We start from the raw sequence: 144179 nt of genomic DNA on the forward strand, positions 1-144179 counted from the left end.
GTACATCTGCATTTTAACACTCCGCAGCAGGTGAAGGGTACCTTTGCCCCTGCCCTGTGCTACCCGGAAACTTTATGAAACTATCCTGTATCTTTCCCTTAAATGTTTTATCACTGCTTGGAACAGTGCTGGGTCTTGTGTTTCAGCACGTTTATTTTCTGTGGGAACAGCGATCTGATTGCAGTGTACGTGTGTGGGTGTGTAGATTATAAATTATAGGCTCTGAGCTCAGGTGCACATCTTGGGAGTGACTTTTAAATAGTTGCATGATTAACAAACCCTTCTCCTTTGTGGAATGGAAAGCAACTTCTGTCTTGAAGATCGCTGCTTTACTTCAGGAATTATCCCCTGTGGAGCCTGAACGACTTGATGCTGGAGGGGAAATATTTGTTGTGTTATGGATGTGAAGCCAGCTAACTAGCGATCTATGGAATGATTTATAGTCAACAGACTCTGGAAGTGGGAACAGGGGGCACTTTTCAGGAAACTTTTTCATTGCTTTGGAGGGATGTAGCATGTAGGACTGACTGAGACAGCCTCTTGTGGCTGGAGTGGCTTAAGAAGGTCTTGTCCCCAATGCTTTGTTGTTGTTCCTCAGCTGGAAGCTGTCCTTAGCTGAGCAGCAAACGTGCCTTTGACAAACTCACCTCTCCCTTCAGTGCAAAGCCGGTGAAGCTGTTTTAAGCAGCCAGCAGCAGCGGGTTCAGCTATGTTTTTGCAGTGGATGTAGTGTGTTCATGCAATTATTCAGGGTGGCTCAGCTAACTGTCCTGGAAGGCCAGTAATGAAAAGCCAGTAATCAGGCTAGATTTAGGGGAATAATATGACCTCAGTCTTGGCTACTTTAAGATAGGTACTGCAATTTTTATAGAGATGGATGCCATATAAATATCTAGATAGATTAACGATATAATGGAGGCTTTTTTGTCATTATGACATCTTGAAACTCACTACCACTGTTAGTCCATCTGTGTTACAGATTGCAGATCCAGACCACGAAATATTTAAGCAGATGCTTAACCTTAATTATAGAAGCAGGCCCATTGATTTCAAGGAGAATACTTACATTTTTTTAAATTAGGCATGTGTTTAAATGTTTGCCTAAACCTAGACCTAATCCAGTAGTTCCCATAAAAAACAATGCCCAGCAGGCCTCAGAATAAACGGCTAGAAAAATGAAAACAGCATGGTTATAGTACTGCAAAAAAGCAAAGCAGCATTCTGATCAATTCTCTTTTGCAAGCGATCTTGTTGCAATTTTACTGCATAATGCGACTGGAGTGCTCAGGTGAAAGAGATGCAGACACACTTATCAAGCATTCCTCTTTAACGTTCCAAGTATCAGTCTAGAGCATATGTGCCTGATTCTGGAAACCTTCTGTTATCAGAACTTTAATTGGTTTTCACAGGCAATGTGTGCACTGCCTCCTCACAAAATGGAACCAAATATTTAGTAGCAGTAGGAAATATATCGGTTTATACGTGACTTTCCATTGGCAGTGTTTGTGGAGAAGGCACACATGGTAGGGACTTCTTGAAAACCTTCTTTTGATACTGTTTGCTGGATCTCATTCATTTTAGAGTTGAAAAGTAAAAAAATGAAAAGACCAAAACAAACTGGACTGAATTTAAAGGGTCAGTGCCTTAGGGTAAATGCAGAGATGGTAGGAACATACTTGAATGCAGCAGTTTGCCAATACTAGCATTTCCAGGGGTGGTTTTCATGCAAAAAATATATCCAGATAAATAGTTCCCCAGAGAATATAAATTCAACCAGTGCAGTGTTGACCTGATAAATAGCAAGTTTAAGGGAAAATGATTGGAAATTAAATAGGATCAGGAAAAAACTTAGTCATAGCTAAATTCATAGCTAAATGCTGAGAAGAACAAAAACATAGGCAAGGAGAAATCAACTGATTACCAATAAATTACATACAAAAAACTTCAGACTGATTGAAGCAAATTATAGTCAGTTATAGAAGAAAGAGTGCTATAGGTTTTTAAAGGCATAGTTCATATTCATAGTGTATAGTACTCTAGGAGACAATGCATTATTTGTATATGCATAGAAATCTTTATATGTGTCTACACAGACACCTAAAAAAAATAAACATATATGTTTTAAAAAGTAATATATGCATAGGTCTAAAAGCATTAATTTCACTAGTTTAAATTTTCCTGGGCTAAGCAACATCTGTTTGGAGAAGTTGGCAAAATCCCATGTAGAGAGTAATTCTTCTTTACTTCGTAATTTCTGTGAGGGACACAAAGTCATAGAACTTGAGGAAGGAGGTATAGCTTAGTACAGGGTTCAAGAACAGCTCAGTCAGGATGAAGTTAGAAGGAACAGAAGCTGGTACTGACAACAACTTTATGGTGCTGGCTCTTTTGCTAGAAATGTCATTGGGCAGACTTTTAGGGTGTTCATAATTTTCTTATAAAATGCTTTTAGTACAGAAATATAGGGTTCTTTGAAACATTTTTTTCCAGAGTTACATGCGATTCTTCACACACTGTATATCTTGAAGTTGGAAATAACTTCCCATAGTTTTCAAGTGATTTTTTTTTTCTGCTTGTTATTTTTTTATATTAGAATTGAAATATCCACAGAATAAAAAAAAAAATACTTTCAGGCCAGATCCAGCAGTTTTATATTAGATGAAGACCTATGCATATAAGTGACCAATTTTTTAAATAGCACAAATTCTACCAAATTATAAATTTGAATGTACAGTTTTCAAATATGAAAAAGACTGCTGCAGGGAGGAAGGATATATCAGGTTTTCTGTGTCTGTAATGGATTGGGAATGGACTGATAGGCTTTCATTGGAAGAGGAAAACTAGAAGCTGAGGGGGGTGGCATGGAAACCAAAAGAAATAGGTAAAATGAATGAAGTGGTGACATGAATTGTATAAGGTGAATGTGGGGATCCTTAGCAACAACTAAATATTTTGGAAACGGTGCTGGTTTTGACACTGGAGCAGTCTGCCCTTTAAAGCACTGGAGAACTGGTTGGCAAGTGGAGGTTTGGGTGTGACCCATGTCATCACAACGTAGGTGCCTACATCTGGCTGGACAAACTGCATCCTAAACTCTACCAGCCAAGGCTTCACCAGCTGCACTGGAACCAGATACATAGTTTACAAATGCCCAAACAGCTTGAGTGGGGTTTTCTTCCCCTAGCTTTAAACACTATAAGGTAGGTATCTGCACCTGATTCTTTTTTTTTTTTTTTTTTTTTTTGTTGCCAGTCTGGAAATTTAGTAAGTACAATCAGTGGGTCCTGACAGTGATCCATTGCATCCTAAGTAGACATGGGGTTTTGGGTGAACCAGTTGTCCTCTAGACTTTATTTACCATACAGATTAGAGTCCCTAAGCCTAATGAGGAATCAGCTTAGATGTAGACATCTTTGTTGTACATACCTCAGCTTGGGTGAAAAATTTCATCCTTGAAACCTGGGTAAAGGTGATCTTGCCCTAAACAGGAAGACTGTTCCGACACTTGAGGTCCTTTCCAGATTAATTTTATCCTTTCCAAGAGAAACATTCAGGTAAATAACTCCTACCATAAATAAAGTTTGAAGCATGTTGTAGAGTCTCAGCTCCAAGAACAAAGTGTTTTTGAAAAAAAATCTCAGTTGAAAATGTGAAGCCAACACACCTGGAGATCTCAGAAATGCTTGAGTTTTTCAGAGAGTTATACTGTTGAATGAACCCTTAATCTTGACTTTTTACCATTTGGCACTAATAGTGCTGACATCCCTAATCTTAAGGATTTAAAACTTGGCATACAACTGTGGCACTTGAGAAACTAGAAAAAATTGATATGGGGGCTCCACGGAGGCTCAGGCTAAGGACCCAAGGGATGCATGCAAATGGCCTTCTTTTTGGAAAGCAAAAAAGAAGCCATCATGCAACAGGGGAACAATATCTCCTTTTCTTCCTTTGTTTCTGGATGAAGGTGAAGGCGACTGGTGAGCTCTGCTGCTGAGATTTCTGGTGCCACAATGTTTTAGCAATGGTATTACCCACAGGGACTAAGGTGGTAGGGTGCCTTCTGGTCATGCACAGTCACAAAGCTGATGCCAGTGCTGTTGAATGTACTTGAGGGCTCAGGTGAGTCTTTTTATGTGTTTGCTCTTTTGGGATTGAGAAGGGGACTCATCTATTTTACACCTAAACAGCCATTGAGGTGCCAACTGCTCTTTTGCTTCCCACTCAGATGCCTAGGACACTGCATAAAAAATAGCTAATAATTCACAGGGTTTTGTCTGACTTTAGCACAGTAATTTTCCATTTCAAAATGTCAAGAGATTCTTTAGCATCAGTAGGAACAACCTTGTCAAAATGGGTACAAATCAGAACCCTGGAAAAGCCTGATTCAGAGAAAAATCAAGGTCCCAGCTGTCCTGATGCTGTGAGTTGAAAAAACTTTCTTCTTCCCCTTTCTGAAGCTGCTTGGCCACGTTAGTGCTAACCATGTTACAAATTGCGCAGGAACAATGCCTGTATCCTGTACTCCTAACAAAATAAAAAACATTTTACAGGGAGGGAGTGGGGAAGTTGTAGCAGTGTGTAGGGGAGGGATGGCAGGTGGGGATTAGAGATAGAAGGTCCTAGGTACAAAGGAGAAGGATATCCAGGGTCACACAGGGAGTGAGAGAGAAGGGAAGAAGAAGTAGAGGGTTGGCATAACTGTGTTGTGTGAGACAAAGTCTGGCTGGAGGTGATTTGAAGTCAGACCCAGAGGCTGTAAGGGGAATGTGGGATAGAAACTGAGAGGAGATAAGGTAGTAGGAGTAGGCGACAAGTGGAAGAAGGGACAGGAGCCCTACAATGCCTGGCTGGGACAGGTGTAGCATGGGGAACACATAAAAAACTCCTGTCACAAGGGGTGAAAGATGGGCATTAGGGAGAGCAGGAGACCATGGCAGAGGTAAGGACACATAAGAGAAACCTGGATGGCAATGAGGAGGTGAGCAGGACCCACATGGGATGGAGACGAGGGGTGGGAGATTGCAAAAGACATTTCTGATAGAGCAGGAAAGGGCTTGCAGGAGTCCCAGGAGGCAGTATGGTGAGCTTGGCCAACAGCATTATCGAGTCCTAGTGTCACACTTTGAACAAGAGCATTTCTGATGGGAGAGTTACGGCGGCCCTAGAACTGGACAAGCTCCTAGAGGTTCGTAAGGAGAAAGCTGCACAGCCAATGTCCATACTCTATCGCACCCTGCCTTGCATCCAGGCTCAGTGACATCTGCTTACACCAGCTGAGCCTACATTCCTCACATGGAGAAAACGTTGCAACTGGAAGGAGATGACTGAATGGAGGCCCAGGGTAATGAGGGTACATGAGGACAACCAGAGTTCACTGAAGGAGAGCAGATCTCGAAGTTAGGGCACCATTATACAGCAGGAGGAATAGCCAGGGGAACGATCGAGGTGGAGGAGGCTGAATTTTTCTTCAAAGGTGCTGGCTGCAAGGCATGGGAGAAGAGCCAGCGAGAGAAGCAGGAAAAAAGGAGCAAGGCTAAGAACTTGGCATGAAGGGAGGGAGGGAAAGCTTGAGGGGAGATTTTTCTGCTGTTATGGATCCTCCGATAATAAATCAGATTCCTTTTAATGAAAAGGGGAGAGAATTATTGAGGAAAAGACTAGCACTGTAAGTTGGAGAAGAAAGAAAACTCTAACAGCGGGCAAGCTCCATAGCTTGCTCAGATAAATAAGCTGCATAACAGTGCTCCTCCCTGCTGTCCAGCTGCTGCAGGCAAGCGTGGATCATTTCCTCCTGTAACTTCTCCTTCTTTGTAGGGGTCAGCAGTGGCTCAGATGATAACATGTTCTTCTTTCAAAACCCACGGAAGGACCTCAGAGCATTACTCACAACCCTCCATCACCCTCCTGCCTCTTCATTTGACTTTGAGTATAGGAAGGACAAAGGAGTGTTTACCCCTTTAGGTTCCAATGGTATTTCTTAGTAAAATATTGTTGCAGCTTCAAGCTTTTTTTTGTAAAGCAATTTGTTTTACATTTTGAATTGGAAAAATTGTAGAAGCAAAAAGTGGAGAAAGACAGGAAAACTGAGCAACTGCAACCAGCAGGAAAGCTTCCTCTCCCATAATATTTTCTCTCCAAAAGAGAAAACAGCCACAAAAATGTAAGAAAATATTATCTCTTAACCTTCTTAATAACCAGAACATTCTTCAATGATGAGTAATGTTTCTGAGAAAACCTGAATTAGGAAATGATGAAACTTTGATGCAATTTATGGAATTGGTGGAAAACTGAAACAGGACTAGTCACTCTGAGGCAACGGATCTCTTAGTTGAAAAAACAATAGTTCACTAACGGATTCATTGAAATTTCTGCATCTTCTGTTGGCAGAGCAAAACAGATTTTGTTCTGATACAGAGGAGAAGGAAGGAAAAAGGAAAATATCAGATGGACCTTAATTATGTTATAAAGCAATAAATAAAAGTTCATGCTCAATAATCTGTAAAATGTAAACTTAAGCTAAACCAGAGTGACTAATCTAAGCTGGTCCTGCAGACTCCCTCTCCAATGGACAGAGAGAGGCACCTTGAGAGGACGGTTTGTCCCTCCTCTGTTCATTGCTTGTTTGAACATGGGAAGAGTTTCTCTCCACTGACCCAGGAGACTGAGTCCTCTTGCAGCCTCACGGGCAGTCATGCACCTGAACTCAGCTGGCTTCTCTTTGTCCTTCCATTGAATTCAGCCTTACCACATTGATTATTTAGATGAATATTTTCTGAATATTTTCTGAATATTTTCTTCATTTCTTGGAGTCTCATTTTCATGAGATTTCTAATGGATTCAGGAAAGGAAACTCTCCTCCTGGTGCCTTTAACTGACTAAACATGTTACTGCCTTCAGTAGCAGTTTAGTTTCTTCCTCAAAACAAAAATGAAACGCCGAAAAACTTTCTAAGTTTGCATTGTCTAAACATTTATTCTTGGCCTCACTGAGTTAAAATCACCATATGGGAGGGCATTGTGCCCCTGTGTGCTCCCACACAGTTGCAGCAGTCAGAGCAGATTAACTGCAGTCTATAGCCCACCAGGTCTATTGTTAGTAAAGTGGAAGAAACAACCTCTCTTTGCTGATGAGAAAAAAGCTTCTAATCTGGTGCACAAAGAGGAAGCATTTTTTTTTCCATATGCATCTTGAACTCACATGTCTCAGTGGGAAGTAAGTGCACAGATAGAGCAAGGGAACTGCAGTGGCTGCTGAATGTGATGGGATGTTTAGCACAAGGGACTCAGCATCAGGTTTTTTTCCCAGCTCTGTGACACTCTCATGCAACTTCAGAGTGATTCCTCCATCTTCATAGGGGGACAGTGGTTTTTAGGTTATGTCCACAGGCTAAATCAAGGATAACTCTGAAGAGCAAGTCTTTTCTGAGAGAAACAAATCTTTATCTAGAAGTTGGTGTCTCCCTGGGGAAAGGTTTGGGAGGTTTCTAAAATGAGAGGGCTGGAAAGTCTTTGAGAGCATTGTGAAGTTTCCTCCTCCTCACTGAGATGTCTTTCCTGACATCTTGGTTTGGCTTGTAATGAAGGATTTGCCAGAGAGTACTCAGCTGTGCTCCACAGGGGCTAATCAGCAGGGATCTCCCTGAAATCCAGAGCTGCTGTGACTGCAATTACAAGTAGAAGCAGAACTTGGAATCTTGGTGCAGTTACCTTCTGGGAATATATCAGCTGGGAGAAGGCAATGCAGTGCCTGTTGGCATGTAGGTGTGAATAAGGAATAGGATGGAAAGGACAAAACTGTTCATTTGATTTTGTATCTGTGTGCTCTAAGTAGATGCGTTACCTCCAGGGGGCTGTTTTTCTGCTGTTGTTCTGCTGTTGCCTTTGACATGTTAATTAGCTCTAAGGATGTTTTAATTAAGTCTTTTCACCAAGAGAAGCTTAATTGATTTAAAGCATCCAGGTGAAAATCAAAGCCTGTTCTGCTTGATTTCTAGGATTGGTAGATCCTTAAAAATAAATACCTGGTATTCCTTTCCTTTCCTATACTGCTATCCAATTCTGTTCTGCAGGTGAAGGATACAGTTAGCATATGATCTCCTCGCAGTTTTGTGGAAAGACCACTCAAACCAGACATATTCTTAAAAGTAGGGTTCTGCGTTTATTCATTGTAGAGCATCATAGTCAGCACTGAGCAATAAATGATGTTAATCAGTTGTCTGCAGTAGCATTTTCCATGTATTGGTATACCCGGGTAAGACCATTCCTTTGGGACAGGTAAACCTTGTTTTATCAGTAGCAGACATGTGAGAATACATGGCCCCTCAAGCCAAACCATCAGGCAAGAAAAATGTCTGGCAAGTCAGAGAGGAGTATAAAAAAGGAAGAAGACTATAAAAAGATAACATAAGAGAAGATACTTTATTTCTTCAAGGCATATTATCTTGACCTGGGAAAGTGATGCCTTTGTATAAAGACAAAAGCAATACGAGATTTCCTGCTTGTGAGCATTTATTCTTACCTTTGGGGACCACTTTAAGGAAGTCAGAGATTCATGGTAGCTGTAGGACTTCTATTTCTGTCCCGCTGGCTTGGGGAACTGTACCTTTCGACTTGGATTTCACAGGGTCCTTACAAGGCCTGATCTTTGAGAAAAGAAGCCAGGTTTCTTAAGCTATCTAAAAGGGTGCCTCTCCTTTGCTTCCACTGCGCAGTTCTTCAGCTGTTTCTCAGTCCCTCAGTAAAGACAGCCAACCTCTCCTGCTACCTGCTTCTGTTTTACCTGCTACCTTTTCAGCCGGTGATTAGTCACTTCTCACTGTTACCCCAGAAGAGCAGGATTACAGTGGTGCCTTCTGAAATGAGGTACGATCAAGGAGAGGTTCTTAGCACCTTGTTGCAGTCACCACCCAGAGTTACAGAAACACCGCTATGGACTATTCATCCCGGGAAACAGGAACACTACCACATCTTCTCCGGAGACCACCCTTTCCAAACTGAAGACGACCTTTTAGCCCAGTAAATTTTCACTTTGGGCTGGCAGCCACTGATCTGTGCTACAATCAGACTGAAAGCATTCTTTTTTTTGTGTGCAATCTCTCACTAAATAACATATGTGAAGAACACAAACCGGCTGTTGGATTCCAGCTTCCTCTCAGCTGTCTCCATAACACCTTTACAGCCTTAGGACTACTGTAGCACATCCCAGTGTGGGTTTTTATTACGCAGACCTTGCATCCACTGGAAACTAGACTAAACCTACTGCCTTACAGCAAACGGCAGATTGCCCTCTTTAGCAGGACCCTGAGTTGCATCCAAAGTAAGAAGTGAAAGTGGGGGAAAAAACTTTCTATCCACCTCCAGCATTTTTGCTGGTCAGTTCATAGGCCTGCTGTTGAACAAAACACAGCGTGCTGCTACTCGTTAATAAAGTGGCAACAGTTTATTGCTGTGGGAGTGCCCAAAAAATGCTTCCTGTCTCCCATGGCAACCTCGACCTTGCATGGAACAAATTGCGAGCAAATCCTGCTGTACTTATTCATGCTCTTTATGATTTGCCACTCAAGCCTGCTGCAAAACCAACAGCAGAGAAATGACAACAGTGGAGCGCGCTGGCTCTGACAGATGCGCATTGTTACCTCCCCAGTTGTTATTCTGTGGTTGCCTCTTCCTAACAGTTGACTTTGTGTGCTGATATTGTGTAAAAATCTCTAGTTCCATTCAAGGGTGGAAGTGGTAGAGCAAGCGCTAACTGGAAAAGAACTGGTGACTCATAAGCATAAACATTCTTCATATTTAGCAGGAATAAATATTGATACTACAGAGATTTACGTTTAATAATGGTTAAAAATTGCAGTACGTTGATGGGGCACTCAGTTCCTTGTACACCTATGACTCCTATTGACTTTGGAGGTAGTTGCAGGGGTGCAGTGGAGGTAGGATTTGGCGTTTCTGAATGATATTCTGTACTCCCAGGGATTTTGGGGAAAGGGAAAGAGGAGGAAAGGAACTGCCTTTGGAATTCGCATTTCATTCTTTAGAAGTAACTAATAAAGGGAAATATTTTGCAATGGTGATACACTTTCCCTTCCATTAAATTAACATTAGCAGAGTGACTTAACTTTCCGGTGATTTCAATCTACAAAATTTTTTTACCATACAAAAAGAAAAAAGGGTAGATCACTGGACGTTGGTCAGTGGCGTGCTGGGACAAATTCCACACATACATACGTGCATTCTGACCAAAAACTATGCACTTTATCAGTGGGAGGCACTAATGCTCGTCTTTGTTCATGAAGAACAAGCCTAGGGCTGTCGAAGGACAGCCAAAGACCAGTGCAGCTCCCCAGCTTTTCTGGGATCTTGCTTCCGCACTCATGCCTGTCCCTGTTGTGATGCAATCTGGCAGCTCTCACATGTCCTTGCAACAAGGATGTACCACTCTGAGCTTTTTGCAAGAAAGGAAGGAAAACCTCAGATAATGAACTCAGGCTTGCAAAGGAAGAAGGAAAATATAATTTTCAAATGCCTGGCTTGTTTTATAAATTGCAAAGGCATTTGTGCTTTTCAAAAGGAAATCCCTGAAATCCACTGGTGTTCAAACCATGGGGTCCAGTTCTTAGGTGGCAGAGATCTGCAAAACTCCCCAGAATCTCTATATGCTATGCTTAAAATTTGTGACATTTGCATCCAATTTGAAGCAGCCATTGGGAGAAAACTCATTAAGAATGAGTAAAGTATTTCTAAAATCATCAAACTAGGAGCCACAGTTTGGCCCTGGTTTAGCTGTTGAATATAAGAATATACAGAAATCATATAAACTCTGTTCATTTAAAAGAGATGTGTCAGAGTCGAAGGGCTACTTGCAGAAGGATTCACCATAGGAGCAGTAGGCAGTGAGTCAGCTTATTTGTAGAGCTGGACAATTCTGGCTCCCAGTCCTGTGTCCTCATCTCTATCAAACATATTTTATCTCATTCTTAAGCCTTTCAGCAACAGTTGAGCTGCTTCAAGCATTGATCTGAAGCCTGAGGGAGTCCTAATGTAATATAAATGTTATTAATAATAATAATAATAATAAAATCCATATTAATTGCCATTTAACTTCCCTCTTATTATTAGTCACTAACAAAACACTACCATTGTCCCCTAAATCGTGCATAAACAATCCAGTGCAGCCTTGAAACATAAATATCCACTGACAGATGAAGCAGATTTCATTAGCCATTTCCTATATGATAAATATCCTGGTGTTATTAATGTCCTGCTAAGTAAACTTTAACAGTGTTAAAATAAATACTAAAAAAAAAAAATCATTAAACAGTAGTATATTAACATGAGTGGCAATGCAGTTCATCTATCACAGGCAAATACTTTCCTGTGTCAAAATCATCCTGAGATGAAAATAAATGTATAAAATATGCTGTATTTTTTCCTCACTCTAATATCAGTTCTCACATTATTGTGTCCTCCCTGAGTATTTTTTATAGTCAGAATAGTAAGCGAAGACATGAATTTTCTTTTTCATTGCAACAGGCTCTAAGTGTCTGCTCTGAATAGCATACAGTTTATAGAAGACAGAGAAACAGTAGTGGGAAATCCCAAAAATGAATTAATGATATTTTTTTATTTTATTAGTGGTTTGCACTTTGTATAGTACTATTTATGAAATTCTACCATATTAAGCCTCTCTAAACCCCTGAAGTCAGACTAGCCTCACTCCAATGTATGCTTATGTCTTCTGGCAGGAAAGGTTTTCCTAGAAATTCCTTTATTATTTTTGCAATCATTTACATGAAATCACCTACCCCTAAATATTTCAGACAAGGAGAACTTATATTGTGTTTAACTGTGATGGGGGTGAGTTACGAAAGGACGGTGAGTCCGGATGGTAAGGTGGAATGCTGCCAAGGATGCAGAAAGGCTCAAGCAGCGTGTGCTGCTGGGCTGCGTAACCCTGCAGCTCTCCGGGCCGGGTTGTTTAACCACCTCCCTTTCCCCAGCCCCCATGGAGGCTGGTAGCGCTTTGCCACATCGCAGGGTGCTGTGAGGCTAAATTCACTGCTAGTATCTCAAATATTATGAAGACATGTAACAACAAAGAATTGCACATACTGCTAAGTCCGCAGAGCACCCCTCAAATCTTCCTTGAGTTTACTCTGTCAATCTGACTCATGTTCAGCAGGCTCCACCTGGTATATATGTTGTTTAGCTTTGCTATTTTTAAATGTGTAGTCATACTTAGAGCTTCTGATTAGCTGAAATGCCCTTGTCATTGGATATTGGACCCTACAGAGCTATGGGCAGTCCTGAGCAGCTGTGGCAGTAGACAGAAAAGTGCAAGAGACTTTTAAGGTCTCTCCTGCACAGACTTCCAGAGCAATGCAGCTGAAAAGATCAAAATTACTTCTCAGCAATTCAACCCCATTGAGCAACACCAAGATGAGTTATCTGAAAGAGGAACCTCATCTAGAAATTGCAGTTGCAGAATCTCCTTCGGTTTCTATAGATGTTTTTGCCTGATCTATGAAACAACAGTCCCACATCCAGTCTTCATTTCTAGTAAAAGCTGTCTGACTCCATGCAAGGAACAGAAATTTTACCCCTGACATTGACAGGAGGTAACTGGGACCTCTAAGAACTTCCTCTGTCTTTTGCAATAGACGAATTATTACGGCATGAGCCACACTTCTAACCAACTCTCCCCCTGTTGAACTTTCACCTTCCTATTAGAAACCGAACCTTTGTTTGTTCTGTGACTAAAGTGTAATGAAATTGATGTTCAGTGGATAGCATTTGCCAGGACTGACCGGATGTTTGTCTTCTGTTAAACATGAATAAATATTGATAGGCCTAATCCTAAAAATCACAACTTCAATAAAAAATAAACAGTATGATCCTGTTGTTAATGTGTTATTGAAGATCAAGTACATTTATACTATTCAGATATAACCAGCTTCCCTGTATACCCTTTTTTTCTGCAATTGCTAGAATCTTAGTTGTCAGTTTTATTTTAAATTGTTTCCTATAAAACACAGTAAGAAGCAATGCAATGTCCTGCAAAGAAAATGCATTTAAATTATAATAATTTGCATTTAAATCTAGAAACATCTCTGCTTTTCCTTGTCCTGGCCTTGCTGTGCCATTCACACCTGTTAATTTAATAGCCAGAATCCTCCATCAAGGTGAATTACCAGGAAGATATTGCATGCAAGGACCAGCAAGAGACCTCAAATTGCACCCACTTCAGCAGCAGGTGTTGTGGGGTGCATTCCCTGGCTTAACTAGGTCAGGATGGTGTTTCTCCAGTGGAAGTCTAGGAGGCTCCAGAAAGATGTGTTGAGATATGAGCTGTAGAAACCTTCCCCTTAGCAGTGCGGAAGGTTGACATGGAGAATCACAACATGTATGCAGCAAATGCAGACTTAGTAGGACTATGCTGCCTTTCTTGGCAAGGCCATAAGAAGTGCTGAATTGCACTGTTTTGCCTGTGTCCCTCCTTGCAGCTTCCTGACCCACCCAAGAGCGTTGCTCCAGGGCTGTGCTCCTCTGGAAAGCTGGAAGCAGAGACAGAAGCCTACAATGGAGGGCGTATAGGAAGCTCTTGCACAGCAGGCTAGGAGTTTGCAGTGGGGACATCGCAAAAAGAGTCAGCAGATTTCAGGTTCTGTGTAGTCCTGCATCGCTGGCCAAGGCTGGGACCTGCTGCTTCATGTAGAGTCAACATGTCATGTTGACTGGACTAATGGGGTAATATTCCTTTGAGGGACAGTGAGTTGTTACCAACAAACTTTTATTTGGAGCGGAAAACTACATTTTGGCACCATGACCTTGAAGGATTGCCAGGATCTGAGGGGAAGTCTGCTACTTGGCATCCTGTGAAAACTCACGTTATGTGGTACAAATTACAGGGTGACGTAAATAAGCAAGGAACTTTTAGTAAGGAATGGCCATTACAAGAAATGACACAGATCAGGACCCTCCCTTTTGATGCATTCTCCATTAGTTCCCGTTGGTCCAACGGTACCCAGCTCCACCTAGGACTGAATTTTTTCAGTTATTTTTACAAATTCAAATTCATGATTTCTCCCTGGTTGTGAGAAAAGTTGGGGTTTGCAGCCTCACCCTCACCCTCTTGTATCAGCACTGAATTTAAGTAGTATCTACATGTAATTACATGCAAAAAACCTTTAGTATAAATTGGTTAAACTGAATGTGATATATGCTGTTTCAGAATCTGACCATAATGGATTATCTTGTTTTGATACTATTTAAGCAAAGTATTAATAAATTAGCCTATGATGGGAAAGGATTCTTTTTCTCATTTTAAGTTTCTGTTTTCTATGAAAATGTACTGAAAATACTTAGTAGTACATGCTGCTTAAACAATGCAAATGAGTACATTTGCCTTTTGAAACTAACGGAGTGTTTCTATTCTCAAATGGAAAAAAAAAAGAATTAATGAGAATATCAGGTTGTTTGAAAAAAACATGAGGTTTGACACCCACAGACTTCTGTGGTTGATCTAAAAAGGAGAATAAAAATGTTCTTGCTTCACCCTTTTCCGCTCCTTATTTGTGTGCACAGGCCCCAGCTGACTGAGGCAGAGATAAAATGTTATTACATGTGTGTCATTCTATCATGTTCCTCGTACATGTAGAGTATCAGAACGTACAGAAACTAATTGGGCTGAATTCCAGGTAATTACTCTATTTTCCCGTCACTGCATCTGTTTCATAGTAACTAGTTTTTACTTGTGGGAGGGACTTCGCTGAATCTGGGCCAAAACCATCCTACTCTTCCTTCAGTGTGTACATACATCTTGGCTTTGTGTTGTTCACATAACCACCTGTTTGGGAATTCATTCCAATCGCATTCTTTGCTGTAGATAAGACATACATCAATTTATCTATTCTGCTGGCTTTGGATGAGCCATAAATTTTGGCAGAAGAAAACTTATCTTTTCAACTTATATGGTCCAGCAATAATCTATGAACTAAAATTTATTTAAGTTTGGCTTCTACTGATTAAAGACACTATTCAGTTATACATCACACTGAACACTGTTTTTAATATTACTGAGGTGTTTTAGTCATATACATGAAAGTAAAAGATTAAGTACAGAAGCTGATTCTTTATTTCTCAGAGAAATATTCCCTTGACCTCCACTTGTCCTTGGGTTTCTTTTAATTTCTTCTCCAGGTTGCCTTACATCCCAGTACTTAGGACTTCTTAGTGACACCAAAAACAGGCTTCCCGAGTCATAACCAACTGCATTACTGTTGGAAATCCTACCATTTGGCAGTTAGACTTGGATTTACCCCACATCTAACAGCCCATCCTGGATCAATTCCACTTCAGTCAAGGTTAGCCCACTGCGGGAACACCCTGATTGGGTTGGGGTTGGGGTCAATTTAAACTCCACGTGTGGTCAGGAGCATGCTGCCACCCACCTTAAATCCCATCCACAGACTGGGCTGGTCAGGAGTCTCTGAACACCCAAACCTGTCAATGTAGCCTGGCAATTACTGCCTCTTGTAAAATCCAGAGAAGACACAAACAGTAAATATGCATCTTCATGTCATTCCACATAGCCACATTAGCATCAAAGCAGTGAAGAATCAGATCAATGCAAAGGAGGAGTTTCTAGAAAACCTTTTATCAACGTATTAAATACTATTGTCTCAGTAAACAGAACAATCCATGAGCTAAAGTCATGCAGGTGCTTTGGTACTTGTTTCACCCAAGCAAATGCAAAGCGTGAAGCACTCAAGTAGTTCTGTTGCTTCCATGTGTGTAACTGCTTACTTTAACAACAGTCTCCTTCATCTGTTCATAACCATGTACCATAACCACCTGTGGAGCTCAGGTTTATGGGTCAGTTGTTAAGGGCAGAAGCACCAGTGAGTATCTTCATTAAAAATAAACAACCAACAAAACAAGAAAAACACCACCCCACCACCCCCAGTTATGTTAAATGGTAGTATACAGTTACATTATCCAGGAGAAGCTCCATTAGCTTCTAGTAATGAAAACAAGCCAATGTCCAGCACTTCTGAAAATCATGCCTAAAACACAAACTAGTAACGATAGAGAGAAGGTTACATGATAGGCTTTATGGCTCTGTTGAATTGTAAGTGAAGACATCAGGCAATCGGAACTACATTGCCCAAGAATGGGTAAAAGATGGTTTCTGACTTTACAGGGAAAGTTTTTAGACCCAAATATTGTTCCTGTCCAATATAAAACTTCTATTGCTGTCAGCAGGCACATGACTGGTGCAATGAATCTAGCTATTTTTTTCCTCTCCATGTTAATTAACTTATAAGACAGAAAAATTAACCTCTCAAAAACACAGTAGTTGGTTAGACTGTGTAAGCAAATATTGATCCATATGCTTATCCTTCTTTCAATTCCTGTCTCCCGGTGTCAGACTAAGTTTAGTCAACGTGAATTAATGAAATGCACTTTTCAAAAGACTCTATCATCTGTGTAAAGACCCTCATTTTTCAGTGCTCAGCAGCCAGTTACAGAACAATCAGATTTCCAAATATTAAGTGTGGCACTAATGTTAGGTACTAACCCCCTCATCATTGGAGGCTTGGTGTTTTGAGAGGATTGGGACTTGCCTTTAGCATATGCCCAGCTCAGTCTCCTTCCCCAGACACTGTTTGCTGGGGTTGCAAGGAAAGCCTGTGGGTAGGAGAACCAGAAGCAAACAGAGAAGATGCCTTCAGATCACCCTTGTGTGCTGCACCAGGGAGTGTGCCCTGCTCCAAGGCAATTTGATGTGAGCTGGCTTGAATGTATTCTACCTCTATGGAGCAAACACTGGAGAGACAACCTCAGCTTTTGTTAGATCCTAGGGTTTCCGTACATAGGGAAGTGGTTCTTTAACTCTCCATGGATTAGCTCATCAAAGGGTGACCTGACATATGAATTTGGGACAAGGGGGCAAAGCAGTCCTGATGTGAATCTAGGAATGATCCTGTGTGACAAGATGAGATGCTCAGAGACAAGGTGTTGGGTGATGAAGATCATGGGTTGTACTTAAAGCACTTTGGGTTTGGGGGTAATGCAGCAGAGTCCTGAAGCTAAAAGGCTGAAACTGTGGGACCACTGAGAATCTTTTCAGTCAGGAGTTCTGTCAAGTAAGTAAATAGTGGCTCACACCTTTGCATCAATAACACCAGCACCACTTCCTCCTTCCCTGCCACAACTAAACTGAGCAGATGAGCGTGGGACCTAGTTTTTCCTGTAGTGTGCTTTTCACTTGGGCTTGTATTTACTATCCACATCACTCATAGGCACACTGCAAAGATCCTGCCTCAACGCACACCTCCGCAAATGTACAGCTTAAGAGGAAGAGGTTTGTTTCACGTGAGACACTTAGAGCTGACCTTGCAGCATCACCTGCAGCCACTGTGAGGCTGGTAAATAAGGCAGATACCGTTCCTCTTTCGACATCCTGTGGGTGCATCCTGCTCCCCTGCACCACCAGCAGCCCTCTGTGTGGCTGCAGAGCTCACCTTCATTCAGTCCTTGGCCCTCCCAAATCTGATGTGTGCCTAGACCTCTGTTGAACAGTTATAGTACAGAAACACTGAAGAGTATGACCCTTCTGCGATAGGTGTATGAACAAACAGCATACATAATGGCATGAAATTTAAGAAGACCAAATGCCGGATTCTGCACCTGGGATGGAGTAACACTGGGCACAAGCATAGACTGGGAGAGGAGTGGCTGGGGAGCAGCCCTGCAGAAAGGGATCTGGGGGGGCTGGTTGACAGCAGGCTCAATATGGGTCAGCCGTGGGCCCTGGCAGCCAAGAGGGCAAACCCCATCCTGGGGTGCATCAAACACAGCATGACCAGCCGGTCAAGAGAGGTGATTATCCCGCTGTATTCAGCGTTGGTGCAGCCTCACCTTGAGTACTGTGTGCAGCTCTGGGCCCTGCAGTTTAAGAAGGATGTGAAGGTCCTTGAATATATCCAGAGGAGGGCAACAAAGCTGGTGAAAGGGCTGGAAGAAATGTCCTATGAGGAGCCACTAAGGATTTCACGTTTGTCTAGTTTGGAGAAAAGGAGGCTGAGGGGCGACCTCATTGCTCTCTACAGCTTCCTGAGGAGGGGAAGTGTGGAGGGAGGCACTGATCTCTTCTCCCTGTGTATTAGGTTTGCCTGACAACGTTTTGGTAGGGCAGGGGCTACAGGGGTGGCTTCTGTGAGAAGCTGCTAGAAGCTTCCCCCATGTCCAACAGAGCCAATGCCAGCCGACTCCCAGACGGACCCGCCGCTGGCCAAGGCCGAGCACATCAGTGATGGTGGTAGCGCCTCTGGGATAACAGATTTAAGAAGGGGAAAAAGTTGCTGGGCAACAGCAACTGCAGCTGGAGAGAGGATTGAGAATATGTGAGAGAACGAACTCTGCAGACACCAAGGTCAGTGAAGAAGGAGGGGGAGGAGATGCTCCAGGTGCCGGAGCAGAGATTCCCCTGCAGCCCCTGGTGAAGACCATGGTGAGGCAGGCTGTGCCCCTGCAGCCCATGGAGGTCCACGGTGGAGCAGATATCCACCTGCAGCCCCTGGAGGACCCCACGCCGGAGCAGGTGGATGCCTGAAGGAGGCTGTGACCCCGTGGGAAGCCCACACTGGAGCAGGCTCCTGGCAGGACCTGTGTAGCCGTGGAGAGAGGAGCCCACGCTGGAGCAGGTTTGCTGGCAGGACTTGGGACCCCGCAGGGGACCCACGCTGGAGCAGTCTGTTCCTGAAGGATTGCACCCCGTGGAAAGGACCCATGCTGGAGCAGTTCGTGAAGAACTGCAGCCTGTGAGAAGGACCCATGTTGGAGAAGTTAATGGAGAACTGTCTCCCATGGGAGGGACCCCACGCTGGAGCAGGGGAAGAGTGTGAGGAGTCCTCCCCCTGAGGAGGAAGGAGCAGCAGAGACAACGTGTGATGAACTGACTGCAACCCACATTCCCCGTCCCCCTGTGCCGCTGGCAGGGAGGAGGTAGAGAATTTGAGAGTAAAGTTAAGCCCGAGAAAAGGGGAGGGGTGGGGGGAAGGTGTTTTAAGATTTAGTTTTTATTTCTCATTATTCTACTCTGATTTGATTGGTAATAAACTAAATTAATTTTCCCCAAGTCAAGTCTGTTTTGCCCATGATGGTAGTTGGTGAGTGATCTCCTTGTCCTTATCTTGACTCACAAGCTTTTCATTGTATTTTCTCTCCCCTGTCCAGCTGAGGAGGGGAGTGATAGAACGGCTTTAGCATCTGGCATCCAGCCAAGGTCAACCCACCACACCCTGGTATCCAGTGATAGGACATGTGGGAATGGTTCAAAGTTGCATCAGGGGAAGTTCAGACTGGACATTAGGAAGCATTTCTGTACTGAGAGGGTGCTCAAACACTGGAACAGGCTTCCTAGAAACATGGTCAATGCCCCAAGCCTGTCAGTGTTTAAGAGGCATTTGGACAATGCCCTTAACAACATGCTTTAACTTTTGGTCAACCCTGAAGCGGTCAGGCAGTTGGACTAGGTGATGGTTGTAGGTCCCTTCCAACTGAACTACTCTATTCTGAGAAAGAGATATAATGCCCACTTCAAAAAAATCTTATAAGTGAAATAGCCTAAAACTGCAAGAAAAGGAGTATCTGCATCACAGTTGGGAAGCCAAAGAGACAAAGGTACTTATCCAGTGTGGTGAAGGAAATCTATGTCAAGGCCTAGACCAGAACTTGCACTATTGCAATCATTGCTCTACTCCTTGAGAGCATGCAAGAATAATTGCATGTCAATCATCGTAGTTCAAATCAGTGAAGAAAGTGAAAATTATTTTATTGCAAAAGATGCTCAGAATCTAATCAAGATTGTATTTTTATTTTTTAAATGAAGACCAGACCCTGATGCATTCATTTGGACTGTTGCCTGCCATTGAGCTATCCCCCAAATCCCACTGATTTCCATTGGATATTAAAAAAATAAACAAAACAGCTCAGCAACTGAGCTGTTACCCCTAAAACCATTAGGGGTAACATATAATGCACGGCATCTCTTGACACCCCCACACCATTCTTTGTTGCTAAAGAATATCTGCTACGCGATCTTTGACACTTCCTTTCTTCTTTTTGTTTTTGTATTTGCAGCCTCTGCTGTGCGGAAACTTTGTGGAAATTTGCTCAGCTTGCAGGAAGAAATTGCAGAAATTGATAAAAGCTAAAAATAACTCAGCAAAGGGCTGTCCAATAAGTTAGCTTTACGATGAGCCATGGAAAAGCCTGGGAGTATTGTCAGCATACAAGTTATATGGCTTTCTACTTCATTTGGACATGCTTGTGAAGTGTGTGAAACAGTCTCATGAAAAACACTCATTGAATGTATTGATATTGCTGTACATCTTTCAAGCAATTTGGGGACACATACTTCCTTTTAGGGATTAACTCTTCTGTATCTTGCAGGAACTGAAAGTGAAATAAAACTGGTCAAAACTTACCAAACCCTTTTGAATTTCTTCCATCTCAGACTGAGGCACTTTGGGATTAAGGGCGAAGCAGTAAATATTCTAATTTTTTAGTAAGGCTTTTTATTTTGGCTCATATGCCTTTTCTATAAATGAAAGAGGACAAGAAAATAGAAGATAGATACTATATAGATAGTTCAAGATAGAACTATAGTAAGGTGTAAGCAAAACTATCTGGAAAACTGTTTTCAGAAAACAGTTATTTGTGATTAATTTCCAAATGGAAGGCTGTACTTAGTGTTGTTCTACAAGGGGCTATTCTCAATCTTGTACTGTTGACATGTATATCTTCCATAATAAAATATACTCACTAAATCTCCAATCACAGTAGCTAGAAGAGGCTGCTGGTGTGATGGAGAACAATAATAAAGTTCAAAAGGATCTTGCCAAAGTAAATAGGGTGCTATTTAAAAGTGAGAAATACTGAGTTTTGCACTTTGGAGTCATCCTTCAGGAACAGTCTACTGCATACATATAGAAATACGTACATACATTGAGGGGAATAACTAATCAGGCAGCAATTCTGCAAAAAAAAATCTTGGCGCTAGACTGCATCCTCAACTGCACATGAGATGACAATGTCCTGTTGTTGGGGAAAAAAAAGAAAGATAAGGTTTATATTTCTCATTAGGATCTATGAAATCTATTCTATCTACTGAACCTTCAGATAACTTCAGAAGTGCTGTATCCATCTTGACAGCACACTCACAAAGCAGTAGACTAATTGACAAGCTTCCAGAGAAAAGTTGTGAAAAAAATTCATTGTTCACAGCCAAAGACCTAGAAAACATGAACTTGCAAGAGAATTTTGAGACAATTGGGGCTTTAACCCTAAAGAAGAGAAAACTGAGGTGAAATGTAATAGTCCTCAGTTATGTAGAGACTGCTACAAGGAGGAAAGAAATTATATTTTCCATGTCTCTGGAAGACATGACAAAAAGTGATGGGCATAAATTCAGCAACAGAAAATTAAGCTGAACATTAGGCATGCTGGATGCCGGGACAGTTTCATGATCAGAAGAGTGAAGGCTTGAAATGGGTGAGTAGGAGAAGCTGTGGTGACTTCATCTCTGAACATATTTAAACAACCAGGTGAGGAAAACCCATGCCTAGACTAAGACAAGCTTTGGGGAAAGGGTGTGGAGAGGACACTTTGCCATGTAACTTCCTTTCTGGGACTCGAATTTTCATGTAAAGTAGTAAATCATGGGATACCAAGCATATCAATTGGAATCGACCATTCTTACCTCAAAGAGTTTACAGCAGTAAAAATAGACAATGAGAAGCCAACATGGGTTAAATCAGACAAGGCTGTGCAACTCTTTGGTCATTTAGGGCAAATTACAGTCGAGATCAACATTGGCTTTTTTTGGGAGGTCTGTGGTAGAAAATGGTTTTAAGGGGAAGTTGAAAGGGAAGGAAGAAGAGGTCTGAAGAATCAATTTAAAATGATTATTCCATAAGTGCTACCAAGATAGAAATCCCAGGGAAGTCCCCATCTCTGAGCCTACAAAGTCAGCCTTTCACTAAATGCATGTATGTTAACAGTGTGCTGACCTTAGCACAATGTAATCTAGGATGAGCATCTATCACAGACATGCTGAAGCTGCGGTTTCCTAAAGAGCTGAGCTGAATTACTGGTTTCTAACAACCAAAAGGGAGAGATTTTGTGGCCATCTATCTCTGGACTCTAGCCTCATGATCCCAGCCCAGCCCTGTGTTGGTTCTGGTGTTCAGTGCCATCTCTGTGGGTTGACCTAGCAGAAAGCTGCTGGGTTTTATGCCGTGGTATTTTTGAGCAGACTACAGAGTTAATGAGGTCACGGAGGGGGGTCTGGTGAGTGCTAGCCTCAAAGTAAGCAGTAAAAGCATGCAGCCAAGCTGGGAGAATGGGGCAGCTGCTGCAGGACCCCTCTTTCCAAATCAGAGTGATTGGATTGGCTCAGCATGTCTCCTGAAAACCATGGCCTTGCTTTCGTGTAAAGAAGTTCTCATTCCAGCTTGTAAGAAAGCCAGAGGAATAATGCAAAAAAGAGAAAAATCACTAAGAAAGCTTATGCTGTTAAAAAATAATTAATGCAAGGGGAAGAAAAAAAAAAGAAGATTAGGAGTTAGCTGGACAGGAAGATGGAAATATGCTCTTGTTTTGAGGTTCTTTGTTGCACTCCCTTAACTGCATGGTCATGGCTTGGCAGCCGTTCAGACTTCAGGAGGCATTGTGCAAGCCTCTGATAGGAGGGGTTTCCTTTGATGAGCTGGCCATTGTGACTTTACAAGAAATTTTACAGTACTTCCTCTCACCCCTTACAAACCACAGTTTTCTGAATGAATTTTCTCCTCTTTTTTTTTTTTAACAGTTTAACCCTTAACCTTTCTGACTCATCTTTTCTATTCTAGTTCAGCATGCAACTCAAGGTGAAAATGGGGACAGTCCTCACGAACGAGACTCCGCTGCCTGCGGTCTGACAGGGAAACTGAGCATTGCATGGAGCAGTGTTTATGCTGAAGAGCAGTTTGCAGGTCTGGTAGTGTGGTATGAGCAAAAAAAAGCCTCTCTTGCAAGTCAAATGAAGAAAGGCAGGCAGCTATTGAACCTGTTGGTGATTCATCTGTACTCTCCAGTTTGTACTAATTGCTAAACTCTGGAGGTGTGGTGTGGGGAACAAGGGTAAAATGGTATAAATAGGGAAATGACCCTTTCACAATTAGTGGAATTAATTCATGTGAAGGTGAGAAAGAGGACCAAGTAGTTAATACAGTGGTCAGACATACTGGGTTGAATTCAGCAGTGACATAAAAAAATATATCACATTAGAGTATGTGCTGGGGAAGAAACTCTTGCTGCTCAAGACAAACGCAGGATTTTTTGAAATCACAAAATCACAGAATGATAGGGGTTGGAAGGGACCTCTGGAGATCATCTAGTCCAACCCCCCCGCCAGAGCAGGTTCACCTAGAGCGCATTGCACGGGAATGTGTCCAGGCAAGTTTTGAATATCTCCAGAGAAGGAGACTCCAAAACCTCTCTGGGCAGCTTGTTCCAGTGCTCTGCCACCCTCAAAGGAAAGAAGTTCCTCCTCATCTTTAGATGGAACTTCCTGTGACCAAGTTTGTGCCCATTACCTCTCGTCCTGTCACTGGGCACCCCTCAAAAAAGACTGGCCCCATCCTCCTGGCACCCACCCCTGAAGTATTTATAAGCATTAAGAAGATCCCCCCTCAGTCTCCTCTTCTCCAGACTAAAAAGACCGAAGTCCCTCAGCCTTTCCTCATAAGAAAGATATTCCAGTCCCCGAATCATCTTTGCAGCCCTTTGCTGTACCCTCTCCAGCAGCTCCCTGTCCTTCTTGAACCGGGGAGCCCAGAACTGGGCACACTACTCCAGATGCGGCCTCACCAGGGCAGAGTAGAGGGGGAGGATAACCTCCCTCGACCTGCTAGCCACACTCTTCTGGATGCCCCCCAGGATGCCATTGGCCTTCTTGGCCCCAAGGGCACATTGCTGGCTCATGGTCATCCTGGTGTCCACCAGAACTCCCAGGTCCCTTTCCACAGAGCTGCTCTCCAGCAGCTCAGCCCCTAACCTGTACTGATGCACGGGGTTATTTTGCCCCAGGTGCAGTACCCTACACTTGCCTTTGTTGAATTTCATAAGGTTTACATGCAGCATAAAAAGAGCTAAGTAGGGACAAAAAGGGGATATTCAAAGGTGGAGTCCCTCTTGGGGTCACTATTGAGTATTCTGAAATTAGACTGGAAAGTAAGGAATCAAGGCCACGGTGTCTTAGCAAGGGTCTACCCTGGGTTATGAAAGGCTTTTGAGTCCTTCCTTGTGCAATCAGCATAAAAGTCACAGTGTGTGAAGAGCACTGGCTTTTACCTTCCCTCATACCTATGTCCTAAGGGGAATAAAAGGGACATAGGGATATTTCTCATTCAACCATGATAATGGGTGGTGCTAAGAGTCCTGAGCAATGGCTGAAGAGATGGTACCTTCCCAAGACCCTCTCAGGAGATATTAGGACCCAGCAAGCTCCCTAGGGTCATGTTCCAATCCGTTTACTGCTAAAAGGATGAATCAATATGTGACAGAAAGGCCAAAGGAATGTTTGCTTTCCAAATCAGATGATGGGATCAGTAATCTTTCTCCAAATATGGAAAAGATCTTTTTTTCCATAAATAAAAATAAAATAAATTTTATCTAAATAAAAAATAAAAATAATAATAAAACCCCATACATTTTCTATATAAATATGGAAAACACTCAGGAAGTCTGTGGCCTCCCTCACTGCTGTTCTGCAAGGTTGATAAAGCTCTGTAGGGATCTGGGTTCTTGGGACAAGGAGATATTTGATAGGAAGAGAGAACCACCCACTAAAGATATTGTGAGAAACAGGGGTTAGTCCCTTGAGTGAACTGATGGCTGAATCTAGCCTAGGAGGGTGGTGGATGGAGCAGGCAGGTGGCAGAACAGCTCTTTCTGCTTCAACATGTCCTGTTGCTCTGAAAAAGGGATTACAGCTTTGAGTTGCTCTCTTTAAAATGTCACACAACAGACAGTATGAAAAGACAGCACAAAATCTCCCCTCTAACACCCACAAAACTTTGAAAAGCAATTTGATATGTGATACACTGCTACTTTTCCTTGTCAGGCTGATACCACTTTGGTCCTGCTCAGTCCATTAATCTGAACTGACGTCTTGTCTCTCATCTATGGGAAATGATTCATTCAGTGCCCGTGAAGTGCCCACGTTGGGAGGTTGCAGTTGTGGGGCTCATAAAGGTTACTTCTGTCTAAATTGAGTAGCTATCAGGCTGGATGGCTGCAGTACCTTCAGTATGGTGGGAAGAAAGGGGAGGAAGAGGCATGTTTTAATAGATGGTGTAAAACATATCAACATCTTTCAAGCAAATCAAATACCTTAACATGTTTTTTTATTTCCTGTCTTAAAATTTTTTAGGTTATGTTTATGACCTAATTTTGCCTTTTGTTCTTTTTCTTGTCCCTATTTGGCTGCTGTCACTTGTGAGCAAGGCACAGTGATGCTGCACCTGTCTACCATCATAATAAGGCCTAAAACATTCACCTTATTCTAGGTTATATTCTGCACAGGAGGAGAACAAAGACTGCAAAAAGTAGGGACATTTATATTAGCACATGAAGTCCTTCAGCTGCTACTGTGGTTTTAATTTTGAGTAGTGCTATAAGCACTTCAGGCAGTGAAGTGTAGCTATCATTTATCAGAAGGAAAAAGAAATCCTGAGAAATAGAAAGCATCTTTTCACTCAGTTTAGCATTTGAAGTGTGTATTTGAGTCATAGCTTGTCAAACACCAATGAACAAGGTACACTCATGTCATTTTCTCCATACAGAGCATCTTTCCTCTGTGACTCTCAAAGCTCTTTACCAGTTGTTCTTCAGTCAGCAAGTAAAGTACAGATGGTTAAGTTGTGCTCCACTAGTAGTTTAATGCCTCTGTAAAATCAAATAAACCTGGGCTACTAGTGAATAAAAAATGACTAGGGAAGGGACAGCATGGGACAATTGATCAGTAATGTTTAAGCGCTAGCATGCTGTGTGGTATGATCTGGAAATGTCCCGAACAGGACTATTTCAGGCAATGCCTGGGGTATAGAATATGCTCCGAATTTTCTAATAGGCAGCACAGACAAGACTGCCATGTGTTTGGCTTCCTATACCCTTGAGGACTATCGCAGTTGACTTTGCACCTGCAAACCCTCATGTTGCACTGAAGGAAGGTAACGCATGTTCTTAACTTCATGTTATGAAAATATTGCACTAGTTCATGCACCGTGAGCTGGGAAAAAAGAAAAAAAAACAAAATAACTTTTACATTTTAGGGCCACACAGGGCAAAGTGCTGTATAGTACAGCTGTGGCCTCTCTGTGCTGCTTTGTCACACAATGACAGAATACTCCCTGGTCATCTTTTATTTAAGAAATAAATAGCCGTACAAGTGCAGGGCAATACTATGCCTCATTACGACTGTTTTGTATGACTCCATCAGTGCAAAAGAAAACGTGTAAAAAGCCATTTAAATATGACTGAGTGTTGTCTCCTTGTGAGATGATCCACGGTTGTCTTAAGGGACTTTCATTGCCCTGCTGCTTTAGAAGGAAGAGCACTTGGCCATGTAGTGATACCCCACTGGCCTTACTGAAGTTGCCCCTGGTTTATAGGACTCCATGTGAGATGAGACTCCATCTCCATGATTCAGGTCAAGATGAAAATGAATAGATCTTAACGGAACATATTGCCTAGACTTCTCCCAGTCAACAAAAGAGAAAATGCAGCTTCTGCTTTTCATCCACGCAAGTAGCTGTTACACAGTAGTAAAGAGGACTCTAATAAGACTATGGATGTGGGACTAGATCCAACAGGTTTCAGAGCCAGACGTTGGCTACACCTCCTTTGAGATCGTTTGCAGACAGCGAGGAGATAAAGTTTTGTTTCAGTAAATTAGATGAGTCCCTGAAAGCGTGTGAGATCGATACCCTCGTTTGCATACAGCTGGCAAATACTCATCCGTAGCATCATGGTGTGCATTCTAGCAATGCTTGCTTTGATGGAGAAGGAATCTGGCTGCCATGTCCAGCTCTGTTTAGTGCAGGTGTAAACTGGGAAGTGCCTTGCACTGGCTAGAGGACCCTGGTAATGCAGGAGAGTTTTGAATCTTGTATCCTCCTGCTACTCCATCTTCTTCCCTAGCTTCTCTGAGTGCTGCTAAACCACAACCCAGGACCGTGCACTCAAATCCCACAGCGAGGCAGGTGCTCTGGGGGAACTATGCACAGCGTTGCAGAACAGGAAAGGGAAGTCTGAAAGGGCAGAAGACCAGCAATTTTGAAGCTGCAATGTACAGCTATTTTGATGCAGAAACTAGGAGGAAACATAATAGAAAGCAGTGAAGAAAGCAAGTAGTTTCTCTTTTAAAGCCATTGTGGCTTAACTGAAAGGGCTAGTGATTGTAATAACAGGGTGCACATGATGTTGTTACCAAGTGCTGTTATGCTACAGGCAGGACACAAAAGGCTAAAAAACCAGGCTCCAAGACATAAGCCTGGTAAAGTGAGGAAAACTGAAACAACCCCTTCACTATGTAGTTTTGGGCAGGAAAATTGCCTTTCATTGATTGGGTTTTTTAAAGGTGATTTGCATGGATAACACTGGGTTGTGTCTTTTTTTTTTTTTTCTGCTTTGTAACTTTTTAAGAGTACTTGAACAATTTGATAACATTTCCCCAAATTTTATTAAGTTAAACAGTGGGATTTTGAAGTTCAGTTTCCTCTTAGCTTTGCTTGACTTTGTTTGGGATGTGTTTTGTTTTCTGTGTGGTTTTCTTTGTGTGTCATTACATGATATGTTGGCTACTCTGGAAAAGTCAGATTAAGAGGCTGGCTGCTGGCTGCTTGTTTGTGACCATGTCACTTGTGGCAACAAAACTGATTTGGGGGCATCACACAATAATGTGCCTCACTGGAATAATGCTCAAAAAAAAAAAAAAAGCTAAGCATCTCTCATGTTTCAGGTAATCACACTGTCAGAGTACTGCCACTCTAACAACTTAATGAAGGAGCTGAGCTTTTTAAAAAAGGCCTCCTTTCTCTCTAGGGTTTAAAATAGCCATTGACAGTGAGTAGCTGCTGAGTAACATTTAGTGTTTGACTAAATTTCCCTGTTCTTCTCAGAAATGCATACTTCCCTTTTGCTCAGGACCGTGTAGGATCTTCTCTCATGTACACATCTTCCCACACACATGAAGGAATAGTGCCTATGAATCTTCCAGCTACCAGTCAAAGCCTGTGAGCTCAGACCATAAAACATCCTTCTCAGACCACAGGAGGTTAAGCTCTGGCCATAACTAATATGAAATGTAGGATGGCTGCATGTCGAGGGCACGAACCAGATTCAGTTCCCTCCTCTGTTATGGTCTCTGGGTGAAGTTACTGACTTGTTACAGCTGAGCTGATCCAGCAGCTCACTGCTGCCAAAAAATGGAAGACCCATTCCCTCTTTTCTTAACTCCACTTCCTGCACATGGGGAAGTGGGGTTTCCCTCCTTTCTTTATATGCTTTGGTGCTCAGCTGACATTTTGCTGAACAGTTTAACTCACAAAAACAGCAGAAAAGTATTCACACTTATTTTTTCCAGGTTAGTTCTCTGCTGTTTTGGTGAGCTGAATTGGTTCAGGGAAGGGTCTGATTATCATCAGATCTGGCAAAGGAAAAAGAGATGGTTTTGGGAGAGAGAAGAGCAAGATCTATAGCATACAGCTTCACCCTCTCTGTTTGAAAGGGAGTCACTTCTCCTTCAGTGCATGAATAAAATGAGGAATAGTCTTTCTTTTCTTCCTCATAGGGTGGTTGTGTAACAACATTAAAGACTGCCAGACTGCAGCAGTGAGGGGGAAATGGATGCAAGTTTTTGCCTTGAGTCTGTCCCTTGTTAACTATTAATAAAGACTTTATTATATACTTCAGTATTTTTCAATAGTTTTCTTTAAATAACATTTATCTTGGGAAGTTTCCTCTCTCTTAAAAAATGCAAACATAGTTAATGTATGCACCATCCCATATGTATTTCTAACAGATGAGTACACCCTTTTGCCTTCTGGTAGGAAAGAAACATGTAGAAAACTGCAACCACGGATCCTGTTACTTGAATCCATCTATCAAAGTTTAACATCCTTTTCAATTACCTTTAACTTGTGGTGTTGGACTTTTTTCCATTCTGATCTTTATTTCTGTGGGTTTTCAATTAAAATATCTCCTCCTTGGTTCCAGATTGATACCATTTGACTGTGAGGCTTTCAATCAATTCTTTCAAGGCTTCTGCTGGTTGCAGACTGACAGGTAATTGAAAAACAAACCAGACTAATGCAGTTACACAGGGCTCTGCCAGTGACAAGCAAAGATCATCATGAGTCTCTGCAGGAACTGGCTGAGCTTCTCCATGTTAAATAAGGTTGCAAAACTTCCCCAAAAAACCAGAGCCTGCTCTGAGCACATCAGGAAAGTTACTGGCGGTGGAGCATTTAAAATGCTAAGTAGTGAACCTCGGACTATAATTCAGCTCTATTCTCTGTTATGATCTGATGACTAAAGCTCTATTAATGATGACTATGTTGCAACGTGCATTTGGAAGCATGAAATGGACTTAAAAGACCAAATTTTGCAGCTGGTTGCACTAAGCTATCTCCTTTCGTGCAGTGAGACTGCAGTTGTATAAACACAGTCTGGTTTTTCAGGTAGGAAGGGAATGGTGTATACAGTCATCCAGAGCTGGGTGAGCTGCTGTGCCTGAGCGCACTGTGTCATGGACACCACATGTGTTTTTGGCCACTTGACTGGGTGAGACCTACAGCCGCACAAGGCCTTTCGGTTGCATGGAGGATGCTATAGTCCATGACCAGGTATCTGTCGGGAGGAGCTCTCTTTGGGGATCTTGCAGCAGGTACTTGAGCCCTCACTTGGAGAGCACTGCCAGCTTTTGACTTCAGGAGCCCTCCTCTCTGCGTACCATGTAAAACAACATACCTGAGCCTTTGGATTCAACAGTCTGTTCTGTGCAGGACTGTTTCGTTGACACAAGAAGGAAAAGGCATGCTCTGAGCATCTCCCAGATTGCAGTGCCCATTATCCCTGACTCAGTGGAAAGGTAGCTGGTGAAATCCTGTGGAACAAAGCTCTGTTTCATGGCTGGTTGGTTGAGTCATGGCATGGACCTTAGCAGAACTGCATTAATAGAAAGGCAGTAAATCAGCTGAGAAACAAGCCCTATGGCTCAGAGCTGCCCTGTGCTCTTCCCACCACAGACAATACATCAATCTGTCATCTAAGATGCCCTTTTACCACAACCTCTGAGCTCCTCACAAGGTTCCTGGAAAGTAAGGAAATCCTACTGGTCCCTGTTATTGATGAGGAACTGACATCCTGACTTTTAATGATGCAGAGAAACACATAGTGCGATTTTCATAGCTGTCTGCTAGGCAGGTTTGTTTAGGCTGGTAAATACCCTTAAATATATTCTTCCCCCATGTAGGAAACGGGGTCGTAAGCTCTTCCTTCCTCACAGCCTTTTGGTGTGTAACTGGGGATAGGGCTGAGCCCAAGGCAGTGGGGTCACAGTGGAGGTGAGGTGAATATACAGGAGCAAAGCTGCAGATGTCACCATCCCTGGAGGTGTTTAAAAGACATGTAGATGTGGTGCTTAGGGACATGGTTTAGTGGTGCACTTGGCAGTGTTAGGTTTACAGTTGGACTCGATGATCTTCAAGGTCTTTTCCAACCTAAATGATTCTATGATTCTATGATTCTATGTCTGGTCAGAAAACAGCAATATTACAACTTTGGGGTACTATCACTGAGACATGATTAGCCAGCAGATTCAAGAGGTCTCAGATTTTTTTTCCTTATTTTTGTCCTTTTGAGTTTTTTACCTTGAGTATTTCCAGCACTGGAGTGCTTAGTTTTCAGTGCACAGGTTACGGGGGGGGGGTGTGTGTGTATGTTTGTGGAGCAGGGTGAAGATACAATTAAGTCCTTGTTGTCCGTCAATCTTTTCTAATGTCCATGTGGCACAACATCTTTCTGTTTGGAGCGACCTGTCTTAGCTCTGCAGCATATGCTAAGGGCAGAGTGCGGTGCTCCCCTTGAGTACAGGACAAGCACTCAAGCGAGTCCTGAATGCTCACTGCACCTAGCACGTGTGCACAGGGGATGAATGAAGTCACGGTTTGGTCTCAGCTATACTCTGTGCGTTAGGTTATTCAGGGTACTGGTCTCTAGCACATGGCTGCCAATTCAAGGGCTAACTGTCAGATACTTAAAACCCAGCTCACAATACATCACATCGTGCCAAAAATCAGAGTACTCCAAGCCTTCCTGCTGGTGCATAGTTGGCTTTCTGCTTGCTCACGTTACACAACACATCACTGAAACAAAGACAAAGCAAACATGAACTAATGTGTCAAAGAAACTGGCAGCTACACAAGTATAGGCCAAAGTTATCTATCTCCTGCCTTCCCCAGCAATCAGGAGTGGAGTGTGGGAAAACGCAACCCCTTTTTTCTTTCTTTTAAATGCTTTAATTCTTCTGCCGGAACACGTCCGTTAAAGGAGTTCTTGGCATTCAATGCCTAGCTTACAGGTGTGGGTATTTGCGTGAGCGTGTGGAGCAGAGGGAAATAGCACTCTCAGTAAGGGTGGCTACAGAACAAGAACATTTCACAAAACAAATCCAAAACATGGAGGATTTTGTGGAGTGATTTCCCTATACACACCCTGAGTTGTTGGTTTCTGGAGAGCCATTCAACAGCTCACAACTGGGCAAGCACAGTTGTTTCAGCCTGCCTTGCGTTCCTTATGTTAGCTGCTTGCAAAGTGGCAAATTCAGTCTAAATTAACCTGCCTTTCCAGAATTTATGCAAAGGGAACCGGCCCTGTTTGCATGCAAGCCCTCCTATTTGTGACTCCATATGATGGGTTTTGTGTTCAGGTGTTTTTCAGAGTTTAAAATCACTTTCCTCCTGCCTGAAGATGGAAGGCATTAAGGCGTTATTTATACAGGCCATAATGTTGTGGCTGTTATTCCATCACAAAAACTCTGAACCATGTCTCCCTTTTGCAAATCAGTTTTATGCTATGATGGGGTCATTCATAAAACTGAACTTTAGGTAACGGGGACATTTCCTTTTACAAGTCAACGTACACATCTTTCACCGTCAGTGGAGGAGACGGGCAGCCCCCAAAGGGAGCTCGGAGCACCCTGCAGCTCTGTGCCTCTGTCTGGGCAAATCTCTCCTGTTCTGTGGATAGAGGACACCTAGGGAAAATCCAGTCCTGTGAGCACACATAGTGCCAACACACATAAACACACACACACACACGTTTGCACTAGGACAGTAGTTTGTTTCTTCCAATTAATCTGTTTGCAATCCTGTTGAGGTTAGGATACCTACGTTAACCTCCACAGGAATTACTTTTATGGTTCCATAAAATATACTGTACACATTTTGGGAGGAGGTGAGGAGCAGACAAGGATGGTATGAGTTTATCATCCTTACTTCTATCGGGGCTGTGTCCTTTTCAACTCCCTTTGTTCTTCCTGGGAGAGACCCAGAGCCAAGACATAGCTCTCCCCCAACAGAAATCGGTACTCTATGAGGTTGCAGTTGATTTCAGCCATTTTCAGTAACACTCCACTACATTTCAATGTAATAGCAACCGGTCCATTCAAATCTTTCCCTCCCCAGGTCTAATGGTAACAAACTCATAAGAATAATAGTCCCAAATTCAAATGTATGATCTATTCCTAATATTTTCCTCCTAGAATCTGAATGTGCTTTATAAGGAAACACTGCTTTCTCTCAAAGCATAGAGTGGGAAGTTGAGGTGAAGGGGAGAAATGATTTCTCCACACATTGTGCAAAAGGAGTTGCCTGGCAGTATTAAGTGTGTGATAGAGCATCACCAAAATCACCAGAAGTTCTGCTATTGACTTCATCAGGCAATATGACCCTTCCTCTAACACATGGTCATCTTGCTTCATGGAGAGCATCTGAAAAAGCAGAACAGTAAAAATATAATTCTGTCCACTTAAACATACCCAAGCCTCAGGAGATAAGGGGAAAGTATGTATGGGGAAGAATGCTGGTCTTGTGCATGAGACACGAGTCTCTGACTCAGGAAATGGGTAGAGTTTTCTGTTCTGTCACAAGTTTCTGGTACGAATTGATGTTAGTCCCTTAAACTCTGCTGGTTTTGTTTCTCTACATTGGTAACATGGGATAGGTGCACTCCCAATATTGCTTTCCCATTAGTTCTCTCTTGAAACTCTTTGATGCTTTGATCTTCTAAGACATTAGACTCCCAGGGCAGCAGTAGCATGCTGAAGTAAAAATTAGAATCCTTAATGGACTTATTAAACAAAAGTGTATTTTTCACTTTTTATGATCAATATTTATGGTGTAAGCACAACTGAAAACAAATAAGTTTCATTATATCATGCAATGATTTAAATAAAAGTCTGTTCTACAGTTCTTCAGCCGGCTGCACTCAGTTCATTTTTAATAACGCAAGTTTTGTCTTCAATTCTGAAGTATTTATAAGTACCTGATTTGTGAGTACTTTGAAAAAAGTCACTCTTTCTTAGTTATCTGCAAAAGCCTGAATGGCCCTTGAGCCTTCCACCTCCTCCTCTGGTTGACAACATTTTTGTAATGAATGGAGCTTAGGGATCCCCTGCTTTGCAAAGCTGGAAAGGTTGAAGCCTGAGAACTGGCATGAAACTGGCATGAACTGATAGGAAAACAATGCAAATATTTCTGGAAATGCTTTCTCAAAGCATTTTACCTTCAATGAATCAGTGCTTTTGGCAACAGCAAGGCTGAGCCTTGCAAACTAACTTTGAAGTGTTCCCAAGCTTTTGGTATGTCTCCATTCTCAGGCTTTCTTTAGGACCAATGTCTCAGATCTTTCATGGTTGACCCATTACACGTATTTGACTTTTTGTTTGTAAAAAACAGCTTTTACTACCTGATTTGGAGAGCCCGATGGTTAGGCTCTCTACGCTCTTGTGGACTCAATAGCCATAAAGGTGACTCAGTAAATTTCATCCTCAATCCATTGAGACAAATGGCAAAAGCTGCTTTGACCACAAATATGCAGGATAAGGCTAGAGAGATTCCTCTGTAATGCCCTTGCCCACAGTGAATAAAAAGGAAATACTTTTGTTGGAAGAGTCAGTCCTGAGTATTTATCTTGCTATCAACTTTGATGAATGAAGTGCATTGTGTTTTCCACTGTCATGCCCAATCTATGTGAAAGGTTAGCTTTTTAAATGTTCCTGCTCTCTTCCTTGTTACATATTAAACCCTCATCTCTTTTATGTTGTTAGGTATGCATGCCTTCACTGTGAGAGAAGGACGGGATAGTTTTGAGGCAAAGAAACCATTCATGTTACTCCTCATCGTCTACTCTTCACTCCTTTCCAAGAGCTGGAACATGATGACTCAAAGTTAAACCGTTTTCAGAATGTTACCTCCTGTATCTTTGGAAATTTTAGCGTGCTCTGGAGTCCAGCGATCTCTATTTTCTCCACACTCAATGCATGTTTCCTGACTCAAATATGGTCTGAGTGATTGACCACATTTCTTGTTGCCCCTCATTTTAAGGATCACCAGTTTTCTCCCTTTCCATCTCCCTCCCCCTGTGCAATCCTCTTACAATAACCATGTTTGATTAACCTCAGCCTTATGAAAAATCTTTTTGAGGTAAATGGAAATATGCCTACAGTATTCAGCAGACTGTGTGGATCAGGGCCATGCTAGAATTGACTGGAAACCTTCCAAGGAAGTGGTGGGTTTTTTTCCTTTTTTTTTTTTTTTCTTTTCCTGTAGAATGTGATGATTCATTGTGGGTGAAACTTTTCTATGACTTTTACTGGGAAACAGCATGTACCCCCTAAACCTGCAGTCCAGTCCAAGTTCCTGCTCTACCCTCTTCAAAACAGAATGTAAACTTGCTTTTTTTCTGTCTTAGTTGTGTACTCCAACCATGAGGCTTTTCTGACATGTGTCTTTCTTAGGCCTCTTTTCAGGACTTTTCCAGCTTTATTTAAATAAACATTTGTTGTGCTAGAGAAATTATTCAGTGGTTAGAGCGCTCACCTGTAGTGGATGAGAGTGAAATTTAAGTTCCTGCTCTGAACCAGGTAGAGTTAAGGCCTTGAACCTGGAATTTCCACATCACAGGCAGATGTTCTCACCACTGAAATGCTGTGGGGTGATATACTATTTTACCTATGTGTGAAAGACTTTTAAGTCTCCTGTGTCTCACTGCAGAGCAGGAAAACTTATAAAAGCACCCTCATTTGAATGGGTTAGATAAACTCTTTTCTCTGAAATTCTGGTCCCTGTCTGGGGCAATACTGTATCCATTACACTAATGAAGTTCCCTTCTACAAAGACACTAGGGACAAACCAGTAGATACCATTTAAGAATGAACTTCCCCTTCACTGTCAGCAAAACAAAGGTCCCAAAACTTTCTGGTGGAAGTCTAGCTGCAGTGACTGCCAATAATGACACAATTTTTGAAAGATGAGAGAATTTATTGAATGCCATTAGCACCAACTGCATCTATAGGTGTATCTATATAACATATCCAACTAAGCAATTCCAGCAACATCCTGCATCCAAGCACTCAAGCAAGCACTGAAACACAAATGCCAGAGCAGAGTGACGTCCCTGCTCAGCGTTCCCACAGCTCACATCTGGTGCCACATCACTGGTCTTTGCGTGTGTGGTAGAGAGAGTTTCTGTGCATGATAGGACCTACTTATGTAACCTCTCCAAATGCCTTGAACAACAGGCATTAAACTTTTTCAGGAGCAATGTCTGCTCACCTGTCCTTCACCACCATTAAATAAAAAGTTAAAAATCCATGATGATATTCTACCGGCTCTTTTACAAAGCTCACTTACTGCAGGTGAGCGGGCAGATAAAATGTAGATGGTAGTCAGTGCTTAATTTTTCCTGTTCCTCAGGAAGTGTGCTGGAAGATTTAATTTTAGTATTTCATACTTTAATAGGATTATAATTCTTTTGAAAGAACCATGATAGATATAGATATACTGGAATACTACCTAGCATTTTCCAGCTGATTTTCCAGTATATAACCCCTCTGTCCAAAACCCAGTACGTGAATTGGGTCTAGCCTTCTCTGTCTCTGTTAGTACTGGCTTTTTGTCCAGTTTCAACCTCACTGAACTTTTAGCTTCCAATGTCTTTGTGTTTTGTTTATTACAGGGGAGTACAAGAGAAAGGATGTTGGAATTTCTGTGGGTTTTGTACAGTTTTCAGTGTTTAACTGAGCCATCTTGCTTTAGTTTTGTTTGGTTATTTTCTGATCTTCAATTTCATCTTGCTAAGAACCCCTCTGGGTAATCGTAATTACAAATCATTCTCTACAGTGGTCACCAAAAAGCCGTGCCTCTGTCCTCACCAAAGCTGGGATTTAGCCTGTGCAGAAGGCTACCATAATTCCCATGTCCCCCAACTAAGTCCCAGATTAGAGCTGGGAAAATAAATAGAGTTTTGGCTTAGGACAAGGGTTATTTCTTCCCAAAAAAGGGCCGTGTCTCAGTGCTGACACCTACTGCACACTGCCAGATTTGTTGAAATTCAGGTGAAAATGTCACCTTCCCAGCAGTGTGCACAGCATGGAGTGTAACTGGGTCACAGTGGGACTCAAGGGTTGGGGTCCAGAGCTGCACTGTCCCATGTCACCCTGAGAAAACCTGTCCCATGAGCAAGTGATGGAGGGAGGAGAGTGGGAAGAGAAAGTCATGGTCTGGCCTCCTCCTCCTTGAACCATGTATCTCTGGTCGCAGACTGGCTCTCATATTGAAGTTCCATAGCTCTACTGAATCAAGCAGAGCTATGCTACTTTACACCCACGAATGTTGTATCTCCAAAGTAAAGATCTGCAGTTGGTGAGATCTTGTTTATCTGTGTTCAGTTTTAGGCCCCTCACTACAAGAAGGACATTGAGGTGCTGGAGCACGTCCAGAGAAGGACAACGAAGCTGGTGAGGGGTCTGGAGCACAAGTCTTATGAGGAGCAGCTGAGGGAACTGGGGTTGTTCAGCCTGGAGAAGAGGAGGCTGAGGGGAGACCTCATCGCTCTCTACAATTACCTGAAAGGGGGTTGCAGAGGGGTGGCTGTTGCTCTCTTCTCCCAAGTAACGAGTGACAGGACGAGAGGAAATGGCCTCAAGTTGCGCCAGGGGAGGTTCAGGCTGGATATTAGGAAAAACTTCTTTACTGAGAGAGTGGCGAGACACTGGAATAAGCTGCGCAGGGAAGTGGTGGAGTCACCATCCTTGGAGATGTTCAAGGAACGTGTGGACGAGGCATTGTGGGACATGGTTTAATGGGCATGGTGGTGTTAGTTGATGGTTGGACTTGATGATCTTACAGGTCTTTTCCAACCTTTGTGATTCTGTGCATCTGGTGGCCTCAGACTCAGAGCAAGCACTGGTCACTGCTGTTATCACGTAATCTCCCACAGACCAACCTGACACAGTAAATCCCATTACACGTGCAGTAGAAAGACATGGAGAGAAACATTTTCCCCCTCCAGTCCCAGTTCATTTATGACAGCTGTGTAATTCAGCTTTCTTTTTGTGTGGAACCAGCCTTGAAACAATTCTCACGGGTTGGAGCACCTTTTGGTAAATTCACAGCTGAAGGGGAAAAATCAGTCATAGCAATAAACTTAAAATAATACTCCTCCAACAGGGACGTCATGCTGCGTACTTATCTCCTCACCCCAAACCACATCACATGCATTCAGATGCATGTCGGAAGTAAGAATAGTTATAAACAGCATAATTTATGTAGCCTGGTTCACCTGAGGTCTTGAGGCCTGACTCTCATGCTAGTTACTGTGGTAAAATTCAACAGTATCTGAAAAATAATAGTGTGATAGATCTGGTGCGAGAGAGAGGAGAATTAGGCCACTAGAAGTCTTGATCACTGAAATTATGTAAAAGTTTATATTCACATTTTAATGACAGGAAACTGAGTGTGTAGGCACTTCTGTGGTTCAGGAAGTACAAAGCTCAGAAACAGCATCAGAAAATATACACAGGAAGGAGGATTGAAGTGGGTTCAAGTCTGTTGGTAGAAAACAGAACTTCTTCTTTTATTCTTTACCTTTTTTTTTACTAAATGAATTGTGGGGGGGAGCATGGGACACGGTGGGGGAGGGGACACCAACCTCATTAACTGTCTTGTTTTTCATAATTTAAAGCACGGGGATCTCCTTGTCACGCTGGCTGATTTTCCAGTGCCGAAGACGTCAATCCCTGCCACGACTCATTAGTTTGCCATTACTATTTGGGGACTCTGGGAAATTCTGCCTATTTACTGGAAATAAATATTTATGGAAGAAACAGCAAAGCCAACCTCTGGGCTTTTAATATAGCACCCACACACTCCTAAAAGCATACCACTGCTTAAGAAAACGTACTGGTTTTCCACAAGAAGAAAACACCTACTGTAGAAGAGAAGTGGCACCATATTGTGGTAAAAGAGATACTGATCTATTAATTCCATACTTTCAGATGTTTTTATCATGCTACCAAAGATGTTCTTTGCAGTGATATTGCTTAGGCATACTGTCAGCCCCAAGGTGAATTTTGTTCCTGAAAAGATTTTGTGACATGCTGTTGGATATTTATGTAAAGCTGAGAGGGCAAGAAATTGCAAGAAGGTAAAACTGCTTTAAAAGAAACATGACCAGATACATTTTAAAAAGTATATGTTTTTTATAAAAACATAGTTTTCAATAATTTCAGTGCTAAAGACAAATACGAGCATTGTATAGGTGAGTAAAAATTTCAGTTGTTCAAATGTTTTAAGTAGGGTGGGATTTTTTTGTTAATTCTAACTTTCAGACGCTGGGCTGTATAATATATACTTATACAGTACTTAGCACAATGTGTCCTGATCTTGCCATGAGCATCCAACCACCAGTGTGATAAAATAATATAGATTTTCTTTAAAGTCCTACAATAGAATTTAATAGAGAAGTTTATCTCTGTTGTGGAGCTTAATGAGCAAACTCATAAAATGTGGAGACGTTATAATTCTCTATTACAGTCCCTTAGATTTTATGTCATTTTTGCCAGGGACTGTTTTATTTCTTGTTTTAACTATTAATTTAACTACAGTTAAAGTCCATTGGACTTCTCTATGAGGTGGGTCATTTGACATTTCAGCACTAATATCAAAAGACTTGCAGGGAAATTCACCAGTGTGAATTTACCGGTTTCAGCAAATTTCAACCACCCAAACAATGAGTTTCAAAGCTACCACTGGGTTAAGTGGAGCCAATGCTTTACCCTGGTTTTGATACCTGAATGTCTAATTTCTTTGATTATGAAACTCTACAGAAGCTTTGTAAATGTGACCCCATGCAAATCTAAATCTAAGAATGTTTTCATTATGTTCTGTGAACTGAAACTGCTGAGTTTCACATCTGTCTAGATTTTAAGCTACTAAACAGGGGAATTTTCCTGTGTAGGTAATTAAGAAAACTTGATATTTCAACTTCAGAATTATTTTTTTGACACTGTCCATTTTATTCTGTGCCAGTCATCAAGCCTCAAAACTCGTATTTACTTGACACTGATTTGAGGACAAAAAGGTGGGACAACTCTTACAGAATGGAAATGTCCCAAAAAAAATTGGGAAAAAATGGTCCTTTTCTCCCTCAGATCAGACATGGCCAGAATGTCATGAGCTTTAATAATGGCCTTACACACTGGAAACCTTTCTGCAGTCTTTTGTCTTCAATGAGTATTTGGAAGAAATTTCATTTGACTGAAAATGTTCCAGTGTCTTTTAATGTCATGGTGAAGAGTGTTCATATCACTGACCTTAGGCATTTAATTATGTTATTTGGCTACTCTCCTTTTTTATTTTTGAGGGGCACAGGGTATAAGTAATATATGAGTAAATCTGTCAGGATTGCTGAGATTGTGGCAAAGGCAGTTCTCCTGGGGCCTCATCTGCTACCTTGAACTCTTGACCTTCTTTCCCCTCAAATTGCTATTTTCACTGGAATTCTTAGCCACTGGGCATGACCATTAAGAGGTAGTTAAGTCAAATTCCGGTTTACAACCTGAGTAATTCTGATAGAAGCTCAGAAATCCTGCTCTCTGGGAATTGTAATATGTCAATATTTATTTTTGTTCCAAACTAGGGTAAAACAAAACAGCAAATGGAATGAAGCATGGTGAAATGTCACTTCAGTACCACTCAGACATTTACATAATCATAAAAGCTTTGTTGGAGGGGACCCTGGATGCCATCTGTCCAACCTTCTGCTTGAAGCAGGACAGTCACCAGCACCAGAGCAGGTCAGCTGCGGCTTTGTAGCTGAGACTGTAAAAACTCTGTTGACAGGGGTATCAGTCCTGCACTTGGTCTGAGATGATCAGTAAGAAACGCAGTTTCTGTACATTGTACTTCAGTTTTCTTTTCTTGGGTAGGTTTTATCTTCCATGACTGGGGTCTCCTCAACAGTGGAAAGATTCAATCCAGCAAGAAAGATCATCCTAAATGGGGCAATGGGAACTCAGGCTCAAACAACTGATCCCATACACAGCAGGTAGAAGAAAAAATGTGTCCTGGCCCAACTGTTTCAATTTCCTTGAAAAACAGATGTCTCTCAGATGTTTTTTGAAGAATGTTTTCTAATTAAACTATTTTCCACACAAAATTCTGCACTGCACTGACTAAAAGGTCAATGTTACTGCTGAACAATGCTTCTTCAAAATTAAAATGTTAAGAAACATTAATCTTAACACAGATTAACTAAAAAAAAGCTGGGGAGAGAAACATAAAAAAATAAATCAGGTGAGCAACTAACATACTGAAAGTCAGCAAACAGTCAAGTACAAAGGAGTTTTGACTCCTACTCACAAACGTTTAACTGCTCACCAAGACTGCTATTTTTATATATACTTAACGTGGGAAACTTTCTTGGAAGTACATTGTTGTTGGCAGGGCCTTGCTGGGCCAGGTAGCTCAAGTGTACCTTCCACTTCTACTTGCTCTCCTGACTGTGGTGTCCCACAATTTCCCATGCAAAAAGTTGTTTCAGATCCTTGTCCTATAATCTGAGAAGTGAAACCCCCATCACCTGACCCAAATACCCTGTGTGAGTTCTGCTGTTCAGGTTGAGAAATAAGGCCAGGAGGAGCACATGATGACGCTCTGTTATGGTATGTGTGCACTAGAACAGCCCTCCTCACTGTTCTTTGCTCCACTTCCCCGTTCTTCCCTTTCATGATGTATTAGTCATCAAATCACGAGTGAGAGACTTTTCCATGTCATGGTATTTCAGTTATCTAGCACCAAGGGGAATGTGAAAATAACTCCAGTTTGTAGCACCTGTTGCTTCAAACACTCATTGCAAGTTGTCAAATAGCACTCTCTCCCGTGCTCGCTCTCTCTTTCTGTTTTTGGCCAAGGTTACAAACTAATGAGCACAAGACTGCCAGCAAAAGTGCTGACACAATCTTCACATTTCATGGGCTAATGAGGTAGAAAATAATTGTTTGATGACATAAATTAATTAGTAGTCACAGAATTTTGAAAACAGACACTGTATATTCCTCTGATTTAATCAGGCTACGGTGACCTCCAAGCATTCATTTTTGAAAAGAAGGGGTGCAAAGCACAGGAAAGCAAAAGCACTGACAGAACTTCGATGCAATTTTTCCATTAGTGTAATTGGCTGAGTTTATCAGGACAGTCAGAGAAGGAGCTGACAGACAGGGCTGCCTCTCTGCATGCAGCCAACTCTTCATGCTGCAGAAGCTGCTGCTTCTCAGCGTGGCAGACAGCAAGCTGCATGCCACCTTCCTTCCATCCCTAGCAGTATCACTGTGCAGCTGAGTCTGCAAACACATCTGTGGTGTTTTGATAGGGACGCCTCAGGCTGCAGCTCTGAGTCTGCTTGTGGAAGAAGCAAGGAATAAGGGGAAGGACAGCACAAGGACCTGCAGGAAGCCTAGACCCACAAGTATTTTATGTTCCTGTACTTGGGTCACTTACTACGTATCTAATATAGTTATCTGCCATCTGGGAGAGAAAACTGAATGCTGCTTGTCCTAGAGGGATGTAATGGAGATAAAATTCATAATAATGAGGTCCAAGTAATTGCTTAGGTATCTAGAAACGGCTTTGGAATTAGGAATGTCATACAGAAACCTTTACCTTGATCCAAATTCCCAGTCAGCTTCCGCCCTTTCTATTTTCCCTAATCACCTATTTTACTCCATGTACAATGCATTCCTGCCAGTGCAAGTCAGGTACTACTCATTGTGAATACAGGATGATTTCAGCCTTATGCAATTTACCTTCTTCTAGTAGCAGGCTGACTTTGAATCCTGTACCTGCCACCTCATTGTTTTCCTGTAGTTGGGGATGAATGCACTATCCACATCCAAAGCTGGCTAAAGTATCTGTGCATGACAGCCATCATTTTCCTCTGCTACAGAAGCACATGTGATATTCATGTGGGAATCCTTCTACAAGGTACAGCAGGACCAGTGGGTTTGAGTGCATGCTCAGTTCCAGAAAAAACTCCAGATGGAAGCATCTTGGAGGGAAAAAAAAGCTGAAGCATCATTTCTTTGCCTGTGGGTACAACCCCTACAATCGAAGTTCTGTCAGTGCTTTTGCTTTCCTGTGCTTTGCATTGTACATGGAGTAAAATAGGTGATTAGGGAAAATAGAAAGGGTGGAAGCTGACTGCGAATTTGGATCAAGGTAAAGGTTTCTCTATGACATTCCTAATTCCAAAGCATCTCGGAGGGAAAAAAGAGCTGAAGCATCATTTCTTTGCCTGTGGGTACAACCCTTCTGTTACGGTTCCAGGATGGGCCCAGGGTTCCTGTGAGAATGAACAACAAAGAACTATGTTTGAAGTGCCAGATTCAATGTTAGGTGGAGAGTGAGTTCACCTGGTAGAGTTTTTTAGGTGAAATATTCTTCCAGTATTAAAAGGTATGTTGAAAGCATGTAGATGCTTACAGCTTTGCTATTTTTGTCTGCACCATCAGGTTTCAGCATGCCTTAAATTCTCCAGCACATGATAGGGATAAAAATGCTGGTAGATATAAGATCTTGGAATATTTATTCGTCCATGAGAGGAATCACAAGAGCTGATCTTCAGTGAAGGAGCAAGCACAAGGAGCAGCACAACTGACCATCCTGCCTTCAGCCTGGTCAATACATACACAAAATGGTTGAAGATGAGCTTACTTTAACCATTTTCCTGAACAAGCTTCTTGGAGCTTTTTTAAGGCATTGATGTCACTGTTGGTTTCTTGAACAAAAAATTCCTTTCAGGCCCAGCATGTGCTAGCAGTGTGCTCTGCAGGGAACAAATCTGATCTTCATGTGTCATCCAGCACTCCCTCGGCAAGTGAATTCTACTTCTCCAAACCCCTCTCTCGCTCACCACAGTAGGACTTTTCACTGAGTATCTCCATGTTGGAACTGGGCACTGATCTGTGTATTGTCACACCCAGTGGAGGAATGGGGGACATTTACAGGTGTTTCAGTGCATGTATGTGCATGTTGAACGTTTCAAATAGTTTCTAATTAAAAATTGGTGCCTGTGGGCATTGCTAGGAACATGGAGGAGAAATCCTAGCTGCCTTCATGCCGATTTGCATAACAATGCTTACAACAGCCTTGGGTTGTAATTTTGCTTTTCAAACTCTGCATTCACCATTCCTTCCACAATTACATGGAAAGCCATTTTCCTCTTTGTTCTTTTGTGGTCCTGCCACCCTGTGAAATGAGTAAAATGTTGGCTGTAGAGCTCTGAAGAGTAGTTGAAATCAATAGTTTTGAGCATCACCAGTGGCAGCGCTGATGCTGGGGGGGGAAACACTGTGTTCTGTCACTCCTGCTCAAGGAAAGGGAAGAAAGATAAGGGGGCTGCTGGTAGGAACTGACGGAAGCCCATGGGCATGTTGCAGAAGGGAAGGGTGTTGTTCTGCAGGTTCATTCATGCCCTTGAGCATGAAATGCCATTTCCAAGAGCAGTTCTGTGAAGCCATGTATCTTTTCCCCTCCACTTGGGAGGGACCATTGCCCTTTTGACCCTGACAAGGCACAGGAAACCACTGGAGCCAAGGGTCTGACTATCACTCCTTCCTTTCCTCCCTCCCTTGTTTTGGAGTATAGACAAATGGTAAAAGATTGTGCAGCACCCCCTAAATTACTGCTGTTGGTGCTGGGAACCAATATACAGGTGGCTCAGGCAGATATCTGAGAGACTTGTACCCTCTTATCCCAAGGCATTGATACAAAGCTATAATCCAGCCTCAAGGAGAGTAATAAAGCAGTTTCCCCAGGTCAGGCTTTTGGAAGAGACAGTACAAGATTTTGAAAGAGACAGTTAGCCGCGTGAGATTCTGGAGCAGCATTCAGCTCTGTCTTTCCCCTTCTGATTAGTCCTTGTTGGTTTATGCTCACACCTCTTTAGCATTGCTTCATGCATTCCCTTATGGCCTTCGCTTCCCTGAGGAATAGAAAGGGACTAAGTAATGCTACTGGGAACACACTTACCAACTCAGCCTTAAAACTGCAAACATAAACATATTCATGTCAGTACAGATGTGTAGTGTTTCCCTGATTAGGCAGAGTGAATGAGGTTGAAAGAGAGAGGATAATGTTTGGTGTCATACACCATAACAAGCTGGGGTGGACACAGCCCTGTCCCCATAGCTGTCTGCACAGCCGAAAGGATGCAATGCATTGCATGGTATAAAAGCATGGTCTGCCCACTGAGTGCTGGTGAATGCTCTGGCTTCCAGCTGTACATGTACATTCGACAGTGCCAATATGCTGTTAGCATACAATGATATCCCTTGCTGCTCAGTTATGCTGCTAGCTGGGTTTCTGCCTTATATTACTGTCACTAGCAGATGATGAGAAAATTTTCAAGATTACATGTGCCTCTCTATTAGGCCTGATATAAGTCGCAAATCTGATCTGAGAACCTGTTATTCCTGTAACATAAAGACAGACTATTTCTGGAGGAATCCTGTTTAAGAATCAAAAAGATGCTTTGTTCACTGCTTTCAGAAATGAAGATGTGATGGGAAACCATGACAGGTTCCTGGCAAGCCTTTATTCTTTCTAGTTAGATCCATACTCCTAAGCATTTATGTGGCTTACAGTTCCACTATTGCTGAGAACAGACAAATCTCACAACTTATATATGAAGTTCACCCATCTTCTCCCCTCCCCAGCACCACCACTGCAGCAGCTATGGACTCAACAGTAGGACATGGAGACACCTCTTCTGTGTAAGACCCACTGTCAGACACAGCTGATGACACAGCCCTCCAGCTTCATCTCAAAGGTTTGTGGTGGTGTTCTCTGCACCAGCTGAGGACCGTGATATTAGACAGATTTTGGGATGGCAACTTCTCACCCCTGCTTGTCTGCAGTACCCGACCTTATGTGACATGAGCGTACCCTCCGGTGCATGTCTCATTATGTGACTCAGTACTGGAAGCCTTGTACTTTGAGGTTGGTGGACAATTAAGGGATCTGCTCCTGTGACCCTAAAAATTAACCTTGGTTAAATAAGACCCCTGGTTTTAACCTCTAGATGGAGGCTAAGGAGTCCTGTAGTCCGACTGCTATTCCTGGCATGGCCTCAGACTTCCTGTGTGACTTTGCACAGCTCATGTAGTCTCCCTCTGTCTCAGTTTCCTCACTTACTGAACAGGAATACTATCTCTTCTCCATATCTGAGTGGCCTTGAGAGACAAAATGTGCTCTGGATGGAGGCTGGGGTAAAATACTGCAGTTATCATCCTAGGGGAACTTGTAGTGGGATGATGGTAAATTTTTCTTTGAAAATACTGGCTCAAACTCTTCTCCTTTAATTTGGATCGCTGCTTGAAAGGTGCCACTTTCTCTATCTTCTCCATGGTTTTCAAGCCAGTTTTATCAACAAGTACCCTCTGTACAATAGTTCTCTTAATCTCACCCTTGCCTGTTCATGGGATTGAAGTTTCAGAGTCTCATGTGTGTGATTCACAATTACTTTTCCCGGAGGAGGGGGAAACCCCATTCAGTGTGAAGAAGTGTGTATGCAAACTCCATTGAGATGCTCTAGAATTTACTATCTCCCACCTGTGCAAGACCCAGAGATGAATTTAAAAGGATATCACCTTTATTAACCTTTTGGTTGATGAAGATTTCATTGATCTAAATACTTTATTCATGTCTGTTTCTGCCTGAGAACAAGAAGCTGATTCTTTCTCTGGGCAGAAAGGAGGGTTTTTAGTAGAAGGCTTTCTTTTTTTCTTCAGTAAAAATGTCTCCAAATTATTTTTCTTTGGAACGTATTTCTTTTCCACCTCTCAGTAAAATCCTCCTCAGTTGTCCAATAACCTTCATGAAGTTCTTTTTTCCAGTCACCCATTTAACCATGTGTTTATTTTTCTCATGATACCCTATTGTCTTTTCATAGCTACTGTCTTGGCATGCAAGGTCTAACATAAAGCTCTTTATTGATCTGTTTCTCTGTGTATCAGGTGACATCTTAGGCTAGCCAGATTTCTCCTATTTTGCATTTCATCTGTGTCAGCAAAAAACAAAAACAACCTTCCTACCAACACACACGATTGTACTCCCAGCTCTGCTCCTCACTAATGCACATTTCCCATCTCAGTTGTAATTATTTATTGCATTTAGTGTTTTGGAAAACCTATCACTGAGGCATAGGAATTACTGCAAGAGGGAGACCTTTTGGTTAATGGACTGGACTGAGGATACAGGAGATTTGGGTTCTCCTTTGCCTGTAATTTCTTGTGTGACCTTTGGCAAATCACTTTTTGGGACAGACAACGTGTAATTTGTGATCTGTTTGTATGGTGTCTGTTTCAATAGACCTGTGGCCTCAGCTAAGACCCATTACGATAGAATAACCAACAAAACAGTCCAGGGGAGCAGCTAATTAGAGGCCTGAGCAATAGCAATGCCACAAGAAAATATATAACAGTGGTTTTTTAGGCAGGGATCAGATGCTGCTAAGTGGTAATCTGAGGCTTTACTTCCTTCAAGGACAGTGCTGTTCTACTCAGCAGAGAGGAAAGGGAACTTTGAGAAAGAAATGGCCTTTATCACACAGAGGATCAGCCCCCTGGATCCTGTAAGCAGGAGCAGACTAGTGTGTCTGTGCAATGCTGCTTCCTGTGGGATGCAATCAGTTCCACTCCATTGCAATTCAAATGGCCTATGGTGTTAACTGGAGTTGGAGGTGGGGTTGGCCCAAAAATAATTCTCTTTCACAAAATAGAGAGGAAAAAAGAAAAAAAAAAAGAAAAAAGAACGAGGCTTCAAAAGCAGTTTTCATTCTGCACTGCAGGTAGGAAAAAAAGCCCTCACAATTTTTTTTTTTTTAAATGTTCATGAAGTTGAGAACCAAAACTAGACATAAACATGCATTAGGGCATTCAGCTATGACCACAGAGTCAGAGATTCAGGTGTCACCTTAGCTTGATTTGGAAAAGGGATGTGAACTGTGGTCTTCTCTAGCTGAGGTGAGTGCCCTAAGCACTGGACTGTCATTTGACATCACTCTCTCTCTTCCTTTCTTGCTTTTCTGCCTCCACCTGAACTTAACCTATGAAACAGGTTGGCTTTAACCCCAGAAACTGTTGACATCAAGTCGTTCTGGCTGTACTCCTTCAGGGTGAAGAAAGCCTGTGTTCTTGGTGCAGGGATGTCCATGTTTTGACTCACTCTTCATTGAGTCCTGGTCAGTCCCTGTGTCAAATGTTGACAACTACGAATCCTTCTTGCTGTAACTATATTGTCAATGTGGAGGGACAGTGTAGATTACATGGGCATGTAAAGACCTCTTAGGCTAATTAAAAAGAATAAGATATTTCACTCTTTAATTAGGGATTGTCATGATGAAGTTCATGTACATTTTTATCAGATCTGCAGTACCTCATCTCCCTGACTCCAAAGCTATGTTTTCTGGGATATGGACATAAAATATATGGTTCTTACCATGAAACACCTGTCCAAATTAGATATGACAGAGTAAGGCAATAACTGGAAATATGCAGTTTTGAAAAGCAGATTTTGATGCTTCTGCTATATTTCACTTTCAGTCAAAAAAGTACTCAAAATGGAGGCCTACAATGGAAACAGTCTGAAAAAGGAAAGTGAGTTTGAGGAACAGGAGGCATCTGAGGAAAATGCCAACCACTGGCAGAGGCATTAAAAAAAAAAAAACCAATATGGTGGAGCTGTAAACAAGACTAGCTGATATGTGATAGAAATCCATGGGGATTGAAATGTAATTGTGAAGCCACAGGCATCAATAGTGAGAGGTGAAGTTTAGTACCACACAGAAGGGGGCTAGAGTCCATTAAGGCACTTCATGTTCAGTGCTGTGGTAGAAGGCAATGATCCTGGCCAGATATTTTGCCTAGAAGGGAACAGTCTATAGCCAGGGAGGTGAGAGTCTGAGATGCCAGGTAGGAAAATCTAGCAATCCCCCATCCATCCTTAGTAGTGTGTTTCATTAATTGGTCACAGAGTTCTCTCCTGGGCTCACCTGTGGTTAAGACCCAACACTAAAGTGCATCTGTGGAAGCCAGAGCCCCTAGTAGAGGTTTGACATGGTCAACCTGGGCAAGTTCCATCTCCCTATACTGCTGTGCATAAAACTGTACTTCTGACTCTAAAATGTGCTGATTCATCTAAAACTATTTTCCAAGCATGCATTTCAGTGATTCTTTTGTGGTAGTCATGGTGATGGGCCATTTGCCTCTGTCCACAGAGAAAGGAACCCATTTGACCTCAGCTGAAGAAATGCTCTCCTGTAGCTCTGGCCTACAGTCAAGTCAGATCCTGAGTTATTCACAGGTGTTCTGCAGTACTTGTTTGAGACGGATCTAATTTCTCAGTATCAATCACAGCTGAAAAAGAAGGCCGTATCAGTGGGATAAGTGCTCCGGCACTACCAACACAGAGGTGACACTACAGGTTTTAGTCTTTTACTTCCTGTGCAACAAGCAAATCACTTTGGTTATCAGTGTGCTCCTCTCTCAGAAAGGAAGAGAAGCTTTGCGTTGCTCAACAGTGACACCATCTGACTGGTGAAGGGCAGCAGTAATGGAATAAACGGATGATGGGAGGGTGAGAGGGAAACGGACTTTGATGAACAGGAGGACAGGTTTTCCTGGAGGAGGCAAGGATCAAAACTGCAGAAAGTGTAAATGTGCCAATAGGACAATACAGTTTTATACATATTTCAGTTGTGCTAGGGAAGACTAGTACATCCCTCTCAGCATTTTCCCACTGAGTCTTCCAAGAAGGAGTAGCACGTCTCCAAAAACAAAAACTAGTTTTGCTTTTAAGACTTCTGAAATCTTCAGAGTAGTCATTGGTGAATTTTAAGTCATTGCTAGCATTGACGTAAGTCCGAATTGATCTGCTATCATGAACAAGGCCCTACATGAGAATGTTACAAGACAGTGGAAGGGAGTTTAGATAGCCAAATACCTCAGTTAGTTGAGTGACAAATGACTGCTGTGTGAGGCACAGCAGGCAGGGCATATAAATAAAATTAGTCACTGAGAGAATCAGTCAAGTGAATTTAAGTAGGTATTTGATAAGTAAGTTGGCAAGCTTTAAGCCTATACCTCTTAGTGCACTAGGATTTCCACACTGTCTGCAGGGGGATTCATCTGACCAAGAATAGCCACCTCCAAGCCTGTTGGCTAGGTTCAGTGGAGAGAAATGAGTGCTTCTATAGCCTAATTCATTTAATATGTAAATGTGAGATGACAAAAAAGTAGGGTCAGATGACTCATTTCCTAGAAGTTCCTATTTCTTTCCTTTGACTACCAAGAGAGCTTAGTGGGACCAGTGCAGATTCAGACTAGATTAAACAGATCTGCAGAGTGAAACATTGGGTGCTGAGCTCCTGAAGCCTGCATTCATATACACTTCACAGGTCTTATATCAAACCAACCAACCCTTTTCTTGCCCTGTTGGTTGAACAACCATTTGCAACTGGAGAACCTGAGATATACTTGCAGACTGAATCTTCTGGTTTTGTTTTGGTCAAAAGAAATGCAGATCACATGTTCTGAGACCACTCTTCAATGCAAACCAATGTGCAGCAACTGGAAACAGTTGGAAGATTCATTTTGAAAGTGTATTGCTGCTGTAAACTAAAATGCTGATGTCTCTAAGAACACAATTTGTCTTGTGCTACAGACGCCATATCACCTTGTCTTGTGGCTAGCGCTTATTTCTGGACCTGCCATCTGACTGATTGACTATGTTGGTCCCTGATCTGAGTGCGCTTTGGGCAAGGTATTTCTTTGTTTTCTCACTAAATTCTCATCGATTGGAAGAAGGAAGAGCAATGCCGTAAGAATATGTCAAGCAAATACATGAAGGAAGTCGATGTCAAGGAAAGTGTGGCGTGTTTCACCATTTTTTTGGTATGGTGACTGCTCTGAAAACAGTAAGAAAAGGTATTCAGGTAGAACAAAATATTTCAGGATGGAAAACATTTTGTTTATTTTTGGGGGTTCTTTAACCTGTCCGAGCTTTCTACGTAGAATTGAAGTAATCATACTAATGAAAAATTTATATCTTGGAGGATTCAGTTCTTTTTCTCATGATCTTTTAGTCTGCACTGTTAATTCACCAGTCTGACAAAACAGTAAATTGATGCAACTTACTCCCTTTCAACAGCTCTTGGCTTTACAATTAAGTAGAGCACAGATGTACATTTCATTTCTTTCCTAACAAATGTGGTGACCTTTTTTAATACATGGATGTGAATCAAGCCTTGTGCACAGTCCAAAAACCAGAGTTCATTAAAAGGTCTTTCACTTTCACACAGTCCTGTTGCAATTGTCTTGCCCTCACACGGCTGGAGGCCTTGAAGGAAGACATCAGTGTTGCTACCAAAGCAGGTTTCCAACTGGGGCAGATCTGCTCTTGCTTTTTTAGGAATATGAAACAGTTCAGTGCCCTTTGGGTTACGAGTCCAGTCTCTTGCTATTGCAAACAGCCACACCGTATGTCTTTCCTAAAGTATTTTCCAAAGTCCTCAGATCAAGATCAAGCGTAAGTAAGTTCTTTGTATTCCCTATCATACAACATTTCTCTGAGGTCATTGTGGTAGAGAAATGGCCAATGGAGTTGACCATTAACACTTTGAAGAAAAAGACTAATTAATGGTTATTACATTCCAGTTCTTCTCAGCTCATCAGAAAATGAGAACGAGTCTTGGATAAGACTGCCTGATAACCAGGATTCTCTACAAAGACAACTCACCTTGGAGAAAAAGAGCAGAGATAAAAATAACACAGGAATTTCACTTCACATTATGTCTTGATCCTGACTGAAGGGTCATCTGTGCCAGAGAAATAGGAAACATGTGGACTGCACAGCATCCAACAAGGCAGATTTGAAGTCTTGGTTGCTTTTACTGTCCCAACTCCGCCAGTGTATGCCATAATCACTCAGCAAGTGTTCCCATGCACAGAGAGGTCCAGGAAACTTAGGCAGCTTTCTTATCTCTTTGATAAGCTCTGGCACTCTCCCCATTGCAGATGATTTCCTTGCAGACTTCTGAACACATTAAACAAAAGAGAAGCCCAGCTGGTCTAACTCCAGCAAATGCACTGACACAGGATCTTCCTCTCACTCATTGGGATATCCTGTTGGTAGTAGCCGTCAGTCAGATGTTACTAAATCCAGGTCACAGTCCAGTGAAAAACAATTACAAATGTTTAATACAAGATACTTCACCCACTGTCTTCAAACACTACAGCTGTGCACACATTCAAACACAGACTGATAGTGTTTTTGGAGAAGACTAATGTCCTGGCTGGAAGACGAAGCACCAACTGTTTAGGCTTCTGAAGTCATCTATACATTGCAGTCAATTCAGCCTTTAAAGCTGCATAGTGGAATCATTCTTTTAGCAAAGACATATTTTCCCCTCACAAGGAAAGGGGAAAAAAAAGCCCTTCAATATTAACAGAACTTCCCTATAAACCACTGTGGCATTTTTTGACTGTGCTGTACATGGCAACACAGAATTAGTCCAGAGCTGAACAAACTGTTCTGAGCAGACAGCCTATTCACCAGATTTATGACATATCTTTACTCAGTGCTACAAGTCTCAGTGAAGTCCTAGGAGCTATTTTGCAGGGGATAAGGATGAAGGTGGAGAAGGAAGTTTTATCCCCAAATTTGGCTGAAACCTTGAAGAATGAACAGTGTAATTGTAGTCTTTTTTTCTGTTAAAAATAACAATTAGTGTTTACATGAAGCGGTTCATCAGAGGGTTTATCTCTAGCTTGCTCAGTGTAGAGTTAGAGAGAGGAGCTGTAGGACTGATTGTTTCAAGCACCTGTCACAGTCCTTTTCTTCTGTTGATGTTACTTTTTGGGAGGGTTGCTGTGCTAAACAGGAAAGAGTCTGGATGTATTTGTTTTTCTTTAGAAATAAGGTTGAAGCTCTTAAAAAATTTTATTTGGAGATAAGACCCCATCTAGGGAATAGCAGAACAATCAAAACCTTTTCCATTCTCTCTTCCACTAAAACACCGTATTTGAGCTAGTTGCATTAACTTCAGGTTTTAAAAAAAAACAAGTTCCTTCCTGACTAAGGTAGAAACACATAAAACACTGGGAGCAAGATTTATTGGCTATTTACAGACTACTTTACATTCCATTTTCTCCTGGCAAATCCAAGCTAAGCAATTGTGTTGGCATGTACATGCATGGCCTTTGTTTGCAAAGGGTATGGCTACATATCCCTGTGCAGCTCGTTTGATCGTTTGGTTTATTGGCGCACCTTGGCTGTACATTTCCCCTTGTTGTACTAGAGCTGACTGATGAGAAAAGTCCCAGGACATCCCTGAAGCCTCAGTTGACTGTTGTCCTGACTCAGGTGGAGAGCGTTTAGGGAACTTTTCACAAAATTAAATGATCTGAAACTATTTCACTGTAATGTTCTGACTGTTCAGATTTATCACTACCATCCTAAAAACTAAAACCTGTGACAGAAAAGGAGGTTGAAAAGTTGAAACACTGCATTTTTATGATTTCCTATCACATTTGAAATAATTTGATGTTTTTCCAGAAACTTCTGGTCTTGAGGATCATTTTCCCATGGAAATCTCTTCTTTAGGAAAGTTTTCCATTAGCCCCAATAGCAGTAAGTAAGTTCAGCATCCAGCTCACGTACAGCAATATTTCTTTTGTAAATATACTCATATTTGCCTCTATCTCTGTCTCTATGTATAGCTCTGTCCATTTGATAGGCATCCCAAACAAGTGGGTTACTCATTAGATAGGCAGTCAGGCAACTGAAGTTTTGGTTTTGTCACTGATTTGCCATATAATTTTGTCTGTCACACATTTACCTTTGAACCATTGCCAGAACTGTTTATTTAGACCTCAAGCTCTTCAGCACAGGGCCTTTCCTTTGTTGCCCACTAGGTTCCTGGCCTATAGATGGGGACTACAGTCTTGTTTTGGCCCCTCACCACAGTTGTCCTACAAATAACTGTGTATTTTGACTGATCTCTTCCCAGTATTCTGCTCCTCGCAGCACTTGTCTCTACTCACTCTGCTTTAAGCTTCTCATGATATTATTTAGATGGTAACTGAAGCTTTTTCTTCATTTTTTCCCATTTTGACCTGTGAGTACATCAGTCTGGTGAGTCTGTATTGGTGTTTCTGGGGTACAGATTTCTTGCACAGGTACAGACTCTGTTAGAGCCTGTTAGACCAGGCTCTGTGCAAACAGCAGCTCCCACATGCAGCAAATGCTGGAGAACTACAAGGAGAGGGAATGTTCTTGGGACTGATGGGACAACAGGGGCATCCTCATTCCCTGAGAAGTCATAGGTTCTTGTCCCTTTTGTGGCATCCCTGCCAACCCACTATTTTTCCAGCTTCTAACCAGGCCCTTCATTCAGCTTTTTCTGTAGATATATGTTTCACTACTTTGCTGCCACTCCATCCGTGCACAGTGCTCCAGGAGCAGGCACTTTCAGGTGCTTTGTAGCACTACCTGTAGCAGTCATTGAAAAAAAAGCCTAGGCACCCAAATGAGCCAGATGTCTGTGCTGTCAACTTCCAGGCAGCCTCTGCGCAGAGAAGGGGATCCTATTATGCCTGGGAAATCACAAGCCATTTCAGCATCAGCGCTTCTCAGAGGCCATCTGACAACCTCTCTCAACCTTCATTGCATGCCTTCCCTGCAGCAAATGGAGTGCCTGGTTACATGAAGGAACAAGCTGGTCTGTGAGCAGTGGAACTAATACAGCACAGTTTCCTACTGATTTGTGCCACCAAGTTGTCTCCTCTGACATCTATCCAAGTCTGAGCACGGATCCTAGCTGTTCCCCGCCGCTGCGGCACTCACAACATCGCTCTTCTGGGCGTAATCCGGTGTCTATTAAAGCCTACATTAACAGAACAACCTGCTTCTCAGTTGGGTGCACACATAAGCTGCATGTATACTAATAAATTAAACAATACTAGGGAATGTTCCCAAGCACTGGAACTTGACCAACTATGCTGTTAAATTGTGAGAATATTGGCTGGCATAGTTTTGACCAGAGAAAACTAGCACTCTTTTAAACAATTCCCAGGAACTGCTTAGGAGTTAGAAAAGGCCACGGTCCACCAAAATAGGCACTTGGACATGGTCACCTTTTTGGGAGGGTAAGAGAGTTTAATAGTATGGAAACCATTTATTCTGTGCCAGTTGTCTTCAGGAGCAGAGAACAGTAAGAGGCATGTTTAATTCACTACTGTAGATGTAGCCATCGTCTATTTTTGCTCCACCCAGTTTCTGATTTCCATAACATTTGTGGGAATATAATGTCTTTTAAATGACCCTGGTTTTGTTATGTTGGATTGAACAGACTGGTAGAAAGATGTGCGCTCACATCCCTAAGCATCTACCCACCAGCATGTGCACACACCCATACACGCATATGTAATGTATGTGTACATATACACCTATACATGCACATACCTAAACATATACATGCATTTAAAGAATTGGAACATGTAAATGTCATTTCTTTACTATAAAGTCTTGCAAAAACTTACAAAATCTTATCACAGCTCCCTGTACATATGTGATTGAGAAAGAATTTCCCAAGTCACAAGGGGAGCGATTGACAGTATTTTGGGGGAAGTTTTGGCCTTTTTTAAAGTGGGAGATGAGGTTTATTTTTCCTAGTATCAGCTGGACTTTTCTATTTAACAAATTTTTAAATCATTCCAGACATTGCTGGGACACACTGAAACTCTTGGTTCCCTGACTGGTTGTAGGATGTCGGAGTCTGGTCTTGTGGTGTTTGGAGCTGGAGGAGCCATTGCTGTGAAAGCTTTTGGGCTAAGCACCTGCATCAGGGTCCCTGGTGAATCTGAGCGCCTGGTCTGGGTGGTGCAGAGAGCCCTGTCTGGCCCTGTACATCCCTGGGCAGAGAGCTCTACGCTGTCAAGTGATTCACCAGCAGCCAGGAGGAGCCCAGAGTGTCTTATGCCTCATTGAGGCTGTGCAAGTTCATACAGGGCTGTAAAAATAACAGGGTAGGATTTGCAGACCCCAAACCAGGCATAGATGCCATGCTTGTAGAAAAAGCAGAAACTTAATAACCCAGAGAGTTTCCAATGAGATAAGTGAGCTAAACCATTTGAAACTCAGTTGGCCTATTTCCCATGACTAGATCTTTCTCTGTATTAGTTGTATCAGGAATTGTTCTGAGAATCCTGTGTCATGCTGATTTGCTTTGGAGGTCATCAGTTTTACAAGCTCACACTCGGTTATGTTAGGCTCACTGAAGTCAAAGACTCCTCAGTCAGCTTTTGTGCATATAATCAATCTGCAAAACCCAGGTCTTTCTGTGGCTTTTGGTGTTCCTCAGAGCCTGCATTGAGGATAAACCTGAACCAAAATGGAAGGAACGATTTCTTGGATTTGGTTTACATTGCTCAAACTCATCAAGCTGCAGTGAGGATTTTGCCCCTGAGCCTTTTAGTTAAAACAAGGAATAACAACCTGCACTGTGGATAGAATACAGTGAATTTCCCCACTTACTTACTTTTTTTGTAAACAAATCAAGTTTTTTAAGGCAAGTTAATGATAACCTTTCCTCTACAGGACTCAGCCCTGAAGACACCAAGTTGGAACAGATGGGTAATGCGCTGGTATTTCGCAATATGTTCAGAGAAAAAGCTGCACCCAGAAATTAAAATAAGGCTTTAGGTGCCAAATAGCAGAGAAGGGTGGTTTTTTTTATTTTTTAAGCATATGTTCTCGTAAGCAAGCAGAATAATTCCGGCAGCAGCCTGGAGGGGAGAAACACCGGCTGTCAGGCAATTCCTCTGACATGCAAAAGCCAGTGATTTACCAGGTGAGCAGCACCCAGTGAACTTCGGAGGGCCGGCAGCCCCTGAGATGCTTTGCATATCTCTCACAGTGCCAGACTGCAGCTCCAAACTCTCTGTAAAACATCTGTACCCTGCCCACACAAGAGGAATGCTGGAGGTGACCCAGAAAGAGGCAAATGAAGATGATTGCTCTTTCTCACTTCATTACCAGGAGGCCTAAAAGTCACCGTTCTCCATTTTTTTCCCTTTAAAAAGTCTTGTGTTTGGGGGATGGTTTTTGCTTTCTTTTGATTTGTCTATGATATCAAGTCTTATTTAAGCAATGGATGGTGATTTCTGAGCTTTTCGTTGCTAAGCTGGGGATGTGACTGTTTCACAGAATTCCCTTTTCCCAGTCCTTGGTCAGGTATCTGAATTAAACATTAATACTTTTGTGTGAATTAATAAACACTGGAACAGGTCTTTATTGTTTATTCTTCTGTTCTTGAATCTTTTATGAAATGCTGTGTAGACAAGTTTATAATCTTTGTTACCCAGACAAGATATGTAATGTAAAATGAAGCAGGTGTGTTCAAAGAGAGAAACAACATTTTCACTTGTTTCCATACATAGGTTTTTATAAGAAAGCAGAATACAAGTTGAAGCTATTTATGTTCCTTCAAAGGTCACTATTTTTAAAAGTTGATCAAAAAATGACTGGAGAAAGAATTGATTGAGACAAAACCGAAAACTTTGATTTCAAGCACCTGCATGTTTCTGCAAAAAGAAATAGTGACAGGCACATCTTTGGAATTTATCAGCTAAAGAGTGGTTAAAGGAACAGTACTGGTTACAATTTATCAGACTTTCTAAACGTCTCAGAGGAATCTTCGCAGGACACTTTTTAAAGAATTGAAAAATTCATGCATGAGGTGTCAGGCTCTTTCATGTATTTGGAACTGCCAAAAAAGTTGGAAACAAAGAATAAAGGCTTCTTTTTCCAGTACAGCACAAAGTTAAGCACTAGATAGCCTAAGGGACTACATTACACTCACAATATTGGTTAGGTGTATTGGAAATCTGAAAGAAGTAGCCAGCAGTGATCAGTGAAGTAGCAAAGCTGGAAGGTTATACAAGTATTTACATAAGTTGTGTTACTAGCCAACACGAAGGAGCTTTATAGGGATCTACTAAAACCAAGTGAGTGGTCATTATGGTGGCCTAAAGAGTTTGTATGCTTTAGCAAATGCAAAGTTAATGTACTCTGGAAGAAATAATTTTAACTGTGTTCTGTGAGGTTCTTATACATTCAGGAATGAGATTTTTATGACCGTAGACTCTAGAAATGATTGTGAGAATAACTGCAGAATCTCTGCCTTCGCAGATATTCAAGATCATACATGAGAAATATCTCTTGAAGATTACTGGATTCCAATCCAAAGCTTGGGGAGGGACTAAGTGATCTGCCTAGGTCCATTTTTAATAAAATATGATTAGTCAGGTCAATGTAAATATTTAGCCTATAAATAGCATTATTCAGAAGAGTAATTCAGCATGTTAAGGTTTTTATATATATTTGAATATACATCTACATATATATATTTACTTGGAAAAACGCACAGGCACACACCTCAGCACACTACTGCTTTGTTGTAATCAAGTCCTTGTAGCTCACATGCAAAGAAACTTTGTCCAGAACTACCATTTCTGGGAAACATAACCAGCAAGTCTCCTAACCTGCCCAAAACATGGCAAAACTTTAACTCAAGCTTGTTTCTGGCCAAAGTGTGTTCTGCAGTGTGTGTCCTCACTCACAGTAAACTCTCTGGATTACATCAGCCTCAACAGAGTTGTCCTCCGCTGAAATGCCTCTGCAGAGCATCAGCAGAGCATGGGGCAAAGAAACAACTGGTCCATTTTAGCCTTCCTTTACTGTTGGGAATTTTCATAGGAGTGAAATTCCCAAATAGTTAATGACTTGCATGAGAGTAATTATGTTACTTGTAACATTATAAACAACAGGAAATTTATGAAGTTGTCTCTCAGGGTCTTACCTGGACCTTTTCTCAAGCTACAAATAAGGATCAAATTGTTAAGTCTCTATATCCATTATTTTCCATATTATATATGTGACACACACATTCATGTGCCCATATTTGTAGGGATTTCTTGTCTAGCTACATTAGAAATGCCAATATGCGATGAGAGTTCTTGCATTAATTTAGAAAGCAAGACAAACAAACCCTAATACATGCCCATAAATAGTTAAACACTGTTCCAAGATTATCAATATTTTCAGGTTTTATTAAGAAATAAGCCCCCTCATCAGTCAAAGCTGGTGGTATAGGTCAGCTTTTCCACTTCTATTAACTCTGATGTATCTCTACCAACATTAGACAAATCGTGACAGTGTGTACCAGATGAGTAGTTGGCTTTTAGAAAGGTATTTGTTTTCCTACCTTGACCTCAAGCTGTTAGGAAAAGGGCTAATCCTAGAACTAGTTATTCCTGGAGTGGGTATTTTTCCATATTCTCTTTGCTTTGTCCATCAGTTACATGCATTTTTTTCTTTGTAAGGAGAAAGATTCAGGCTTTTATAGAAACCTCATTACTAAGTTATTAAGTGTTGAAACCTCATTCCTAAAGCAGCACTGAGTTTATAAAAACATAGATGAACTCCATCAAATAAAGGAAAAAAAAAAAAAAGAATAAGAAAACATAAAGGATGTTGACCAAGATTTCTGTAACTTTCCTTACATGCATGAAATGCTCCAAATTATTTTGAATGTTGGTAGAACAATATCAAAAGTATTTTGTTGTCATCTGTGTGTTTTAGCATTTTGAAGGATACCTCTGCTATCACATCTGCTGTATCCTGTGGATTATTATTGCAGATTGTGCTGGAAGTGTACTGAAGTGGCAGCATTAGACAGCATTCAGGTGCAGCACTCTGGCTCATAGCCACTTGCAGCATGCAAAATTAGGAGAGAGAAGCTGATTCTTCACTAGTTTGAGGATCTCATTCCCCAGTCTCTTCATGAGGGTAAGTCATGAGGTGTTCACTGTTTTTGACTTGTAGAACAAAGACTGAAGCCCTACTGAAGAAAAATCCCATGATTCTTGCTGTGCTATACTGGCATCATGCCCTCCTTTCTATTTTCTTCCCACTGTTTTTATTTCTTATCTTGTTGTAGATACTGACCAGTCCAAGAATATTGGAGCATGCTCAGAGCAGCTTTCAAAGGCTACAGATGAGTGAGTGCAGAAAAATCTCCCACAGAAATCATGGGGTTAGGAAGGGTGAGGACTGCGGCATGGATTTATGGTTTTGAAAAGCACAGAATAATCTGATTTTCATGGTGTATAGCCCTACCCTTAAATTCAGTGCCCAAGGGTGGTTCCTGGCCATTAGAACTTTATTGTTACTGTTAAATTGTTAGAATTGCCCCTGGCATGATTTGCCCCAAAACTGCCAGCTCTCAAACAGGTCTTAGACACAATTTGGATGTTAGCACAGGCCAGGGGTCATTCCCAACAGACTGCATGTAGCCACCATATATTGGTATGGAAGGGAATTCAGCAGTGCGAACACAGACTCCCCAATACCAGGAGGGCTTGGTGCTCAAGAATGGTCCTAGACATAGTTAGGATCTACATGATCAGGAGGACGTCCAACCTACATGATCATCCAATATCTTTGCTGTACTGATTATTTCACACAGAACTTAATCAACTTTGAGTGAGGGTCACCCAGCTCCATGTTTATCCAGACAAACCAAAAGCCTTCAGAAACTCACTGAGTATCCTATATAATCTTTTTCTCAGCATCATGCCTTCATAACCTCCATCAGTTTCTTTCAGAATTTCCTTCTGAAGCAGTGGGCAGGGGTTGATAGCAGAAAAGAGTTGCCGAGCAGATCTTAGACAAAGCACCACAGGGCTGTTTGCTTTTGATTTCCATAGGGGGACTTGTGTCCTGGCTCAGAGGCAGCTCAGCTTTTCATCTCCATGCTCTTAATTTCAATTTTTCCCTTCTAGTGGATTTGAAATGAGAACTCCTTGATAGCTACTCACCCAGACCACTGCTTTTTTTTTTTAAAGCAGACCTGAACTACCCCTTTTTTTAAAATTTCTTAGGAGTTTAGCAGAGGATATGTGGGAATGTGACCTTTTTTTCCACAGAAGTTTTGTTTTTAAGGCAAAATCCTACAACTGTACAAGTTCGCTCTTTTTTTTTTTGCATGCTACAAAATGGGAGGATAGCCAGTCCTTAAATCAGAAAATCACCAGTCTTCAATGTATTGTCACTTTATATTCACCAGGAATGAGTTACTACTCTCTAATAACTTCTCAAACAGACAACAAAAGAAATAACAAGCGATCTACTCAATGCCTGCTTATACCTAGAATCCATTTTGTTACAATTTATGAATGATAAAATAATCCTAACCCCCTCTTTATAATTTTCTTCCATTTGGAAAATAAATCATTGTTTCTCATTGCTTCAGATTCCTGTTTTATTTATGGTAATCTCACCCGTTTAAAGGTGCCAAATAATCTTCAGAAGCAAACCTGTAGAACATTTGATTAAACATCTTTCTTTGTTTATTTGGAGAGGAAAGTAATTGCACAAGGCACATTGGTCAGATGATGTAAATAAGGGTCCTTCTATTCACTTGAGCAGTATCTTCACAGACCAGCACACTGTCGCCTTGGCTCTTACACAGCTTAAAGACGAAATTACAAAGCAAGTGCATATAGCATATTTATGAATGTTAAATCTCAGGTTGCTGGTCTGACAGTACAACTCTAGTTCCAAATCACATCTGTTTACTTACTATGCTCCAGCCCTGAACTGCAACAGGACAGTCTGGAAAATAATTTGTGCAACTCCAAATGTTTTAGATTTACTGTGGTCTGCCAGAAAACTGACAGGACAAGTTAAAGATAAAGAATGGTAACTTAACACAGACATCGTTGCTGTCCTTGAAAAGAGTCAGACAAACTATTTCCACCAAAAAACAAAGTCACAATGTATAACACTTCACTTTTCCATCGGGCAAAGGAGCCTCCGCTACAAACCATGAAGAACAGAGTCTTACGACATGCAGGCAAGGTAAGGAAGTTATGGGAAGGGGAGTCCAGCTGTGGTGGAGATAGAGATGTAGCCAGAAGTTCATCCCAAGCTGGGAAAGGAAGCGCAAGTCCTAACTCTCTGTTTCTACCTCTAGGTATTCCTCTTTCAATTGGGTAACCTGAGGAGGGCTTTGTTATTCACCACATCTCTGATGAGATCAGAAGAGCCATCCAATTCAGCTGGGAAAATGAACTGTGAGGAATCTGGAAAGACCCTTCCAAAGACGTGCAAAATAACCTCTCCCCATTTGTTTCTCCAAACTGACCTTTTTCATTGAAAAACATTGCTGTGTAAATGGCATAATGATTTACAGGGGAGTATTAAACTTGGCATAAATGTCATTTATAGGAGTTTTTAGGTCTACCATGAAGTTTCAGGTATGGATGAGATGAAGGGAGAGGACAGACTTCCATCCCTGATAGTTAGGTAGATGTAAATTTGTATCAGGGCTTTGAACCCAGGTCTTCTATTTAAGGAGGAGATCGACTATTCCAAGGATCCTATTGCTTGGGCTCCTTCTCTTCCATGAATTCTTTCTCTTGAACCCCTTCTTTCACATAGTCATTTCAAAAGTTTCATTCCACATCACAAAAGAAAGGCTAAAACTGTAAAAACAAAAGAAGTCTAAGGGAGACATTTTTTCTTAACACTAATATTAACCAAGGATAGAACCATGTTTCCACCTCTACTGACTGGACCACATAAAAGGTTTTGACTTTGTTTCTGCCTCCCAGCTAGCAGACCTCTTAATGTAAGCAGGAATGCTTTTTGTTTACTGCTTCAAAAGGTCTTATGCAAAGGCATAAGGGATCCAAACAAACAACAGAGTATTTCCTACATGCAGTGAAAATACTCTATTTCAGACTCACAGCAGCATCAATACACACTCCCGGACATTTCCTTACTGCTTCTTAGTTATCTTTTAGATTGTCTGCTCTTATTACTCTTTTGGCAGTTCTGCCAGACATCTCTCCTCTTAGTGGTTTCACAGGCCCCACCAGGTTGCTGTATTTGTGAATAAGCAGCTACATAGTGAGATGTGCTAATGGAAGAAGGGTTTAAAGAGTGTGTTCACCCTCCCTGTATCAGATGACACAGAAGCAGCTGGTATGTGGGCAGGAAGATGCACCAGTCATAAATACTTCTTTTTCTCAGACAGCCAGAGAATCACTGTTTTCAAATAAAAATCACATTAATACTGAAATCATCGCATACTTATGCATTTTTGATGATCTGTTAATTCATATCATATAGTCTAAACTCTTCCTTATTAGCTAAATTGTTCATTTCATGTTCTGTAATGTTTCGCAGCCCACCATTTAATAAATTAACCACAGGTTATGATGTCAGTGAAATTCTTGTTTCCAAAAGACTTTCAGAGGTGATTTAAAAAATGCACTCAAGTCCTGGCAGGAATTCATAGATTTTAAATAACATCGCACAGACTTGATAGGAGAGTCTGAGCAAGTGATCTTTTGGGTGAACAGATGTGAAGTTCAGTCAAGTAAGACAGAGGCAATTGTATGAGTCCCAACCTTATGAGGTCCAGACTCCAAAGGATCTCTCCATTTCTGGACCATGGTAGTATGTTGTGGCTTCTGCTCTGTCATGTTACACCCACTTTTTAGTTCTGCTTACTAAGCAGAACTTAAACTGCTTAGTAGCAGAACTGTAGTTCTGCTCCAGGAACAAGTGTCTAGGTAAGCTGTTTCTTCAGATTAGAATAAAGAAGTGCATCTTATTATTTCCAACCTTCAATGAACTGCATGTAATATCTGCAACTGTTGGAGTCATGTTTGAATTCTGGCAAGCAAGACCCTGAGGAAGGCAGGAACCTTGAGAAGTTATTCTATTCTAACTTGGGTTTCTATAAAGGGAAAAATTACATTTCCTTGCTCTCCACATAGTTCTTCTTATAGTCTGTCCTTGTTTTGTCATATTTAAGTGTTTCAAAATCACTTCTCACTTAAGGTAATATAACTTTATCTTCTGTAAACATCTGCTTCTCTCCTTTGTTTGAAAAGGGCTGATAGAAACACAAATGATGAGCTTAGACCAGATGCTCTTCCTCTACATGGTTAAAATGAGGTGAAATCAATCCTTCTTTTATTGTCTACATCCAAGTTTCTGTCCCTTCCCTTCTCTTTACAGCATTCACCTCCTGAGCCATTAAAAGACAATTTAATTAATGATATTCATTGTTAGCGCTTAGTCTAGTATTACAGTGGGAGGAATTTTGTTCCAGAGTTGAAGGAGAAATAGGTTTATGTATGCGTTTTATGTGTTGTTGGTTTTCCTTAGCAACTGATGGGGCTGTGCTTAGTGGAGATCGAAAGTGGAGTAGATAATCAAAATTGTCCCTAAGATCGTGGAGCTTATGTATACGTCTCTGCTTCCCTTTAAGTTGGCCAGCAGTATGGAGGTCACCTTCCCCTGTTCTTTTGTGTTGCAATGTAACTTGATAAGGGACAAGACTTCTTGTCATATTGGCTTGTTCCATGGTTAAGTCATTATTCAGTCTGTAATTGACCATGGACAATGATGGGAAAAGGTGGAATAAATAATTCCATCATCCAAGGATCTAGCATTTGGTAATCTTCCACCAGGGAGGAGTTTTAAACATCTCTGCCCATCAGGCATGTGGTGGCATTGCACATTAAGTGTTCTGTGATGCCTTCTCACCTTTGTAGTGACTTCTGCCCCTATCCTTTGTAGTGACTGGGGCCTGGGAAGTGCAGAGGATGGACATCTAGGAGAGAAGTTCCCAGGCTCTGTTATTCCACACAGATCTCTTGTCAGGCTCCTGAGAAATAGTGCTAGAGAGATGCAGTTCAGAGAGCAGTGTACTGACAAAGAAGTTTCTCTATTTCAGGCTTCATATGCCTCTGGAGCCATGAGCAGCTCTAAATTTTCTCAAGCGTCTCCCTTATTGATTATTGCTACTTGGCAAAATAGCAACTGTGCCTGTTCCTGATTAGGCGATGCCTGTAATCATCAGAGATCTGTCACAAATGCCCACTGAAAGCACATTGTGCACATTCTCAGCAACTGTGAAGAGTCAAACTCCAAGTCAGTTCTCTAGATATGTTCCAACCATTAAGACAAAGTGCATGATCACTGACTGGAAATGGAAATACAAAGGCAGGAGAGAATGTGAAATTAAGGGATTACAAATTCTGAAAACAGTTGCAGAAGTCCTCCCAGTTATTTGCCAGCATCTAGGCAATATGTAGGTTGGCTAGGGTTTGATCTAACGCATGTTTATGTCAATAGCTATCTTTCCAGAGCCTTGAATTAGAATCATAGAATCATAGAATCATTTAGGTTGGAAAAGACCTTCAAGATCATCAAGTCCAACTGTAAACCTAACCCTGCTAAGTCCACCACTAAACCATGTCCCTAAGCGCCTCATCCACAGGTCTTTTAAATACCTCCAGGGATGGTGACTCAACCACCTCCCTGGGCAGCCTGTTCCAGTGCTTGATAACACCTTCCGTGAATTAGATTGTTTCTGAGCAGAATATAAGATAAAAAATCCTGTGCCAAGTCACGCTTACCCTTAGAGTGCTATTCTCCAAATCAGTAGTCTTGCGAGTAAAGGCTGCACACAGAAATTGCTCCCTTGGGCCATAAACAGGGCATAAATGGACAACAGATTGGTAGCAGATGTAAAAACCTGTGTGAAGCCAGTATCAGTTTGATGTTTCATTGGATCCTGTCCTGGTGATTGCATTAGTAGGCATTTTAGGATGATGGAATATGCATTTTTCAGTGGCAGAGCTGTTTTCTTCAGAACAATTTGCCTATCTGTGTCTTGTCCAGCCCAGCTAGCAGTGCAAACAGAGTCAGATAGGTTTACTGAATGAATGTGTTCCTCGTCGGTTTCACAAGTTTCAAGTGGATGCAGTAAATATGCTTTAATTGCATATTGTGTTTCAATTATTGCTGTAAAGCCATTTAGAGCAAATATAGTACTGCTGTGCTGAAAGCCTCCAATCTGTGTTTGCCCAATGGTAGTGGCAGCCAACTGTATTTCATTAGCTCCTACCACTCAGCACATTTGCTCACTGTTTTGACTGTGCTGTTTGTTCCTGCCTTGATCGCTTGCTTGCTATGATCTTTGGGATCAAACTGGGAACTAGATCCAAACTTCACAGCTTTGTGCTTTGTTACTGACAGTAGCACAGCAAATAATGTCATTAGGGTATCAGCTGAGAAAAAGCAAATACCTCTGGGGTTACTCCCTTCTAGGTGTGCAGGGAAACAAATGTAGGGAATGGACACTTTACTCACCAAATAGCTCCCACTGCATTTTACAGGGATGCTGAGCCAGAGATGTAAATCCAAACCAGTATATGATACAGCTGCATCATCACCCACAAGCAGGAAGGACCTTTGCACTGAGCTATGCAAATGGGGGAAGGCAGGAGAAAAAATGGGCGTTTGGCTCTTCCAGGTGCCCCATTTCATCCTGTATATCACGATTCTTACCAATCCCTAATACTGGACTTACTGACCAGCTGATCGTACTGTCCAGCTTGCTGACTATGAATTGATGGAGCAGAAAAGAATCCAGACAGTTTTACCTTCTCCTCTGCTTTGGAGCACTTAGGGCACAATACAATCAGTAGTTCTGCTGAAATGCTTCATCTCATACGTTGGCTGATAGCCCAAAAAAGGCTTCTTTAAGTGCCTGTCTTGACACCATAGTAATTTCCATGCACAGCATGGATGTCCCCTCTGCCTCTGTGTCACTTCTCACCCAAGCTGACACTATCCAGTCAGTCTACACCATGGTCAGTTGGGAGACATGCCTAGAGAGGCAATGAAGTGGAGTCAGAATGGCTCTCAACAACGCATAACTTCTCACAGCCTTTCTCAAGTTCTGTCTCAGGCATGGCTTTACATCTAAAAAATGTGTGTACGAGTGTCTCAATTATATATAAACCAGATGGCTTATATTTTTATAGTCTAAAATTATACCACTCCCCAAAAGGGTCTGAGAAATGGAAAGAAATAGATTATGAGGAGCTGTACTAGTAATTCGTCACTAAAAATAAAATAGAAATTAGAGACAAGGATTGCTATTACATTTGAAATGAAGTAGAGAATTTTTGCCAAAGCTTTCACTGAGGATTTGCTTATTTTCTTGTCATTCCTATAACTCGATTGAGTTTCCAGAGCATCACTGATGTAATATTTTATTGAAGATGTGCCAACTAGTTCTACAGTCATTGGGACAGCGGGGAATTCTGAGCATTCACCAGCAGCCTGGAGTCTAAACACTCTTGTTTTCTGTGTGTGTTCGCCTGATAAATTCAAAGCAGACACAGTCTGTCTGATTTTCCCAAGCAGGCCTCTGTATATGAGAACCAGAAAGCAAAACGAACACCAAGCAGGGAGCAGACCTTGTCTGGAGAACTTTCATATGCCTCCAGATTACAGGCTTGTTTATCTGGTGGTTTGGTTTTTTTTTTTGGTTGGAACAGCTGTCTGATGTGGAACTTGCCCCTCCTACAGCAGAGATCATGCTATGATACAGAGTAAAACCAAACAAAAGCAAATAATAAAGAAGAGAAAGAAAATTCTTTGGAAACCAGGGTAAGGAACAAAAGGTAGTTAAGTTCAAAGCTATGTAAAGTGATTTGCATGGGCTACAATTCAGTTAAACATGTTTGCTGGTTCCACAGAGAGTTCAGCTCCACTAACTGATAGCTCTGTGTGATAGCATGGCTCCTTTCAACATTGCATTTAAGGTATTTATTTATTCAGAGAATCCAGACCCTTCTGTTTTCACACAGTTTTTATTCCACCTTCATTCAGAGAATGCTCCTGCTGGTGATCTCTTTTAGCCTGATCTCTTTTAACAGCATTACACTAGATTAAGAATCCGACCGAATTCAGAATTTAGACAATGGGAATTCATATATTTGCAAAAATCCAGCCATGAAAACAAACAAAAATAAAATTTGTCCCCAACCACACTTCCAAAAATGAGAAATAAGGAAAACCAAGTTGTCAAAGATTGACTATCAGATATCAACAGACACTTAGAGTTGCAGACATTTTCAAGAAGTCCACCTATGCTTGACCTGAGTGTAGGACGCCAGACCCTGCACCATGAATGTCCTCACGCAAATCAGCTTACTGGAACCTCATCTCTGAGGGGAGCGTAAGAAAAAGTGAACAGGGATGAGTACAATTAGTCTGGGCCACTCCAGAGCACAGGCAGGAAAGCTGAAGGTTGATAAAAATTATGAGCTCCTCTTCTCTGTGCCTGCAGTAGAGCAAAAATGTTTCCCATCTGAATGTTTATAAGGGATTTGAAAAATCTTATTTCAAATCATGTAGGTGACAGGACTTTTCCTAGTTCCTTGAAAATGGGTATAATTTAATTCTGTGAAGCACCTTGAGGCTTGTGAGAGGTATGTGTAGGTATTAATAATGATAATAATGCTAGACTTATGTAAATTTTAACCTTTCTGGCAGTACCTTTTCAAAGCCTTTTTTCTTCTTCTGCAAAGTGACCTCTTTGGAAATTTTAATGAAATAAGCATATGTCACAGCTAAAATAATTTGCTTTAGAGTTTTGGATTAATCTGGAACTCCTGGAAGGAGAGTTATGGGCCAAATTCACTAGTCCATGTAGGGACAAAACTCCTACAGACTCAAAGGACCTTGGGGTAAAGGGATGAACAGTGCTGGTTAAAGTTTGCTTTAGCGTCAAAGAAGAGTTCACTCAGACAATAACTATGACCACTTCTGTTTTCTTTTTGTGACTACTTGCTGCAGTGAGGTTTCATTCACAGAAATATTCATGGAAAGAAGGCAGGAAAGATATTTGCAGGTGTGTGTGGGGGTGCCTAGAATATTTACACTAGCCGTTTTCACATGGCCACCTTGAAGGTGTGGGGTAGATAAGAAGAAATCCACCTAGGGAATGCATACAGCGTCACAGTGCTTATATGCCCGAGTCACTAGCTGCCGGAGTTTTTGTCTACACAGCGGGAGCTGGGAAAACTTTCCAGATCCTGGGTGAAAAGGTGTTTTTCAAGACTGTGTTGGGATGAGACATAGGTACTTGCAAACTTGTCATCCCTTTTCCAAAGCTTGGTTCCCATGGGAAGGGAGTCATGGAGGCTGGAAGGGGCACACAGCACATCTGTTGTTAGCTCCTAACCTGGGAAGCAGAGCCCATCGTGGGCTTCCATTACTACACATCACATGCCCAGCTAACCAAGGCTCTACCTCCCCCAAGTAAACGTTCCTAGCACTAGTAGCACAGAACAATTTCCAGGGAGTCTCTAGAGTAAAAAATGTTACTTTAAACTTTTCATTAGAACTGCACATTCATAAAAATTAAAAGGATTATTAAAAAAAAACACACCATGCTAAAATATTTAAATTATTGTTTTCCCAACTGCAATATAGAATGAGCCTTGCACCACCTCTGCTGTAAGGAAGATGGATGCAAAGTCTTTGTGTTTTCCCTCTCAGGATCCCCTTGTGGATTTGCTTTTGTTTCACTCACAGAGGACTGTTTTTTCCCCACAGTCTCTACGGAAAAGCCTGTGATGGCTAAGCATAAACCTGGCAGATTTCCCAGGTATCGTCAGGAGTGAATGCCAAGCAGACCAGCTGGGCTTTTACCTGTGCTCTGAGCCCACGAGCCCTGAGCCCCGCGCCTGTGCATGGCTCTGCTCCCAGCCAGAGCAGTGCAACAGAGGGTGGCTCTTCTCTGTGTCTGGGTAAGAGCACTGGGGCATGCGTAAAGCAGGCAACACTTCAGAAAAAATACTTCCTCCCATTGATAGAATAGTTTCAGTGTCCAACAGTGCCAATAAAAATCACTTGAAAGAAAGAATCTAATTCAACAGAGCTTATAACAGTTTTTCACAATTTTTCAGTAGCTGGACTGTGCTTTATATATACATCCCAAATAAATTGTATTGCCTTCTTTCTTACATATTTCATTGTTAAGTTTCCTAAAATTTTGTCTGTCTCCAGTGACAACAACCATTTAATTCTGAGTCTCAGCAGCTAAAAGATGATTGCAGGCACTCTAATTCACAGAGTAAAACCAGCAATTTTAATGAATTGACAATAAGCAATATGTGAATCCATATACAACCAATATGTTTGCACAAACACACTGCTTACAGGCTTTTTCTATCAGACTCTCCTATCCACACTCAACCACAGAGCACAATCCTTCATCAAATATGCAATTTTTGGAAAGCATGCACTAAAAGAAACAGATTGGAAATGTAATTAAAGTAATCAGACTAATTCATTAAAAACAGGTTTTTTTCTCTCCTTGAATATTTATTTTTTACTGGTAATGAAGCAAATCCCTTAAAAGAATTCACCAGAAAAACAGACACATTATGTAAAAGAGATAACTCTCATGGGCTTTTAATTATTTTGTGTTGTATTATTGTTTTTAATGTTGATGCCTTGGAAACCGCAGCCCTGTTCTTTATGTGCAACCCAATACAGCTAACACTGGATTTGCCCCTGATCTTGGCCTCAGTCTTCAAAATATGTAGCTATCATGGTCATTGATATTCAGTTCAATATCTTTTCTGACGCTAGACTCCAGATTTCCTCTTTCTCAGCAACTGTGAAGTGGCAATCCATCAACTCCCACAGACTCCTGTTACACATGCTATAGCCTCTGTATGGTGACTTCCTATAGCAGTTCCTTCTATTCTTCCCACTCCGTTACAGCTCTGGCTTACCTCAGATATTCCTTCACTGTTTTCATTTCTCTTTCAGAGATCTTGATGTTGTCTAAATCACGGGTTAGGATTTTATCTCCAGAATTTTACTCAATCAGTTCACCTCCTACCTGTTTCTTTAAACAAATACCCCCTTTACTTGCTTTTAGGCTTCTTCCACCTTTAATACTTAGTGAAATAGATGCATTTTGGACTCTCTCATCCAGGTTGTTTCCCACACTGGTGTGACTGCAATTTTGGGATAGGAAACACACTCTATATTGAATAATTCTGGCTTGTGTTGAGGTAGCTCTGTGTGCATTTGAGATGATCCTGACCTGGGACTTAATCTGTCTTTTCTGGCATGTAGAATGGTTCGAAGTAGAGATAAAGAAGGAAAGCATAGCCAGGGAGGTAGTCCATCACAGCAGGTGGGGTTACAAAGCCTGGTCTTGTTTCTAGTTGTCTAATGATCTGGTAATCATCTCACCTAATCACCTGTCTCTGGTGCTGTATTCTCCTCTCCTTTGTCTTCTGCAAGAGCTTCTTCATGTTCAGTTCTTTCTCCCTTTCTCACACCACCTCTCCTCTGTTTGCGTTTCTCTTTGGACATTTTGATTATTGGCTTAGTTTTTCTTAATTCAAAAGTCACCCTAAGTTTGGGCCAAATCCTCAGTCTGTGTAAGTCAGAGTGACACTGCTGGAGTCAGTAGCACTGCTGCTGTTGTCAGCAAAGGACCTGGCTTTTTATATTTTATTCCTCTTGAAGGAGATATCTGTCTCTCAGTTTACTCACCGTTACTAACCTTTAACTCAGGACAAATATGTCTAAGATCCTGAGGAAATGGAACATCCTAATCTGTTCACTGTCTTTAAAATGCTTGGAGATACCAATACCCAAAAATTCTGATTTCTTTATTTATTTGCCATTTTTTCATCCATCTTGCTTTGGGCTACTATCAGCTCTACCAGTGAAGGACAAACTTTTAGCTACTTGGTTACCACATTTATGGAACGCCTTTAGCCTGAATGCTTAGCAGTAGTTTCAGCTTTTTCAGATCCTCTAAAAATATCCTTTCTCTTTAAACTCCCTATACCATTCTTTGCTTCTATTGGTGCAGTTGCCATAGTCATCATATTTTAGGTGCAGTTCCTAAAAACCCATAGGAAACAGAATAAATAAAACTGGAATAAAAATACTGCACAATAATAACATCTGCCAGATGCTACAAAGAGGTTTTGGGGAAAATTGATTGTATAAGTCAAAAAATATGATGCTAATAGTGTTGCATGAAGTCTTTTCTAAAAAAGGTCAGGTTTTATTTTAGCTTTAATGATTGTTAATAGCAAAAACTTCTAAAGGAACTGATAATGGTCTTCTACAACACTTCATAAAATTCATATAAAATTAATAGCTAGATACCATATAATTCTGTATGTCCCACACGTACCCCTTAGTTAACTAGAAGTTCTAGCTTTGGAAGTAGTAAATGATAATAACAATGCACGTGTATTTCAAGGAAACAAGACAATTGTGACATATATTTTATCCTGATATTTAGAAAAAAAGTTGTTCTGCTCTTGCTCTCTCTAATGGAGGAACTTTTTTTTTTTTTAAATATATATTTATATATGTGTATAAGGGTGGCATCTGGCAGAAGAAATGTAGTGAATTATCTCATTTTTAAGCTATTTGTGACTCAGGCTTTTGCTATTAGAGTTGTTTTATTTTGTTCTTTTTGTTTCTTGTATAGCTGTTACTCCTTGTCTGGGGCTCTTAGGAGTGACTGCAGTATGAGTACATAATAATAATAAAATAACAATAATAATAATAATTTTCTTTAGTGCCCGATGAGGCTTTTGTTGGTTTATAGATCATAGGAGGCCTCTAATCAAAGGCCCTAAAGAATGAAGCCCATTACGTCTTTTAAAGACATGCTGCCTTGCTTCTGTAAATATAACACTGGCATGTTTGGGGTTTTTTTCTCAAATCCATTAAACTGTCATATGTGTTTTCTGCCTTTCTGTGTTGCTTGTCAAGCTGCTTGTGTATCTATCTATATCTTGGGGACCAGCGACAGTGAGAACGGAAACACAGGAAAAAGGCCTGGCAGTTTAATGAGGCCTGGATAACATATGCCCTGCCGAGGGGATCTCATGCATTTTCGTCTGAGTCTGTCCTTCCCCTGCCTGCCCCCGAGGCCGGGCAGACGATGTGAGCAGGCTTCAGTTGTTAACACATAGTCAAGGGAAGAATGGGCCCAAAAGGCAGCGTAAGTGGGGAAAGAGATGGATATACCTATGTATAGATGTATCTATAGATGTATCTATAAACTACCTCCTGTAAGGGGGGGTTGGAGACTTCTGTAAGTTGAAAGGGGCCAAATATTGTCAATTCTTGTCCGCCCCACCTCTGAAGAGCAGTGCTGGGATTGAACTTTTCACTACACACCAGAGATTTATTCTGGAGGGAACGAGTTAGTTTACTCAAGAATGAACTAATGTATGTTTAGTGTAGGTGGTGAGGATACCAAGACCTAGGATTGAACCAGTCAGATAAAATACTTGACAGAAATAGACACACCCTGTGAACCACGTGTTTTACATCTGTGTTGGTGCTTTAGTCTGGCTATGGAGATACTCCTCCAATACAAATGATCTGCTTCAAACCTATCAGTAGTAATCTTTCAGTTAAATCCAGTGATCGCTGTGTTTGGACCCAGGCATTGGGCTGCAGCTGTAGCTTAACTTCCAGATTAAGAAACACAAGTCCCCATCCAGGTGCTTGTGTGATTCATTCACTGATCACACAGGGAATCCTTAACAATGGCTTACAGAATATTTCAGTTCCTAGACCTGAAGTTGCAGACACAAATGGGATGGATGGATAGACAAGATACTCGTTGAAATGCATTAAGATTACACAAATAATAAGGTGGTCTTTTTTTCCTGAGTATTTTGTGTGACATAAAATCCATGCCCGTGATCACTGTTACAGCTCTAGTAATGTGGTTTCTTTTGCCACCTGAAGCCTTGTGTTAAAATGCTGCAGAGCAGCACATCATGCAGCTACATCTGCTTATCCTGCATGTTAAATAAATGGTCTTTCAGCTCCAGGGTGTTTGATGCCTGTAATTATGTTTGATAACAGTGAATAATCTCTTCCATTATTAATAGGCTTTCAATGGGTGAGGCTCCACAGGCTCTTCACTTGAGTTTCCTGACCTTCTAGTTTGCAGACAAGTGAATCCTGTATCATAGTGACTGTTGGGAGAAGTTTTGGTGTCCTTTTTTTAATTTAACCAGCATGAAAGAGCTGGTTGAAACACTATGCTGTTTAGAGACATCTTTATCTGCCTTTGTGAGCCTAGCTACTTGCTAGTCTTTTTTCTTTTTGTGTTCAGAAGATCCCATTTAGAAAAAGAAGGGAGATATGTTAAGACGGGTTTGCAGTGATAGGACCTGGTTTATGTGTCACTGAAGGCAGCTGTAGCAGCAATGCAAACTCCCACCTCCTGCCTCTGTGCACCCATTGAACAGGGTCATCAGATCCTTAGGTAATGTCTCTTCCCATTTTGAAGAACCTCATGTACTACTAAGGTATTGGTACCACAGTCAGAAAACATCCACCTAGCCAAGATTTTCCAGAATGGCTGATGAGACTGAAATCCTCAATTTTGGGAAATTCAGAGTGAGATACCTCAAATTTTCAAGTCTGCTCAAGTACTTACCCCTTCACACCACTGCAGTGCGTATGGCACCCAACGTCACCAGTGCTATACAACTTTTTCCTACTGTATGCCTCTGTCCACTTAGGAGCTAATACAGGCATATTTTTTCAGAAGTAACTAAATGAATTAGCGTTCTAAGTCCCATTGACAGTCAGTAAACTGGCAAAGCTGAAACATATTTTTAAGATGTGAGCTCCTAAACTTCAAAGATGCTCTTGAATCTCTGGATGTGGCCAATGCAAAAATCAGACTGATAACAGTTATAAACCATTATTGCACTGTCGTGCAACTTCCACAATATATAGTCACAATACAAAAATGCAAATATTTACCAACTCAGGAGTTCAGACTTTAATTCAGTTTAAATCACAGCAGAGGTGCTGAGCACTGGGTTCTTCCATTCTTGGAACTTACTGTGCCTCGTGGCAGGCCTGTAAAATAACTTCTGCACTTGTGAAAAAGAGCACAAATAACATTACTGTGACTTGCTGAATTCCAAGCTCCAAGTTCTGTGCACTTTATCAATAATGAGACTGTAGCTGTGGGTTAGATAAATGGGTCAAGAATTACTTTGACCATTTTATGATCAGTAGAACTAGACATCCAGCTATTTCAAATGTACCTAGAGATTTTCCATGCCTCAGCTTTTATTTGCTCAGTTTGAGATACTTCATGTTGAAAAGTGCGAAGAAGTGAGAAGTGGAGCTGAATGAGAGCTAATAGTGCTAAGCAGCTAGGGCAGTCAGACTCAGGGGCCCACAGTGTATCAGCCCAGCACCGCCAGGCACAGACTGGTAAGCTTTGAAATCGTGCATTATGTGACTTGCCCTAGGAGGCTGCCCAACAGGCAGACCTGGTAGTCTGTGGGATTCCCTAAGACCATTGGCTTTTGAATACCACCACAAAGCGTTGTTTTTTCCATATAAATACCATCACCCCACTGTGCACAGATGCACAGAGCCATCTTGGTGAAGCTGCAGCATCTCCACATATGAGCTATGCAGGTGCCATAGCCTTAGTTATTTGTTTCCAAAATGTCATGGCTACTCCCTTCCAAGAACTGTAGCACAGCTCTTAAATCTTTGCCATAATGAAGTGGTAAACACTACCATCAAACCTGATGAATATTCACGTGAGAATAATTCAACTAAAGTCCCAAAGGACCAAGGAGCCAGTTGAAAGCACATACATATAGTTGTCTGTTTAGATGATGGATCTGAACAATACTTCAACATCCAAATGACTCAACATGACATGTAAATAATTGCTTGTGATTGCAACATGCACCAAAGGTTTAGTTATTGATTCTTTAGCTTGCGTGTCGTCATTGGTTAAATATTATAGGAAGCTGTCAAAACAGATTTCATAGACTGTCTGTGCATATGTGGGTGTAAAAGAGACCACTTTTGGGCTTCTTTCAATAAGGCACACTAAAATTGGATTTTTGCAAAATAAGTGCAATTTGGGTTGCAGTTGAACATGTGAAATGACTAAAAAGCAATTTGTTACAACTTTAGAGTTGCATGACTGTTCTCATATATCAATACTGACTGGTTTTTTTTTAATTAGTCAGTAAATCCTAGTCTGCCATAGCTACTGGATTAGGGTATGATCTGGTCCTTAATGAAGTAGAGATTGACATAATCAAAGAACTCTTCTATTTAATTTTTTATTAAAGATTAAAAAGACCCTCCTCTGTTGTAGCAACTACATTAATTTTTGTTTTTCAATACATGGTATAATAGGAATACATAATTTGTGAATATGCAAATAACATACTGGGAAACATCTACATTTAAAGGCATAGCACATACACATTTCACTGTGCAATATTCATGCAAATTAATTCAGTGAAAAATTCAGCGCACATTACAACACATATCTTACCTTCAGGCAGAATTATACTGCTGCCATATCTTTTCTTTCTTCCATTGCTTCTAAAAAATTTACATTTTTTTTCATTTTCTGTCTCAGTTATAGGAAGACAGATTCCATTCAAGAAGTAAGAGCAAGCAACTCAGTCTCTTTTGTTGCCTCCTCTTTAGGGACCTGATTTGGCAAAGCTCTCAGAAGAGGCACCTAAGACAGGTGGGATGAATTTTCCCTTGGAAGTCTCTCTACAGTACTACTACTTCTCTACAGTACTGTAGAGACTACCTCTCTACAGTGTAAAGAAAGCCTTGGTGACTCAGACTAGCCACACTAACTTCCAGAGGGCAATAGTGAAATGCTATGGATGTCACCACTTAAATGCCTTCATTTCAAGGTGGTATGATTTTCTGTCATCCGAATGTCTCAACACACTTGTAAGTAAGACAGAAAGAGAATAGAGTAGAAAGAGAAGGGCATAAGAAATAAAAGGAAACACACCAGAGACAAACTATTCTATTGTAAGCAAAATCTTCCATAGACACAGCTGTCCTCTGCAGTTATATCCCTTTCTTGTTACTCAGGTCTGTAGCTCCAAAGCAGTAAAAAGGAGATTTACTTTTATCAGCCCTTATGTGTCATGGCCCAAAGTGGGCCATAAAAGAGGCTTCTGAATCTAAAGATTCAGTGTAAATATATATTTTCCTAGCAAAATAAATGTTACAATAGCTTTGTCATTGGTATTGGATATCTTTTAAAACCAATTATTATATCTGCCTAAAAATGCAGGTTTGGTTTGACCAAAACAGTTTGTGAATGGTTTAAAAAAAAGTAGCGGGATGAGACATTTTATTTCATGACCTTTTCCAGAACTGCAACAGCAAATGACACAGTGGGTTTGGGTCTATCAGAGAAGATATATACCATATACCATATTTATACCATACACCATATTTATACCATACGTAAAAAAGGGTAAGTAGTAACTTCCTTATAGTCCCACACCTCTATCAGTATCAAATGGGTCACAAGAAAGGAAGAGTCAAACTCAGTGGTCCAAATTCAACTTATGTAAATGAAAGTGCTCCATTCAGATGCTCCCTGGATAGCCAAGGATGTTAAAGAGGCACTCACTGACCATTGGAACTTCTCTCAGGAGGTGTCTATTTTTCCTTTTACAGAACAGGGAGGCTTCTAACACCCGAGTGTTCAACATAAGGAGAGATGGATCTCCACCTCAGTGGCTAGCTTTTAATTCAATCACTCCTTAGCTAACTTATCTCAAAGACTTAAAATTGTTTGGCCCTCCAGTAACACTACCTCAGCACCTCTGGCTTGCTAAATTAAAGCTACTGTTTGAATGATAATCCACTCCTGCCATCACAGAAGGCTTATGTCCATCCGTTTTGCAATAAGCAATCAAAAATCCTCTCTTCTGTGTGCGGCCACCCAGACTTTCTGTGGGATTTATTTGTGCAGCACACCTCAAAAATCAGGCTGTGTATTTGTTTCATGATATTTGTTGCTCCAGATCAATGTCTCATTCCCTCTATTCCCTTACTTAGTCGGTGCGTATGTTTGCTAACACCTCAGTGCAGAGAAGTACTTAAATACACTTTACATCGTGTTATATGCTGGAGACTGTGCCACTGGAGACAGGTTAGAGACACACAACTTTTCAACACATTGCTGAGTCCATTCTAATGAACTACATTCACCAAGTATTGGCATGGCTCCTACAATCATTTTCTAAAGGCATTTAGCAATTTTTAAAATAAGGTTATTTAGCAAAGAGGCTTTATAAAATGCAGCTTTTTGCAGAATGCCATTTGGCAGATCTGAGTTAGATATGGAAATTGTTATATTTTGTTCTGAGTAGAGTCTGGTTTAACTTTATCACAATGAAGTATGACACCATCACAGGCAGAGATTGTACAGCTGCTGTCTATCCAGTACAGTTTGTCCTTTTGCTTGCCTTTACTTTTACAAAGTGAGGCAACTCATTGACTCTAAACAGACAACAGTAATGCAACTGAGATGTTATGAAAGACTTATCATGAGCATGTTACTACTTGAAAGGGATACTTTTTTTCCTTTGCTTATTTTCTTTTGTGCATTTGAGCAGATTTGGATCATTAAAGTTGTAGTGTTAAAATACTTTCTTCTCTCTGCTACAGGAAATTTTTTTCTCTATGCTACAGGAAATTTTTTTTCTTTTCCACCCCTGTGCCGTCAGATACACCTGGACTGTTTTTAAGCCTTTCACATACGACAATAATCAGATGATAACTCTATGCTAATTTCCTAGTGAAAATGGACCAGATGTCTACGATATATATTAAACAACCCTTGGTTCCTTATTTTGTTTGGAGCTCACACTTCTGTTGTAAATGTCTATGGCAAACTGTCCTCCTGGACCAATCTATCATTTTAAAGAGAGGACCAAAGAAAATAGATTAATCAAAGGGCCTGCAGTTATTGTCTCCCCCTGTTAGCTCCAATTCATATATCATTAGAGAAAAAAGCCTGTCAGCACTGTGGGATGTTATCTCTTTGGCAAAAAAAATTTCTTTGGCATAATAATTCATTTTTTTTTTAAATCTGATGAAAATACACAGTATTAAAATACTGGCTTTCCTAACATTTCTATATCAAGGAAAGCCAAGTCAAACAGTACAATACAGCACTTTCAGAACGCACAAATATTTTGCCTAAACAGGGCTGCAGCACATGCATGCAGTGCTGGTAGTTTCATATAGCACTGTTCATTTTAATGCAATGTCAGGATATAGACAGGCAAGATATAGACCATGCTATAGATACCCAAAGGGCTTTGATACAGCTCAACCAAAATGGTAAAAATTAGGAGGAGGAGCACAGAGAATTGCTTCAGAGTGGCCTCGGCGTTGAATTTCAATAATTTTTTCCATAAGTGCAGTTTCACTAGATGCCTGGTCTAAGCCCTTTGAAGTCACTGGCAAGAGTAATGGTCTTTGTTTCATGTACCACCTTCATTAACATGAGAGGATGCATGTTTCTAGAATGAATCTGGCTCTTTGTTAGGAGAAGTAGGTAGGAAGTGCTGGATTTTCAGCTGTGTGCAACACACAAGCCTCCTTCAGCTCGATCCATGTCAGCTAACCTTAGGCAACAAATAAGCTGCCCTCCAAGGGTGTCTGTGCAGAGCAACTGCTGCTTCAGTGCCTCCATCCAACTTTTAAAGTCAACTGGGATGAAGGTCTGCAAAGCCTTTACTTCCTCCATCCAACCTGTGCTGCTTCTGCTGTCATCCAGTCAGAAGCCAGAGGTCACTGCTCCATCATCCACCCAGGGACACGGGTTTTCATGATAGCTATTGTCCTCAGGCAGTAAACGTACTTGTCTTTGAAACAGCTTGCATTGTAGCTGCTGGTGGGAATTTACTTCTGTCCTGGTTCAACCGGGCGGCATCTCATTTTTCCTGTGCTCTGCTCATGGGCCTGGCTTGGGCTGACTCTCCAGCAGAAAGCAACCTGGAAGCAGCAGCTCTCATGTGCTTCTCAGTCAGGCCTGGAGCCTGTCTGTCCATGACTGCAGACTGCCTGAGAGCTCTTTGCAATTGCCTTTGGTTTAATTTTCACAGCTTTCTTGAATCTGTTGTTACTTTTGACGTATGCCCTGCTCAAGGTTTGCCTTTTGCCTGCAGATAGTGTGTCTGCATGACAAAAAAGATCCAGGTCTGTTCTCCTCTAAGTAGATGCCTCAAGTTTTGTTACCTTTGTCAACTATTTTTATGATAGTTTTTCTACGTGTTTTCAGTTTTCTGATTACTGTCCATGCCCAAGCATCCATTAGCTAGTCCACCTCCAGAAACCAGGATGATTATCTTCCATCTTCACGCCATTCTCTTCACAAGAAGTGAACAGGTCTGCTCAGTGTTTTCCCAGAGCTGTCTGGGGTTTCAGGTGGCTTTTGATGTTTAAGCACAGGAAACTTTTGGACAGCCTGTTCTATTTCATTTATGTCCTCACTAAGGGGTTTTATTCCTGGCCGGCAGAACACATGCTTTAGCTCATCTCAAGCTTGGCTTTTACTGTGGTATGTTTCTTTTTTATGACACCTGCTCTTCCTTTTGCTGAGACTATCGCTGGGTTGCTTTAAACATAACTATCTTGCACCTATGTGCCACCTCATATAGGAGGTTATGACAATCTTCACTTTCATTTTGGATATTACTGGGATATAAACTACCATTAGCCGGCTCAACAGCAACTGTCAGATGCCTGGCATTCTCTCTAGGGTGAGGCGCAGTTTACATATAAACACCTTTGTAACCAGGCTGATGCTTTTAAGTTTTAGACCAACAGGTCTATGGAGAATGCTGACCTCTTGACTGGATGGCTCATTTAGCTCTTTATGCCAAAAAAATCATTTTGGCATTACAATTAGAATTTTTGCGCTTAATAAATCTGACCTCACTCAGCAGTAGTGGGAACTAATTTCTTACCAGTTTGCTAAACTGTTGCTATGCCCACTATTGGGCCATTGCCTTCCTTTGAACTAGTCTAAGGAGGTCCAACATTGCTTCATATCTTTGCAGCTTTTCTAATTCCTTTTTTAAAGTGGAATTCTGCATTTCAGTAATCTAGTGGGGTAGCATAGTGTTAACTCGTGTTTCAGCGTACCTCCAAGCTCCATTGCCTTTTAATTATTGTTGAACTGCTAGAACAAAACCCATAGTGATAATTCTGTCTCCTCTGGTCAAGAGAGGGTACATGTGTGATGCCAGATGCCAGACTTGCGTTTCCCTGCTGCTTTTGAGTGTGTGCATCATGAGCTTTCAACTATAACATCCCACATTTGATTGTCATTGGTCTGAAAATAGTTTTATGGAGCATCTGCCCTAAAAGGGATGCTTGCCACTGGTGCTGCACTGACTCCACAGTTCAGATGCAAATTGAACTGGTGATCCAACAGCTTAGCTGTCGATGAAAAATACTGGCATCCTTTTCAGCAGTGTATGTAGGTTCCCACATCACATTGTGGCTGCCCTCTTCTTTCACTAGAAACCATGAGTATTTCAGCTCCTTTCTTTCTTAGCTGTCATATTAATTTATAATGTGGTCCTGTTTCCCAAGGTTTTTGCACTGCTGGTACAAGTTGGGTTTTCGCTTTCCCCATTTATTCTGTTTTCCACACCCGTGCCGTTGAACCCTACTGCTTGCCCTCCCACCCAGCCCAGCTTTCCTCTGTGGTCGACCTTATGACTGCTGTAGGGTTCTTTGCCACCTGAAGTGCCTGACATGGTTTTATTTATTTTCTGGATACATCTTGCTTTCCTTGTCATCCTCAGGCATTTTTCTACAGTAAGATCAGTTCCTCTCAGCTCTCTCTGCTATATGCAGGTATCATGTGTCCCCCAGCGATCTCGTCTCTAATGAGGACATCTTTTATGTTTCCAGAACTGCACGACACCCTTTCAAGTCCTTTGTAAGACATATTGAGATGTAGTGTTGAAAAGTGCTGTGAAGGGTGCTTTGAGCTCTCCTGTTGTACTTCATGTTGGGTGAAAGGGGCTTCTCACACAGTCAATGATTGCTTTTCAGTTGGGCGGTTGGTAAAATCCAGCCGAGGAAGTGATAACTTCTTAAACTGCTCTCACTTGATCATTTGGGATGATCTGTCCTTCCCCTTCAGTTTTCACAGCTGTTGTACTATCTGCTATTAAGTTTAGCTACAAAGTTACGTTCACTTCTTATTCTTGTCCTCCCATGAGGTAGTGAAAGAAAATTTTACTTTTTTTTTTATTTTAATCTCCCTAGGCAGTCCTCTATACAGACTGGATTCTTCTTTCCAGTACTCTAAAGCTTTTGCAACATATTTTTGCTTGGAGTCTTTTCATTCCCATCAATCTGGATTCTTACTTTGCCCTGTTTCTAGTTACTATTTTGCTCACCGGCATGTCACCCGCCTTTCTTTGCTGGGAGTGCAGCTGATCACCTGCCAAATGCAGATGCTGTGCAATAACGTGTGCTGGCTCCTTGCTTCTAAAACCAAGATGGCTTTTTACTACACGTTTCCTGTATCTGCAGCTGCCGTTCTCACTACCTGCACAGACTGGCTTCCTGGGAGAGCCTTTAAAATACCCCTCCCGCACCTTATGGTTGTCTGCAAAAGGCCAGCGCAGTTTACTGCAGGTCCATTCTAGGACTGAAACAGCAGCATGCTGGAAGGCCTTGGAGTTTAAGAAATTCTCTTTGCTTAGTTCACCCTGCAAGTCTCCCATTTTAGTAATAAACACAAAACTGTATGACAACTATCCATTATGTATCTTAAATGAGCTCGTGGGCTTTGTCCAGGACAAAGTGATGAAGTGTCCATTTCACAGAGGTATGTTGTAATTGGCTTTGCTGGTTTGTTTGTAGGCTCTGTGGGGAAAAAAAAAAAAGCAAAGATTGAGCAAATTTGCAGGCTGCTCCAACCTTCTAGGCTCTGGGCAGCCTCTTTGGTTCATTTTTTCATTTGTGGCATGGATGCGAGTCAGGAATCTGGAGAGTTTCCCTCAGAGAGAGCGGAGGAGGGTGTGAAAGAATAGCTGCGACCCTCTGCCTGCAGCCCTTCTGCTCATCACAGTCCCTCTCTCTCCAGGGTTCAGCTCTGGCATTTTCTGTCTTTGAAGCAAGAACATGAACTTCACAGTTCAGATTTTGGTCAATCTATAGCTGGAAGCATGTAAAATCCTGGGGTTTATCTTTTTCTTTTGATACAAAACAATAAATTGGCTCCACTTCATTCATAACTAGGCTCAGGTTTAATCAAAAGACTCAAACCTTTTGACAAAACATGGGCTGGATACCACATCTGTAGGAAAAGCTGTGAACAGCTGAATTTTCCTTTGCTTTGGGTTTCCTAACAAACATTTCACATTGCTCTAAAGTAGACTTTTCATGAGTTGAAGGGATCATCCTGAATAAAGCTTAAGGGGAAAGAGATTGTATGACAAGCTTTGTTACCTCCTGCCATTTCTATTTCTGTTTGTATTCAAAGGCTGGGGAGAAAGGAGTAAATGACACAATAAGAACATATGGTTTCTAAAAGGAATCCTTTTAGAAAATAATGTATTAGTTAAATAGAACTGCATCTTGCCAAAATGACATTATTATAACATCATCCCTTACAATTACTAGCACAGCTGAATCAATAATGTGGATAGTATAAAGAAAAACTGGCTACAATGGAACTATAAATTCTGTAGAAATTATTGTAGCAATTTTCTAGTGGTTTGGAATAAGCTTCCTAAACCTCTCAGCCATTTCATCAGATTGTCTGCCCCATGCAACAATTCTGTTAAAACTATCATTTGCTTGTAGCAACGTTTTTTAGCTAGTAGACATGAGCCCCGGGAATTTGCATCCCATGGAAATATAGCTATGTCAGGAAAAGGTCGCTTTTGCCTGCAACTTGCATCTATTGGCTTAAAGTGTCCTAATAGATTTAATCCTGTTTTTCTAGATATCTGGGTCAAATCTGCATTGTGTGACAGATCGTCAGCTTACGTGAGTTAGGAAAGAACAACTGAAATTAAAATGAGTAATGTCACCTAACTCTAGCTGAGGAACAATTCCTTGTTTTCAGCTAAGTGCTATTTCATTTCCATTTTGTATGCCACAGTGAATAAAATTTGGAACATATTAAAATTAATTGCCTGAATATATTTGGTCTGTAAAGTTAGACTGATAATATAGTAATTCTTTCCAACACTTCTTGCTGTTAATTAGCGTGCCTGTAGCTCAAAGAAGTAGCATTTTGCTGCATTTACTTCTTGGGTAGATAAACCCCAAATATAAAGGATTAAATAATAATCAGTTCCAAAAACATGAATGTTTTCAGATCTGTAAAGAAACTGAATCTGTTTATGATATTGTATTGGGCTGGTTCATCTAATGGCAGCACACACTGGCCCATAGCTAATTGTGGACTGAAAAGAGTGAGAGGATTTTCGGCTAGTGCAGAACTCCACCAAGTTCCCTGTGCTTCAGCGGAGTTGCAAATGCTCAGCACCTGTTTCATCAGGCCAACAGATGGTCACAATTTAAGGAGACCCATAGGCGAAATAACCTTCATTTACTTCAGGCTCTCATGATGTTCCACATTGCTGTGCTTGCCTTAAATGTTCTGTGGATGAAGAAACTATTATGCATTATATAAAATAGGCAATGTATGCTTTGGTAACAGATCAGAGCACACAGATTCACTTCACTTATCATAGGACTAGTTAAAAACCTGTTGAAACTGATAGAAAGATTCCCAGGGGCTTTAACTTGGCTTGGATCATGATCTGTGGACAGATCCAGCTTTACTATTGGTCTAGTTGAAGATGTCCCTGCTCATTGTCAGGAGGCTGGACTAGATGACCTTTAAAGGTCCCTTCCAACCCTAACCTTTGTACGATTCTATAATATTGGTCCTTTTAGTCTGTGGGCTTCATGAGACTGGGCTTTTTGTTGAAATACCAGCTGATGTCTGGGCACCATACCTCCCTCTGCTTGTTTGTGATCCTACAGTGTATACATTGTTCAGGTGATCTAACCTAAAAGCAAGAACAGTTGTTTTGTTCCTTTTTTAAAGGAGATCAATTTCTTGATCCACATCACACTGCAGACACAAGAACACTGTCCAGTAAAAGAGCAGGAATGAGTAATAGAAATAGAGAGAGCTGGGAATAGAAATTAACTGGAAACAAAAATGACTATAACATAATCTTTTAAAGTGCTTCCCAGCCTCTGAATGGAACAAATTTATTCAGAAGTACAAACTTTACTGAGAAAGGTGATTCTATCTGCTGACATATGGTTATCCCATAATGATATACAAATACCATACTTTCCATTTCTTTATTTCATGCCATAAGTAATTATCTACATTATAACATCTGAAATCTGAGTCTGGGCTATCTATTGTATGATTGTCTGTAGAGCTTAGAAGACCTAACTCTTTTACTCTAGAATAAAAGTCCTACTTCTAATTCAGATGAACACAGGCCATCATGAATTGTCAAGGTTGAGTTCTTCCTGTTTCTTTCATGCTGTCTAATTGACATGACTTTTGACATTGTGGTAAAATATGCTCATATTTTGGGACTGGAACAAAAAGGACAGTGGATCTAGTGGGTGGAGGAAAAGCCCTCCAGTGGAGCAAGTCTCAGGATTCATTACATTCTATAAACAGTGACATTTCTGGATCAGCAGTGCAGGAATGTAAGGGCATATCGTATATTTGTCTGCTGACATGAGAAGATTAGACTGAACAATCAAATTAAAGAATTGTCAGTGCCACAGTTCTCTGTTACCCATGGATATAAGAATATAATTGTTTCTTCTCTTACACATTTCCCCCTAAGCCACCCATCTAAACACAGCAGCAAGATTCAAACAAACTTTTTTCCCCACTAAAATATAAACATGTAGGTAAATGGTACAGTGCTCCACATTGTTTGATATTCATTTATACTGGTAGTAGTGGGGATTCATTATTTGAGAAAGGGTATTGAAAAGCTTTCTTGCGCTCGTGGAAGTCAAATAAACACTCACTTCACCTCAGGCAAAGCAGTTAGGTTGGTCAAATGACACTTTATACAGTGTCACTGCTTGCTTTACAAGACATCCTAGGAGTCCCAGCCAAGATCAGGATGTGGATGTTTGTGTGATCTGCCCTGGGTCAGAGACTCCAGGGTTCAACTCACAGAGGTCAGAGCTGGTGGAAAGAAGGTGTCTGAGAACACTGTAGGAAGTCTACTTGTCTAATTAGGTAGTGTCTGTCATGGTGCCCAACGGCTAATAGAAAAGGGTTTCAGTTCCACTGCTGGAGAGGATAAAGGACTGGTAGGTGTGAGAAGATCTGTAAAGATGCCTGAACTGAAAGAAAACATTGAACCTAAGACTGTTCTAGGCTAGGGCACCTACACATTCTTTCACCTTTTACTGATGTTTGGAAAATAGGGTCCACTAAGGCAGAGACTAAGATGTTTCAGGGGTGTCACTGCGTAGGTAATGCTCCCACAGACCTAAAAGTGACAAAAGGAGTCAATATTTAAAATGCTTCCATTTTGGTGATGAAAGCTGTGTTTTACTGCATTTTTTTCATATGATTTTCTAATTCTTTAGAAACTAGCAGTTATGAACCTTTTGGCCACTTTTGCACAGACCCGAATTAAATGTTTACATGAACTTAAGTATTGCCTATTTGTTACTATGATGACAACAGGGACATCTGTCTTTAAATCAGCGTTATCCAAAGGTGGGTACCATTCTAGTGCTGTGTAAGACTAAAAGTGACATGGTATTTTCCTATGAGAGGGTCTTAGTGAATCTTGAAGCTTAGCAGGTCACCCATAGTCAGACTATGTACTAAATATCTATCTCTAAGATAGATTCTACCTGTAGTTTTCAGTTTCAGTTAAAATTATCTTTCAGCTTTGTTCATACTCAGACTGGTCAGATGTTCTGCTGAAGTTGACTTTTGAGCCGTTTTACACTGGCAGAGAACTGATGTAGAATACCTGTTAGGATTTAATATATCCTCTTTCCAAAGAGATCATAACAAAAGCTAAGATCCTGTGTAGACCAGGAAACCAACAGTGATGTTTCCTTCCTATCACACGTGCACCCAGACGCACACTCAGTTCACTTTATGAAAGCAATCAAACATTCTGATTCTATTCACAGTAAAAATAAAAATGTTGTAGAAACCTAAGGTGCTAATAAACAATAAATACTGGGTTTATCAGGGATTCCAGCGTAACTGAGAAAGATAGAAATAAGTCTTTTCTTCAGGACTGAGATACAATATCGACTGAAGTTAACAAGAAATAAAGTCGTGCTGACTTCAGTGGGCATATCAGGCTATGGATATTTAAACAATGAGTCCTCAGTTGTAGAAAATGTTATAGAGATAATGCACAAGTGAGGCACTGACCGAGTGGTCTCCCTGGAGTTTGCTGGCACCTTTGGGACCCCAACATTTGCAGTAGTACTATCATGATTTACAGATTGGACAATATTTCTGCCTTCCTTTAGGTGTGGGTTTGTCATGCGCTTGTCCATGAAAGAAGTTTTTTCTCGTATTTGAAAGGCTAGTAATCTTCTCCCTCAAGATATTCCCAAACCTTTACTCATCCTGATTAGATTATTGGATAAACATATTTCATAAGGACAGAAGGAAGTGTTATGACCAGCTATTGTGATGTTATGAATAATACAGGAGAAACAATATTTATCCTGCAGTTCCTGCACAGAGCTTAAATATTGCTCTCATGATCATTCTTGGGAACATCGCTCCTTAGTCCTTTCTGGTATGACTTTCAAGGAGAGGTTGAAAGCTAAAATATGTCTTCTATAAGTTATGTCTAGTGCATGCAGACATTATAAAGAGATATCTCTACTCATGTCATATGTGGGAAGAAGGAATTTCACCGAGGAAAATAATTTCAACAAAATAATTTTAGTTATTAAAATACACCTCCCAAGTCAATCACTTTTTTTTTTCATCATTGATGGTGGAAATGATTCCATTTGTCTGTGCTCACTTGTGCATCAGTTTAGTAAAAGGGCATACTGGTTCCTGTCCTGCCTGGCCTTTTATTGAAGTAAAATTAAACAATTTCAGGATTCAATTATTAATACCTTCCATCTATAAACCATGTCTTCATCTATAAACCATATTGACATTCAGTCTAGACATCTCAAGAGGGGATTCACTTCATGAATATCAATAAACAGGTTGTAAGGAGACTGGGAATATTAAATTATTTCAAAGCGTTTGACAGTTGACAATGTTAATACAATAATTAAAAGCTCACATCCCTTAAAAAAAAAAGCTGCTCAGCATTTCCATGTAGGAAGCAGCAAAGTCCTTAGAAGGTGTAAATCAACATTGCTGTGCTTTCAGTACTGGATCTGTGTGGATTTCCACCAACCCCTGCAGTACCTTCACAAATAAGGAAATATTCTTTTTGCCCCGAAGGCGGCTTCAAGAACTGGCTTAACCTCGATTTATGCCCAGTTTGTCATTAACTTTTCAGCCAGAAGGAGGTAAAAATTCATTTGAAAATGCAAATCCTATCCTGCATTAGACCCCTCCTTTGAAAAGAAAGAGGCAGATAACCCCATACACTGAAAACCTGGCTCCCCACCCGAGACACAGTTTGGAAAGCGCTGAGTCGGAGAGCAAATGGTAAAAATTCACAGTAGAGTCTTTCTGCCTCTCTCGGTGCAGCATGTGTAAAGCTTCCCTGGGTAGGAATCCATCAGCTCAGAAAAGTCTAATGATGAAAGACAGCAGATTTCTGTCAGGCATTTGTCTTAGAAATGACCTTCTGTGAGAAAATAGAACAATTGACCACAGGAACACAAATCACGTCAGGGGCTTCTTTGAAATTGCTTCTCGAGGTGGCTGGAACCTAATATCAATAGTCCCTGTGTCCGAAAACAGGGAAGGCAAAAAAAAATAAAAAATCATAAAGCATTTAGGATTCTTAAAAAAATGTAATGCAATAAATACAATGCTGTCCTGTGGAGGGTATCCCACTATGTTTTAGTTTATTCTGCTAAGATACCACTAGTTTAACATTTTCTAGTGTAACGGACTGGTGATGTGATCACTCAGTGCTTCCCTCTCCCTGCTGCTTGGACTGAAGGCAGGCTAATAATTTGGCTGTAATTTTCGGACAGGAGTTGGAGAATTACATGCATAACAAAGATTCAGAATTACTGTTGTTAATACTAAATAAATCTGGGGAGAAATATTCAGCCTTAGGTAGTGGTTAAGATGTTTCTCACTTCAGTGGGATTAAAACCTCATGATGTTTAATTTGAGTGAACTGAGAGTTTTTTGGCCCTCGCTGTTGTAACCTAAACTTGCCATTGTGCAACACATTAATTAAAACTGGCTATAATATTTGCATTTGGAACTTAATTAACACATATTGAAGACAATGCTGTGTGTGTTTATTTTGCATGTAACCCACATCTCCTACAAAAGATCGCTGATAACTTCAGTTGTAACCTGTGGGTGCGTGAAAACGAACTGGGTTGTATCCCTAAACTGATGACACTTTAATAATGTGCGGAAATAGCCTGAGGTGTGAACTCACTCCCACGAGGGAGGCAGCTCAGACCCAGGTCGAAAGGTGTGTTCAGGCTCACCGCTGTCATTAAGTCAGTGCACTCCAGGCTCCCACCGCTGCCTGTTCGCCCTCCTCACCGGCCATCGACCACTGCCCCCCTGATGCTTCCCTCCCCCTCCCTCTCTTCCACCCCACTTCTACCTCCCCATCAGCAGCTGCAGGAATGCCAATACAGAGCCCAACCTAATGAGTTTAGTGGTTCGGGCTCTACCCAGGACCCTGTTTCACAGATGAAGTTGTTGTGTCCTGCGGATGAGGCACCGCCTGATCTAGCCCATGAAGTTCATAGCTGGGCTGTGCATGACTTGAGAACCTCGGCTGTGAGGCCTTTAACCACTTGCCCAGCCTGATGCTTGTGAGTGGACATCAGCAGGACCTTCATATTTCTCTTAGATGAGTGTAAAACTGGAGACAGGGATGACCTCTGATGTGTGCCCTTTGCAATGCACGTAGCAGTGGCTTGGCTAGAAAAGGACTAAAACAAATGAGTGCCTGCAGCATCTGACGGCACTGATCTCTCCATGAAATACCACTGATGGTTAGTGCAGGATTGACCATCTGCTGCAAACTACTGGGTGATCCTCAAGATCCAGGCGCTCTCCCCAGCAGCCTGTGCCGTGGCAGGGAGCCACTGGCAATTGCCAGCTCCATGGAAAGAGCCTCTTGCAAGAGGATACCCCACACTGCCAGTCCCCAGAGGGACCGGGCAGTATAGAGGGGGAGCAGTGCTGTGAAGTCAGTGGTACCCCTAGATCTTGTCCGGGGTGCTGGTCCATCCTGCTCCCTTCCCTTCTCTAGCAATGGGGTGCCAATCATGCACCACTGGCCCTGAAGTTGCTTTCAGATCAAGGGCTGCATGTAACCCTGTTTCCCCAAACCCTCCAGGGGGTTGATTCAGATTTCCATCTTATCAGAGGTGATAGTTTGTAGGACTGCTGCTTTTGAAGAATTATTGTTCCTCTATAGTTGAAACATACTAATTACTGTCTTGCTATTTGCCTTCACTGCAGACAAGTTGTTAGTCATTGTGAGAGAAATGCTGCCCTCCAGCTGTCAGGGCAAGTTATTTGTAATCCTGACCAGTTTTAGACTTTAACAAATGCACTTTATAAAAAAAGTATCAGAAAGAACAATGAATACTGCTCATAATCAGTAATCTGTCAGGATTAAAAATTGCTTTGACCAAAACATTCAGGGGATGATACTGGCTTTGGAGGTGACTGCAAGACACCACCTCTGTGTACGCTGGTTTTCCACTAGACAATGAATGCAAAAGACTCTCAAAAATGTAATTGTAAAAAGAGCTAAAGTGTATTTAAGGTAAATATTACAGTAAATTGGACAGGGCAGACTTCCATTTTATTCTGTCTGGGGCTGTTTTTCATTCTGGTTTTAAGAGAATTTAGGTGAATGCCCATTTTGGAATCAAGGATATTTTCTTTTCAGGAACTGCATCCAGTGGAGCATTAACATACCAAATGGGTGTGTGTTTGTTGCATGTATGTCTGCATCTGCACATTTATTTCAGATGTGTTAGACTAAAAACTGCCCCTTTTTCTTGCTGCTGGTAAATGTAGGTATGTGCATTGATGATGCTGAGCAAGGGCACCAGCTACTGAAATGCAGAATTGTGTCAGAAACACATGCAGAGTGCTTGCTGGCTCCTTACTATTCTTCCTACACCACTTCCCCTTCTTTTTGCATGCACTCATTGAATTAAGTGTGGAAAAGTGCGTGCGGGGAGATATTTTGATGATTTAGGAACTTTAATGCTACCCTATAATTTCTCAGCCATGTTTTTCCCACTTTGCTTTCCCATGTAAGACAATAAGGTTAAGAATAATTTGAACACTTAAATCTTTTCCCCTTTAATTTACATTTCCACTTAAACAAGGCTGATAAATCACTCTGTAACCAGTAGTCAGTGTGAGTATCTTCTGCCATCAGGCTCTCGTGTGACTCTCCTACACTAACAAAAAACAGTATGTCAAGGTCCCTGTCACTCTTCTTGGCTGCTGAAGTGTATTGACAGCATCTAAATGTCTCCTTGGATTGGTTGCTGGCAAGCGTGGGGCTGGTGAAAGGCTTTGCTCAGGATGCTGGGGCTGTTCAGAAATCTTTTCATGAGCCTTTTGCATTCTCGCCTTTTGCAGTATAGAGAAAATCCTCTTGTAGTGCAGACCAAGCCATTTCACTTCAAGTCAGTAGAGAACTATCAGCTTCCCCGAGATTTGGATCTGAACCACGACAAGTTTTCTGGAAGGAGGAAGGATGGTGTTCAGCGGTGCTGGAGGTGGTGGAGGAGTTCCCAGTTTGTATGCTACTGTAATTAAGCAGGGGAGAATTTACACAGTCTTTCTTTCCCATTCCTTCTTAGGAGACACAGTTCTTATTTGCCTCTGATACTTTGAAGAACATTGCTAAAACATCAGAAGAATAGTCCTTCCTTTATTTCTGTAATTTTATACCAACAGATAAAATCCCAAACAGGCAGAAATTCCCTGTTAGTTTACATATCTTGCACGCCCTGATTTGCCATATTTGCTCTGACTAGTACATAAGATGGATGCAAATAACTTACATATTAGTAGCCAAAATCTTATTGTGATTAACAGGTACCTGGTTTCTTCCTTGCAAAACACTTCTGGAACTAGTCTGGGATGATATTAGAGAGAAAGGATCATTTTGGGGAATGTTAAAACCTATGTCTCTATCAGTCAAGAAACTAGCATCCAATATCTTGAAATTAGGAATTAGACAGTAAGGGAAGCACATTGCCTTTGAATTAAGTAGCAATTTTTTTAAATGCTTTAATACCCAATGCCCTTCAGAAAACTCTGAGTCGTATCCCAGTACCAACTCCACAGGGACCAGCTGGACCAGCAGACTGTGTATGGGACTACATTTTCTGGAACCCATACACTTTTCGAGACAGTTTTAATTGCTCAAAGGAGGCAGGGTAGTAATTGGGAGAGAGAAAGCTAGCTCATATTTTCTGAAGGTAAGTGTTTTCTCTCTGTCTCAGCAAATCAGAGCCTTTTTTTGTTTGTCTGTTCAAACACCCTGCCTTCGTTTGGAACAAGACAGTCAATTAGAGTAGGTGGGTAATCACCAGGGATTAGATCCACTTGTAATTGGGAAAGTTAATTTGACAGGAAACACTTTCTTTAGGGGAAAAAGAAAAAAGAAAAAAAAAAAAGAAAGAAAAAGAGAGAGAGCAGTGCTGAGCTTTTCAGTGCCTGGAGCAGAACATGTCAGTGTCTCGGTTCCAAGGGTGGGGAAGTCCGTAAATCAGAGGGATTGCTGCTTTCTGTGGGAATACCGAACCTGTGCTTCAGTGATGCATGTGAGAATTAAGGAATCCCAGAAGACTTGAAACTGTTTTCAAAAGGTGCATGGAGCTTAATTACTAGAGGGGTTGTTCGTTATCAACCCTGAAAGGCTCCGTGTTGATCTTTTTGTGGGATATGATGTGAATATTAAGTGTCAGACACCCTGAATATCAGACTGCCAGACCTTCTGGGCAAAACATCTTGCTTTTTAGCAAGATGTCTCATCGGAGGCAGGTTTCACCTCACAGTTTACACTTGCTGTGGGGTACCTGTTACCAACTGAGCTTTCACACTCTTCAGCTGAGTGCGGTGTGGTGCATTTTCACTCCAGGGCTCGTCTCCTGGAGAAGTTAATGGGCTGAAGGGTAGGGTGAGCATTTACAAGCCACAGTTTGGACGAGGAGTAAGTTACCTCATACACTCTGTACACTAAGAGCATCTACACAGACTATAAGTGCACTGTAGCTGGCATGTGGCAAATCCCAACCCCAAAGTGCTGCACCAACTATCAAAGAGCTCTTTATAAAGACAGGTTTGCAATGATGTATTTGTATGAAGTCTTGAGATCAAGTGATGCAAACCTTGCCGTTCTGCTATAGTTCATGGGTACTTGGCAACAAAAAAAGTGGGCAGAAGGCACAAAACATCCAAAATGCAGTGACCTTTTCATTTAAAAATATTCATTTATTTCCCTGACTATGAAGCAAAACGGAGCTCGAAAGCACTGCTCAGTGCCTGTACTCCTGGGCTGCATTAGGGAGGGCATTGCCAGCAGGTCAAGGGAGGTGATCCTTCCCCTCTGCTCTGCCCTGGTGAGACACATCTAGGTGCTATGTCCAGAGCTGGGCTCCCCAGTATAAGAGAGAATCATAGAATCATAGAATATCTCAGGATGGAAGGGACCCATAAGAATCATCAAGTCCAACTCCCTGCTCCTTGCAGGACTAACTAAAACTAAACCATATGACTAAGACAGTCGTCCAGACACTCCTTGAACTGACAGGCTTGGTGCCGTGACTACTTCCCTGGGGAGCCTGTTTCAGTGACCTACCACCCTCTCAGTAAAGAATCTTTTCCTAATGTTCAATCTGGACTTTCCCTGACACAGCTTCAATCCATTTCCTCATGTCCTATCACTGGTCACTAGAGGGGAGATCAGCACCTCCCTCTCCACTGCCCCCCTTGAGGAAGTTGTAGACTGTGATGAGAGAGACCCCTCAGCCTTCTCTTCTCGAAGCTGAACAAACCAAGTGACCTCAGCCGCTCCTCGGAAGTCTTGCCCTCGAGGCCTTTCACCATCTTGGTGACCCTGTTCTGGACACACTCCAAGAGTTTGATGTCCTTCTTATATTGAGGCATCCAAAACTGCACACAGTACTCGAGGTGGGGCCGCACCAGTGCAGTGTAGAGTGGGACGATCATCTCCCTCGACCAGCTAGCTACTCTGTGCTTGATGCACCCCAGGACACAGTTGGCCCTTTTGGCTGCCAGGGCACACTGTTGACTCATATTCAACTTGCCACCAACCCAAACCCCCAGATCTCTTTCTGTGGGGCTGCTCTCCAGCCTCTCGTCCCCCAGTTTATATGTATAACCAGGATTACCCTGTCCCAGGTAGAGAATCAGTCACCTGCTGATGTTAAATTTCACACGGTTGCTGATTGCCCAGCTCTCTAGTCTACCCAGATCTCTCAGTCAGGCCTCTCTACCATCAAGGGAATCCACAGCTCCTCCTAGTTTAGTATCATTGGCAAACTTAATGTACATTCGATTCTGTGTCCAGATAATTTATAAGAACATTACAGAGCACTGGCCCTAAAATTCAGCCCTGGGGAACCCCACTGGTGACTGTCCACCAGTCTGATGTAACACCATTTACTATAACGCTTTGAGCCCAACTCATCAGGCAATTGCTCACCCAAAGTAGTATGGACTTGTCTAGCTGTGTGCTGGACATTTTGTCCAGAAGGATACTGTGAAAGACAGTATCAAAAGCTTTGCTAAAATCTAAAAACACCACATCTACTGGCTTCCTTTGGCCAACTAGATGGGTGACGATGTCATAAAAGAAAATGAAGTTAGTTAAGCAGGACTTTCCCCTCATGAACCTGTGCTGGCTATGACCAATGGCTACGTTGTCTCTCAAGTATTTTTCAATAACTTCCAGGATAATCTTCTCCATAATTTTACCAGGCACCGAAGTGAGTCTGACAGGCCTGTAATTACCAGGGTCTTCCTTCTCACACTTCTTGAAAACTCGGACAACATTTGCCCACTTCCAGTCAACTGGGACCTCTCCAGACTCCCAAGATCATTGAAAAATAATGGAGAGAGGTCCCACAATGACATCAGCCAGCTCTTTCAGTACCCTGGGACGAACCCCATCAGGCCCCGTAGACATGCACATCGAGCTGGAGCAGCAAGTCTTAAACAAGTTCAGAGTCAGCTGGGAGTTTATCATTCTCCCAGTCATGGTCTTCCAACACAGGGCTCTGAGGGTCCCAGGGCCCATCATCAGTGTTACAGGCAGAGGCAGAGAAGGCATTAAACATCTCTGCTTTGTCTGCATCCCTATTTGTGAGGTGACTCACCTCATCAAGTAATGGACCAATGTTATCTCTGATCCTCCTTTTGCTGTTAATATATTTAAAAGAGCCCTTTTTGTTGTCCTTCACAGGCTAGCTTGAACTCTAATTGAGCTTTGTCCACACAAATTTTCTCCCTACAGTGGCAAACATAATCCCTGTAGCCCTCCTGAGCTGCCTGTCCTTGCTTCCAATGTCCATACACTTTCATTTTCTGCCTAAGTTCTAAAGGGTCACTGCTTAGCCAGGCTGGACTTCTGCCCCGCTTGGGGCATCTTTCATACAAAGGGAAGCTGAGAGAGCGGGGACTGTTCAGCCTGGAGAAGAGAAGGTTCCAGGGGGATCTTTTCTATGTGGATAAATACCTGATGGGAGGCAATGAAGAGAAGGGAGCCAGACTCTTCTCAGTGGTGTCCAGTGACAGGACAAAAAGCAATGGACACAAACTAAAAAATAGGAAATTATGTTTGAAAATAAGAAAAATCCTTTTCACTGTAAGGGTGCTTGAACACTGGCACAGGTTGCCCAGAGAGGTTGTAGACTCTGTATCCTTGAATATATTCAAAACCCAACTGGACATAGTCCTGGACAACCACCACCAGGTCACCCTGCTCGAGAAGGAGGGTTGGACCACATGACCTCCAGAGGTCCCTACTAACCTCAGCTATTGATTTTGTGATTGTGTATCATGATTGAAGGGAGGCCCTGCATCTCCTATTCCTAGATGTCAAGGGCTGGTTTCCTCCTGCCTTTTCTCGTTTTTCCCTACCACAGGCCCTGGCATTATCGTGCTTTTTATCCCTACCACAATGACCTCGTGGGTGCTGGTAAATGCTATCAAGTATGCTGACGTGCCCTGCCTTGCTCTGTCCTGCCTCCTCACCCTTCTTTTAAGCCCTTTATATGCTCCTGCAGGGTTTCACAGAGCTGAGTGAAATGAAAAGAGTGCCCTAGCATGAGGGAACATTGCCTGCTCTTCTAATCCTTTGCTTTATCATAACTGAACCTAAATGCTTCATGGCAATCATGAAATGAGCAACAGGTTCATTTTCCCCCCATTCTCTCAGATGAGGGTGAGAGACATCATTTTCTCTAAAGATAAATTAGATAGTTATGAATTATGCTGATGCAATGCTGAAACTACCATCTTTCCTTGTGCTGAAGGTGCAGGATGTGATGATGACAGTGTTTAACCTCTTGAATTTAAAAAATGTCCATCTCTGCAGGTGACAGTCACCTGTCTTGTGTGCCTGCCCGGTCTGTGCATACGGCTGGTTCCCACTTTCTTCCTGAGGGAGCTGTGACTCAGAACTGGGAGTGACAGGAAAGTAGTGGAGCTCGGAGGGAGAAAGGTGCTACCACTGAGGGGGTGGCAGGAGCTCCAGCCTAACCAAGGAAAGAGATGATAAATGACAGGTGAGGGAACAACAGCCATGGGGAGCACAGTGGGTGATCAAAACAACAGAGAAGACGACAACCTTGGTAATGTCAAAAGGATGTCAGTGTGGTCCTGCACTCCTCTGAGGCTGATATTAGAGCTGGGTTAAAGGATTATGCCTGCAGCAGCCCTTTGGTCAGAATTCTTGTGCAGAAAGACTCTCAGGCAGGTTCAATAGCACAGAGGTATGTTTCATTCACTCCATTTCTGTCAGCTGTGGCAATGCTGGAAGTTTCTTCATTTCTGCTTCAGTCCCATAACTGCCTGTTAAACAGTGTGTACAAGATGTGCAGACACAGAACAGGTACTTGCAAGAGTTGTGCAAAAGGTACCAGTGCAGGGATCATCACTGTTCAAACGCTCCCACAGCCGGGAGCACACGTGAGCTGCCGTGGCTTGCACTGGCTCTGCTAACCTGAGTTTTTAAAAGTCATTGCTGGGGAGCACTCACGGCAGGAGGAATGTTCTAGGACAAAACTAGGACGGGATTACCATTCCTGCTTTCTTCACATTGATTCAAAGCATTTGGCAGGAGACACAGTGAATCACTAAGCTTGCCGCTGCACAAGAATTACACTGGCGTGATTATGCCTGATGGTTCTTGATGCTATTGTTCCTTTATAAAAAGTCTCCTCCCCATACCAAATCAAAGAAACACAAAGCCATGGTACATGAAATGCGATGAAAACTAAGGATCAGAAAGCGGTGCCTTAACAAGAATGAAAAAGAGGTTTGTCAAGCCGTGGAGTCTGTTCCCTCAGGACAACCTTGTGTTGCAACACAGGTTTATCTCTTGCTTCAGATGCTTCTCTGCGCAAAACACAACATGCCCCTAGTGTGCATAGCATTTGCTTAGCTGGGTGCAAACTATTCCAAAGGTGTAGTTAAAGTCTGAGGAAGAGGAAATGTGGTTGAAAGCCTGAAGCCAGAGGACACAGAATCCAGATTCTTTGGTGTTACAAAGAAAGGGGAATTCTCGGTGGGAATGATCTACCAGTTTCCATAAAACAGGACAATTTCCTCTTGAAACCTCAGTAATTCAACCCCTGTCTAGTAAAATCAAAACATTTCTAGTAAGCTTTCTCTGGATTAAAATGTTTTTAATAAATTATTGAACCTAAATCAGATTGTTTCTTTTTTTAATAAGCCAAATGTTTTATTTTGTATCAGTGCAGTAAATAATTATCCTTCATTTCCCTGCTAGCATACCGATTTATGTGAGGTGTAATCTAGGTCCCCCTTCAAACCTATTGCCTGGGCTCCCAGGAGCACTGTGTTTCTCACAACGCACTGTGGATTTCCTGTGACTCATGGGTGGTTACTCAGATTTCGAAGAAGAAGGAAAAATTAAGATTCCCAAGTACTAGCTCCTTCAAGGCCTCTTACCACTATGGGAAAAGATAGTGGTGAACATAATACCTGAAAAAAAAGTAGTTAATGTTCAGTAAGTAAAAGGAAAACATTTACATTTTATGAACATTAAAACATTTCGTGTCACCCAAAATATGACAACAAAAAAGCTGATGTTGCCAATATAAATCCTAAAAAAATACAGCAACAAAAATTTTGCAGATTTCAAAGTTGTGCTCTGACTTGAGACAAAACCAAATTGGATGCTTGTGCCCTGCAGTACTGGTCCAGTGTTCAGTTTTGCTCCTTGTTCTGTTTGCTGATTTAAATGCTGGTTCAGCCACAGAAAGAGCATTGGGAACTTATAAAATAGAATAATGGAAAAACATATGTGTCTAGAAAAAGATGCATTAATACTTGATTTATTTTCAATGAGTTTATAGTCTTACTTTAATATGTCTACTACTAATTAGATAATTCATCGTTTTCAAAATGTTTGGATGAAAAAGTTGTATCTTAGCTTAAACATACGATAATCTAACTCTTACAGTCCCAAATCTTTCTAGACTGTTTTGTCAGGAGTAAAACCACTTGCCCTTTTAAAGTCTTCCACTTGCTCTTGAATGGTACTTCCCAGGTGCCTTACTGGGGAGAAGATCACCTGCTTTGCTAAACCCTGCTGTCTACCACATTTACAAATAATTTTTATTTGGCCAGGGTGTAGTTATACTAACAGACACAAGTTGGATTTTGCCTGTATAAACCAGATCAAAATAATTTCATGACTCATTAGGGAACCATATGACAGCTTTAAACAATTGCAATTGTAGAATAGATCCTTTGGTCACGATGTTAGTATGATCTGGTCTGCTACACGCAAGAAAAAAAGAACATCTGAAGTGAGTGCATCGTAATTTGGTTTGTAATTATGGTGTAGGTAAAGCCAAGAGCAGCAGAGCAGGAGCAGTGTTCGTGCTGGTTATGGGGTTCCATCCACCACGGAGGAAATTCTAGGTGAGGCTAAGGTGAACTAAGGACACCTTCAAGTATCCATTTTACATGTTGCTACTTGCTATTTGTTATATGAGAACACTTGGTATCTAATATTCCTGGTGCTCTTTGTGTGAAGGAAGATAGCCACTGCACCAAAAAGCATCCTGAATAGAAAGAACATAGAATTATTTTTTAAAGACATTCAACAAGCCATCATCCTGTTTTGTAGAACTAGAAAGTCATCTTGTAACTGGACCAGAATACTAAATCTAATTGCAAATATCTTAAGGTCATTGCTGAATTATGAAATTCAGGCTCAGCTGTACCTAGCATGAGAATGTCTGTTTTGTTTGCTCAAGAGAAAATGCGGATCAGAGCAATACACATTCTTACAAAAATAAGAACAAATCCTGTACAAATCTGAAATGTCTTCATCCTTATTTCAGGTCAAGGTCTAACAGTAAAAAGCACAGGCTGACAAGATTGGTATTGTCACTGTAGAAATGTTAGAGAAACAACTTGGGACAACTGCAGAAGGGACAAGATAATTGTTGCTGAGTTCATTTTCTGTCTCATTTACTGTATGAATGCATTATGATGAAAGCTCACTCTTTCTATCCAAGAAATTAGTATATTTTATACGGACAATTAACTGGACTGCAAGTTATCTGCTAAAAATCAAATAACCTTGGAGGAGAATATGCTAACTTCAACAAGAGAAGTGGCAACAGCTGAAGTGTGTTTTCCTTACATGGACTCATTGTTGTAAGACTTACTCTTTCCAGTACATCAGTTGGCTTCATTATAGTGTTCTTGATAGTCTATTGTGATTAAACTGCAGGATCCACGAATGGTTCAGCAGCAGGGTTATAGAGTGCTAAATTATGAAGGACACAGTGTTAAATCTATCAAAAGATAAAGGAATAAAAATATCCTTTTATTATAAATTAACAATGAGATGTTAAACATTGGATCTGCCTAGAAAAGCAAATCAGGCACACTGGGAGGCATATTAAATAGATGTAGCCCACTTTTATGCAGCCCTGAAACATGGGAACTCGGTGTGCTCTTTGCCTGGTGGGGAGTCTGGATAACAAATGTAAATGGGGAAAACGCTAAATTTGCTGTAGAACTGAAAGCTAGATTTTATTTTATGAGATTTAAGACAAACAATACTATTTGTAAACTAGGTAGTACTTTGTTTGATTTAAATTTCCAGTAACAGGTACTGATTACAGGCTGTAGGTGTCCTGTCAGCATCAACTATAAATTCAAAACAAGCTGAAACTGTTATGTCTCTCATTCTGCAAATACTCACACACATGATTAAGCACACGGATAGTCCTATTCATGTCAGGAAAATTCTCAGCCACGCTGGACTGATAATCAGTAAGATCTGCATGAAACAGATATAAGGTGATGCAGTCTGATCGGGAAAAATGAAGACTGTGGGTACATCTTTCATGAGAAATACTCTGAAATATGGGATCACAATGGAAGACTCGCCTGGAAAGCAATTATTTTTTGTTGTCATGATTATTAATTCTTGTTGTTAAGTGTTATAGGAGTGCAAAGGTCAGAGTGTGCTAGAGAGATTCCACTCTGAAAGATTAAGCCTTGCTTAACAATAGGGATAAAGTTGTTATATATGTTTCACTCCAGAGGTTTTGTTTTGTGAGAGTTAACCGACATAAGTGGTATTACCACAAAAATGCCACGCCATCCTACAGAATATAGCCTTGGACAGTTTGTGTCCAAAGCCGAATGTTAAGTCTGGGTAGGAAACTTCTTGTCACAGTATTTCTCACTCCATTATCTGACCATTTTATTGTAACAAGAATTGTATGAACAAAAACAATCACATATTTTAAAAAATATGTTATTATAACTTCACCCACGCACATAATTAGACCTCACTTTATAGAGATAGACAATTTGGCTACTCCAAACAGATTGCATTTTTCCCAAGGGAAAAGAAGTTTCTATAGATTTATATAATTGTTTCTAAATTAACTCAGTAATTTTGAAGCCTATAGCATTAAGATTCTCAGGATAAGATGTTTTAACTGCAAGCTGCCAGTATACTTATAAAGGTACAAATAACACAGTGTGCTTAATAAAAAATAAAAAATGCTGGTTTTCCTAAAAAATATTTGAAATTTCTGAAGGATCTATTGCCAGACATTGCTCACAGCATGATTTCTCTCGGTGATGGAAAAAATCCAGCCTAATATCCACCTCCTTTTAAATGGGATTGAAAATGGCTCAAGAAAACTTTTGAACATCAGATTCAGGGCTTTGAAGTGACCTGTTCATTTACCTCTTCCACACCAACAGGTAGTCCTGAGGATTAACCAGACATACATACAGTTGTATTAGTGGTGGCTTATACATAAAATGGCCCATAATGCTTTAATTCACAAGCAATTTGTGTGAGTTCAGACCTTGCCCAGGTGACTTGTTTTGATGACATCAAATTCACCATTACACTTATGCCTTATCAAAATAAGATCTCATTGGAGTTTAAATCATGGTAGTTCACACTGAATATCCATATGCAAACAGGAGAAAGAACTGTCTTAACGAGCAAACAAACCAAAGAAAATTAGGAAAAAAAATCCAGTTTTGTAAAAAAGAAGTGATTTTTTTCTTTGCAGAAAAATGAGCATTTCAACCAACTGTTTTGACCCAGAAAACAGAAAAAAAGTAATGTTCATGTGGAAGTAGACTTTACAGAATCTTCTTTTTAACCATAATTTCTTTCTAGAGGGAAAAAAAAAAGAGCTCATCAGTATCAGCGCCACTGAAACGGAAGCTTTGGGGAGCCTATGGTGTGGGTTTCTACAGCCTCAATCCTAAAGGACCAGGCTTTCAAACCGAAGGCTGTAATTACCCAGATTTCCCATGTACAGGAACCAGAGGAAGACAAGCAGCTCAAGTGGGTTACCCAGGCAAAACCCCTTTATTTAAATAGGACAGTGAGCGTGCGTGAAGAGCGGAAGCAAGTAAGAGGTATTGTGGGACCAGGAGAACACTAGGGGTGCTAAGGAGTCATTTTGCTAAACTTTTCAGTACCAAAACTTTATAAGGTTCCCAATAAATACGTTTAGGAATTGACCACCAGGCTCTAAAAATAATGTTATAGGATATTTTAATAATATCTTGTATTCTAAACATATAATATCCCCAGTACCCTTTTTGGCTAACATGATCTCTAAGAGAGAGGGGAATTGCAAAGGCAAAAGTAAAAATTAAATTGCATTAAGCAATCAGCACACCAGCAGATCCATTCCCCACACTTGGCAATCAGTGCGAAGAGATGCAGAAGTAACACTGGTTTCCCTGTTATGTGTGCAGTGAATGGGGGAGCGACTCAGGCTAGCGCTGCTGGTGTGCACCAAGCTTTGGTTCGTGATGGACTGAAATGGTTCTTTTTAATATTTCTGAACAAACTTCGGTTCACGCTAGTGACTAACGTGTTATGCAAAGATGCTCTGTTGGGTGTTTCTTGTATTTTAATTTTGGGGGGAAAGGTGAAGGATTAAATCTCTGTGGAAGATACCGTAACTAATTCTCATACATAATTGCATATGCATAGAATAAGCGAGAATCCCTCTCACAGAGCAGAAATTAGATTGAGAGGGACACCTGATAAAATTACATGTGATTATTGAAATCTTCAGTATTTAATTACAATTTTTAACCCATGGGCTCTCAGACTCCCCCCATGGAGCTATAATCAAACTGTCCATATTGGGGGAAAAAACCCAGTATTCATAACAAACAAGATGACTGCAGCAAATGACAGCGGTTTTTACAAGAACTGTCAATGTGAAAATGCTTGAGGCCTCTATAGCAAGGGATAAATACCTTGCAAAATCAGGATGACTGAGTACTTTAACTATTTCTTTGCTGCAATGCATTTTACTTGGTCACACTTTCTGGTTAAACTTTGTTCTGGCACCATTCAGATGGCAGGGTTGTTAGAGCTATGGTCTGACATCATGGTCCCAGCCAGGCCACCTCATCTTTTTTGGGTGCAGGTGGCTGGGCTCAGATTCTCTGGAAATTCTGGGGTGTGGAGCCAAGCTGCCCTTTCACTCTCCAGGCTGATACCTTCCAGGCTCTGTGGGTGCTGAAGCAAGAGAAGGGATCAACCATTTTCTCTGTTCTTTCCAAAAAACGGGAAAGAGGTAAGTGTGCTTCCTGAAAGTGCAGCATCTTCAAGGGAAAAGGAACAATTAGTCTTACACGGAGAAAGTTGGAGAGGAAGAAATAGCCTCAGGCAAGTGGTAGGAAGACAGAGGAGACATCAAACAGACTATCAGGGAGACATTTGAAGGTAAATGGGTAACCCAGTGTCAGCAGTTCTCAGTCTTGGGGTATTTTGGGGGTGGAAATAAAAACCACTGCATCCTTATATCCCTGAACTTCTTTGGTAGAAAAGTTCTTGTGCTACTGAGCTATCGTTTGGCTTCAGCAGCTTCTCATTTCTAAGTTTTTTTCTGCTACTGTGTAGGATACGATGATGCACGAAACATATCCTCAGTATAAAAGTGGGGAGGATGTCCATCACACAGCAAAGTCTTCACCTGCAGCAGCACAGACCTTCTGGGAACCCCTTTGCTTCGTTCTTAGGATCGCAAGAATAGCCAACACAAGTCAAAGGGTCTCCCCTGCCCCTTCTCCTGGCTCTGCCAGTGGGCAGTGGCAGATACCTCAGAAAGAATATAAAAAGCATAAATCCTCCAGAAATACTTCCCTGTGCATGTTCCTGCATTCAGTAATCTGCAGCTCAGAGACTTGCTGAAGCAGTGCTGATGTCTCTATGTGTAACAGTCCTCACTGGATTTTCCAGCTAAGAAATCTCCACTATTTTCACGAACCCTCTTTTTCCCTACACTGTCTTTTTCCCATCAGAGAGTATGATATCATTAAAAATCTGCCACATAGGGTGGCATGTACCCGGTGGATAAAACCAGCCTTACCCCCACCCTGAGGCTGATGAAGCGACAATAATTTACTGCCTTCTAGACTCTATACACTGTTTCAGTTGCCTGAAGCAGACGTATATTCACTCAGTGAAGAGAAACTTTGAGGAGAGCACCTGAGACAGTCTCCATAGAAAAATCTTTGGTAAATTAAAATCTAAACAAAGAAGCAACATGCCCTGCACAAAGAGGTTTTAATGGATACTTTTGTGAAAGCATTTCTCGATTCTAAACTATAAAACAGGTTGTCTGATGAAAGTGGGATTGGGCAAAACAGACAAAAAATCTGTTCGACATGTGAATACATTCAAAACATGGAGAGGTAGGGACTCCAACAGAGTTAGGATTGTTTCATCCACCAAGGATATTTATGCTGGAAATAATCTTCCTAAGCATCTGAAAGTTAGGATGTTTTATTAGCTGCCTTCTTTACTTACATCACTTAACCTATAAAAGTTGTGTTTACTCTTTTCTTTATAAGGTACACCTGCTTTCCTCCCCCTCCCTCCATCAGACAAGAAAAAAGGACTAGCTGGGGAACTCTTTGTACTGAAAGTACACGAAGACTTTTCCTGATCAATATTTGACATTTCTACACTCATTAACATTTTGTATTTGTTGTTCTCATAGTCTTCACTTGTTTGTATGTGAAATAGAGCATGTTTTGCTTGTCAGACTGCTAAGTTAAGTTTGAGCAGCGTGTCACAGACTGGTACCGACTGCCTTCAGCTTGGACTGTAACATTAGATGATCACCAGATAAAATGTACTCATCTGTGTTGTGTGCATGTTTTCATTTTAAAAAATAGCACAGTCAAAATATTTGCTAGAAAGTAAAGGGACCATTTCAGCACGTGGAGATAGTCTAAGAGTCATTTAAAGCAGGGGCTAATGCACATGCTGGAGAAGAATAAATTACTAAGGCAAAGTCAAAAAGGATTTGCAGTTTGAATGCAATGTCAAACCTAATTTGCCCTTTCTTTGTATGTGCTTCTGAAGTGAGGAATGACAACAATGTAGGTTTCTGACACGGGAAAATTGTGCCTCTTCACATTTTACGCACTAATTCAATGGATATTCTCATGTTACAGTTATTTATAACAGTTACCAGTCTGTCACTTAACGAAAATGCGTATGAAAAGAAAAAATGTCAGCTGTACACTACCTGTTAACATGAAAGTTTTGGGTTTTTCTCTAAAATGAAAACCCCTCCATGAACAGACTAGCTTACATTGGGGTTTTATTTGCAATACTTCAATTTATCCTTTGACTCCACTGTCCCTATATAGCACTGTGAACATGAGATGGTACCTTCTCTGCGAGAGCAACAGATCTTAGCTTTGGTCAGGGTGAAATGTTTCAGAATGGCCATTAAGAACATTTTAAATGGTGTTTTCCTCAATATATTTCAATCTTCTAAAAAACAGAGGAAGAAGGTGACAAAATTAGGGGCATAGTTTAGTGGTGGACTTGGCAGTGCTAAGTTAACAGTTGGACTGGATGATTTTAAAGGTCTTTTCCAACTTAAACAATTCTATGATTCTATGATTCTATAAAATTTGCATACTAGATGCTTATGTTCATGCATTTACATAAAAATTTACTGGTTTAATAGAATGGAAACCATCTTAAAAAGAAGAAACAGATCTGATGGTTTTCTTAAAGCAACTACTTAGAATTAGAAGGATTATTTCTCAGACTTATTGGGAGCCCTCCAGACTTACACACAACACAACAAAGTGTGATTTGCAATCTGTTTACAGTACACAAACTATAGAGTGCACTAACCAGAAGGAAGGAAAACACTGTAGCTGATTAACAAAAGGCAATAGAGGACAACCTGAAACTATTGTTGGATACTTCTACTCTATGTTTTTGCTCTCCTCGTTCTGATTTGCCACACAATAATAATAGCAGTAAGTAACTTGGCATTTCCATAATGTTGTTCTTCCTTAGCTTCGAGTGGTTCTTTTCAGGTTTACTTCAGGTAAAACAGGTCAATACCCAGCAGACTGAGAGCAATCAGGCCAAAACTACTCATTCACAACTTCATTTTCAGGTGTGTTCTTGATGTTATCAGTTGCACATAACCCTACCTTCACCTGCTCTTAATTCCTCTGAGTAAATGGAGCAAGAGGAAGTCTCTGGATTGGATATGAAATAGCTCTGGAAGAATATACTCCTGACCTTTTGTTGGTATTGTCTTTAATTTACCGTTTACTAATAGCTGCTCCTGTAGGTTAACAACCGAGCAGAGAAAGCCAGTTAAGAAGTGGAATGGGAAGATAAACAAGGTTTCAGAAAATATAAACCATTCCTTGCTCAAACAAGTAACATGTGTGCATCTACCACCTCAATCTTAGGCTGAAGCACCTGCTGTAGCACAAGCCCAAATCACACCAAGTTATTCAAACATGTCTGATTTAACTATTTCACATATTCAAGGTGTTTGTGTGTTACTACAACCTCCATCTGTCTCACAAGGCTTCTGTTGAACTTAGTGGTAAAATTTCCTTTGGCCTTGTTGGAAAAGGGCTGAGACCTACACCAAGGGATTGTGTGCAAGTTTTTTTTAAGCATGCAATTAAGTCTGTGAGCACTGAAACAAATAAGGTTGGGCTTACTATGAATTTGTGTCATGGTCAGATGGATCCTCAGGGGTTCTTGGCAGTGTGAGCTCAGACTGAAACTTTTGGCAGAGGAGTTAATGTTGCAGCATTCTCCTTAGCTGTCTCGTCAACAGGCTCTCTTCTATATGGCTTCACATCCTATCATTTCTATTAATCCTGTAGGGACATAACATCTCTCAGACTGCTAACTTGCTGACAAATCTGGGGGAAACAGTGGGGCCTCTAAAACAAAAAGCAAGACCCCATGAGTCTTGTTTCTTTAGGAAACCAGAGTTAAAAAGCATATCTATTGAACTCATTTACTTCTCCATTCCTTGGATTTAACTTTTTTCGGTATGCTCAGGACAAAATACAGACAATCCAGATTAAGTTGCATTCTGTTGGTTCAATTCCTATTCCCTATCTAGAAATTTTTGGTTAGAGACCCAGACTTCTTCTGATTCCTCAGCTGAAAAATTCCCACTTCATCATACCTAGCAACATAAGTTCTTAGGACACAGTTGATATGCCTCGATTTACCTTTAGATGTAGGCTCTCTACAATTACCTGAAAGGAGGTTGCGGAGTGGTAGGTGGGTGTTGGTCTCTTCTCCCAAGTGACTAGCAACAGGACAAGAGGAAATGGCCTCAAGTTGTGCCAGGGGAGGTTTAGACTGGATATTAGAAAAAATTTCTTTACTGAGAGAGTGGTAAAACACTGGAATAAGCTGCCCAGGGAAGTGGTGGAGTCACCATCACTGGAGGTGTTCAAGGAACGTGTGGACGAGGCATTGTGGGACATGGTTTAGTGGGCATGGTGGTGTTTGTTGATGGTTGGACTTGATGATCTTACAGGTCTTTTCCAACCTTAGTGATTCTGTGATTCTATGATTCTGTGAAAGGATCTGAGAGTGATGTGTAGTCAAAAAGGCAGCCTATAGGAACACAGCCTTTGCAAGAGCTGTGTTGCTAGCAGGAGAAGACAGCGGAGCAGGAAAGGGTATTGGAAGGAAATATGGAGTTGAGTACACATCTCTTGCTTTAGCAGTTTGAACCCATAGGAATTTCAATAGGGCAGCAAAACCTGTTACTCACAGTGAGATAACTTTGAAGAAATGGTTGTGAACTGAAACCCATGGGAATTTCCTGTCCTTTAAGCAAGTTTTTCCTGTATAGGGAATAACCTGGCCCCTTATTACTACTCTCTTTCTTTTTCTCTCCCACACATACGGAGGACATAAATATTGTTGAAATGTCAGTCTTTATCATCATCAGCTGTTCACACTCTCTGAAATACAGACTGCATTTTCACATGCAACCCCTTCTGATATCATCCCAGGTTATTTCACTGAACTTAAATGTGTCATCTAATAACATCACAGAACAGGCAGAATTAAAGGTAGAAGTGTTGAATAATTTCTCTTCTCTAAAAAAAGAAAAAAATAATCCATATCTCTATTGATTTGAATTGGAATCTCATTCAGATCCTAAATAGAAATGAACTGATATTAAAAAAAAAATGTTATTTCTACTGAGCTGGGCAAGAAATAAGGTTTTTGTATTCTAAAAAAAATTGCAGTATCTTTTTATTTTTATTATTATTCTAGCCATGACAGGAATACAAATCTTTCTAATGCTTCCCACTGGAAATTCCTCTTTCTGTCAATGACACCTGGAAACTTTAAAATAAAATAAGACAACTGCTACTTTTTTCCTAAATATTTTCATATTGACACATTTATCAGTGTAACCTTTGCCTGTAGCTCCATCAGTTCTAGAAATTGGGATTTTCTAATAAAAAACAAAACACCAGTCCATTCTCCACTCTCTTCAAATTATGTCACTTTGCATTTAAGATAGAGTGCAAGTTTAATCAGCCCCTCATCTCAGATTTAGAGCAGCCCAGCAACAGCAAGAACTTCATTGACTCTAATCTTATAGGGGTTTGGCACATCAAGTCAAAGTTCTGAGTCCAGTATAACCTTTGATCATCAGTGACCCCAAAACACTGTCCAGCAAACAAATACAGATGTGAAACTTCATAACTTTGCTCAGTTCCAGTGAAGTGAATGAGGTTTTTTTTCAAATCTGGTCTTCATGAGAATCTCTTGTCTTTTCATATTCAGTATCATTCAGTACTTTCTAATAAAGAATTCAGCATTAAATTAGCAAAAAGGCTAGAAGAAAGGTCATTATATAAGCTTTTCTAAATAAAATCACAACTAGTCCACAATACAACTATTTTCTTGCAAGTCTATGCTCCTCCCTACTAAGACCTTTAAATCTACTTCAGTGAAAAAACCCCGAATATTCAAAGTTAACACCCATCATCTTTATATAGAGATTTATATCCCCAGCCACATTTTCGAAGACTTTTTTCCAGGTAGTAATATGGTGGTACTGAACCATAATTCTGCTAGGAGAAGGACTGGAAGGAAGACCTTTTTGTTCTTCAGGTGCAATCATACTAGAGTGGACTTCTACAAAATGATACAGCACTTTTCACAGTGGGTTTAATTGAGCACTCCTATTAAAAGGCAGTTCCAGAATCTTACTATACTGAAGTTTAGAAACCGTTTTCTTATTTCCAGCCTTAACGTATCTGAGGACAACATGAATTTATTATGATACCAATATTTCTTTTAGCATAGATAGCTCTTCACAATCCTCATGCTGATCCCCAATACATACTTACAGGCACCCATCTCATCTCTTCATAGAGTTCATTTTGCTAGGCATCATCCATATTTGTCCCTACAAGACTTAATTTTAAAAGTCTGTCCCCTACATGGACCATGGCTTGGTTTGATGGACTGAGCTGGTTGAAGTGCTCTATCTTTAGCATTTGGTAATTTAGGAATAAGTAAATCTTGAGTACGCATGGAAACTTAAGGGAACAATATGCTATACCTTCTCAGTGATGAAAACTAACTTCGTAATCCAGTGCAAAAATGTGTCCTTGCTTTGCCTGTCTCTTCCTTCCCTCCTGCCATTGCATCATAATCAGCTGACTTTTGCATTCAAAAGCCACAAATGTTAGCGAGCAAGAGAACTAAAGATTGTCATCAGTTAAGATGATAATCACAGGAATAAATTGGAAGTATGTTAGATTGCTTTTTACCATTCCACATAATTTAAGATCATTTCTACAGTTGTTATTTATGTTTTGCTGCTGTAAAATTAATGACTTCCATGTCTTTTGTGTGGAATGTGCAGTAAATGCTTTTCCCAAGTACTCATGCTACACAGCAAAGTTGGGTCTCCTGGTTGATTCAACTACTTTTAAATAGGAAAATTACTGGATTTGGAGAGATGTGTTCTTCGTACTGTTGGTAAAGGTTCATAGATACTACTGTTAAGAGAAGTATTCTCATTTTTCTCGAGAATACCTCCAGGTTTCATTCCTATGTCTTTACCTCATTCTGATCTACCTTGGTGTAAGTGCACTGTGACTGCATTTACAGCAGTGGGGCTCTACCCGAGCAAAATCTGAATAAGCAACCTTCAGACGTTTGCTTCTTAATTTAAATTTTCAATGAGCTCTGAAAAATTCAGACTCACTTTTAAAATTACATTCCATGAGGTTTCTGTTCAAATAGAAAATACCACAAACATTAATGTGGTTTCGACACAAATCTTTCACTGACTTCAGTCATGCCAGTTTCCACAAAATCACTGCAAACTTTTTGAAGCTTTCAAGATGGGAGAAATTTGTAACAGAACAAAAATGTCGATATCAGTGTGAGCTTTGTACTATGTCCATTTGGTGGCATGTGTCACGTTGTTCCTGGATCAAGTCCTGCACATCCTGCTCGGATGTCATCACAGAATCACAAAATCACAGAATGATAGGGATTGGAAGGGACCTCTGGAGATCACCTAGCCCAACCCCCCCGCCAGACCAGGTTCACCTAGAGCAGATTGCACAGGAATGTGTCCAGGCAAGTTTTGAATATCTCCAGAGAAGGAGACTCCACAACCTCTCTGGGCAGCTTGTTCCAGTGCTCTGCCACCCTCAAAGTAAAGAAGTTCCTCCTCATCTTTAGATGGAACTTCCTGTGACCAAGTTTGTGCCCATTACCTCTCGTCCTGTCACTGGGCACCCCTCAAAAAAGACTGGCCCCATCCTCCTGGCACCCACCCCTGAAGTATTTATAAGCATTAAGAAGATCCCCCCTCAGTCTCCTCTTCTCCAGACTAAAAAGACCCAAGTCCCTCAGCCTTTCCTCATAAGAAAGATGTTCCAGTCCCCGAATCATCTTTGTAGCCCTTTGCTGAACCCTCTCCAGCAGCTCCCTGTCCTTCTGGAACCAGGGAGCCCAGAACTGGACACACTACTCCAGATGCGGCCTCACCAGGGCAGAGTAGAGGGGGAGGATAACCTCCCTCGACCTACTTGCCACACTCTTCTGGATGGCCCCCAGGATGTCATTGGCCTTCGTGGCCCCAAGGGCACATTGCTGGCTCATGGTCATCCTGGTGTCCACCAGGACCCCCAGGTCCCTTTCCACAGAGCTGCTCTCCAGCAGCTCAGCCCCTAACCTGTACTGATGCACGGGGTTATTCCTCCCCAGGTACAATACCCTACACTTGCCTTTGTTGAATTTCATAAGGTTCCTCTCTGCCCAACTCTCCAGCCTGTCCAGGTCACGCTGAACGGCAGCGCAGCCTTCTGGTCTCTCCGCCACTCCTCCCCGTTTTGTGTCATCAGCAAACTTGCTGAGGGCACGCTCCATCCCTTCATCCAGGTCATTGATGAATATATTGAACAGGACCGGACCCAGTTCTGACCCCTGGGGAACACCACTTGTTACACACCTCCAGCTAGACTCTGTGCCACTAAGCACAACCCTCTGAGCTCTATCTATCAGCCACTTTTCAATCCACCCCACTGTCCATTCTTCTAACCCACACTTCCTAAGCGTGTCTATGAGGATGATGTGGGAGATGGTGTCGAAAGCCTTGCTGAAGCCAAGGTAGACAACATCTACTGCCCTCCCCTCATCTATCCATCCAGTCATGCCATTGTAGAAGGCTCTCAGATTGGTCAGACAGGACTTCCCCTTGGTGAATCCATGTTGACTACTTCTGATAACCTTCTTTTCCTCCAGATGTTTTGAGATGATGCCCAGAATGAGCTGTTCCATTGTCTTTCCAGGGATGGAGGTGAGGCTGACTGGCCTGTAGTTTCCTGGGTCTTCCTTCTTGCCCTTTTGATCTCAACAGCCATCTCAGTTTGTTGCCCTGTTACTTGACTCAATGAAAATCATGCCAGGAAAGGGGCTAGATTGCCTAGTCACTTAGTAGGATCCATATGAGATGGTCACAAATCCCATCCTAATAGCAGTCTATAACTCTACCTCATTTGCACACTGAGGCTGTATCTTGAAAGCCTTATGCCTGAGATGGAGCTTCCCCATGGTATTAATGTTTATCCAGCTGAATGAAACATCGGTAGGAACCTCCACAGCTCTCACAGAAAAGAAAGTGAGAAATGAAATTCAAAGGCTCTCCCCATTCCTGCATATTTATGTATGCCTTGAAATCCAGGCCAAGGATTTGGCTCATTATTAGCTATAGCCCTATTAGAGATTTCTTTTACAGAGAATGACACGCATTCTGAGCACACCTAAATCCATGCTGCCCTTGCCCTGAAGGTAGCTTATTCTCTTCTTAAACCTGCCTTCGGATAGTTTGAACAAATAGTAGCTCAGACTAGTTCTGACCTGTTTTTCCCCTGTTTTAATTGTCTTGCCAATTAGCTGGGCTTCTAAAATGTTTCTCACATGATTCACATATGTCTTTCTTCTGCCCAGTATGCCATTCGTATGTGTGTGAAATGAAATGCATGGCAGGACTTAGCCACGCTCTTGCTTTAAACAGAATATTATAATATTCCAAAGTTATATTGACACTTGTCTTTACTACACAGTATACTGCAGTTGGGTTTTTTTTCTTATTTCATATTTACATTAGGTCTTTTCCATCAGCTGTGTAGCTATTGCATTTATTTGGTGGGGAATTCAGTAGTGATGGTATGCCATGATGATGACACATCTTCTTCACCCAGGGCAGTTGGTGTCTTACTGGTAATAATTGGCAGTTTTCAAAAGGGAACTTTTTCCTGAGTAAAAAGTAATGAAAATGGAACAATATCTTTAAAGAAAATCCAAGTCTAAAATTTAACAGTAATAATGATTATGATGATAATGGTGTACTAAATTCAAGAAATGAGCAATCAGCATGATTATGGACCCCTAAGAGATTTTTATTAGCGATGCCATGTACAGAGGACATATCTGAAAAGGTGACACATTATTCTAAGTATCAGAGTTCTTAAACCAATCTACAGCCTAAATGGAATAGACAGAGGCTGATAAGTGAAGGGACTTCTCTGCCTAAAGTCACATGGGATGTCTGTGGCAAAGCCAAGAATAAAAGCCAGGTCTCCTAGATCCCACCCCAGAGGTATACACAATGTGTGCACTGTCTTTCTGTACCTTTCAAGATGATTTCCAGACCCTTATGTGCCATGTACACAGCTACATCTATGCTGTAAGCACTTCATGTCATCCCTGAAATACAGCATGGCTGCACGAAAAAGCACAAAAACAACATGCAGGGTAGAGTTTTAGGGATGAAGAACATCTTATCCAGCTGGCATTGAAAAGTCCTCCGTTTTTCCAAATAGTAAGCTAAAGAAAACAAGGCAATAATGCAGGGTTCCCAGTGCATAATTCTTCCCCTGCAGAATATTAGTCACAAAGATTTGGAAGGGGGTATGAGCTACTCAGTATGGACTATTGTTATTATACAGACACATTAGAACCGATGTAGCAGGAGTATCTGGAAGCAGCAAATAATGCAACACACCCTGTTACATCACTCCATCATGCACTTAAAAATATTCACTCTAAAGGGAAAATTCAGTGGAGTAATGTCAAGTTTTCAGAATTTGTAAATGTCTTCTCCTGACCTGTTTCTTAGTAATAAAACAGGGTGTCTTAACTAAAGAATCCTAGCTCACGAATGGAGTTGCCATTAGCTTCAACATCAAGCATGCATTAACATTGTTCAAAGGCAACATTCATCTCTACAGGGCAGTCCTAAGAGGAGTAATAAGGATCTGATACGGCTATGCATATGTCTAGGGGTTGCATGAAAGCAGTCTGTGTGTTGGTAGATAATTATTTTGTATGAGTTCTGGATGTTAGCCCAGATAAACAAAGGCATTTAGGAGTCGAAGCTACAGTTGTTTAATGCTGAAATGCTTTGCAAAGCCTTTCCAAGAGCTGTCAACTCTTTTAGGGTGACCTGTGGCAAGCTGAAATATGATGGTGCATGTTTTATTTATGGTGTTGCATTTTTATCTGTTCACATATTCATTGTTTTGATAGACAGTGCTAACTTTGAATGATTTTTGTGGAAAGATGCCTTTCCATTAGTAAATTACATTTTGAAATGCAATCTGCAGCAATGGTCAGATGTTGACCCCACTCGGGAGAGTACCCAAGGAGTGAAAAGGCATCCCTAATAAAAACTCTCTGCTGTCTCTAACATTTGAATATGGTTGTCTTTTAACCTCTCCTTGTTATACTAGGAAGAGGGCAGAGATTTTCTATAATGAAAGCTCCATAATACTAATCAGGAAGGGGAAAGGAATGAAAACCCATTTTGCCACACAGAAGTAGGACAGACAGCCCCAGAGAGGCCTCTGTGCCAAAGAGTTATTCCTTATGGGGTCCCAGAGTTTAGCAGGGACTAAAGTTTCTGATAAAGAAGGAAAGGTACTACAGACCTCAGAGCCTGGAAAGAAGTACAACACCTCTGTATGAATATCCTTGACATGATAGCAATCTGACATCAGGTCTACGGAGAGCTTGCCAATTCTTAAAACTTTATCTAGGATAACGTGTCACTAAAAAAGAGATTTCAGACACCTCTGAGAGATTTTTTTCTACACTATACTCAAAAATGCATTCACGGTTCTGCTGACATGGATCAGCTAACTCCAACCAAGCTCTTTAGAGCCAGGAGCCCTTCACCCTACTGCTTAGGGGAGAAACAGGATTGCTCCATTCCTTCCCATCTGGGAGATACACGGGGCAGGTCTGGGTGCAGCGGGCAGGGTCAGGTAAGCAGAATGTAGCACATGGCAAGAAGGGCACACCTTTCCCCTATGTGTAGAGGAGTTATAGGGATGCAGTCTGTCTCCTTTCAGCTAAAAATCAGATGGACCCATCTCCTCAGCAATGAAATTCCTACTATTCCTAGCACAGAATCCATCCTTTAAGGAACAACTCAGTCCTTAATTTAGCAAAATGCAGTCATTTGGCTGGAACCATAATGAGTCTGCAACTAGCTTGGAGCTATTGTGTTTTAGCTCACGCAGCAGACTCAAAAGAACAGGGGTTTATGCCTTTTGTCAATGCAGCATTTACAGGGTCAGAGAGGAGATAGGACCTCAGGCTTGCTGTCATACATGTCAGTACTCAGACTCTGGGAAGAAGGAGGCCAAGTGGTACTAACGGACACATCTTCACTTGGTGTTTTTGCTCTGGGACAATCAGCTAGTCAGAGTGTGCTAAGTCAGAGCCAGGACAAAGCTAATATGGAAATTTACAGCTTTGTGATGTGATCTATTTTGCGGTTTCTCTTCTCCCCTGTGTCAAGCCACATTCGCGTCTAATTGTCGTGGTGAAACTCCCGCGTAACATTACTGAAGTCCTTCGTATTAATTCATACGTGCTTTGGTAAGAATTAAATTCGAATACAGCTCTCAAAAATTAGCATTTGCATATCTCACTAGAGCAAATGAATTGCACTGAGTCACTGTGAAAATTGACTGGGTAAGCTAAATGCATAATTTGGCTAGAGTCAGCAAGCAAGATACTTTGTCTCCACTCCCACAGACAGAAATCCACACCAAGATTTTTTGGTGTGCAAATGAGCCTGATTTACTTTGATTATAAAACAGACTCATAGCTTAATAAAAGAAACCAAATTGCCTTTACTTGCATGTGCATGTGGAACCTCCATAAATTATGGTCATATATAATGAATGGAATAAAGCCGCAAAAGTTACATGAAAGCAAATGTTCCAATCAAACTTACGCTATGGTGCAAATCTGAAGTGACTTCACCAATCCCAGTTAAATTTCCCTGAGTTTACATTGGCTTGACTGAAAACAGATTTTCCTCATTAGCATTCAGCTGAAACTTTCACATGACAAGCAGCATCATGAGGCTGATTCTTAAAGGGGCAGCTTTCTCCATACTACATGTGAGACTCCTCTTCCTTGTGCAGCCTGAAAATAACATCCTGGAAAAATATTACCTCTGAAGGAGACTGGTCACTCTTGAACCTTTTGTGTCATCATATACTTCTACATGCGTGCTAGCCCCTGTACCCCTTTTCATGGGTACAACACACCCAGCCTCCAAGCACCGGTAAAGATCAGATTCCACCAGTCTTTCTGCTGCCAGTATTTATTTCAGGGAAGCCACACGGTATATCCACCAAATTATGAGTGTTGACTTTTCCTACCAAGACTACCGAGCACGTCTTTCAAACTTCCCAAGACAAGATAGTTGGAATGAAAACACAGCCCCATTTTAAAACTCAGCATTCATCACAGCCATTGTTCAAAGCCTCAGACTGACAAAAATGACAGACAATCTGTGAAACTCCAGCCACCATGTATTTAACATGCTGAGGGTCTGGCACTGAAGCCTTGTGCTGGAGGCTTGCTTCCCAAAGAGAGAGTGAGTATCCCTTTACACACAGGCAGCCGGGTGCTCGGGTAGGAGTGCATGAGGCAGGAGGCTGGTGTAAGCCCACCCTTCCAGAAAGCAGAGTTGAGAATATCCCCCAAGATCATCAGCTGAGAAAATAGCCCCTCCAGTGACTATAACACTGCAACGGCTCCAGCTCTGACTGACATGTTCTTCAGTCTATTAATCACTGGGATGGTTTACGAAAGGTGTTTATGTGCCTGGCATGGAAATTATTTCTGCTCTTGACTTGTGAATTAAGCAAACTCACCAGCACACACCATCTTCCCTCTTACCCATAGCCTTTTCATTCTGACATTTTGAGCCCTTTTGACAGAAGAAGATAAACCTTAACTCTAGTTTCACGTCTACCTATGAGCAATGGCTATGCGTGGGAGTAACTGCTGGCAGAAATTTTGACCAGTGTTAGACCAAGAAAAGTCACTTCAGATTCCCTTTTCTCTTTCTCACGCACAGGAATGCTCCTGTAAAAGGATGTCGTAATGAGGGAATGAGGGTGTGACACACAGGAATGTCAGGAAGAAAATTAACTTCTTTATTTTCTGGCATAGAGAGATCTGGGCTAAGGGTTAAAAAACAGTCATTGCTCTTTCCTGACACTAGAGGCAGAGAAAACTATTTTGGGGGATCTTGCTAACCTCAGAAGAAGCCCCTGGTTCTCATACCGAATGGGAAATTTGAAATGCTGCCAAGAAAATGTGTCCCAGATCCCAGCAGCTGCCTTTTAGAGAGATGAAATTTTCACCCCACACAGAACTGGGAACTTCGACAGGAGGCAGGAACATAGCATGAACTTGACAGTCCCAGCCTCTTAAATAAGCAAGAAGCTTTGGGGAAAACACACAAGACCTGAGAGCCAGAACCACCTGCCCACCACTGCCAAAGCGGGCTGCCACAGTTCCCCCCATGCTGTGTCCACCGCAGGCAGCCAAAGCCAGGAGCAGCTGCCCGCCCTCAAGGGAAGGCATTGTGAACGGTGGTTGTTCACACTCCTTTTCCACTGAAGAACATCTATTTATTGATGTTTAAAAATTCACAGTTGAAGGAATGGGTGACTGCCACATCCTGCCCCTCTCTGAGCACTGTTTTTATCACAACAGGGGCTGTGGTTAAGGCTACCATTGTATGATGGGGAGTGCAGGGCTCCGTTCTGATGAACAGCTTCGTTAAGGAAAAACACAAACAAACAACTCCCTGGCAGTGGCAGGTTTTGTGTTTACTGTTTCTCCAGAGTTTCCAGCTGAGAAGCAAGTTGAACCTTACTCTGTCTTGCGGTTTAATGTTGTTTTCATTGAGCTTCGCATCATGAAGGCAGGTTTGAAGCTGTTCTCCTCTCACCTGAAGCCATGACTGAGGCCCTTCTTCAGTGCTGGGGATGGGATTGAAGTAATCAACCTACTTGCAAGGTGAGCACATGATGGGGACTATCATTTTAATCTGCTTACCATTTGCCAGAGCTCAGACATGAAGCAACAGCAAAGAGGAGTGGCTGGGAGGACTGACTCTCCTCAGAACTTTAAAATTGCTCTTCCTGAGAAAAAAAAGAGAAAGAACAAAATTCAGGTGTTTAGATACCAATCTACCATCCTTCCCCCTTTCCCAGCCCCACAGGACCTCAGCTTAGGCTGTATTGTGGGTGTCACACTCGGGAGGCAATGTGGGGGCAGACAGCAAAGGCATGGCTGTGTCCCAGGCTAATGACAAGAGACTGCGACTTCCCTTGTGCCCACTCACCAATAGAGGAGATGCAGTGAGATAACACCACCATCTCCAGCTGGAAACCATGCCCAAACCTCTCCTGAGCAAGCTGGTTAGGAAAAGGCAGGGGGACAAAGGAGCTGGAGAATGGCTTTCGAGCTGAGATAGAGAAGATTTGATAAAATTGGTTTTGGATGTCAAGCCAAAATATGAGTCAAGTTAGAGTAAGGGAATCGCGAGATGAGGGACAACTTGCAGCAGCTTCTGGGATTTCTCAGTACTGAGCCAGGAAGGAGTTTGCAGCCTTGGAGCCAGCTCTGCCCTCTTCTTCACAGAGCCAAAAAGGGCAGCAGTACACTGTGGACTGGTCAGGGGATCATACTCCACTCTGCTTAATAGTTTGAAGTGGCTGGGAGCAGCTGGACAGGGCCAAAATAATAGGTGCAATGAGGAGCTTTCATTTCCTAGCAGAAACCCATAGGGCTGGACAGGCAGAGAGAAGACAGACATGCACCCTAATGCTGAAGATTTGCTGCAGCAAAAATATCTCATCCACAAGTACAAGGAGGACAGCCCATCATAGCACCCTTTTACGCCTTCTGGAAAGTCATCTCAAGTGATTCCTGCTGATAAAACATTTCATTTGCTCCAGTTAGGGTCCTTAGATGATCAGATCAGATTTCATATAGATAAATTGCAGCCAGCTAGATAGAAAACAGCAAAATACTTCATTTGACACTTCCAATTTCAAGTTCAACTCAATGTCACAGAAATAGCCTTGCTTAGAAAATATCTGTGAATCAAGATACTTAGTGCTTCAAGTACATCCAACAAGATCTATCTAAATAGCGGCATTAACAAAATGATAGTGTGTCTGGCCTCTGCATGCAATAAAGCAGAAAGCACAGAGATTTTCTGCTTGGCTATGTTTAACTCTTCGATGAAAAGTTTTCATCTGTATTTTTAGGCTTTGTGACTTCTTCCTATAAGTGGGTGGCAAACTCTGCCTCACAGTGTAGAAGTTTCTTCAGCAGTTTCAGTGTGCTGCAAAAAATGAAGAAAAGCAGCGAGTCACAATGTACAGGACCCAAACTACCTGTTTACAGACAAGTAGAGAAACCCCCTTGTGCTGGAAAAGAAAGATGCAGCAATAAGAACATTTTCATTTGAACAAGCACCAGATACAAACCAGCTCAGTCTTCCAGGAAACATGACTTACTGAATGCTTGCAAAACCATAGTCATTGTGTTGCTGAAAGAAAGTTAATGTTTGATTTAAACACAGCTGCAAAAATACCTGGGCAGAAACTTAGGGTCTTCAGTCTCGTATCGTTGTCAAAGTAAAATGAGATGACAAGGAGGACCTACCACATGAAATATTTCCACTTTATTCTCAATCACATGTAAAAAATCATGAGACTTCTTGTTTTGTAGCTAAGTCTTACCAAACTAATCCTGGACAAATTTACAATGTAGAAACTGCTCAAATGAACTTCTGAATCAAGCTGCTAGCAAAGTTTGCCTTTCTGCAAAACGAAGCCCTCAAACCTGCACGTCCATTCTCAGATTTTTAACCGGGACTCTGAGGCACCCTTGCACTGTAAGTTACTTCACAAAACATTTTATTTGATTCAAAGACAAACAGACTTTCAGAAAACTGAGTTTTGTAAACTAGAACCTATGCAGAGCCCTCTGAAATGGAGGGAAAGATTCTCCATCTGTGCCTGTACTATCAAGTGAGCCAAGAGCAAGTGAAAGCATAGCAAACCTAATCACTCATACACTTTCTATCAATATTGCTGGCTCTGGCTTGGCATTGAATGCTTGTGGCTTCATTTTGCATAAGGGATATATATAACTAATTGCAGGTGTCTCAGGTGAAGGCATCTACATCTGCACAAGTCACCCTGGACTGCTTTCATAGCGAACAGAGAATTAGTCAATGCAATTAACACACACTGTGTGCAATGTAGCTCAAGGAGATGACTACGTTTGGTCATGTGAACTTGAGTGACTTTATTGACACAGCCCTGATAAAAGGCTAGCAGGTACACTTGATAGGCTTGAGGGAAGGATGCCATCCAGAGGGACCTTGATAGGCTTGAGGAGTGGGCCTGTGCAAACCTCATGAAGTTCAACAAGGTGAAGTGCAAGGCCCTGCACCTGGGTCAGAGCAATCCTTAGTATTAATACAATGCAGGGTTGTGAATGGATTGAAAGCAGCCCTGCAGAGAAGGGCTGGAGCATACTGGTAGATGAAAATTTAGATATGAGCTGGCAGTGTGCACTTGCAGCCCAGAGAGACAACCATACCCTCGGCTACATCAAAAGAAGCATGACCAGCAGGTCGAGGGCGCTGATTCTACCCCTCTACTCCGCTCTCAAGAGACCCCACCTGGAGCACTGCATCCAACTCAGGTCTCCAGTACAAGAAAGACATGGACCTGTTAGAGCAGGTCCAGAGGAGGGCCATGAAGATGATCAGAGGGCTGGAACACCTCTCCTATAAAGACAGGCTGAAAGAGTTGGGGTTGTTCAGCCTGGAGCAGAGAAGGCTTCAGGGACACCTTCTTGTGCCCTTTCAATATGTAAAGGGGGCTTATAAGAAAGATGGAGAGAAGCTTTTTACCAGGACCTGTAGTGACAGGACAAAGGGCAACAGTTTTAAACTTAAAAGAGAGTAGATTTAGATTGGACATAAGAAAGAAATTTTTTACGATGAGGGTGATGAAACACTGGAACAGGTTACCCAGAGGAGTTGTGGATGCCCTATCATTGGGGGTGTTCAAGGTCAGGCTGGATGGTGCTTTGAGCAACCTGATCTGGTGTCCCTGTCCATGGCAGGTGGGTTGGACTAGATGATCGTTAAAAATCCCTTCCAATCCAAAACATTCTGTGATTCTATGATAAGTAGCTCAGATGTAGGAACTACACTGTTGTCACCTAATGCTAGGAGAGATGTATTCTTTCCACAATCTCTGTGCTAGTGGGTTTCAAGTTTCAAGACTGAGTTACCTGACAGTGAATGGGTCTATGAAGCACTGTTCAAGACTGTTCAAGTCCAGGCTGCGCGAGTAAGAGCTCATGTTAAGTTATTCAACATACACAGAATTTACTGCTCCAAGAGGCAGTGTTAGTCTGACAGAGTTATAGGTGCAGGTAAGTCTTGAAAGATTTGTTGGTCCAGTCTTAAGTGACAAAGTGCACATGCTCTCTCATTGTCTTCAGTAGACTTTTGATCAGATACCAAATATTCACAACAAATCAAAATAAACTAACCTTCTACCTTTTTGGCGTTACGTAACTAGGTGTTTGCTATTCCACCTGTATTGTCTATGACTGCATTAGCTTTAAAAGTCTCTTCTGATGTGAAGTCTCTCTCTACATGTGAACACAACTGCACTTTGAAAACAGCAGCACTAGAGTTGATGGCCTTGGTTCCTAATGCCAAGAAATACTAAAGCTTTGAGGAATACTTGTAAACACATCTGTTCCACTTCTATAAACATAGTCACTGTCCACCTTTACGTCAGAATTAAAGGACAAATTTGCATTCAGTGGGAATGGAAGTGAGCAGGTAACTGCTGAAGTAGCTTCTGGTTATAGTGGGCAGGACAAGAATAATAACTTCACATTGTAGCAAGGAAGATTTACATCAGACATTAGGAAATACTTTCTAATGATAAGAATAGCAAAGCACAAGAATTGCCTGAGGATGCTGTGACGCCTCTATACTGGAGGACTTTAAAAACAGGTCAGATGCACACCTATCAGGAGTGGCCTGGGTATAGGAGATCCTGCCTTGGGTATCCGTACATACCAGGTAACCTCCTTTCAGCCCAATGCTGCCACCATTCATGCTAGTTCCCTATGACCTCTTTTTAAGGTTGTAGAACTGAAAAGAGAAATAAACTAATTAGGGTCTTTGGATATTATTATTAGCAGGAAGCTTACTGGAATGCAGGGAAGTTTGCGGGAAGATCTCAGGACCTTGAAGCCTTCAAGTCCCTCCAGCCAGCAGAAATTTATAATCAGATTCCCTTGCCTCACTCAGATGAGACCCAAGACCACAGGCAGTGTTCTGTGGGTAGGGTCTGAGGTGGTGGCCATGACCCTCAGGATGTTCAGTCACCTGATGTTTGAGTTCTAGGACATTACTCAGTGGCATGCAAGGAAGAAGAGTGGAAAAATCTCAGCATGCAGAGATCAAACACAAGAAGCAATGAGCGAGAAAATATGTCATTGATCAAGCAGAAAGGAAGCTAGGTCCACTGAGGCAGCGATAGATAAGCCTTTATTGAGCATTAACCATTTGCAAATTGCAAGCCTAAACTCAATCACATGTAGAAAATACCAAGCACATGGCAGGCACATTTCAGGCAACACGCAGGGAGTGCAGTAAGCTCTCAAGAGATATAGCATACTAGTTTAGTAGCTACTAATATACCAAACCTGATACTGGCTAGGAAAATGAAATTCCCAAAAGTGAAATTTCAGTGTTTTCATCCACAAATGGGATGACAGTTATAAAAGATAAGAGACATCATAAACAGTACTGCACTTAGACATGCAGAGGCAATTATGGGAAAAGGCTGTTATAAAAAATATACATACATAAAATCTGGTCACCAATAAATAATGTGATTCAAGTGCTTTAGCTTTTCTCCTGCCATCCCTCTGCCAGGCAGGAAGGACTTCTGGGACTGGTACAGCTTAACCAGAGACAGAGTTTATCTCTAGATTCTCTGTCTCCTTTTGTTAAAGAATAAAGAACAGGGCTTACAAATCTTCAAATTTTTTAGTCTTGGTTATTTCCTACACACACATTCTTCCTCCTCCTCCTCCATGAGTAGGTAATATCTCGCATCAAGTTGCTGAAGGGTTCTGCCAATTTATAGAATTTTAAAATCAAAAAAAGAAAATTATATGTAGTTCCAGTAGCCAGGAAAAACAATATATACACTGACTTATGATTATCAGTGTCTGTGGTGAGTATGTGCTATACGTAATTGATGAAGTCTTTGGTCTGGCATTCACTTGCACAGTAAAATATTCTTTTTCAATGAATTCAAATAGCAATTAAAGATCTAAATACCTGCTTGTACCTAAACTAACCAGGAAAAAAGGGAAATGGTCTCAGTTCTCTACATCATTCATCTTAATGTCTAAAGCCAAGTGTTAATTTGCTTTAAAATCTGGAATAATCCCATGAATGCCGCGCATAGTGAAAAAATTGCCAGCAACTCTTGACTCCCTCTCAGATATTTATAGGGGGATTATAAGAAGCACTCAGCACTGGCCAAATACTCTTCTACTGGAGTAAATGGAAGCAAAGATTCCCCACATAAAGGTCTGAAAAGTCTTGACTAATAGTTCTGTGAGGAGAATTAAGCTTAAGTGACATTTTAATTATCACAGTTTCACAATGAAATAGAGTTGCTTCCAGTGAGGTCCCCAGTCCAGGTTGGTGTTATAGGGAATAACAGACCAGGACCTTTTCCTTCATAAGGTATGTAGTGCTTTTGGTAAGTGTAACCTGTGTTTCTCCTTCACCCCACACTTAGCATTTAGCACACACTACACAAAGATGGCTGGAACAATTTCTGAATAAAAGGTTGTTCAAAGGCAAATGGGCATAAGGAATAAGTGTGCAAAGCAGAAAAGCAGAAGCCAGAAGAATTGCCCATACTATAGCTCCATCTAGCTATTAACCCATTTTCTTTGTCAAACACTAGAAGTAGCCTTGCAGATAGCTCACATTGAAAATGCACATGGTTATCATCCGGCCAGACCAAAAGGAGACATATTCTCCTATTAATGTGCAAATGAGCAGTGTCTAATAGTGCTAATCAATGTTACACAGGAAAAAAAGTATGTCCTTAAAAAGATAATGGTAAGTAGCTGATGGACAGAAGGGTTTTGTAGTGACTAGTTAACCACCCCCTGTGCTGCCCACTGATACTGCTGGACAGTTGTTTCATTAGGAGAAGCTCCACATTAAGCCATACTGCTTTTTCAAATAGAAAACTATCCAATTAAGAATCTTATTTCTTCTGAGCAGTCAGCTATGCAGGCTTAACTGAATTGCTGATGATGACTAAATCTTTTTAGCCTTTGTAATATATTTTTACTGTGTGCCCCTATGTGAGACGGAAATACTTAAACTGATAATGACAATGGGGTGGGCAGGTATGTGTCAGGCAAAATACTGTGACTAAACTCTCATTTACAGCGAGGCAGCAAGCTCAGGCACTGGCAGGAAAAACATCTCATTGAATCAGCACTTCCCAAACCAGTGTGTGAAACTGAAACATGCAGCAGTATTGCCAAGTTTTGCAGCAGAGAACAAAGGATGCCTGGGAGTTGAATTGGATCCTAGTGTTTAAAACCTTGCTGTATAGGATGCTGCCCTACTTCTGATTCTTTGGGTAGCTTATGTTGCATTGGCTTGGCTATCTCTCCACAGCACTCCTCTATATAGTGCAGACAGACAGACTCCTACTTTCTTTATTCATCCATTCTCCTTCCATTTTGCTATTCCTGCACTCTTTTATCCATTTTTAGGATAAGTAAACGAACACTGCTTAACTCCTATTGAGCAGCAATAATAGTCTAAGCCATGGGAGTGGGAACATTTCACCATTTCTCTTGCCCCGTTTTACAAGGCGCGCTGCTGAAGGGGAGGGTCCTTGCAGGGAACTTGGTGATCTTGGCTTTATGCACAGAAAATTTCTTGCTCACTGGGAAGGTTTTGAGAAAAGAAATCGTCCTGTGACCCTGTTACTGAGAAGCTTCAGGCTGGTGTAAAACTACACCTGCCAAACTTGGGGGGAGCCAAATCTTTTGCAAATGGCAGCCACTTTAGTGCCATTTGAGAACATGCTTTAGATGTTCCTCTAGGAGACTGCACATGCCCTGACTGGTGAAGCAATGCAGTTATTACAATTGACCTAGACTTAACCTTTGATCCTTGGAGAAGAGCTCTTAAGTCATTTTTTATTAGTCATCTCTTCTGGGTCATGCCTCTGCATCTTCCTCTGTCACAACCCTTTTCTAACTCACCTTCAGGACAGATGCTGGCTGGCTTCTGGCTGTATATGCCATGGGAGAAATACACTCTACCTCCTTCTGCTAATACCCCAAGGGCCCCACTTATCTTTCTGAAAGAAGCCTGGGAAAGTCTGGCAAAAGCAGGCAGGGCTGTGTTTTATACCTCCGCAGCCTCTAATGAGAATAAGAAATGCAGCATGCAGTACAAAGTTGACTCAAGGCATGCCACAAGCCAGCCGACTCTGAGGGCAATCCGAGTGAATAAAGCACTGCCTTGCTTGTCTACTTAGACACACCACTACCGTGGCAATCTCCTGGAACAGGGATGTCTACATGTTTGCACAGCCCCTTGCAGACTGGAGTCCTTCCAGCCTGTGCTTGGAGATGCAGGTGATAAACCATTGAAACAAGGATGTCCAAGATACATCCATTGCCACGTTCTGCAGGAGATACGGAAAGGACTACCCAGCCCCGGAGCCTGTCATAGGGAGAGCTCAGTCTCCCGTGTCCTTTTTTGTGCTACTGCTAGCATTTCTTTACAAATCACAGCCTCAGGTATTGTTATTTTCTTTTTGATTACAATAAAAGCTCCACTGGCTTCCCCAAGTTGTATTCCTTCAAAAATACTCTTGACGTAGTACAAGGGTGAACAGCCTTCACAACCCTGTGATCTGCACACCAAGGTCTCCGAATAGCAAAGGGCTCAGACACAGACACGAGAGCTTGGAGACCTGAGGAGAAGGGGAGCTCTGAGAATATCCCACAGGAGATCACATCTCCTGAGCGGATGGGACCGTGCTGAAGTGCTGCAGAGAGCTGCAAGCCCCAGCAGACTTTATTACTTCGCTTCCTCCTGCGTTTTGGGATTCAGCACGTTTTGGGATACCAGCCTCCTGATGGTAGTCCCAGCTCAGGAGCCTCAACGTGCTTCATGAGAGCAGACAGGCCATCAGTGCCGTGGCATGCCATAGGCAGACATTGCCTCCTGTGTGTTCACTTTCAGACCTTAAATTCTCCCCAGGCTCTTTGACTGACTGCTCCCAGTGGTTTCCTAGTGAGACTGGCCAGTTGCTGCTCTTCCTGCCTTGGAAATGTCCTCTGGGGATGATTAAGAACATTTGGCTTGCTGCAATTTTCACATCAAAAGCATAAAGCCTGGTCAATCCCTACTAGTGACCCTGCTCATTTTCGGGAGTTGGAGATCTCAGCATCTCAAAAGCGTATTTTTTAAAGGCAGCATTATCTTGACTACCACAGCACATGGTGGGGGGAATATATGGAAAACACACCAGGCATATAGATGGCTATAAACACGTCTGTAGCATTGCAGACTGTGATAGAGCTAATACATAAAACATACAGGATTAAAACGTGCAGCACCTTGACCCAGCTGTTAATGGAACTGGGATTCTCAACACTTGTGACACGGGTTGTTACTCCAGAAACAAAGAAATAATTCATCACTGACTGCACACCACTGGCCTTTTATTTTAAATAAAAGGGATGAGAAGTACCGTCAGATAAACGTTACTGTCCTGCCTTGATTTTAGCACAGAGGATTCCAACCCAGGCCTGCTCAAGCTTTTCAGAGACAGAACAGAGTTGTGCTGCCCCATCGGAGAGGGGTGAGAGGTGGCTGCTCTGGCTGCAGGCAGCGGATGTGATAGGGAAGAGGCTGAGCAGGGATGATGTTGGGTTGATGGTTGGACTTGATGATCTTAAAGGTCTTTTCCAACCTTAATGATAATAATGATTCTGCGATTCTGTGATGAGATGCATGGAGGCAGCAGTGTTGCTTTTCCTTCCCCTTCCACAGGTATCCCAACTCCTCCCATGACCCCAGCCTGCCTGTCCTGTGTCCTGACGTACACAAACTAAGTGCCAGCACTGCAAGCATTTTTGCACCCAGCAGACAGATATCTGCTTTGCCAAGCACCTGACACTGACCCTGATCCTGACCCACAGACTGTAATGGGAAAAGCAGCTTCACTAGCTGAGCTGAAGCACAGTGTCTCAGAAGGTGAGGTTTGATCTAGCGCCTGTTGAAATGATAACGAGGAGTCACACTGGTCTTGGCGGATCAGTGAATCAATCCCCATGTGGCAACATGCTTATTTTGAGTCCATCCCTGTAAGGGTAAATCACAGTGTCAGCTGCTTTGGGGGTTTTTGCTTATTGTTATTGTTCTGGTTATTGGCCGCGAGAAAGAATCTCATCCACATAACAAACATATGCATCAGACTCCCAAACCCACTTACATAATTTGTTTATTTTTCTCAAAAGCAACACAGGGCAAAGAGCTGCCCTATTTTAATGTGCTAGGTCATGGTCAAAAGAGTAAACTAATATTTTCCTGTAAGGGCTAGTATTTACTATATGAACCAACTATCAAATTCATCTGACAAGTTAATCCATTAACCTAACCTTCATCTAATAAATACCAAAGAGAACGGATTCCCATTGATCTCAGCTGTCACAGGGATTTTGGACTCTTTAAACTCAGTGCTGCCTGTAGCTAATGGGTCCATCAGAGTTAAACCCATCACATACGCTGTCTCCTTTCTCATGTCTTATAAATAATTCCCTGAGCTGTTCTTCTTATCTGGTCCAGCCACTTCTTCACTTACTTATTTGTTTATACTTATCCTGTGCTCTCACACTGAGTTCATCCCTGAAAATCTTCAGCGAGCTGTTTTCAGCTTCCACAGTGTTTACCCCACCTTATCTGATGGTACATTCTTAAAGAAGCCATACCATAAAACAGGTCTACCTGTGTCCTGTGGTCACCGTTTCTGGGCTCTGTCAGTGGCGCAAGGGCCAGACCCAGACCCCCATCAATGTTCACGGAAACCCTCTTACCCATTTCACTGGGAATTATGCTTGTGGCAGCTCATGTCTCCACTGAAAGGCAGTATAAGAAAGGCAGTACGGGCACAGCAGAATCAAGCAGAAAGTCAAGCATCTGCTGGCTGTCAGCAAGCACCCAGTTTATATCAGAATTATACAGTTTGATTTTAGTTTGAAAGCAAAGCTTGCATTAGACCTTCCCTACCAAACCCAGACACAGTGTTCAACCCAATGACAGACCCCTCTTAGCCCTTGGCATGCCAGGTTTGAGCAAACAGAACTTCTCAGGCAGGACTTCAAGAGCTTCTGCAATGTGGGAGTCAAATTTCAAATTGGAAGGAACAGCGGTGGGTGGATTAACCCCCACGTAATGCAGGTTGCCTTTGTAATCCCATCTCTACCAAATCTGTTTGATTTTACCAAAAGAATTTCCTCTCTCAGGAGTTCTTCCCCCTTTTCCCACCCACTTTCTTCACGTTCACTGCCTCTGTGGCTCTGTAAATTTTGGGTCATATGTGGCAGCCACCAGTTTTTACACCCTTTCAGACCACAGGCTAAAAACACACAGTGGCCAAACTCACAAAGAAGAGAGCAGCTCCCTTCTGCTTCCCATGAGCCTCAAGAAATCCACATGCAAGTTGGATTTCACGTTATTGTTCTCTTGAACTTATGTTACTTGCATTCCCCACAACAGGCAGTCTGAACATGGTCCTTGCTTCATGCAACTTGTGGAGTGACTGAAACCTAAGTTTCTTTTGTGCTGGCTGGCCATAAAATCAACCTTTTGATATTCTATGTGTAAAAAGTACCCAACAAGCTGTGGCTTCTTGTCCTTTTGGGACGACTTATCTCACACCTTTCCTTTAAGTTAATTTTTTCACCTAGCTCGTAATTTGTATGAGAATAGTTAAAGGTTCACTATTATCACATTGACTTAAAGCTCAGTTGTTAGAACAGACAAGCTTAGAAAGTCAGTGCTGACACCACAGCATTTGTAAAAGTGATTAAAATCTTGGAAGCATCAACAACAGCTTGTTAATAAAGGTAATCAGTTCGGGTTTTTTTTTTTTCTTTCCTTATTAGAAGAATGGGATTTCTGTTCCCCATGTCCTTCTCCATAAACACGATCTGTTCCATTAGGTCTGCGCTGCTATAGAATGCACTTCTTTTCCTTTTGTTTTCCTTTTGTTTTTACTCTTTTTAAAGGAAAAACATCACTGAAAGGAAAAGGGAAGCTACACCAGAGCATAAATGTCAGGGGTATAAAGGAAGCCATCCTCAGCCACCCCTAGTGACTAATAAATGCCAGTAAAATTCATTCCACATCTGGAACGTGGTCTGTAGAAAATCCGACAAGTATAAATCACCACCCTCGATCAGAGTATAAATCCTGCCATGATGCAAATAATGCATAGCTCGTATGTTTGTGTATTTTACTGTGGTATCAGGAGGAGGAAGGAAGGGCCAGGTGACAGGATACAGGGAAGTTAGAAAATAACTTGTCCATTTCAAGAAACAATACACTGCTTCCACCGGAAGAAGAATATTTTTTAGAAAGGAAATTTACTCTCTCCTGCTTCACCACTGCTAACTCCTCCTCCTGCAACTTAGAAGCCTCCAGCAAAAAGAAATTAAGATATCTTGAACTCTGCAATCAGAAGGTCATGAAATACCAGCTTGTCTATGCTGGCTACATTCACTTTTCATTTGTACAGCAGTTATGTTGGATCAGATGCAAGTGCATGTCCTGCTTCATCTCCTTGGAATATTTGCTCCTTCCCCCCTTCGCTGCAGTTCACCAGCAGGTCACGCCAGCAGCTTCTCACTGTTTTTCAAGAGACCGGTTCTCACAAAGGTGACTGTCAACCAATGCAGTCAAGCTAACACTGTCTTTCGCTATTTTTCCCCTAGGACATGGTAAGCTATGGCACACAGGTTTGATCCAAAGCCCTCAGAAGCCGACGAAAATGTAAAGAAAAATCCCCTCTAAGGGTTTCACAGCATGGGTGTATGGCATGGGAGACCTCTTTTACTCTGACTCTGAATACTGACATATGCAGCATGGTCACACCAGCATAGCTTTGGTAATTGACTCAGAGTCAGCCTCTCTGCCACGAATTTGCTCCTGATTCACCCTGTAATATTCTAGATTGCCACAGGGGGAAAAAAAAAGTTTATTAAAACTCATGATTAAATGTTAAACTGTTGATCTGAGCCTTTAGCATGTGTGAGGGATGGTCTCACAATTTGCACTATTCATCCAGATGTGCAGGGCTTACCACTTGTGTAATGCCCATGCTTGCAGACAGAGGGGCTTCCACTCAGCATGACAGTATAAATCAGAAAAGCTCCACTGAAATTCTCACACTGTTTCTGTGTACGTTATCTAGGGAGGAAAAAGAGATTTGAAGAAACATGTGACAGACGTTCTTCGCACAAACACAGCGAGACAAATTCAGGACCCAGGAGGGTGGCTGTAAATGTAGAGTAATTCCATTTTAGATTTATGCCATTGAAGCTGAAAAGAGAATTGGGCCTTGAATAAGTAAAATAAAAATAATGAATAAAAATACTTATTTTTTATTATTAAAAGCAGTTACATGGCATCATGAACTGTAAGGTAAAACCACCTTCATGCACAAGTGCAATAGACTGAATCTTGGATCACTGCTAATCTGCGGTGATTGCTTCAGGATCTGATCCAGTGATTTTTCTGTTGGATAAAAACAGAGCATCTGTGGAGAGAAGGTAAGTCTGCTGAGATATTGTATGAAGATTAAAGGATTTCCCTATCCCCTAGAGATAATTCCTATTATGCAGCAGAGAGAAACCTCTTAGTCAATCCTTAAAAGGCTTCCCTCTTCTATCCTACTAAAGGGTACATTATTTATCAAAATAACCTTTTTATTTTTCTTTTCTTTTCTTTAGGGACTCTTTAAACACAGGTATCTTGATTGGAAAACCAACACAGGCAGGAAATGCTTAATTGTATGACTTTTCTGTGTTTGAGAGTGCCTGCTAGTCTTAAGCGTGGGATATGAAACCATCCTTGAACCAAAGTGTAAGGAAAATTTACCCACAGCTTAAGTACTGTGATTCAGTCCACAGACTTCAGGTAGTCTAAAGTAACCCCCCAAAATGCAGACAGTGTGGACACTGAGTCCTTGGTGCAATCTGTCACGCTGTCCAGATCTGTTCCTACAACGCAGCCCTAATTAGTATTGCAGACATGCCACTCTGCATTTTGATTGTATGTTCTTCTGGGAGGAGGTTCCCATATTTTACTGATAACATAAGAACTGTCTTGGTGTCACAGCAAAGCTGATGTATTGTGATCATTTCTACCATAAATTCCAGCCCCCTCTCCTCTTGCAAAAACTAACCAGGTTTTTGGAGGTTGTTTTTTTTTTATTATTTTTCAATTAGACATTTCTTTGTCCTGCTTTCCCTAGAAGACTTTTTTTTTTAAGAACAAGTTATGACATTGCAGGTACCAAGACCTCTTTGTGTGCTGTAAAGCAACAAAAAAGGTCTCTTCACTACTTCACAGTTCACCTTGAAGAAACAGTGTCCAGGTCAGTCTCAGGTGTGTTCCTGCTGGTGCCAGGTGTCAATAGAAAGCTCTCTAATGACTCATTTGCTAATTAAAGGCTTCCCTTCCCTGAAACACAGATCACTGCATCTTAACTATTCAGTGCACAAATTGAATGTTCTGACAGCTACTTACCAAATCTTTCATACCTAGAGACAGGAGACTGTCTCTGTCAAAGGTTGTTTTTAAACCTTTGAGGGTTTTTTGTTTGGTTTTTTTTTTTTTTTTTTTTTTTAAACTACCAGTTTTCTAAATACAGAAATGCTATGAACCTGTGAGTTGGGTCCCACTGAATTTTACATCACTAAATAAATTTCAATGAATGCTTCAGGGGGAGAAAAAAAAAAAAGAGCTGTATCCCAGGAGTGTGGTCCTCCAGTGGCAAGGAGGAATCTGGTAGGAAACGTATGCTGGAGGACAGGAAGAAGAACAGGCTTTTTTGTTTTCTGGGGAGTAGTTAAAGTGAATTCCCTATTGTCTGATTCTTAGCCCTAATATACGCTGCCTTGTGAGCTATTCATCCATTAAATGTGAGCTACAGCAACTATATTTTCACTAAATCTTAAGTCCAAGCTCATAAGTTTATATAGACTCCACAGCACCAAAAAATTTGGACACGTGGTTTATCCTGCAAGAAGTGATGCTTTTGGTCTTGAATTCAGCTATAGACAGAGTTGCAGTGTTTGAGTCACTGTGGTTTAATGAGCAACCACTTCTCAGCAGAGGAGTTTAAGCCATTGTGTGGCAGGAAGAAAACTCTCACTTGGGCCAGTCTTAGCAGTCCCACAGTCACATCAAGCCATCCAAAACACAGGCTGGTCCTTGAGGGAAGGGTCCTCTTTAAAACCCTTCTCTCATGGCATTCCTCATTTCTTTCCCCTAATTCCTATCACACGTTTCTTTGCCAGAGTAGTGTACGCTCAGGTCGCTTTTAATATGACTCTGCACCGCCACAAACACACTTGTGCCAACAGAAGAAATAGAGGGAAGAGAACCTGAATTTGGCAAGTGGCTGAGAGTAAAGGAGGGTGGTTGTGAAACTGTTCCCCCATGGAGCTGCAGCAAACTGCTTAATTACAGCTGTCATCCCATACACTTCTTGTCTGAATATATCCTCGAACTGGTAAAAACCAAACGCAACTTATTTGCTGCTCTCTGCTCCTTTTGTCTTGTATATTAGTATATTCCAGAAGAAATCTCAGAAGCAGACTCCATATTATTGGTAAATATTCCTCTTTTTTAATTTTCAAAACTTTTGGTTTTTTACACCTAAGTTTTAAAACCTCACTTCATCTTGATGGGAGAGGTCCACCAGAAGTCTTTGAATGTAACGAAACATATGATGAAAAAGCTTTCCTTGCTATTGAATTAAAATTAGTCTTTCAAAGATTTTTGAAATGTTCCTCAATCCCAAAACTAAGCTTTGTTTAAACAACAACAAAACATCCCCTTCAACACACCAGGTCTAATATCCTGGTGTGTCTACCTTGAGTTGTCATTTTTTTGAGTCCTATTTCCTGTGTGTCTAATCTATGATCATAAACTGTGTATCTAGGTCTATACAAAGTAGTGGGACTGTATGTGAAAAAATATGTACATAAATTTGCACTTAGAGGTATACACAGAAAACAGTATTTAGCTTAATAAATGTAAGAAAAAAAAAAAGACTTATGGCAGGATTTGGTTTTATAACACATAGCCTTCCAATAAGCTTTGGGCTAAGTCTTTCAGCTACTGCTATTAATGCAAGAATTGAAAGAATCTCAAGCAGGGATCAAACCCCCTGGTCCTCGAATTGCTATGGACACAAACAGAAAGGGCCCTCTCCCACTCTAAATACAACAGCAGATGGATACAGATGGGTGAGTGGAGGGAAACAATAGGAGGTGCATATCATGAAACAACAGCAGCAGAGAAGTTAGTCATCTAGTCTCAGCTAGTTGTCCAGGCACAACTGTTTGCTTGGCTGTGCTATGAACTAGAATGGGGAAGTAATCCAGCTTTTCCAAGCCTGGTCCTCTGCAAGCTGCAGCAGTTCCCAGAGCCACTTCACAACACAACTACACAAGCTGCTGTGTTATCATAGCTGAGATGATTTTGTGGGTCAGGAACACATGGTAGGACAATAAGAATACTTCAGGCTGATCCTGTTAGTGAAAACTGTATTCTGAAACTAGTGTTGCAGAGTGTTTGCCTCTGATAAGGAGTCTCCTGGCTCACCACTTGACACAGGTGATGGTGCAGCACTACCATGTCCATCCAAGGCTACACACTGATGTTTTCCATGGGGACGTTCAGCTGTTGAGCCAGCATTTCTTCTGTCTTTGAGAGAGCTTATGCATCATTAATGACACAGGCACCTGAACCTGGGAACTCCTGCCAGAGATGAATAAGTGGGGTTATGATAAGATTTATATTCATAAAGATAACAAGAATATCCAGAGCTATAAATATTGCTAACTGATAAATCCTGATTGTTCAACCTCATTCTTCAAAGTTTAAGCCAAAATCTAAATATTACAGATATAAAACAGACCTACTGGAGTAGGAGAGGGGAGAAAAGGAGAAGTATTATCCTTTACCTCCCAGCTATAAGAATCTTAAACCTTTCTCTAAGACAGCCATCCCCACACCTTGGTGGAGATTTGGAACCAAATGCTAGATGGACCTTCATTCTGCTCCAGGATGGCAGCTCTTGCCTTCTTGCTTTCTGTTGTCTATACAGATTTCTGCTGGAATGCAGATCACATAGTGAGTGCCATACTAACGGAGAAGGGTTTCATCATGATCATTCCTGAACCCGACAGGGTCTTAAAAAAGTTTCCGAAAGAAAAAAAGGAAGCTGCCAAAAAGAAGTGGACATCTCTGGTCCAACAGTTGGCTCTTTTGTTTGAAACCAAGAAAAGCACCATTCAGGACTCTAATTGATTAAAACTGAATGCAATTGCCAGAGCACCAATAATTGCTGGAAGAGGGCAATGGTCACCCTAACGCGTTGTCACTTCAGAGGAAGCTGAACACTAACAACCCATCAAGCAGCATTAGTTAAAAGTAACCTTTTAATGACCCCTGATTTCTCCTTCAGGAAATATTTTCTACACAATTTGTATTACATTTTCAATGCTAGCCCATAAGTCTTTGAACACCTTATTTATTTTAAATTTTAAAATATGCAGAACTCTCCACTGCTCCATTCTGGCTGCGCACTCTAAATACCTTCTGACGTGATTTCCAGATGAACCCCAGGAATTCTGCGCTTATCTAAATTTGTCCCAAACCTGCTGCTTGTTCACAACAAAACTACTTCTTTTGCTAACTCTTCTACAGCTGCCATTAGTTTTACTTTCCTTGTTTTCCTTGATTACTTACCCCTGATTAACTCAGACTCCCACTTGACTTAGTTTTACTTTTTCATACACTCACTTATGTGTAACATACACTTCTTCCTTTCCCACAATGTTGTGTTCAGCATTGCAGGAATGTTACTGATAGTCCCATAAACTTTACGTTTTCCTTACAGCCTGAAGGCTGGATTAAGATGTAAACCCTGGAATCACCACTCCTATTTACAGAGCAAAAAAAAAGGATATTCCACTTCAGGCTTTTTCAGTAAAGCTATGAAATATAACGTTGCTTCAGAAAACCTGGTGGAAATAAAAAGCACTCAAAAGTATTTTTTTGGAAAAGTTTACCATTTTTAAAAGGATTTCATGATCTGTGGAAACACATCTACTCTTTAGGTCACCTGGATTTTTCTTTCTAAAGGAATTACTTTCTCTATTGTGCTAGAACATCTGAAAGTTTGATACAGGCTTTATTTTATTTTGCTTTGATGACACATTTCTTATGTTCAGTTATTCTCCTAAGTGATGTATGCTTATTAAAATACCTCTATATTACAAAGAAGAATAAAACCAAGAAGACATATGCCTTGAACATCCAACATCTCCATGTTCTTGTATTTTCATACTTCAAATTGTGCCTTGGCCTTTTTTATCTCTTACAGTGTCATCTAAAAACATACTGTAAACATTTAAGACCAGGTACTGCCTTTTTTATGTTCCCAAATCACCAGACACCTCTAGAAGTCTGTATAAATATTAAATTATACTAATTAATAAACCGTCTCTTTACAAGTGAAAAATGGAGTTCTGAGAAGTAGTTTCACCCTGTCAAGACAGAATAAAATCCCATTCATGAAGAGGCCTGTAATTAAGTAGAAATGTCTGGAAACCCAGGGAAACCTTGTGAGGAAGGGAAGCATTTTAGGTGCAGTGAAAGAGAATGGTCCCCAAATTACGGGGGCTTCCACCACGAGTAGGAGAGTACTTCACTGCTGCCCTTCCCAACACAAAGGTCAGCTCTCAAAGCAGAGGTGACCCCGGAGCCAGAATGGGACAAGGAGGCTTCCCCCCTAAGCAGGGAGGGAGAGGAACGTGTTCCTGCCCATGAATTAGTAAATAGGTTGAAGCAGCTGGCACCAGAGGAAGAAACTGGATGAAACATCTCTCAGAGCTTTGAGAAAGAAGGCGACCAATAGCCTCCAAGGGAGTGATGTGATTCAATGAAGAAAGGTGGACAAAAGCATCTGGATTTGGGGGCATTACACTTGTCCTGGAGTAGGCAGACTCATCCAGATCACCAGCTTGCCCCAAACATCCTGCATGGTGGAAAATGGAGGCATGGTTGTGTCCCAGGCTGAACCAGGTAAGTTATTTCAACACAACTAGACTGAAATAAGAGACAAAGGTCCCTGGGAAATATGAAGGTCAGAAGCACCTGGAAGGGGATTTTGGCTGGGTCTGCCTGTCAAGCGTCTCCCCACCTACACCAAAGGGAGGGAATATAATTCTTCACCCTGGAAATAGTCTTTCCGTGTGGGTGCTGCTGCCACCAATGCATGTGTGCAGGAGTGCTTGTCTACACCAAAGCTTTTGTCTCTTGCCTGTGCTTTGCCTCAGTTTCTCTGTGCGCAGAGAAAAGAGGTAGTGGGTGTGTTGGTCTTTTGCTGGAAGGATTTTAAAAAGTGCAAAAAGACTTTTTTAGTCCTCTTAAATCCTTGTTTCCTTGTTCCAAGCTGACCAGAAAACCTGTGCGGGTTCTATCTTTTCCTCTGTGATCTTAAAATAGCATTGGACCCTTTTCCCTGTCATTCTCTCAGCAGTATCAGAGTGGTGCGTTCCCCACTTCAGGACTCTCTTTATGTTTTAGCTCCTTTTGTTAGTTGAGGTAGATGATGCATTTGGGATTCATTTGTCAGGTTCAAAAGCTTTTAGATAAAACATCTGTTTGGTTGGAGTAGGACACACCATACTTAAGTGTTGGGGAAGGAAGGGAATATTGGGCTACTGCAAACTCTCCATATAAAGGGGAAGCAGTCATTCCTCTGGGGTCAGAGTCCAGAGGATCTGGACTTTGTTCATTCTCTCCTGCCTGCAAACAGGGAATCAGGAAACATAAACAAACACAAGATAAAAGCAAAACCTAACCCGAGAGAAACAAGCAGCACTGATCTAACTGTGGATTAGACCCATGCAACTCACACTGGAGTCTACCAGCAACTACTGTGGAGGAAGGGACCTACCATGTTAAGAACTGCCGTTGCAGCGGAGAACCTAAAAATTAGGCATGAAATCAGACACAAGGAAGGATATGGGGTAACAAGACAGTGTTATTTTACTGTGAGAAGAGAAGGAATCTTTATATGAGGGGGTGTACTGGGGAACGTCAGGTATGTACATAAAATAAAAGGTTGTTGCAACAAACCCAGAATATTTTGCTAATCTTTGCTGAGAAATCAGCATGAAAAATTCATCATTGCAAAGTCAGCCGGTCCTGTCATGTCTGTTGCCCAATCTGTTTGACCCAGGCAATGATAAAGGAAAGGCAAACGAGATACTAGTTTCTGATGGACTCTCCCTTGAGAACCTGTTACCAGAGGGTGAAGGTCTGGCTCAGCAGAGGGTTTGCAGAGCTCTGCATCTGGGTGTCTGTGGGGTGCACACAGGGAGCACTGACTTCTACAGTTTTCCCTTCTGTGAGTTTCTCTCTGCTTTTCTTCTCTTCCTCATCCATTGCTTTGTAGGTCCAGTCTGTTGGACTTTGGCCCCATTTAATCAAAGCTCTTGCAGTGATCTGGCTCATCATAAACCTGGTCATTCTAATTTTGGCTGCTTCATCTTCTATCAGCATCACATTGCTGTCACTGAGTCTAGATATTGACTAGCTCTGTAAGCCCTAATTTTCTTCTCCATCTCTCAGGATGTTTAAAGGAAAACCTCATCCAGGCTGGAACACGGAAGAAAAAATCTGACAAGCCAGGAACAAAAAAAAAGAAAGAGGGAGCAAGGGATGAGTCTTGAGCACTGAAGATGAGATCTGAGCAATGAACTCCCTCCACCTGCTCTTCAGACTAGAGTTCATGCGATTATATGACACCACGCTGCAGCCTCCTTCCTGCTCCATGAGTCATCTGTCAGATCCTGATTTGCCTGGGGACAAGTAGGAGAGATGCTGTAGCACTGGGCTGCAGCCAGGAAACACCTCCCTGTTCATGGGGCCCAGTCCTCACAGCCATGCTCCTCTGCTGCACCCAGTGCCAGGTTCCTTACCTAGGCGTACTCCAGATGTGCAGTCTATTTTGGGACTTTCACAGGGATTGGATAAATTTGAGAAGTCAGAGGGCAGAACGAGCATTAGGGAAAGTCGGTAGATCCTTACATAAATGCCATCTGACAGAGAGGAGAATGATGTCTTCTGCTTTCAGGGAAAGCAGCTGGAATCAAGCCCAGAAATTTTCTGCAGCTATCATAACTCAACCACACTGCACAAAAACCTTAAGATGTAAAAATGATACAGTATTAAAATGAAAGAAGTGCAGCAGTTTGGGTTAAAATTGCACTGGGAGTTGCAGTTTCACATTTCTTAGCTATGTGTGTGCTTCAGCTCACAGGCACAATGTATTAGCTGTGACTGTCCACAGATAAGGCTGTTAGAAAGGGTTCAGCAAAGTGGTAACACATACGAGCCCTCTTGCCAAAAGCGAGATCTGTAGCCTATCCTTGGAAAAGTATGTGCTTCCCACCGGCTTTATGAAGAACTTTTCCTTTGGATCCATGGACAGCACGCAGCTCTCGGGCCTTTCAGCTGGTCACTCTGACAGTGGTTTGTATTTTCATATGGGATGCAGAATCACTGTATGTTAAGTCCTTATGTTGCCAGCTGTCTAAAAGAGATGCTGTTTGCCTTCTCTGAGTGGATGTATTTCAATGGTGAAAGAACTGATCCTAATACAAAGCAAGTGAAACTCTCCACTGCTCTGTGCTTTTCTGTAAGCAGTTGCACTCCTGCAAGCTGGGTATGGAAGGCTGCCAGATCCTAGTGGTTGTCTTTAACGCCCTTATTATATAGGTTATTACAGTAGTTACAAAGCAATGAAGCTATCAGACATATATATCAGCTTAGGGCTGTATGTGTACTTCAAGAACCAGTTTAACAATAGCTCGGGCTTATGCATTTGATTAAGAGTTCAAACGTATACGTTGAAAGAAAAGGAAATGCAGAATAGGCATGAGCATTGGCTGTTACACGTTGCTGTGATACTGTTCATCGCAGCGGTGCTAGGTAAATTTACACAGAGACTATCTGACTCCGGGAGCTGGTGGCTACCAGAATAGTATGAAATAGTTATACTGATGTTATCTCTCCAACAATATTTTAGAGACAAAAGATGAAAGGGCAGAGAGTCCTTAAGAAGATGCTTTATCAGCATGGTATCAGACTATTGCAATCTACAATTGGGGTACCAGAATATGCTTGGTAAGCATATTTTTGCCTTTTTAGGGTGGTCAAAGATCATTTGCTCCTTGCAGTAACTTACCGAAAGGAATCTAGAAGCACAGAATACTAAATTACCAGTATAGTACAAAGTTATGTATTATTTACAAGCACAGTGTGAGCTGTCAGGTCAGCTAAATCAATTATTCACCATTTGTTCAATTTAGCTTTGTATAAATCTTCATTTTCTCACTCAGCAAATTCCAAATTTACTACAAAGCCTTATGCCATGTCTATAATGAGAACAGACTGAAAAGTATAAAAAGGCAGACAGCTTACTAAATTTATAAGCAATTGCTTGAAAAAAATGATCAATGTCTACACTTTGCTTTATTTTATCTGGAGTGTGATTTTTATGCATAAATCATACATGATATGTATATAAATTTACATTTTGAGATAGAAGGATTCAATTCCATCCATTTCTTGACTTGTTACATACAGTAAGAGATTAAGACATTCCCGTAAGGACTGAGTGACTGAGTAGAGGAGGAAATCGCACACTTTTAAGGCTAGAAAGGACCATTACAGGCTGTGACCTCTTGGATCACAAACAGCATAAAACTTCATACAGGAACGACTGCAACAAGCCCATGTCTTCTGATTGAACTAGACCGTATCGGCAGAACTTCTTTTTCTCCATAAATTGGCCAACCTTGCTGCTTCGCATCAGTGGAAATATGTATATAGACCAAGGTAAAAAAAGAAAAATTTGCTTACTTGTGTAACCAGAGAGCCAGCAGTCAGGCTAGACCCAAAGTCAGATCTGTTGAATGATGTACAACTGGAATGCATTGCTAGGAAAAGTTATTTGCATTAGAGATTTCGGTGCAGTATTGTTCAAGGAGCATGGAAACTGTGAGTTTATCTACCTTACTTAGGCACCTCAACCTTGCCCAAGAAAAAACCCTCAGCTGATAAGTTAATTCAATCTCTCTTTTTCCCATGCCTGGCTTTTCCTGACTGGACCCTGATTATGTCAATGGATTGGGAAACGGGAAAAAATTAATGCATGAAAACCACTGATTTGTTGGTTTATTGATTAAAGATTATCATTCATTGGCTGAGAATGGGAGCTGGCCATATATACTTTTAGTGTGGCTCACTTGTGAAGCAAAGTGAGTTGGCTCAAGCCACAGAAAAGCTTAGATCTAAGGCTAGTCTGCTTTTTTTGCAGTGGTCGTTACCTCATTGATTTCTGTAGTGGTCATTGACTTATTCACTGAAATGTGTGTAATGTTGCCTCTGGTGTACTAAATGAGAATTTTTTTTCTCTTTTCTCTCTGTAGTCCTCTCTTCAACGCAGAATTCAGTTACGAGAAAATATTAAATCATGTCTTCCTTTTTCCTGTTTTTATCCAAAATTTGAGTTGAACAGAATTCTTCAAAGGAGTAATCATAAGAAGGTCCAGATTCTGCATTTGTTTACCACATTGTAGGATATAGGTCTACACGCAGCTCCTTCAGACCAAAAGTTTCCAGTTCTATGCACACTGAATTAGGCTTACATAGCTGAATTGTCTTTATGGAGCACAGCTGTCCTCGTAAACCTTCCTTGTCACTGAGTGCTTTGAAAGTGAGTTGCGTTACTTTGAGTAGAAAATGGAAGCAAACCTAGCATTGAGCAGAAGAATTATAACATGTGGAAGATATCCCCAGAACACCAGGGAGAAACATAGCTGAAATCTGCAGAGTCTGAATTCTTGCATTAATTCATATTTCATTCTATTAAATCCAAGAGTTTTGAGAGAATGAAACAAGAAAACTATGCAATGTCCTTGGTAATCTGGGTTTAAAGATGGTTTAAAGAGGAGGTGAGACTTGCCAAAAAGGTTGATACAAGTTTAGCTGAAGGATGGATATGTATTTTCGAAGTCCTTCCATTTCTGACTATCATAATTTCTATTGTTCCCCAAGGCCTCTTACAACCCAGAATGATGGTTTTTGGAGCAAGGGTGATTTTGTTTCTGTACAGTGAAGTGGGGATGGTTGGGGACCACCTGAATAGAAGCGACAGAAGTTCAATCCGTCTATACTGCATAGCAGGTAGATATTGGCAAAGGTGAGAGGTGGGCTGTTTGCTTTTGAGAAACCAGAATATAGGAGGAGCTTTCTGTGCTCCACAGCAAAAGAATAGCTGGAGGCGAGATGTAAAGTTGTTGCTCCTCCAGGTGTTTCTGTGAATTGTCAGTCTGTCCTTGTAGCTAACTGGACCAAAAAGCATCAAATGGGATGAGCCATTCACTGCTACAGAACAGGCTGCTTTCAGTGTCACACAGTTATCACCTTACTGTGTGGCACATTGAAACCCGGATAAGCAGCATAGGTTACAGATGTGCACTTGGAAAATATAAATCATTACAGTCCCAAATCTTTCCTTGAAGGGTTTAGAGAGGTCTTTTGGAAGAGGTGATAGATATCCAAAATTCATGAGAGCCTCTACATTCTCTAGGGGAGTCTGGTATAGAGAGAGGTGTTCAACTGAAAGCATGGCTGGTGCTCTGTATCATCCTATGTTATTGACTTCCCATTCCTGAGTAGCCACTTAAGTTTTTTATGCCTTTCATTTCCTCATCAGCAAGGACAAAGTATCTCTAAAAGGTAAGGACATAATATCCGTAAAGTATTCTGAAATATTATTTTAAAATTTTACATGTCTCTGTTTTTAAACCTAGAGTATTTGGAAGAAAATAAATACATTAAACATCCCAACAAAATAGCAAAAGCCACCCTCAGAAAACTAGGTTCATGAAATCATTAATTCTTTAAATTCCCATCAGTTTAGTTAGTTACTGAAGACACTTCGTCCAGAGAGGCCTCCCGCAAGATTTTTATCCCATGGATATTTGCATGTCAAAATATGTTGCAAGTCTGACATTTTTTCGTTGTCTCTTCATGCAAGAATGTAATTGAAGAAAAAACTAAATTAAACATTTATGACAGAAACTGTTTGAAAGCTGAGATAGGAACTAGCACTAATGTGCCAACTTTCCAGTCTGGTACCTTGCAGACAAGCTTTGTCCCTGACTACTCTGCCTATGTTTCTTGGCTATTTAAAAAGTATTGTTATTGAGAAAACACCCCTTGTTACTAAGGTAAGAACTGATTCCTTCCCTGCCACTTCTAAAAATTACTTCTTTTTTTTAAAATGGCAAAATCTGCCCAGCCAAATGTTGAAGCATGTACCCAGTGTTGCGTAGACAAAGGAGAAACCGGCCTATAGCCTCAGTGTTGACTACAGGACCACCAGTTCCTCAAAATCCTCTAAAAAAATGAAAGTACCAGGCTTGTGAAATCTACAGCCATCTTTCAGCTGTTTCTCTGGGGCAATATTAGTAGAAATAAGTGCAGTCTGGAACTTGCTATTGAGCTTCTTTGTGAAAGTCAGAAGGATGGCTTTTAGAACAACTGTCTTGGGTGCTGCTAGGTCAGTGGGAGAAATGATTTCCAGTACAGTGCTTCCCAAAAATGACAACGCAGTCCTGGCTACTGTTTCAGTCTGGGTTTCTGTGGTTCAAATACCTGAAGCAATACAGAAAAGGTGACCCACACCATGACCCAACACAACCATTGTCACCGTACACTGGTTCTTCAAATCCCGCTTTGCTAACAGGCAGCTTGGACTTGCTGCACGTCCCAAGGAGGGAACAGAGGGGAAAGGATAGTTATGTCAGTGCTCCCGTTTGAAAGGCAACTTGTGGTTCTCTGCAACTTTGATGGATGCAACTTTGATGGACATGAAAAAATGGTCTTGCCTACTTGGGCTCTGACCATTTGGAAGTATTGAAAGCAAGAGAGGCTTTCCAAGTAAAGGCTTGACAAGCAGACATTTAAGACCTTCAGTCCTCTTCCCATCTTTTAAAGACGACGGGGTATCTCTGTGAGGGATGATTTTACAAAAAAAAAATAAAAATCAGAGATATAGAACAATTAAAAGGAAGAACAGCCCTGAACCCTGAATCATCAGGAAAAACAAACAAAATTACTTTTACTGTGGGTGGTCACTGCTGAACATCTACAGCACAGTGTAGGAAATGGACCACTGTCCAATACATCATGTCCTGTCCTGAGCCATAAAAAGCTTTGAATTATCCTGGTTGGTTTTCTTGCTCCGAGTTCTCTATGGTGTCTGTTAAAGGTAAACTCATGTTGTGGAGGATGAGATATTTTTCCATGAGCCACCTCTTTCCTCTAAAGGATCCTCTCAGGGCATCTGTAACTCATCTTGCAAAGGCTGAATACATAAGCTCTGATGTCAGAGTGTATTCACAGAAGTGTTTAACAATATAAAATCATCTGAAGATGCTATAGAAGAATAGTAAGTTGGTGATAATATTTTCCAAATAAAACCATTCAGGATAAAAATAACTTTCTTTTTTTTATAATGTCAAATTAAAGGACGAGCATTGCATCAGCAGACTTTCACAACACATTAAAAATCCCAGAGAAACAATACATCATACATGAAGAGCTTCCTACCAGATTCATGCAGCTAATGAAATTCTATGCAACTTCTTCCAGGAAAATAGCTTGCGTACTCTGAAGCTATATCCAGGATTTTTACAAACTGTTCTGCATGATTCATTCAGCGCTTGGTAGATTAGATGTTATTGAATTCACATGAGTTCACGTTAAATAAATAAAGTGAAACACAACAGCTGGGGCTACTCATCACTCAAGCACATGACATCCATTGCCAAACCCAGGAGAGACTCGGTAGTGTTGTAATTACCAAACTGGGTCAGTGGTGAAGTAGAAAGTGGGGACTGTTATAACACCAGCTCCTTGGATTATCTGTAATTGGAACAAAATATCAGAGAGGTTTGTCATATATGGCAAGTAGCAATGACCCAGGCCTGTGCACAAGGAATTGCTACATGGAGGACCAGCATTTCATCCTGTAAATTTCCATTAC

The sequence above is a fragment of the Gavia stellata genome, chromosome 3, assembly GCF_030936135.1.
Source record: "Gavia stellata isolate bGavSte3 chromosome 3, bGavSte3.hap2, whole genome shotgun sequence".
NCBI lineage: Eukaryota > Metazoa > Chordata > Aves > Gaviiformes > Gaviidae > Gavia > Gavia stellata.